A 144,179-nucleotide genomic window follows, 5' to 3' on the forward strand; every position below is an offset into this window, starting at 1 on the left:
ATGACTCTTGATTCTGAACTCTTGAACTTGAAGTATAGGTTCGTATGTGGAAAATTCAAAAGAGTGTTCAAAATAGCTCTAGCAATAGCTTAAAGATGGTCCTGTTTAATTATATGCTATTTCAAATTGGATCGCCAGTATTTTTAACGGTCCATTTTACCAAGTATGAAGGAACCATTTGTAAATATACAACAATCGACTCTAGATGTATCTAAGATGCACAAGAAAATGAATTGAATCCTCATCAGCATGAGCTCGGTTGGTCACAGCCGTGTACGTGGGTACTATTGCCTAAACTATTGAATATTGGCTTTATTCAATGGTGGTCAAAATCCAAGTTGAGAAGCCCATGGGGGCACGACAGGTTGGGTTCACAATCCAGGTTAATTAGGAGATGTGTGTGTGTGTATGGATATAGAAGGCTCTTCTATTAAGGGATTCATTTATTTGGCAATTTAAGGATTATTTTAGCAAATTTTCAGTCAAATTGATGATTGTTAAGGTATCGAATTAAATTAAATCAATAGACAAACAGAATATTTCCAACATGAACCGTTCGTGTTCATAATTGTAAATCGCATCTATGAATGCCTTAATGATTATCAATTTGGCTGAAAATTTATAAAGATGATATATTCATATATACCTAAAAACTTTTCGATCGAGATGCTAAAATGAGATCAAAAAGTGGGTCTAATAAGCGATCCCTTAAAAAAAAAAGGGGATCCCTCACTAGAAGGACCCTCTATATACATGCCTAGGTTAACTATGATATACATGCCTACTGCCGCCAACATATTAGGTGTGAGAGATTGAGATAATTAGTTAAACCATCTTCTCTGTTTTCTAGGGGATTGGTGGTGTTGGGGTTTTGCGTAGAGAGTTTTATTCCTAAATTCTAATTGTATTCTCTCCAATTGATTATAGTGGAATTTCTCGCCGGCTCCGAAAAGTGGACTAGCCCAATCACATTGATGGAGTGAATCATTATGCTTGTTCTCGTGTTTGCTTTCTTTATCATTGTTTGGTTGCTCATTTAGTTCTATATTAATATTGTGTTTGTTACGTTTCCACACAATACAAACGAGGCATCCACAAGAGCCTAAAGGAAGTAAATCTAGATATCAATAATTACTATATATAGGATTAGTGCTAAATGTATTCATGTTGTTCAATTTCTCACGGTGGCCGGCGATTAAGGTTTCATAGAAGTAAATCAAGCGAGCATTACTAACCTCATTATGCAGTTTCGTGTCGTTTAATTAGTCGGAGAAGTGGTAACTAGTAGTAAAATCCAAATCCATAAAATTGTCAGAGAAAATTATTTATTGCAACTGCATGATGTGGAGTCTGCGCCATATTAGAATCGAAGCCAATGTCAACAGCAAAAATAGTAGCTCATATATTCGATTGGAGCCGCAAAGACGATGAACAAAATTATTAATATGAAAAGGAAGGCAACAAATTCAACCCACTTTTCCATAAAAAAAATATATAAGCTGCTCTTGAATTGCCATTGTTGGATTTCACTTTCATATATATCGAAGTATGGTTTTTATTATTCAGAAAAGTGATCCATCATGCACTGCTGTCCTTATCTTGAAATTATGTACAATGTCATCATGTCATCCTTCTTCAACCATACCTAAGTCTTCTGCCAAATAATTCGAGCTTCCCTTTTGAGACCTGTCGGGTTGTGAGATAAATCCTAAGGCTGTATCCTAGTCTTCACCGGCCATGAACCTCATTTCTCGATTTCTTATGTGAGCATGGTGATTAACGAGCTAACAAGTAAATCTTCGATATACTAGACATGTGTGTCGTGTTAATTAAGAACAATATCTCATACAAATCAAGATTATCTACGATGATGTTAAGAATTTGATATACATCGGAACTAATGAATACACATAAATCGTTTCTGCCTAACATGCATGTCATGATCTAGTTTTTTTCAGCAACGGAACCCAACTGCGGAAAACGTGGGACTATGATTTCAAACTTCAAAGCGTCCATATAAGACTGCACCATTTCACATTTCACATACGAGACATTGACTTTAGACTTCTAATGTGGGACTCCTAATTAGTTGTCAAACAAATTAATATCACTTAATAATTCCATGAATGGAATTTTACAAGTTTCAAACTCTGTACAAGTCAAAACCAGAGGCCGTGCAAAGAGAATGATCAATCAATTAAAAAAGTTGAAGGAGCCGTACCATTTAATAGCAGCATCAGCAACAAATTGAGTGCCATACTTGTGTTTAATAATTGTTTAGCCCCCGTTAATTTCTCCAGAACTGTCACCGGTCAGTGGCAGCAGTGTAAATCAAGATAAGACTGAGGTGTTTTGTTCAAGTAAAGCATTGGTACAAGCAAGACCCCAGATATTTGTCTGCTACGAAACAAAGGTTTCATTACCAACAAAGTTTGGATCTTCATTTGAACTCCGAAAGCAAAGAAGTCTAGAAAAGCTAAACGCATCTGGGTGTGTTAAGAGTTCCCTTTATTAAGAGTAAGATGCTTGACTATGATGTTGAAACTGAGATGTTTTTCACTGATTTCCTTGCAAGTCTTTTCACTTTTAAAGTAAGATTCTTGGTTATTAACTTATTATGTTTGATGCATCTCTATATGTTTCTTCTTCTTTGTTTTATTATGTGATCAAGATTTGGGATCGTTTGATATGAAATGAATATGCTTTGTGATAACATGGTGGTAAATTTGCTAGCTTTGAATTTGTTGTCTTTAAGATTGAATTTCTGTTTTAGAGGTAGACTACTGTATGGGTTTTGAAGGTGGTTTGAAGATTTTTAGTCCTGATGAGTAGAAACCCTTTTGGTTTGAAGTTCACAAAAAAATTTCTTACTGTTTGTGCTCAACCTGGGTATGCTGGTATGGTGTTAGCTTTAGAATTCTAAGTAAAACCCTTGCAGAATCTCTCTGTTTCCTCTAAATCATGAGCGTAAGTTGCAAGGTTTGGAGTTTGGACAGAGACAGAGAAATCTCGCTATGAAATTCTGGATTATTCGAACTATTTTGGTTCATTCCTCTGTATCTTAATGATATTCCTCTTTCTCAAGCACCTAAAATTATGTAAACCAGAACTAGATCAATGGCCCTGATATTATCCCACATAGATACTGCTTTAATATCTGTTACTGTGATCTTAATACTATTTTGTTTTTTGCATCGCATCCTGAGATCACTAATTGTTTGTTACCTTTCTCTGCAGAACTTGTTACCACCCATTTCAAGGTTGTGCAAGAGGATGATGCATAATAAGGTTTGTTCTGTATGACAGACCGTTGTCAGTTAGGCTTTATAACTTTTGTGTTAGAACAGTGATAAAAAAAAAAAAAAATTGTTTACTATTAAAATGCGAGCAACAGAGAGACATGGAAGTGTTTCTCACAGATTTGGTGAGCAGCCAGTTGAAGAGCCAGAGTCCTATGGTTTCCCTCCGATGCACAATGTCGTCATCCAAGGAACACATCTATCAGCTCATAACTTAGATCAGTACGAGTCATCCTCAGCAACCAGTAATTACCATGTTCAAAGTTCTCCATCTAGTTTAAGTTTCTCAGCAAATGGAAGTCCGACATCACAGCCAGATTTGCAGTCTAACCAGTCTAGTGGGTCTCCAATTAACCAGTCTAGCTTAACAAACGACGGCGGTGGCCTGAGCCACAAGATAAGGGAATTGGAAAGTGTTTTGCTTGGAAATGAGTCAGATGTCCTTGACATATATGGCATCACAAGTCAGGTTAGGCATAACCAAGTTTCGTCAGAAGAGCAGAACTGGAAACAAATGATGGAGATGATCTCCAGAGGTGACTTGAAAGAGGTGCTTTGTGCTTGTGCTAAAGCATTGGCAGAAAATGATATGTCAACAACTGAATGGTTGATGTCAAATTTACGTCAGATGGTATCAGTTTCAGGCGAGCCAATCCAACGTTTAGGAGCTTACATGTTGGAAGGTCTTGTTGCAAGGTTGGCCTCTACAGGGAGTTGCATCTATGCATCATTAAGATGCAAAGAGCCTGCTAGTGCTGAACTCCTATCATACATGCACATACTATATGAAGTCTGCCCATACTTCAAGTTTGGGTACATGTCAGCCAACGGGGCGATTGCAGAAGCCATGAAGGATGAAAGTAGAGTTCATATAATTGATTTTCAGATTGCTCAAGGCAGCCAGTGGATCACCTTGATCCAGGCTTTAGCTACTCGGCCTGGAGGGCCTCCACATATTAGGCTGACGGGGATAGATGATTCTGCATCAGCTTATGCACGGGGAGGGGGACTTGCTCTTGTGGGAAAGAGGTTGTCAAGGCTTGCAGAGTCATATAAGGTACCCTTTGAGTTCCATGCTGCTGGAATTTCTGCTTCTGAGGTTCAGATTGAGGACCTTGGAGTTCAAACGGGTGAGGCACTTGCAGTGAATTTTGCCTTCATGCTGCACCACATGCCAGATGAGAGTGTGAGCATCCAAAATCCTAGGGACCGGCTGTTGAGGGTGGTTAAGAGCTTGTCTCCCAAGGTTGTGACTCTTGTTGAGCAAGAATCAAACACCAACACAGCCCCATTCTGTCCCCGTTTCGCTGAGACATTCAGCTACTTTAGCGCTGTTTTCGATTCAATTGATGTGGCTTTGCCAAGGGAACACAAAGAGCGGATCAATGTTGAGCAGCACTGTCTGGCACGAGAAATTGTCAACATTATAGCTTGTGAAGGGGTCGAAAGAGTAGAACGTACCGAGCTTCTCAGCAAGTGGAGGTCACGATTTATTATGGCAGGGTTTTCACCTTATCCGCTTAGCTCCATAATAAATGCCACTATCAAGACCCTCCTGCAGAGCTATTCTGAGAGGTACACACTTGAAGAAAGAGATGGAGCCTTATATCTCGGCTGGATGAATCAAGCTCTTGTTGCCTCCTGTGCATGGAGGTAAAACCACCAGCTATTTGCTTGTTTCTTGGTCATGGAACCTCTCCCTTAATACTCAGTCATCTGCTTCTAATTTGAATTTCTTCTTTTAGTCGGCTAAGAGCATAAGATATCATTTGTAGAGTGATACTGCTTGTTGTAAGATTATGCTTCATTAGTAATAAATACTCATTCTCCTTGCACTCCTTTGTACCTCAAGTTTTAAATCTACAAATATCTATGTATTCAGTCACACAGTGCGCGCTATAGAGGATCTGATTATTGTTGACCAAAATATTAAAACTGTAGTGGTTAACAGATGATTGCATATACGTATAAAATTGACACAATTTAGAATAAAATATTATTAGCTAAGCTTCATATATTATTCTGTGCCACGTAGTAGACTATTCTTGCAAACAAGAGGACTAAGCACATACAAGAATTAGACCACATCAGTTGAAAACTATCACAAAACAGGGAAGTACAGCACTGGGATTCTGCACTAATAGATATTCTGTGGTGGTGGAATGCAAATTTCGGTTTCCAATTGAATCAGACTCGTCATATTCCTTGTCATCCGCATTAATAATGCTCCCTGCAATTGTCCTGCAAACTATTACAGCCCTCTTTGCCTTGGTTGCCCTTGTAACGGCAATGGTGTTTTCACTACTTGTACTCAACTGAATCCCATTCTTCAATATATATTCTGTGTCAAAGTTCGACTTAATTAACCTGCAAACTCGACAAGTTGGACCATTACAAAGCTCGGGCTCTCTCCTTGACTCTCCATTGCAACAGGTCATTGTTGTGCCATAGAATCTCATCAGCTCATTTCCATCTACTGTGCTTCTTGGGTGCCTCATGTATCTCTCTTTGGCCATCTTCTTTACCTTCTCTCTGTACTTCTCAAACCTTTCAAGTGTTTCTATGGAGTTCTTCACCCTCAAGACACTTTTGATCCTGCCTGATGGCTTTGAAGGATTCATTGATGCTTTTCGAACAATCATCTCAATGATGTTCCTTGATGGGTCTCCGTTCTTAAGCTCTGATAGAAAGACAAGATGAAAATTTAGGTTAACAATCTCTAGTTCAAAGCATTAGAACAGTTAGTTGTAGCGCCTTGTAGGTGTGGAGCTGTCCGGATAGGAGTTTACTCATTTATGGCTAAAAACCACAAAATATTTCAACTTCATCATCTCGAAGAGTTTCTTGACAATTCTGTCTTGAATTTTAGATTGTCTCTCTTTTGACAGCATCTTATTTCACAATTTAAAAGATTACAAAACTGGAAATCTGTCTCTAAAAGCCTATACTTTCTCTCTCTAGCTTCTTTAGTGGCTACTACTGAAAATATGAACTTCTTTAGTAGTTGTGCAGCTATGAAATATCAACTCAAAAGCCTCGTAGAAATTATCATACAGCACTGAAATAAGCAAAGTGAGAGCAAGACATTTACCAAAGAGCTGTGCCTGTGTGTAGCTTGAACGGCATATCAGTTCCCGGAATGGGGTCTCTTTGCCATGAGCAAGTACAAGTTCACCATCCAAACTCGCTTTTCCAGAGTTCTTACTTCTTCTGTCACATCTTTCTGGCAAGCCAATAACATCTGCAAGCTTGCTTCCACACTTGACATTCTCCTTCAGTGATACCCACATTGCATGCATCTCTCTGTTTGAGACTTCTGAGCGAGCGAGAGTGTGAGAGAGTTATCTTTCTGTGAATTCTAGAGTTTCACTGCAGCATTTTATCCTTGCGTTGCTAGTTGAAGCATCCTAAGTTTTGAAAACAAACAAAGGTATTGAATTCCAATAAGCTCTTATTGTCATATGGGATGTTTGTTACTGTCACAATGTATAGCAGAATTGTCTGTACTCATGGAATAAGTGATTTCTGAATCTACCTAAGCAAAGACAAACTGGTGAATTTAAGCACTTTTGTATTTGTGTAATATATACAAATGCATTAAGAATGAAATTGGATACTGTCAGCCCTTTTAAAAAGCGCCAAAAGTTGCCTTCCTTCACCCTAGTTCCTGTTTCACTACAGGCCAAGAAACCAGAGATACAAACAACTCAATCGTCACGAACCCTCTTCTAGTTTCTTCAAAGATGATTTGTAGGAAATTAACCTAATGTAGTAATAGATCTGCTTTATGGAGTAGAAAATATAATACAGGCAAAAGTGTCGATTTTCCAACTTCTTGCCGTTTACCTTCTTTAATCTGTTTTACGTTTTACTTAAGTTTAAACCCTACTTTCAGCTTGATATGTGTTCTTTGTCAGTGATAATTCAAGCTTTTGGGGCGCAATGATTGTCTGATTTAGTATAAATTTTTACATGCACGAAATTAGCTCGTGTTGGGAATGACAATTTCAGCTTGATATGGAATATAGTACCAGTGGAACATAGTATAATGAGGTTCTTCATATTTTTGCAGTGTCCCTTGTTTACCTACTTGATAGCGTCCAATACTTCCAACCTCATCTACTTTAAATTAAGATTACCACCACCCAAGCCATCAAGAAATTTGGTGATTCTTATCATTAAGGTTGAGTAGTAGGGTTGCAGTGTGCTTGTGGACTGTTTAGATAATTTTGTGCAAACTGCCTGAGAAAATGAAGAACCTCATATTTTCTGTGGGAGTTGGCTTCCCAAGTTGCTTCACGGGCACCAAATCAAATAGCTACAAATTTATTGCCAAAAATATAAAAATAGCTTCAGTTTTACCCCACAAATGGTAAAGGCAAAATAATGACATTTTGTCCTCGTCTCCTTACAAAAGGAATCACAATTAAAGCTCAAACCATAGGGAAGGAAGGAAGCTCTCCTTCCAATCTAAATGGACACTTCCAAACTCTTCTAGATTGCAAGATGAGATCACCACTTGGCCACGCAGCACCATCCTCACAATCTGGAAGCATCATGTTCAGAGAATGGAGATGATAGAGCTTAACCCTCATCATTCAAGATGCAGTGTACTTAGATTTAAATTTTGACCTTCCATCATTTGATATATTTTTCAGACAGATTAGTATAAGATGCATGGCAGCCTCATGTATCTTAGCAATAAGATTCACTCGGTCCTAAACAAAAGAAAAGGTGAACTAGGATTCACAAGGTATAGCAAGATCAAGTCTGAAAAGCAGCAGTTCAGTAAGTAATGCATTTAGCTTACCAACCGAGAAAAAAAAAAAAACAGTACTGTATTTACACCACCTCAAAAAGGCTAGAAGAAACAAAATTTTCTTATAAATATAATTTTCAGCATCTGAATTACAACAGGCAGTCAGACTCAAAATAATCTCGGTATCAATTCCTATTTGTACATAGTATTCCGACTATTCCCTTACAAGTTAATGTTACACATTCATTACCTGGACAGGGAAGTCATTTCGCAGCAGGCACCTAATACCACATCTTTGAAATAGACACAGAAGACCAATACGATCTTTCAATTTGGGAATTGAGATGCCCTTCTGACCATTGCCCATCCAAAAAGAAGGGGGAAAGCAGCTTATTTTTCCTGGCTTTATCTTAAGCAATTCTATGGACCTGTTAGTACTCTTCCCATGTTCTGTGGATATGGGTAAGAAGAATGGTTTAAAGGTGGAATCTCGATGCTACGTGATTCACTTGGATTTTCTCTAGATCCATACTGATTCATGCCACTAGTTAAAACACCGTAGTATGACGGAGCAGGGGTAGTTTGAACAGCCTTAAAATTGGAACTAGGGTGAGTTTGTCTTTCTGCTAGTTCAGAGTGCAATCGCAGGTGATTGTTGGATCTATTTTCAGCAGCAGAGCTCATTCCAACACCAAGATCAAGGCTTATGGTGTCATTTTCCTCTGTTCGATTCCTTGAAGGGGCATTCACGGTTGTTGGTCCCGAAGTGTCATGGCTACTGGTCCTTGCGGTTGGGACATCATGATTATGTTTTCCCTCGTATGTAGTTATAACTGCTTTTGGATCATGGGATGCCCTCTCCACATGCTTCCTAACAGGGCATCCAGCATTTGTGCACTTGTAATAGCTCCTGCATAACATGTGAGATCATAAGAACCACAATTGGATGAAATGCAGTTAACAAAGTATTAGCGATGCAGATGAGGAGTTCATACACGTACTTACAATTGCTAGTACCTAGTTATGAGTAGTCATACTTGGCATAAGCTAAAGCGACACTGATTTCATGAAAATTAAAATAACAAATCCAGGAACATTCAAATACGATAACCAGGCTAATTTATGTAACTGTAAATAACCAGGTACCATTTAATCCAAATTAGTAATCATAAAAATTAACTTGAGATTTATCACTAAACAAGATAATATAAAAAATCCTACAATAATGAGATTACATTCTACGGTCCATAAATTTACAGGTGAGTCTATTCCGGAAAGAGATTAAGAAAACACCTAGACTTTAGTCTTTTATGCCTTGTAACTGTGTTTCTGATAATACCTTTAATCCATGATTGAAGTCCAGTCCAGGAAGAGATTAAGAAAACACCTAAAAAGGTCAAAACTCTAAAGACTTCAAACTTATAAGATATCTTTCATGAAGATAATAGAAAAGATATCAATATTTGTACACCGAATATGACAATCACTAGAGGGGAGTGTACTAAAGTCGTATATTATTCCCTGAGTATTCACAAAAAAAAAAAAAAACAAAAAAAGCAAAAAATATGAAGAAGAGAAGTACTCATTTAGCACCGTACCACTGAGCACTGAACTATTGAGGCTACATGTTGAAATAGATAAAACCGGTAAGCATTAAAATTGTCAACTGTTTGCGTCTGATGAACCATACCTTGGATTAGGATTTCCCCTCACAACTTTTTGACCATATTTGCGCCAGCGGTATCCATCATCCAATATATCAACCTCACTCAGAGTTTGAACAACAACTCGTGGTTCCCGGATAGGCTTAACAACTGGTGTAACATCAATTCCACCAACATCCATCCTCCTGCTCAATAAGGTTTTGGCAATTTGTTAGTAAGGAAATAAAACTTTCTCTTACGCACATGTAGGAATGCATTGGTGTGCACATTCCTGCATGTGCATAGAAAGAATAATATTGGCAACATAAACAACATAAGAACATTTGAGATTTTATACCTCCTTTTAGAGAATGGGTCATCATCATCGACCTCATCGAGTATTCTAGTTGATAGTGAGCCTGTTCCTTCAACACTACCATCATTTCCTCTGACAGGGGATAGCTCAGGAGTACTATTTGGCTCATTGGTACTAGACATTTGCCCATACATACTGGATGACTTGTCTAAAATCAGAAAGGAAGTAGAAAGTTAGCAAAGAACATTAGCTTATTCATAAAACAGCTATATAATATTACTTCAGTGCTTACCATCTCGGCCAGTCAAAGATAAAACCTTGTCGGATCTTTCTTCCTGGATATTCATCATAGCTCCAGTATTATATCGTCGACTAGGTTGAGGCTTAGGGTGATCATGTGTACCCTTGTAGATAATCTCTGTTATATGTCCCTCATGAGATCGCTCAAACAGCTTCTTCACTTCACAGTTGGGATGTGTGCATTTGTAATAACTGCGAGGAAATTCACTTCCTTTAACATGTTTTTGTCCATATTTTCGCCAGTTATAGCCATCATCAGAAGATACTGAAGGCCCACTTCCTTTATGATCAAACTGTGATGTTTGGACACCAGAATTTGGATTTCCCCTCTGACTTATATCATCTACATCACCTTCAACAGGTGCACTAGCTCCTGACGAGACCATATGAACCGGAGCTGGTAATCCCGATTGATTTGAGGAGCCTGCCATCTCATTCTTAACCAAAGGTGGTGACACAAGTGATTGAGACTGACCCTGACCCTGACCTTGACCTTGGACTTGCACAGCCTGCTCATTGCTGTGGTGGTCATAATCCGTAGTAACCTTGAATAAATAAAGATCATTAGGCAACCAGCAACTCAGATCAAGATATCTCTGTTCTACAAATTAAAGGAAACTAGCAGTCCATCTCGATAAGGATACTGATCTACTACTTCTCACATACATCCTTACTTCTGCCAGTATCTTAAAACACATTGTTTCTTCTTGTAAGGAAAAAAAAAATACACCTTTAGAAGATGATGTAAAACTTAAATACAGTATTATTGACGGAAGCAAACAGTGCTTCACAACAGAAAGGAGTATGCACAAGTAATACCAGTAAGAGATCACAAAAAAGGACTTTAGCTCCAACTAAAGAACTTATATGGTCTATAGCATTACATGTCTACGGATATTGCAAGTTTAAGCTAATGTACATCATACGCCTAAGAAAAATCAGCTAATTATGAAACCAAGGCCACTGTTTAATCAATATTTGTACATAAATGACATACAGTATAACAAGTTTTCTGCTATAAAACGATAACCAATCATCCATAAACAAGTTACCATATTCAATCTGGAATGGGGCTTAAACTCAAAGCTTCCAGAATTTCTTTCATCAGAGCAAACCATGGTTGCTGAATATGTAGAATTTGCAGTCCCATAGACCATTTTAGGATTCATAAAGGACCCGGTAGTTGGAGAAGGTTCTGCCTGCAAGACAGCCAAAATTATTTTTATTAACCAGTGGTGGTAAGCACAGACAAGAAGTCTCATGAAAAAAAAAAAAAAAAAAACTAAAAATAGAGAAATTAACAAACTCTCGGTGAAACAAAAGAAAAACAAAATTGAGAAGAAGATGCAGGCCTATGAGTTATTCCTGCATGATTAAAGCCCAACTAAAGTTTGGTACTAGTTTGACATACGGTTCCATCTGTTCAATAACAGGAAACCTTCTAATCAGCATCACGTAATAGATATTCAACTTGTCTATCTATCTTAGACTACCAAACTTACTCTAACAAGCTTAACCCTCACCAAAACAAATTAGACAAACCAAAGTAGAACAGATGATGAATTCCTAAAATAACCAATACAGAGAGGCAAGAGGCTAAACACATATATAATTACCCATATAAGTCAAGATATTGCAATATGCTTTCAACAAGCACAATCATCAGTAATCACAATAAGCACAATGAAGGGCCATGTCCTTCATAAAAACACCTGACAATCGCGACTGTTGTCAGCACCATGACCCACTATCTTTCTAGACTTCCTATTCCTTCTTGATGGTGCATTTATTCCTTATTCTACATAATACACAAATGGAAATGTTTTTGAAGTACTTGCATCCACTGCAACCGTTAAACAAAGACAAAATGAAAAAAAAAAAAGTCTAAAACCCACCAACAAAGCAAAAATGAAAAGAAGCAAAAAAGATTCATTATGTGAAAAAACAACACTGATGACAGTTCCAAAGAACGACCACATTCCATGAGTTGCAAATATTCCAAACGCCATTGCTTTCGAACAATCCATTCAAGCATAAAGAGAAAACCACCCAATACCGGCATTACATTACTCTAGAAAAATAAATTTAAAAAAAAAAAAAAAAAAGCAACAAAGCATCAGAATCTTAAGGTCCCATCACATATAAAATCTCACTAACACATTAAAAATCTAGCATTCCCAGCAATCCCATTAAACTAAATCAAACTTCTTTATCCCACAAAAACAAACAAAAATAGTAATCCGAATTTTTCCGACTTCTGCTCAAAGCAGCAGCCAGCATCAACATCACATCAATTTTAGGTCATCAAAATTGAAAAAAATTCCCCACTTACAGCATGTACTCACTGGCCACTGAGAAATGTGAATTAAAAAAGGTCAAAAAAATCCACTTCTAACAGTAGCTTAGCTCAGGCAGTAGAATTTCTATTACTTAGAACTGCTTCTGCTTCTTATTAAGCAGCCAAACACAGCCTCAGATTCAAAAAGAGCATTTGCTTTTTTTTTTTCTGTTGCTTAGAAAAAGCAGAGAGAAAATCCAAAACGACGTCGGAGGCAGCTGACCTTCATGTTGGAGAGGAGCACCGGGGACTCGAGAAACGACGTCGGAGTGAGGCCGGGAGGGATAGTGAGGCAGGGGGACCTCGAGATCGGGAGCTTGGCCGGCGACATGAGCTTGTACTTGGCCCCACCACCGCCGGAACGGGAAGTGGAGAAGGCCGGGTCGGAGCCGGGATGGAAGTCGGTGAGGCCCCGATCGAGTTCGTCGGAGGGAGGCGGGGGGCATTCCGGTGCGGTCGAGTCCATCGGATGGGTTTGGGAGAAAGAGAGAGTCAAAGCTGAGAGAGTGGAAGGGGGGCGGGGTTCACTACTTGGTTTTTTTTTTTTCTTCTTTGCTGTTTAGAACAGAGGGAAGAGGAGGGAAGGGTAAAAGGGTCATTTCGGAGTCTGTTTGCTGTGTTTTGGAAGGTTGTGTGTTGTCAGAGAGAGAGACGTGAGTTGACTTGCTGCACTGGATCTGAATCCGGGTGACTCCTTTTTGACGTTTTTCAGGTGGTTAATCACCATATTACACTCTCTCGTTTATGTTTAAAACAACGTCGTTACGTGTCATAAATCTATTCGGATTACGGTTGTTATCATGTCCTCGATTCATTTCTGATATACTTCGCTTTCATATCGTGTTTGTGTCTAAAATTTGCGTAATTTCACAGTTATATGAAACGAAGATTGTATCGAATTAGAATAAATGAGAGGTGGCTAAATTTGACCACGAATCTCAAACTAGATTGTTTGACACTTCAGCCATCCATGATCGGAAAACATTTACTCAAGCTTGCATTATTTTGAGAAATGATTACTTACATTATGTGGGCAAACATTTATTAATCAAGAGCAACAGGAAAGAAAAATGCACATAATGTTTTGAAAAATTAGATTTTTTAGGTGAGATTGCATAGAAGAGGATAGAGTGGGAGATGAAAATATATGTGACCAACCTAATTTATTGGGGATATAGGGACTAAGATAATGATTGATTTTCACATATACCTAGTCACCAAACTGTTGTGGAAAAAGGTAAAAGCAAAGATCCAAATAGGTAAAATGTAACCATCACTGAAAGGACTGATGGCTTCTGTTTCCAATTACTTGGGTTAACTATTTCAAGTGTCATCGAATTATTCCTACTAGACTACTAGTGACAAAGACTTCTTTTAACATGTAATACCGAAATTTTACGAACTTTGGCTCGTTGTCATGTTTCAAGTTCATTTTCCAATTCAAGATATTTTAGACACACAACCGTATACATTCGACGATAATAGGTTACAAAAAATTCGATTTTGGAGAGCGAGAGAGCCAAACTTCGAGCATAAGCTACCCTCTGCGTAATGGAGAGGTAAGCAAATCTTCATGCTAGATATTATTGGTTAAAACAAGCATGAGTTGATAACTCATTCATCTCTGTGTAGTGTGTACTGTGTAGGCAAAAGACTGACTTCATTGAATTGGTTTGGCAGAGTATAGTCTAATCTTAAAGGATTGATCCCAAATGCAGAAGCTGTCTCTGTTTTTCCAACCATTGGAGTAAATAGTAGTTGCGACAACAATAATGCAATTCATGCACCACCATGGTTTCCCTTTCCAAACAGTCTGCCTCCAATTTTAAGCCGTTCAGAACATAGTAATAGAATCTTTTCAAAAAAAAAAGAAAAAAGAACATACTAATAGAAGATGCCCACTCGAATCTATCACTGTATGAACAGGCAGCAGATGTAACCTAATGTGGTACAGATTAATCTGTCACTATACAAATGCACAGAACGTGCTCAAAAACATTGATGATGATGGTTAAGGGCAGTTACTTACATCTGATTGTCAAGAAGAAAAATAGTTGGATGCAAAATTTGAAGGATACATTGCCAGTAACAAATGAGAAACCCCTACACCTTATGACCACATCCTGACCCGAAGTAGAGCTTCCTTCAACCATAAGCTACATAACAACGAAGCGTCACCTCCAACCCTAGTCATCTACCTTGGATCTAGATCAAATGGTTGAGAATAAGCAATATAAAACTCTATCCAAAAAGATATTACCTTATTCTCAATCCAAATTTTGAGAGCAAAGGCTAGGACCTTGGTCACAAAAGGAACCGGAATTGTCCACACAAATGGACTTTAAAAGTAAGTCAATAGAGTGATGCCAGAGACAGATACTAGTGCATCAAAATTGATGCATGAAGAATGAGAAAAGAAACAGGTAGCCAAGAACAAAAATTGATGAAAGAAAGAATGCAGATTGAACCAGGTCCTGCATATAATGAAGGTTGCTGGAAGAAATCATAAATTTCTTCCTATTTCTTTTGTTAAAGAAACATAAACCACTTGTACCCATTTTCCATCCATTAGACGAATGACTCAACGATGAGTTGAGATGAAGACCCCCACCTCATAAGTTTTCTGCCTTATATGCCACTACTAGGCTACAAGGCCATTGTCAAAGAAACCATGACATCAACATGGCAAAGATACAGATAAGAAAAGAGGAAAAAGGAAACAACATCAAGCTTCTATTATGTTCTGCATAGCAATGCAAGAAAATCCATTCAGAGATGATGTTAGAGAAAGACATAATTTACCAGGCAACCAAATTTTTCCTGTAGCTCTTATATTAGGAACTAAAGACAGCCCCTTTTCTAAGGCATAGATGCAATTTAGGCTTTCAATGAGAAGCATGTACTATTGAATAAGATCACAAACATGTCTGCTATAAAAGAAATCAAGATCAGGTGGAAAATAGCCCTCCCCAGTAAAGAGAGCAAAATGAAAAACAAAAATTATGCACTACCATAAATGCAATAAACAATTTTTTTCCAAAGAAAAAAGATAAAAAAGTCTCGTTTACCAATTCTGCAATACTAGTATACTACTTGAAATCATATTCCAGGAACACATAGCATTTTCCTTTGGAGTTTGGTCAAAGGCAGAACTTCTGTTTGCCGTGTCTACTGGCAACACAGGGAGGACACACTACAAATAGGTAAAGCATGAGCCCTTCTATGAATATAGCTATAAGAGAAAGCAGATGGAACAAAAGATCACAAGAGTAAACTCTGTCTACTGAAGTTAGAGCTCGGGAACAATGATATTAAAAGAAGTTATACTACTTTCCTGCTGAGTACTTCTAAATGCCTGAAAAGATCCGGGCAGGCAAAAATATCGTCAAGTAATTAGACATGTGAAACCAACCATGCAATCACAGATCTTAATTACCCAGTCTAGTTGTTGTACTACAATCACGGTGGACAAAAAAGCAGATTTGCTTTTCTGGTAACCAGTTGCCATTGGAAAAAAAAAATGCAAAAGCCATAGTACCGTTTTAGGTATACTATGACAGAAACAAAGAGTAGCAAGTTACTACTGAGAATAGTAAGATGGATGGTATTGAGGGGGTACACCATATCTTAATTGATGCAATCACAGATCTTAATTACCCAGTCTAGTTGCTGTACTACAATCACGGTGGACAAAAAAGCAGATTTGCTTTTCTGTTAACCAGTTGCCATTGGAAAAAAAAAATGCAAAAGCCATAGTACCGTTTTAGGTATACTATGACAGAAACAAAGAGTAGCAAGTTACTACTGAGAATAGTAAGATGGATGGTATTGAGGGGGTACACCATATCCACCATAGGCAGTTAGCCTGTTGTAATAGCCCGAGGGCACATACTGTTCGGATGAGTATAAATGGGTACTAGAGGGGCCTGGGTTCCCAGGAAAACCCATCTGGCCTCCTGCAAAACCATACTGCCCAGTTGATGAACCCACATAAGGGGCAACTGGAGGAGCAGTGCCCGACACAACATAGGGTGCAGCTGCAGAGCTCACATATGGAGCAGGAGACTCTACCAACAAACCTGCTGCACCATTTGAGACTGCTGTGGAGCCAACAGGAGCAGTCATTCGAGGACGCTTGTTACCATACTGCTGCTGCAGTTGAAAAGGCTTCCCAGCAGGAGCTCCTGCTTGCCGTTTTCTGTTTGCCTTCTCCTTCTCCAACTGGTCAATTCGCTTTTCAAGAGAAGACGGTGGATATTCAGATTCGAGCTTCAGGTCCTCAATAATTTTAATTACTGATTTCAGAGCACCGGTTTCTTTGGCTATGGCCTCATTCTGCAGAGGAACTCAATCAATCTAAGGGAAGACAAGGTGTTAGATTTAAAAGACAAAGATGAGCTATAAGAGAATGTAAAATTACCGCCGCCTTCTTAGAGTTATTTCCTTCCTCACAAACTTTCTTGGCCAACCTTTTAGACTCCTTCACATACGCTTTTAAGATGGGAACAGGTGGAAACTTATCAGTCATATCAAATTCAGAAATGAACTTGATAGCCAAAAGATGTTTGCCATTGCTCATGAGTTTCTGAATCAGATCTGCAAACACCACACAACACTATACAGTTAAAATCAGCACCCATTCTGAGAAAACAATCAACAAGTGCACCAATTGTGAATTAAAAAAGGTCTCTTAGAAAGAAGATTCTGCTGTCTCTTCAGACTTCTTACACACCCTTGTTTCCAAACCTCAATAATAGATGGCTCAGTTCCCAAGTCCTCCATTTGTAAAAATTGGCTTCTGTAATCAGAGGCAAAATTCAAATTTATCTGCCACTCCTCCACCTCAAGTTTTTATCTCATATTCATGATTAACTGTCACCTCTAGAATATCATTCTTCCTATATATAATAACCTCAATAGTTTAACCGCAATTATATAACTTTTGTAACACTGGTACTTGTTATGAATACTCTGACTAAATCATCCAAGACCAATAGAACCTCAATTGACAATCTAACATATTTTAAATATCAGAACTAGAACCATTAACCATTTTAAGACAAAGGCTTCTAACCAAAAATGGAAATAGTAGTCAAATGTAGCCCATCAGCTACTGCTAAGCTTGATATACTAAATGTATGAACTAACATCTAAAGCAAATTAAACAGCAATCACAATGGCATTAAGATAGAATTCTACCTGCAAGCTTATCTCCCAAGCCAAGTCTGCGGCACAAATCAGTAGCTTGCCTATACCTTGCAACAACAACCAAATGATCCACAAGCTCATCCATGTTGAATTCAGACACCAGTCCATAAGCTGCCACCAAATGCAAGAATCCCAACGCCTCAAACTGGTTCTCTCCCTCCATACTAACCTTCCCTTTCCACTCCAATGCCAACTTCTTGGCTCTCTCCCTCACCTCCACTCCTACATTTGGCGAAACTCCACACAACACTTCCAACAACAGCACACCAGTTCTCCTCACACTACTCACTTCCAGGTCCTTATCACCCTTATTCTCCACGTAAAACCCCTCCATTGCATTGAGAACCATCAACGCCGGGTCCTGAGCGTGCCGTAAAGCCCCATGGAGCTCGGACCGGATCGTGTTCCGGTTATTTTTAGTGTCATTCATATACTTCCTCAGCCCAATTGCATCCATTTTCTCACAAAACGCCACCAACTCAGGCCGAGGAGGCACTGCATCTGCATCATGACCACTGTTGAGCTCAACACTGTTCCGGCTCGGTGGGTTCAATGAAGAAGAAGACTCTTTCGCTACCTGAGTCGACAAATTCGGGTCCTTTGCTCCCTGGGTCGACAAATTCGGATCCTTTGCTACCTGGGTTGGTGCTTTGGGCTCCAAAAATGAGTCCTTTGCCAGCTGGGTCGACAAATTCGGATCCTTCGCTATCTGGGTTGGTGCTTTGGGGTCCAAAGATGAGTCCTTTGGTATCTGGGTCTGTAAATTCGACGAAGACGGGTCTTGGGTTATCTGGGTTTGTGGGATTGGAGCAGAGGAAGAAGGGTTTGGGGATTGGGACTCTAGGGTTTGGAGGAGTTGGAGTTTTTGGGAAAGGGAGTTTTGGAGGGAGGTGAAATGGGAATCGAGGTCGGACCAGGTGAGAGAGAAGAGAGAGAGGACGTCGGAGTGGGATTGAAGGTCGTCGAAGGCCTTCTTTAGGTTCTCTTTCTTTGGGTCGATCAGTTGCATAGCCGCTGAGATTGTTTCCGCTGTCGTCGCCATTTTTGTTCGGAATGAAACCGAAGATAATCAAAAGTCTCACAACAAGTACAAAAGCCTCTACGGTCTCTACCCTCGATGAGTGTTCAATAGTCTTACAAACCCCTCCCCTCCCCTCCTAGAATTCCAATTTTACCATTACCAAAGCTGTACAGGAAGTCGTGACGCATTAGACCATCTCCAATGGAGAGGTCAAAAATTTTGAGGTAAATTTGAATTTGACAGCTGATTAGGAATGGTCAATTTTGACAATTTTACACTCCAATCCATTAGTTAAAATTAACAAATATTTTATTATTATTAAAATACTACTGCACTATTGCTTTCTCTCTCCCCTCTTTCTCCTCTGTTTCTCTTCGTCTGCTGCACTATTGCTTTTTTTCTCTCCATCTTCTTCTCCTGTTTCTCTTCGTCTTCTTCTGGCTTTTCTGGGCATATCCAAGCAACCATATCAAAAGATTTGAACAGATCCAAGCAACCACAAGTCTGAATGCAAATTTAACTCTTGGTTTGATATCAATGATTCGTCTTCTTCTAACTGTCTTCCTCTCTTTTTCCCCAAATCTGAATGAAAATTTAATTTTTGGTTTGATATCAATGATTCTTGAAGGTTTGGGTATGAAGATTTGGGTATTGTAGGAAGAAACAGAAAGACGAAGGATCATGAATGACTAATCTGGGTAGCACGAAGTGAGGAGAACCGATAGAGGAGAAGGGGAGAAACAATAAAAAATTAAAATGACAGATGACCTGAGGCTGTCAAATTTGACAGATGAAACCCGAAACTGTCATCCACGGTGGATTTGAAGGATGGGTTGAAGAGGATGGAATCTGTCTTCTGTATCCGTTGGAGCTCCACGGTGGATTTTGACACCACCGTTGGAGATGCTCTTAGCTCCTAGTTTTTCTTCTTTATATATTTTTTTTATAGACATTTAAGTTTTTTTTTTTTTTTTTTTACTTTTTACTTTTTAAAGGGATGGATTAGTAGTCTCGATTAGTAGCCCCAGGATAGAGAGGATGAACTGGTGGCCATGGCTGGAGAAGTGGCATCAGAAGAGAGGGGATGGACTTGTGGCACCAAAAGAGAGAGGATGTACTGGTGGCCATTGTTGATATTGAGACTTGAGACACCAGGAGATATGAGATGTACTGGTGGCACCGGAAAAGAGGAGATGTACTGGTGACCATTGTTGATGTTGATACACTCGGAGAGATGGGATGTATAGGTGGCACCAGAAGAGAGGCGATGTATTGGTGGTCATGGTTATTGTTGTGGCACCAGGAAAAAGGAGATTAACTAGTGACCCTTATGATTGTTGATTTGAGATATGTAAATTATGATATATGTATATTATGATGTGTGTTATGATATGTGTATGCATGATTGAGATCTGATGGGCTGTAACCCCTTTTATGATTAAGTTGGGGTGTGGTTGATATAGTGGGGAGCAGGTAGGCTCCGGAAGTTTTACCATTACCAAAGCTGTACATGAACGCTCCTAATTTTTTCTTCTTTATATATATTTTTTTATAGACATAAGTTTTATTTTTTTTTACTTTTTACTTTTTAAAGGGATGGATTAGTAGTCTCGATTAGTAGCCCCAGGATAGAGAGGATGAACTGGTGGCCATGGCTGGAGAAGTGGCATCAGAAGAGAGGGGATAGACTAATGGCCGATATTGTAGTTGTGGCACCAATAGAGAAAGGATGGACTGGTAGCCGATATTGTTATTGTGGCACTAAAAGAGAGATGATATATTGGTGGCCATTGTTGATCTTGAGACACCAGGAGATATGAGATGTACTGGTGGCACCGGAAAAGAGGGGATGTATTGCTGACCATTGTTGATGTTGATACACCAGGAGAGATGGGATGTATAGGTGGCACCAGAAGAGAGGGGATGTATTGGTTGCCATTGTTAATGTTGAGACACCAGGAGAGAGAGGATGTAGTGGTGGCACCAGAAGAGAGGCGATGTATTGGTGGTCATGGTTATTGTTGTGGCACCAGGAAAGAGGAGATGAACTAGTGGTCGTTATGATTGTTGATTTGAGATATGTAAATTATGATGTATGTTATGATATATGTATATTATGATGTGTTATGATATGTGTATGCATGATTGAGATCTGATGGGCTGTAACCCCTTTTATGATTAAGTTGGGGTGTGGTTGATATAGTGGGGAGCAGGTAGGCTCCGGAAGTTTTGAGGTTGGACATGTACTATTAGAAGTGTATAGTTTGATTTGCATGTTTGGCTAATCCATTCTTAGGGATAATTTTGCTGAATTTTTTGTAGAATTTCTCCTAAAGTGGGCCCCACAGGGCATAGGCTTGTGAAAAGTGGGATTTGAATTCTTATTACTAATACCACTTCGGATTTCAGGGTGAAATCTAGGACAGGTCCTGTCATTATGTCAGTTTAAGCCTTGTTGGCCTACTCGAGACTATTTAGCCCTACCCTTCCTAGGGCTAAACAACAATTTTTGGTTTATACATGGTGGCTACATTGGCACTGGAAACAATACTCCTCTTTGGTAGTTATGATCCTATTGAGTGGCTGTTTTGAGATGACATTCTGCCCCAACATAAAATGGACTGCTTGAGTTAAGAGTTTATAGGAATTGGATTTGTCCCACAATTTATTTTTTTTGACAGGTGAAATGATAGAAGAAGCTCGAGAAGTGAGTTTATGGAATTGTCGATACTAGGGTTTGCTCTTTTTGTACTAGTTGCATTATAAAATAATTGAAGTTGAGCAAGTGATAACTTTAATTGTTGTGGCCTACAAAATGTGTGATATCATGTAAAATCTCTTATTGTAATATATTCCTGTCTTCCGAAAAGAAAAAAGAGAACTTTTGTTGTTAATTATAACTAAAATTTTGACAAAAGTAAGTTGAACTATTAAAATGTTATACTTTTTTTTTTTGGAGAAATATTAAAATGTTATACAAAGTGGCTAGGATATTATCTTTTTGCTCGAACTCAGATCAAGCTTAACCTTGTCAAAAGTCTCGAGCTTCTTGTGACATTTCATATGTATTGTTGTCTAGGCTAATGTGATTATTTTACATGGTAAGTATTTATTATTGATTGATCCATTAATATGAGAGCCGTTCATTAACTGTTGCTTTAATTTCCATACTTGCAACGAAACCCGTTCTAAAACCCAAAAAAAAAAGTCTAACAAGAAAAACTTTTGACGCCCAGTACTATTTGGTCTAGTGGTATAAGTCTCCCTTTTGTAAGAGGGAGGTCGTGAGTTCGACTCACAATAGGCTAGTTGCTGTATATAAGTTGTCATTCTCTAACCAAATTTAGGTGGAACTTTATTTTTTTTTTGTAGAGCATGGGAGATTCGTTGAGTACAACTATATTGTTGGTATGGAGCCAAACAATATTCATAACGGGTTTCTTTGCAAGTATGAAAAACAAAAGTTCTAGATCATATTTTGCAAAATCGAAAGTTTACGCCGACCACAATATTTTCTTTTCAGATCAATGATGAGAATGCCAATTTTTGGCATAACACTTGTCTTCGAACTGTTTGTAAGAACGTATTTTCCATCATTGGAGCTTCGAAAAGAAAAAGCGTTGGTGCCTTTAAAATTTTCACTAAAAATTAACAAAATCAATGAGGCAATGGTGTTCAGAGAAAGCACTAGTTAGAAGAGTGAGACAAGATGTTGTTCTCCCCTCTGATGCTTTTGGAGCATCCATGAGGTAACTACATTTTAAAGTTTTCTTTCTAGGCTTAAATTTTAAGATTTTAAATATCTATCTCTAATTACTATAATATATATATATATCTGTCTCTAATTCGTCGCTGGGCTAGGTCGTGGCGCTACTGCTCATGTCGTCTAGAACGAAAAGAAGGCAAATGCATTATATACCCACAAAAATTGGAAAGTTGTACACCTTGCCTAACCAGCAATGGGAATATTTTTTACCAGAATTATAAGGTATTGCTCATGGAACAACATCCCAACCTTTACCCCTTTTTTTTTAATTGGGAGATGTGCATAAAATTTACCTATTTCTTTGTTTAAGAAAAGAACTAACTTAGGTTTTTTATTTATATATTTTTTTTTTTAAATTTAAACTATACTAAAACGCAAACCAGATATGGACAAACGAAATGATGAGTGTTTGATCTTGATGAAACAAAGGTATTTCCCGAGAGTTTAGTAGGCAACAAGACGGTTTATTTTTACTCTTAGAGATGGATTGGTACTCTTTTGCTATTGAGTTGTTGTCCTAGAACTCATGCTTTTTAAATAATTGTGTGCAGATTTTTGGTATGGCAGAGAAGGAGATGGAATACAAGGTTGAGTTGTTCAACAAGTAAGTTGACATCACAAACGAGTAATGGGGTTTTTGCAAGATAGTATTTGAATCCAATTTCTTTTCTATCTCAGCTCCAATAGTTTGAGAAATTAGTTCAGGTGCTTCTTTGCCATGCACATTGTCTTCCATTCATTCATTTATTTTGGCTTTTCACACCTGCTTCCTTCTATTTCCATTAGCTCTCATATTGATCAGCATATCTGATCATTGTACAAGACAATGTGGTTCAATAATACTTTCTGCACCTACACATGCATTCGTTGTATTGATCTTTTTCTTATGCATGTTTCATGCATTAGACTATTCATTTGGTTTGTGATGAAATTGGGAATTGTCTAGATATTGAATATGTTGGTTTGATTAATTATGCAGGTGTAGTTCTTATAATTTTCTTATCTCTGATCACATTGAGAATTTTTGGGTCATTGGTTAGGCATTGTTTGAATATCTAGCCAATCTTTTTCTCAAGCGAGACTGCAGTTCGTTCTTGGCTAAAGAGGACTATGAAGGTTCCGACGACTTGACAAGGAGTGCAAAATCGAAGAGAGAAGGTGTGGGAAGGGGCGGATGGATTTTGGAGGGTGAATGTGTTCGTCAAAACCATCTGTTTATTTTTGGGTTTATCATTTTTTATCTTCAATTTAATGAAGGCACCTGCTGCAATATGTTGCTGCAGAGCAACCCCATTAGTGGAAGCTAGCTGCTTGACTTTGGTTTTCATCACAAACAAAAACTCATCCATCCATCCATCAAAACTCTTTTTAAGTTTTGATATTATCCACAGACACATCGCAGAAAAGAAAAAGAAATGCCAGTTTTTTTTTATAAAAAAAATCTCTCTCTCACTCTCTCTCTCATACGCTCTCTTATTATTGCAATTTGCTTATTATTTTATTCAAAATGGTTATTCCATTTGCATTGTCCATTGTAAAGATTGAAACTTTGCCTCAAGTCTCTGCTTGGTTTGCATTGTTTGATTTATTAGGCGTGTTTGATCCTTCCTATTTTATTGGAATAAGAAATGGCATAAATTAACACCAACCCTTTCTGGTGTTGTTATTATCAAACACAAGAGAATTTGCTTGACTTGGGGATGTTTTTCAGTCATGCTATAGAAAACATCAATGTTGAACAGACTTGAACTTTGGTAGTTAAGTTAGTTTGTATGAGTAGCTAGCTTTTGTTGCGTTTTTAGGAGAGAATGACATAGAGGACGAAGAGGATCAAGAAGAAACCGATGAAGATGAGGAGCAAGAGGATGATGCCCAAGATTAGTATAGTACATACTGAACATCCTTTGATATTGTTATCTCATCTAATAACTCTACTTTCAACAATCTCATCTGTTATGAGTGTTATCAATAGTTCCCTACGTACACATTCAAACAATTCCAATTAACCAGAAGGAATGAGAAGATCGAGGGATCCAAGGATAGGAGTTGGGCCAAACTCCAGGCAGGGGAGATAGCTGCATGCCAAAATTTGGTACATCCTAGCTTTTGCATGGTATAAAGTTGGAAAAAAAAATTCAATTGAATATAAAAATTAGAGAACAAAAGAGCAATAAAAGACCATACAAAATTTAGCGAGCATAAAGTAGAAATTCTACCCCGCTGCATCGCTCGGGCTCTCATGCCTAGTAAGAAACTAAATATTGTAATTAATTCTATCTGAAATTACAGGACTGAGCTAGCACATCTGTTCTACCACCCAATACTCCTGTCACGAGTGGAAATGATACTTTTTGTGCATCATGCCTATGTCATGATTGGACAAAAATGTATGGCAGGGGACTACACAATTTGGAAGAGACTACAAGAAAAGCAAAAGTACATGACTATAGAGAGCATGATCAGTGGACAACCAATACTAGAGGCAGTATACCACGACTTTGAGAGGGAGTACAAAACAAGCGCAAGGGCAGCTTTTAAGTTCTACCGACACTGCATCTTACACTACAATGATTATTAGGTTTATGCTGTTTGTAAATGAATACTTGCAGGTGTAGTTCAGGTTGAGGATTTAGGAAAGAGCGTCAAAATCACTGAGAATGACACTTTTTAGTGGAAGGGGTAGCAAAAATCTCCATCATCGCACAAAATTGTAATAAAACTCCCATGGTTCAATTATGGATATGATAAGAAGCTTCTGGAAAATTAGAATAATATACTTAAGAAACCCTTCTGATTCTTTTAGCTGTTAGGACAGATCCTTTTTACTGGAGACAAGTCTTTACCGTTAAGTCGCTAAGCACTCATCCCTCTACAAGCTAAACATCCGTTTAGAGTTTTAAAAGTGTGGCCACCAAAAGGGTGAAATTTTTTCCCGCACAGATCGGAATGCTCTTGAAAATATCTTCCATTTAATTCAAACAAATATTCTGCAATTCAAGGTAAACATAGGCTAGCAACCAGTTATCAAGACTTAGAGACTAGGTAAAAGCATAACATTGAAACAAGATACCACAAACTTCTCCATTTCAGTTAGCAATAGTTCCACATGCTACTGTACAAATCGCTCCTTATAAGCATAATACACTCTCTTTTCTTTGATACGGTCGTAATCTTCGTCAACACCCTCGTTTATATATATATATTTTTTGATATGGTAAAAGTGTACTTCGTCTAAACGTTAGTTTTTTTTTCTTTTAGCCTAACAACCTAGTATTCGTACAAATCGAAGTGAAATTGACCAAGATGTGGGCAGATTTGATTTCAAGATGAGACTTTGTGGAGATTTAATATTCTAGTTGGAGTTAATGATGAAATGGATAATGTAATTAGCGCAATTTTCTTATCATCTCAACTAGAGGTGGCAAACGGGCCACTAGGCTCGAGCACGACACATTTAATAATATTGGCCCATAGGCCAATCTAAGAACGACATGTTCGGGGTGACCCGTTACAAACATAAATAGAAATATAAAAATTTACAATGATGAGATTCGAACATTAAACATCTTTATCGAAAATATCTGGACAACATGCACCACAATGATATTCCATCAATGTTGATAAAGTAGTTAAATAAAACATTATATCCTTACTTTGACATAAGTATTAGGGAAAAAATATTAAATAGATGTTTATTAAAAAAGATTAGTCTCACAATAGTACAACTATAAAATTGTGAAAGAAATATGATGCTATATATTCATTTTACAAAAATAAAAACAATACATTTTTGAGTTTTTCTTTCTTTCTTTCTTTCTTTCTTATAGTGGAATATTAAAAAACATTAGGAAACTAATTTTTTTTTTTTTTTTTTAAAATAACATCCGAAATTTTATTGATCAGCTACAATGATTACAATCATACATGATGGCATCCAAGATTAAAGCTGGAGCTTGAGCAAACCACTCAAAATAACCCTCATTCCCAAAAGCATGGCTAGCTTGTGAGCCCCCGAAAATTTTGTTTAATTTTTAGAATGTAATTTTTTCGCCAATAAGATTTTCGCAAGGTGATTTAAGTGAAGAAATCGATTTTGGAAATTGTTTTGGTGTCGAGACCACCTACTGGGCCGACAATTTAAGTTTGGGCCAGCATCCTTCGTTTTGGGCCTAGAAAGTTACTAAAGTTCATTGAAGCAAAAGATCGTCTAAGCAAATTTGAAAGGAAGGCGAATTGAGTTGTAGTGAAGATTTGAATTTTTAGTTTTAACGAAGTTGAGTTTTGGGCTTAGGACGAAGTCAAGAATTAATTTAGGAAGTTTCAGACGAAAAGCGAATGAAAGAAAAGTCCCGAGCCCAAAACCCGAAAGAAATTAGCTAGAGGAGTTTTGTAACTCGTCGAAAGGGCAAAACTGACATTTCTTACGCACTAGTATAAATAGGATAGAAACCCTAAAACCTCAAAACTCTCCTCTCTCCCTCTCGGCCGCATCTCTCTCTCCCCCGAGCTCTTGCACTCTCTCTCTCTTCTTCCCTCTGCAGACGCCGGAAAACCCTATCTCTGACCACCACCTTGCAAAACTACCACCGCCCATCAATGCAGCACCAAGATACGACCCAAACCCAAGAGAAATCGAAGCCATGCATCGACCCCAACCTCTCTCTTCCGTTCTCCTTCTCTCTGACACCACCGGAGACTCCAGCTCCGGCCACCATCTCATCACACTGCCTCCACCGGTCGACGCAACACCCAAACCCGACCATAACCCGAGCCTTACCGCACACATGCATCGCCTCCAGCCTCCGCACATGTTCCTCAAAGCAGCGACGCCACTGCTCGTTGGCTTTCCTTGATTTCCGGCCATCAGCTCACCACACCGCCATCACTTCTCGACTCAGAACTCGCCGGACGTCTAAACCTTGAATCCCTATTGACTGCCGATGCCGGAAAGCACCGTACACGTCTTATGCCGGAGTCCTAGCTTCTGCTAAGATCGATTTGTCTCCTCCGATCGAAATTGAGCTGTGCCTCCACCAACGAGCTCGGGGCAAGCCGATTGTCAAAGCCCAGAAGCCTCTCCACTAACCCGACGTCAGAGGAACCCGTAAGTGCCATCACCGGAGCTCAAAGCTCTGGGTTTCAACGTTCTCCAATATCCAGCTCAAAGCAAGCTAAACCACCTTCAGAAATAGAATCAGTACCTCAAAAACCTCCAACCCTCAAAACCCCAAAATCCGGGGCTGCTCCGAAACGTCACACGCGCCGCACGCGCCGCCGTTTGCGCGTGAAAGTTTGTAACTCCGCTGCCCACGACCGCCGGACTCTCAGATTGACTTAACTAGGTAATTTTCGACACCTCTCTTTGGTTGAGGCCTTTATTCTATTATGAACTGGAAGCCCTAATCGTGTGTTATTCGATTTGGAGGAATTTGGAGGAATTGAGGTTTGTGGAATCTGCGTTTTTGGAGTTTTGGAGAAAGGAGAGAAACTGTTGGGTCAATTCGATTGATATCGTGAAAAGGGTAAGGACCTCGAACTCAGTTTTGGTTGTAAAGTTGGTTAGGTGTTGAATACTGAATGTATTGTTTTTCTGCTAGAGGTTCGAATGGTTGATGGTGGTGAAGCACAGCCATGTTAAGTTGACTGCAAGTTTGGAGAAGAAAAATGGTAAGGGTTGGGTATTTGGATCTATTTTGCCGTGTATTGTTCATACTTAGCGGAATGGTGGTGTTTTGGGTTATTTGAAAAGATATTGATATGTGTTTGGGAACTTGCCATGTTAGTGAACAAAGATGAGAGTGGTTGAATGCTTGAATGTATGGAGAGATTTGGGTTGTCAATTAAATTGGTTTGGCTGTTATTAATTTTGGAAAAATGTTGTTTCACAAGAATGAACAAAGAGAGACCGATTTTGTGGGTTTTGACAAGTAAATTAGTGTGGTGAATGATATTATTGAGAATGGGTTAAAAGTTGAATTAAGTATTCTATAGCTATCATATCCCGAAATGAATTTGAGAAACAAATTGTTCGGGAATGCAATTATTTATTTAAGGTTAACGAGTAAGTAAAAAGGGTGAAACCGGTTTACCCAAATTACATAAAGACACGAAGTATGATCTCCATATCCCGGATAAGCTTACGACGTTAAGTGGATTGTTCGGGAATGGAAATGGCCATTTGTTTTCTTAAAGTAAAAAGGGTAAAGAAATGAAGGTGAAAGTGCTAAGTATAATCACCATATCCTAGATGATTCAAATGCTATATCATTTGGATTTGGATTGTTTGGGAATGGATAATAGAATTTATCAACTAAAGGAAAATTCTACAAACACAAGTTCTAGATCATTGTTCGATTAAAGGATAATTCGATGGACTATAAGGAAACTAAGTAAATGCTTTGGTTGCTCGGTTAGTTGAGTTATAATGAAGTCAAGTTACTTATTGGTTTAATTTTATTATAAAGGACTTGTGCGTGTGCCTTTGGAACCGGATGAAGTATCGAAAGTCGAAAAGGAAGCTAATTGTGGACGAGCACTCCATATCCAGGTAGGGTGAGCTGTCCCTTCCTTGTTAGAGGCTTTTCAGTATATGTGGAATTCTATACTATGATAGTATGTTGCCTGCAAGAACGTTTTTGGTTGTTCATTAGTCGATGCCTCGTGATACATGTGTTTTCAGAACTGATAATTGCTAATTGTGAAAACCGAGGCTAGACTTGCATGTTGAGATACTGTACCCTTGTATGTGTGTACTTGTGACCTGAAAGTGAATGGGACCTAGATGCGTTGATTCCTAGGGATCCCACGGTGTCGATAACCGTGAACCTCCGGAGGGGGCTGTGCTCCTATGTTTGTCGGGGAAAGGTAAGTACAGACAGTGAACCAGTCATAGGAGACTCAGAGCCAGGAAATGGACACTTTCGCTACTTGTAGTCACAAGGACTACAGAGTAGTTGGCTGGTTCTCTTACTCAGGACGAACCAGATCGGTCACTGATTTATTTTACTTTAGCCGGCAGGTAAGTATATCGGAGCTCCAAATTGTGTGAAGCATACTGCATATGCTTTATAAAAGAAACAAATGTTTGTGGTTGCCACTTTTCTTAAAGCATTTTTCGATAAACGTGCACAATATTATGTAGTAATATTTTCAAGTATATTATTTTTTCAAACCTAGCATGGTTGGGTCGGCCCCTACTGGGCATGCGAGGACGAAAGCTCACCCCTACTATAGTGTGCAGGTTTCGAGCATGTGGTCGGGAAGCGTACAGGGGAGGCACATGGCACGGCTTGGCGCATTTCTCTTTAGTTTCATCAAAAGAAGGTTTTGGTCCTTAATCGGATTTTGTAGTAACTTACCTATTTACTTCTTATTTATTTGTTTGTTTTCTACTCACTTATTTACAAAATTCCGGGAGACCCGTAACCCTGGGGCGCGTCTCCCATACTTGTAGTTACTTAGTGATCCGTTTTATTTTCCAAATTGGGCTCCGATCGCAAGCCCAAAACTCTTAGCCCATTTCGAATTCCGCTTTTGAAAATGTGTTGTTTGGTTGCTAGAATGATTTGTCCAAGAAAGTGTTTTGTAAACCAACAACCTAAACTCAAAAGGCCTTGCGGTTTCGGGTTGATGAGCTATCGAGATGCCATTCGTGACATGTCGATTCCTCATTGGCTCGGAGTCGCGGCGCTGTGGGACCCCCTTTCGGGTCACTACATAGCTAACCTATAAACCACACAGTTTGTAGAATGAGGAACACGTACTCAAAAATTTATGTTTTCGATTTCCCCACATGCAATGGACAGGACCCGCCCCAGATTTCACCCTGAAATTCGATGTGGCCCTGTGGAGCGCACCTTAGGAATAACTCTACCCAAAATTCGGCAGAATCACCCCTAAAGATGGACTAATTAAAACTTGTAGAAAACACAATATACACTTCTAAACTAAAACCACCCTTAATCTTCTGGAGCCACTATGCTCCCCAAATCACATCAACTCCACAACCAAGTGAAAATAAGTTCAGCACTTCCACAATAGTCAACTGAATACTCGAAATTTAAATGTGTCTCCAAATACACAAATACAAATCTCAACTTAAAAACATTAATCTCACAGGTTATCAGAGATATCTAAGGGAGGACAAAGAAATTGAGGTACAAATAGGTTAAATAAGTAACCTACAATATAAAATACAACAGCAACTAATGCTATGCCTCAATTCCTACTACGTCGAACCAGCTAATCTGCAGACTGGGAATTTGAAACCGAATGGCTCAAAGGAAAGCATTGAAAAACATATTAGCGTGAGTGGACAAAAATAGATAATCGCAAATAAAACGAAATTGAGAACTTAATACTTTCCCACTTTATTAATTTAAAAATATGATGCATGGAACATTTAAAACAAAATTTTCTTAAAAACGAACCAGCCCTGCTGGAGCCACATTCTTGCTAAAAACCACACTACTTTTTTTTTGTAAATTTATTAGTTGTCCAGAAGCTCTCTCATACACATTAAGCCGGGTTCTATACTTTCTACATTCATCATCCACAGCTAACCTAAAAAGAAAACTATCATCTGTAAAAACTAAATGATGAAGAACAGGAGCACCTAGACACATGCGCAATCCCTGCAAACTACCCTCAATCTTCAATTCCTACGTTGTACTTTAATGTGAAAATTAATTTAATCCTTACATTTTTTTATTTCATCAGAAAAGTGGTGATGTGCTTCAACATGAGATTTTTTTAATTTTTTTTATACGACAATGACATATAAATGCCCCTGAACTGGACCACATACTATTCTCTGAACTCGAGTTAGTGTTGGACGCAAATTTGTATTTAGTGACTTTCTATTGACCATTGTTTCGAAAGAGACTTTTTTTTTCCCTGTTTTAATGTAAAATGTGGGCTAGGGACTTAAGTTTTGAATTTTAGGAGGAGCCAACGTCAAATCACAAAATCTAGAATGAACAATCGATAATTTCATTTGAACTACAAATAGTAACTTTAGATTTGATTTTCTTTATCAATCGATACATATTATTATTATTAAGTTTTTATTTAATGGGTGGATTTGAAAAGATTAAAATTTAAAAAATTGGGTTCAATTGTCAACTCAATCAACTTATTTTTAATAGAAGTTAATATTATTTCACAAATCATTTGCCAAATACAGGGCGGGCTGTATTAGCCCGAACTTTATAGGCTCATGGGCAGGCTTGGGCTTCACATATTTGTGAAAGAACAGGTCATTCCTTGCCTATTTTACACTTAGGGCTACAAATCCCCAGAGTCGGACAATATTTGGGCCATTATATCTTAGAGCAGACATGGCCCAGCCCTACCCATTTATAGGCCTAGTTAAACACACATTTCAAAACCCAGCCTAAATAAAATCCTTCTCTCTCTCTCTATGGGGTACTTGTCATGTGGGATTTTGAACTCCCAATATTATGTCATCTTCTGCTCCAATATCCCTTGACACTTCAAGCTAATTATGGATTGGGTGGTGTTATTCACACATCCCCTCTATTTTCCTATTACTTTAATTAAATTTGTTTCTACAAATTACCCTAACTATCCTCCCTTGTAATTATGTTTCTTTTTCTTTTTTCATTTTTCTATTTGGCAAGTCAATCATCACTACTAGAATAAGTTAATCAGACCACACTTATCACACGACACATGAGTTTTTTAAACTGGTCGTGTATGCTCTACTCAGCCAACACATAGTCATTTGGTAAATTGAGAGATTTCAGACAACAATAACAAGGACATCTGTTGTCTGAAAAACCAAAAAAATAAACAAAAAATTAATTTATGTTTTAGGAAAACCGAAATTGGGAGATAATTGAGTTGTACTTTCATTGATAATAGAGGTCTCCTTATATAGAGAATTACAAGAAAAGAATATCAGTCTTATAAAGAAACTGAATCGTACAATGATTGAAATATATTCATAGATATCGGTAAGACTAACCCTATTACAACTCAGACAAGTAATTAGAGTTTGGGCCAGACACACAAACTAGGTGTTCTTAAACACTCCCTGTTATGTTGCCAAACGTGGTGCTCCTCTCGTTGCCTCGTCAAAAACATTACCGAGTAACAAAAACTCAGTGAGACAAAAATAACCTTGGTCGAAGGAGAAAAAGAGTACAACATACCCTTCATGTTTCGAGACCATACATGTGGACATCTACCCCTGATGTCTGCATCTCCCCGTGATGACTATGGTCATGGGAGTTTGGATAACTTCCGCAAACGATGCTACCAACATGTTTCTCGAAAGGTGGATTTAGACAATGACTTAGTAAACAAGTCTGCCATATTGTCCTCAGATCGAACCTTGTTCACTTTGATCTTGAGAAGAGTCTGTTGCTGCTAATGATGCTTGATGCTGTCGCCTTTGATGTAGCCTTGCTTTATTTGTTCAAAGCAAGCATCATTATCCTCATAAATGCTCGTAGGCTCATATGTGGTAGACTTCAAACCACAATTGCTTTGAACATGCGTAATTATGGATTTAATCCATATACATACACAAACTACTTCGTGAAGAGCAATAATCTCCGCATGGTTCAAAGATATAGCGACTAGGGTTTGTTATGTAGACCTCTAAGATATCGCGATCTTATCCATGGTGAACACATGACCAGTTTGGGAATGACCCATTGTGTGGGTCAGAGAGGTACCCAGCAACAGCAAAACCTTCCAAAACACTAACGTCGTTTTGGGATGAGGATAGAGGATGCATGCCAGTGTTGGCGGCGTTCCTGGTGTGTGATGGGTCCGAATCCATCGTCTCTCTGTAGGGATAGAACAAGCCCATATCAATCGTACATCTCAAGTATCAAAAGATATCTTTTACACCAATTCAATGGCGTCTTGTTGGCACAGAGCTATGTCTAGCTAACAAGTTCACTGCAAATGAGATGTCTGGTCTTATGCTTTGAGCTAAGTACAATAATGCGCCTATTTTAGTCAAAGTAGGACACCTTTGCCTCTCACAGATCTTTGTCATCATCCTTTAGATGAAGAGGATCATTTTTAGGATCAAGACTACGGACGATCATGAGCGTGCTTGAAGGCTTGACATTGTCAAAACGCCTAAGCATCCATCAACACGGTGCTCAAGTTCCAAACCGAGACAAAATTGTGTTCTCCCAAGATCCTTCATCTCAAACTCGGATTTCAAGTGTTCAGCAGTTTCCCTTAACTCTTTAAGGGCTTCCAAAGAAGATCATGTCACCAACATCAATCGCGATAGAATCCAGAACTTGTCATGAAAACGCGCGAACATATCTTTCCCCAATCAAGTAGTCACTTTAGTGAGCGTTTCAACCTCTTTGCAAATGCGCTCCGTGGTCTAGAGCCACTTGACTTGGGTGAATGAAGTCCACCAGGAACCTTCATGTATATTCCGTATCTAGATCCCCATAAAGATACGTAGTGACCATATTCATAAGCTGCATGTTCAGTTATTCAAAAACTACCAAATTGACAGGGTAGTGGAGTGCAATGACATTCATTACGGGAGAATAAGTCTCCTCGTACTCGATTCTAGGCCGTTTTGTGAGAAGCCTTGCACCGTAAGGCAAGATTACTATCTCTTTTTCTCATCACGCTTTCTAACGAAGGCCCATTAGACAACAGGTTTTATGTTAGAAGGTGTCGGCATCACTAGCTCGAAAAACCTTCCTCTTCGTTAGAGAATCCAACTTAACCTGGATCACATCTTTCCATTTAGGCCAAATTTCTCTATGTTAGTATTCATTCATCAACGGAGCATGATTTGATATCATCGGACTCAACAAACTCATGCGCTATGAAATTCATCATCAGTACACTAGTGTAATTTTCAAAGAGCTCTATATTCTCTGAAACAGGTTCTGACGTTGAGGCGTTCCCCAATAATAACCTTAATCCGGAACATTCTTATGAGACGGATTTTGAGTGTCTATGACCAAAGGATCAGGATGTGCCAAAGTATCATTCGAACCCACCGGCTTCCCACGCATCCTAGCTGGGGCCATGGCCTATAACGCCAGAGTGCCACTCTCTATGGCGTTGGTGTCATGCCTACCTCCGTGTAGGGTGGCGTTACGTCCTCTCGTAAGAACGTCCATCCTTGCAGGCATATTTGTAGTAGATATGTGTGATCTCGTCACTTTAGCGGGGATCGAGATGAGACATAGTAAGGACAGACCACGACAATTCCTGTCTTTCTTGTTGAACATTCGTGTTCTTATCTCCCCCTAACGACGGGAAGACTGTCTCATCAAAGTGACAATCCGCAAATCTAGCGATAAAGAGCAGACGATTGTTAGAGTCTCATATCCAACTTATAGGCCTATTCATCTGTGAGGACCCATCTTAGTGCACTGTGGCGGCGCAATAGGTAAATAAATGATGCACTCAAAGATGCGTAAGTACGAGATACTTGTACCCAGTCACTAGCTGTAACGTAGAGATAGATTGAGTGGCGGTAGGTCGTAGACGAATTAACATAGTTGCATGCTATATTGCATCACCCCAAGCAGATATAGGGAGATTGGTGCGGATTACCAATGTCCAAGGGTATTATGTGGCTGACGATTGTTGGAGTCTCATATCCAATGTATAGGCCTATTTGTCTGTGAGGACACATCTTAGTGCGTTGTGGCGGCGCAATAGGCACATAAATGATGCACTCAAAGATGCGTAAGTACGAGATACTTGTACCCAGTCACTAGCTGTAACATAGAGATAGATTGAGTAGCGGCGAGTCGTAGACGAATTAGCATAGCTGCATGCGATATTACATCACCCCGAGCGGATATAGGGAGATTGGTGCGCATTACCAATGGTCGTTTCCGCGAGACCATTTAGGTTGTACATGAGAATATGATGTCCAACATCAGTCCCAGTGCAATAATCATCGAAAGTCTTCGATGTAATCTCTCTAGCATTGTCAAGTCCAATTGACTGAATGAGATGATCCGGGAAGTGAGCCCGTTGTCATATGATATGTGCTAGGAGTGTAGTATAAGTAGCATGACAAGTTGACAATTGCACAACACGTAACCAGCATGTTTGTGTGTCAACCAACATCATGCGATATTTAAACGTCCTCAAGTTGGTTGAATCAGTCCACAAAATCCCCTCGGATTCTATGTAAGAACAGAATGTGTATTTTCGTATCCTTTACATAGGACATTCTCGGTCCTAATTTCCATAAGGAACAAGCTTTATAGAATGAGCGAAGGGCCTTAGAAGCAACCAATAAGGATTTTGGTTGGACCTGAGCGTCTGAAACGCTATTAGAAGCAGAATTGGTGATTACATCATCGTCTATGGCGTCATGGCCATGGGAAACATCATCCATGGGGTCATGACCATGGGAGACGCCTACCATGGCGTCATTAGAGTGGACATGGGTGGCTCTAAACCGGTGGTGGACGGCGGCGGTGCTAAAGGCAATGGCGGCGGCGGTTACTCTTAGTCTAGGAATCAACCTTTGATTATTGCTTCGTTTCACTCAAAGGAATGGATGTCTGTGTGAAGTTTTTAGTAGACGGATCATCATATCATGACTAGGATGACCTATCCTGTCAAGGCAAAGCCAATGTGTGTCTAAATCTAAAAGATTTTCTCTCATAACTTTATTGGATTTAATAGCTCGGATAGTGGTGACATAAAAATTAGTAGAGAGACACATAAGTTTCTCTAAGGTGCGCCTTTATTCGCAATCATTAGAGGAAATGCGAATGAACTCTTTTCTGTTCTCTACATGCATTTTTGCATGGAATTCGTTGGCTCGAATAGCTCAATAGGGTTCGATTTTTTTGCCCTAGGAGCGTAGAGAGTTTCTGTGACAGTAACCAAGGTGCCATTTGGCAAGAGGAATTTAGGCCATTCCATGTCCTTGAACTAAACTTGATGGCCCAGCCATCGTAGTCACAAAGTAATATGCTCATAATTAAAATGGAGTTATAATGAAAAGAACTCAAAATTTTATTCATAAGCCAACGATGTACATCATTGTTTCTTAGCCATTAAGAAAATCTAATCCGAAACTAGCTAATGCAAAACAAAGGTAGTCGTTTGACTTCTTTTGGTGACTCTAAAATAAATATGACCAGGTGAGTAGGGAGATATCGGTGGAGCAAAGCTCTCTTAAGTACCACTTATCTCAAAACCTTCCTAGACATCATACTCACTTTGGATGAGCATACTTGAAGAGAAACTAAACCAATGACATTTAGTACAAAATATATGGCAATCGCCTATTACATCTCTTGAAAAATAAAGACTTTATTCAAAATCGTCAGTCTCTTGATCTTGGCCTGATTTGAAGTCTTCAACCCTTAGTTCGAGATCACCTTCTTAATCTTCTTGTTCCATGTAGTGAGCTTCTCTTGCTTTACAATACGCTTTGTAGGCAATGACAACACTCTCACGAGCTCTACAAACGTGTGCCCAGTGACCGGATGCTCCACATCGAGAACATACATCTCTGTGCTCAGACTCCCATGATTGAGGCGCTTTGAAAGCGTCATTATGATGGCTCTTAGTGTTGGTGGAGGTAGCTAGGGTTTGAAGGTTACAATTTTATGGTTTCAGGGTTAGGGTTTCATGCTGATAACGTGTTTTAGGAAAACCAAAATTGAGAGAGAGTTGTACTTTCATTGATAATAGGGGCCTCTTTATATAGAGGATTACAAGCAAGGAATATCAGTCTTACAAAGAAAGTGAATCTTACAATGATTGAAATATCTCCGTAGATATCGGTAAGACTAACTCTATTACAACTCAGATGAGTAATCACAGTTTGGGCCGGACACCAAGTTTGTGTGTTGTAACTGTCGTTAAACAATTTACATTTTTTTTTTCATTCAAAACAGTCAAAACCTAAGCCTATCTGAGAAGGGAAAAAAATACAAACAGTACCCAACCTATGGCCCACTAGTAACTTCAGTACCCAAGTTTTCAAAACTATCACTTTGGTGTCCAGGTTATCTAGCCCGACCCAACTTTAGTACCTGGAGCCGTTAACTCAGTAACGACGTCTGACAAGTGGCATATATTGAAGGGTAATTTTGTCTTTTCATATTTAATTCATTATTTATATATATTATTTTTTTTTTACCTCTTCTTCGCTCTCTCTCTAACCATTATCAACGACCAAGACCCGCGCCTCCTCCTCTCCAGCTGGCCCCCCCCTCCCCCCCCCCCCCGCCACAACCCCTGCCGAGAAAATTCAAGAGCTCACCAAAACCCTGTCCCACCAGTTCTGGGGCGTCGCCTCGTTTCTCACCCCGCCGCCTAATGCGGCCGCTCCGAAACCCGCCGAGTAGGGAGAGCCGTCCGATCCGGAGCTCTCCGAGGAGGACGTGATCGCCGGAATCCGGAGAGATTTCGCGGAGATCGACTGAAAGTTCAAGAGCGGGATCTCGAAGCTTTCGAGCAATATGGCGGTTTCAGAGTTCACTAAGATCGCTTCGAATTTGCTTCAGTTTGGATCGGAGGAAGAGGCCGAGGCGGCTGGGCTGGCTCTCGGTGTGACGCCGGAGGTTCTTGCGTTCGTGAGAAATGTTTCTATGCATCCCGAGACTTGGCTCGATTTCCCTCTCTCTGATGATGATGAAGATTCAGATGGTATGCTTGACTTTCGATTGAACTTCAATTTGAGTAATTTGATTCAATGTGTGTTGAATTGTTGCTTAATTTGGTTGTGTTAGTGTAAATTAATGTTTATTTGTTCATCATTTTTATGAAGGATTTGATTTGAGATATTTGCTTTTCGCAAAGAGATTTCGTGTTTGTTGCGATTGCAGCTCTACATACTGAGAATTATGCAACTTAGAGGTTTTTCAGATAAGAATGAGGTGAATCTCAGCTAGGTTTTTCAGACCTGGAGGCGCTGCCGAGTGAAGCTCTCGACGGCTTTGTGGTTCTCTCGGCCAAGCTCCCGATGCCTCTCTCTCTCTGAGACTCACTCACACTATGAAGATGGGAAATGAAATTCCAAAGATTTGGATTGATGTTGTTTGATGTTTCCCAGGCTGTGAGGATCGGAGTTAGGGCCTTGATTGGTGGTGGGATTCGCTGTGACTTCTCTTTTTCTGGAAGATGCGACGGCTTCGGGGACGGTTTTGAACTGCAGACGGCGACCGGGTTTTGGTCACGAAGAGAGTGTGAGGAAGAAGAAGACGAACAGTGAAGGGACCATAATACCCTTCAAAGTTTGCCAGGTGGCTAACACCGTAACGGCAAACAGTGTTTTAGGTACTAAAGTTGGGTCGGGTTAGATAACCTGGGTACCAAAGTGATAGTTTTGAAAACTTGGGTACTGAAGTTACTAGTGGGCCATAAGTTGGGTACTGTTTGTATTTTTTTCCCATATGAGAATCTCGTGTTCCCTCCCTTAGCTAAAAAAATTAGGTCACTCTCCCTCCCAAACGACCCTCATCATCGCTCTCAGCCTCGCTCTCCCTCACCATCGCTCTCACCCTCATCGAGCCTCTCGCCTCCATCTCCCTCGTTTTCCCATCAATCTTGACCCTTCTTCTTCTTCCCAGCTGCGACAGCCGCGTCTTCAGCTTTGAGATGCACCACCGCTTCTCCGACCCCGTCAATCAGTGGTCGAAGGCCGCTGGAAAGCTCTCTCCGGCCACCGACACCCTCGCTTTCTCCGACGGCAACTCCACTTTTCAGATCACCTCTTTGGATAGTACGTTTTTCTTCTCTCAAAGTTTCCATTTTTAGTTTCATTTTCTCAAAGTTTCCATTTTTAAATTTTAGGATTCTTGGAAATTAGGGATTTGATTTGATGTTTTGTTTTAGGTAGTTTGCGTTATACGACGGTGCAATTGGGGACGCCGGGAATGAAGTTTTTGGTGGCGCTTGATACCAGGAGTGACCTGTTTTGGGTGCCTTGCGAAGGAACAGCTTATGCTTCTGTAAGTTTAAGTTGGGTTCTTTTTCTTTCTTCAATTCTGTTAATGTGAAGAAAACTTTTATCTATTGCTAATTGGATAGTGGAATTGTGGGGTTTGAAGTAGTGTTGATGAGAATGTCATTAGTATTTTGGGGGTCTTTTCGGTTTGATTATGCAGATTCTTGTTAAGGGTTAACAAGAAAATATGACCTTTATTTGAAACTGATCATGAACTTAGGAAGAAGAAGCTATGCATTTGTTTCTGTATCTTAAGGGTTGACACTCGGTATTTTGTTGTATTGTTAGATTTGAGGACAAGAATGGAGGCATTGGTGTTTTAATGCATTCATGCACTATTGTTTCTGGCTTTTGCCTGTGGTACTTGAGTAATTGGGTGCTATTTACTGTGGCAGAATTTCAAGGTCAGCAAATATGACCCCAAAGTCGACTAGCAAGAAAGTCCATTGCAACAACAGGTTGTGTATGCAGCGTAATATATGTCTAGAAGCATTCAACACCTGCCCTTATAGGGTCTCTTATGTCTTTAATCAAACTTCTACTTCTGGGATATTGGTAGAGGATGTTCTGCACTAAACAACTAAAGATAGTCATCACGAATATGTTGAGGCATACATTACCTTTGGGTGAGTTCTGTGGTATGATAAGCTTTTACAATCTTTTGTCCGTTTTGTATTAAAATATCATATATTCAGCTAAAAGGGCATTTTGAATTTTGAAGTTGTGGACAGGTGCAAAGTGGTTCATTCCTGGGTATTACTGCTCCTAATGGTTTGTTTGGTCTTGGTATGGAGAAGATATCTGTTCCTAGCATTTTATCCCGGGAAGGCTTTACTGCAGTGTGATGACCTCAATTTTTATTTAGGCTGCTTTATTGAATTATTTCTTTGATCCTTCTTGTTTTGTGTGTGTGTTGTGCTCTAAGTAAGATCGAGTCACATTGGGTACTAGTTATAGAAGTTGTTTGAATTGTGTATGTTTGTGTTGTTGTTTATTAATTATTTTTTATAAATATCTCATTTGGGCTTTAGAAGCATCTAGCCATCTGTCTAGATGAAAACATGTTGTTTACTCTCTTCCATCCATCAAGTTCGTTCGGTAAAGTACATTACGACCATACACCTCAGTCCTTCTCCTCTTTCTCTACTCTTCTAGACATACCGATATCTTCTCTCCAAGCCAAAATACTAAATCTGTAATAGCTCAAAAGAAAACAGAGAAGTCGTCATGGCTATTCACTACCCAAGAATCTGAAATTCTTCTTTGCTTACAGCTGCCACTAGTAAGTTCGATTTGCCTCTCTTCTTAAACCCAATTGTTCTGCTTCAACCATTCAAGAAATTGGGATGTGATTTGCTGTAAATTTGATTTAGTGGCTGGATTTGCTGAAAAGGGTGTTAGCAATTGGAATTGATTTGCTGTAGCTATTGATTGGCTTTATTAGCCGCTGAACTAAGGCTTGAGGTAGGGAAGACAAAACCTTCCTATAGCTTAGATTTTAATCTGGTATGTATTGGGATTGACTGCTTTAGATTGCTTCCTTTACGAATTTCTAAGTATGAGATTTTGTTTTGGGTATTAATTGATTTGTAAGTGGAATCTTGTTTGATATGGAATGCTTTCTCTTCGGGAAGCCTGGATTCCTTTTTGTTTTGCAATTATATGAAGGATTATACAAAGTAATAACTGTCCTTGCTTCTTATAATCATTACACTTTGTTCTTTTAGCTTGATTTGAAATAGTATTTAAGCAAAATTTTTAACATTGATTTCTGGAAGCATCTCTCTCCCAATTTTCTAATGTCGAATAGTCATTGTCTTATCAAGTTTTACTTTGCTTGTGGAATGTTTGCTGACTATTTTGCATTGCTGAATATCTATCGCTGTTCTCACATGGAATACCTCTGCATGAAATCTTTTTTTTGAATGGAAGGGTTGGATTTATAAGATCCTTACTAGGAAGTAGAAAGGCTTACTAATGGAGGGTTAATCTGATGTACTTTTGATACTAATGTGGTGGAAAAACTTTGAAAGCAAGTTGCTCTTTTGTTTGTAAAGTAAAGCATTTTGTGCTCCCTCACCTTACTGATTCTAGCATGTTTCCTTCTCTTCAGCTTTGGAATGACAGAACTAATTATGAAGATGTACTTGAGTTTCTAAACTTTCAGTTTGTTATTGGCGAATATTTTACCAAGTGTTGAAAAAGTGTACATATATGTGTATTGTATAGACTGTCTTTTTAGACAACCACTTTCAGTTTTCTTACCATGCTAATACATTTAGTTCACAATTTTTTTTGCTATACATCTATAACTCTTTTACCTGTTGCTTTCCATACTAAACAAATTTATTTGCTCGTCTGAAAAAGAAAAAAAAAAAAGCTTGGACTGATTTTCAATTTAAATGCACCACATTAGTCATAATCCTGGTATGGGTTATGATATGCAAATTCCTTTTTCCATGTGTTTTGGACATGATGGAGTTGGGAGAATCAATTTTGGTGACAAGGAGAGTCCTGACCAGGAAGAGACCCCATTTAATTATAACCCTTCACAGTAAGTGGGAATATCAGTTACTTGATGCTTGTTATTCGTGCGATCCGAATGATATGATTGTTATTTAAAAGGATGTCTTAACATTGTTTTTATCTGCCATTATTTGTGATTCATTTAGTCCAACCTACAACATCAGTGTAACTCAATTTAGAGTGGGGACATACATTATGTACATTGATTTCACCGCTTGTTTTGATTCTGGGACTTCTTTCACATATTTGGATGACCCGACTTAAACAAGGATTTCAGAGTGTAAGCTGCCCCTCTCTCTCTACACACGCACACACATTGGTTACATACATTATTAATACCCATGTATAACTCATGGTTAATGCTTTATAACTATTGCAGTTCAATTCACAAGCTCGAGATAAGCGTCATCCACCTGACTCAAGGATTCCATTTGAATATTGTTATGATATGAGGTCTCATTTAGCTCTTTTGTCTGTGCTTTCTTTTGATTCTAACTCCCAATCTGATTACATGTATTTTATTTTTTATAATTCCTCTTCTTTTCATTTGCAGTCCTGATGCAAATGCTAGTTGGATATCTGGTGTCAGTTTAACAATGAAAGGTGGAAGCCAGTTTGAAATATATAATCCAATCATCGTTATCTCCACTGAGGTAATGTTTTGTTATTACTTTATTTGTTTTTAGCCAAGAATAGTGGTAAGTAACTAAGTATCTTCATTGCTAATGTTTTACAGAGCGAGCTGGGTCTATTGCCTGGCTGTTGTCAAGAGTTTGGAACTATATATAATTGGACGCAAGTCCTCTTCATAGCAGTTTTCGCATGCTTAATTTTTAACTTAAAAGTAAGCGAATGGAATACATGGCTAGGAACTTAGGATTTTCGTTACCTCAAGTTAAGTTGACAATTACTCAGTTTATTAGTATCTTCTGCTGCTGGTAATCCATCGCTGTTGTCAAGAGTTTGGAACTATATATAATTGGACATGAGTCTTCTTCATAGCAGTTTTCGCATGCTTAATCTTTAAACTTAAAAGTAAGCGAATGGAATACATGGCTAGGAACTTAGGATTTCGAGCATCTTCTGCTGCTGGTAATCCATTCATAGCAGTTTTCGCATGCTTAATCTTTAAACTTAAAAGTAAGCAAATGGAATACATGGCTAGGAACTTAGGATTTCGAGCATCTTCTGCTGTTGGTAATCCATAATGATTGATGACGTAGTCTTTAACAACGAATTAGAAAACAGCTACTGTGACTTTCTAGTTGCATTATTGTTAAATGCTGGCTTATGCTTCAGCTATTGACCCCTCTACAGAAAACTGAATGATAGGCTACCATGTTGTATTTGACAGAGAGAGAAAGGTGTTGGGATGGAAGAAGTTTGACTGTATGTATTACTCATCTATATGCACACACACCTATGCTCCATGGTCTTATGTATGATCTTTTTCCATGACCAAGTTTCTTTACTGCAAATGCAGGCTATGAAACTGAGGACCTTCATACTTACTTACCTTTGATACAATATGCATTCTGACATTGATTTGCTGCAACTAGTTGTCATCTGATATTGTATGTGAATGTTGTTGTTTTGTGCTTTACCAACTTAAATTGGTTTGTTGGAATATTGTCATCTAATATTGCTCTCTGAAAATATGCTTATTGAAATTGTGGTTGCTGGATTGCATTGTTCTGGACTACTTTGCATGTTTTCGATCAGTTTATATATAGTCATGGATTATTGGATAGTTTTCTGAATACTAAGTGCAAACTAATTTGTTTCAGTGTGAGAAAAGAGGGAAGGCAGCAAATATGCAGCACCATATTGATGCAGTCAGAACAGAGTGGGCAAAATTTGTTGTTAAAACATATATGCAAGCACTGTCGCATCTATCTGGTTAATACTTGGGTTTATGGACTTATTTTGGTAACTTGGGATTGCTGAATTGATCTGGACATGAATTTGTACGTTTGTAAATGTGTTGGATATGGCAATGTATGAAACAGATGGCAGTAATCTATGGAAATGTGGTATTTTGGATATGTTTTGGACATGAAATTTCATATCTGCAACCAATTGTGCAAAGCCAACTCAGACAACAAAATATAGGTCAAGTGTCTATTGTCTAAGATTAACTCAGACAACACATACTTAAAGCAGCAAATAATTCATGTTGTCTGAACATGCCATTCACATAACAGATGTAACAAAACTCATGCTGTCTGAACTTGCCATTTACACAACAGATATAACAAAACTCATGTTGTCTAACCTCATTTCAGACAAGATATATAACAAAATCAATGTTGTCTGAGATTCATTTCACTCATCAGATGTAACAATAAACTGTTGAATGAGGTTCATCAAATACAATTGAAAACACTAAAATGTGTCGTCTGAGTGTTCAGTGAGATGACATATTCCATTTTGGAACTGTTATTGTTAATGCATCTCGCACAACTGAGAAAAATGACGCAATGTTGTTCAAGATATACTCGAGACCATAGATTCTTAAACATTTTGATGTTTGAGTTTCACTAAACACAACATAAATAAATGTACGTGGCACTTGTTGGAGATTCATTTCAGACAACAGTGGTTTCCCAACAGTGTACGTAGTCTGAAATTCATTTCAGACATCACGTAGTTATGTTCCGCTTGTCTGAGATTCATTATGCACAACATAGTTCTCTTAAAAGTGTTGGGGTAATATAATGTTTCTGAACAACCATTAAATGAACTATTGTCTAAATATCTAACAGATAATAGTTTGGGAAAATGATAATTTACCCAATTTTAGGGTTAATTAACCCCACTTACCCAAACACTCTAAGAGATTGCCTACTTACCCAATATTTAATATATATTTTTCCCTAATACCCAATTAAGTATTTTTTTATTCCTTTTTATTTATTTTTGGGACAATTTTGCCCTCTCCTTCTTTGTCACTTATAGAGAGAAGTCATCGGAGACCTTGCCGGACTCCGGTGACCAGTGGCCGGCCGCGAACTCCGGTGACCAGTGGCCGGCTGCGAACTCCGGTGACCGGACTTCGGCGGCCGGTGACTGGAATCTGGCAACTGATGACAGGAATTCGACCACCGGACCGGTGACCGGATTCTGATGTCCTATTTTATTACCCCCTAATAACACCTAATAATCATATTATTGCCCTCCAATAAACACATTATTGCCCCCCAACAATTATATTATTGCCTTCTAATAAATATATTATTGCCTCCCAACAATTATATTATTGCCCCCCAATAAACATATTATTGCCCTCCAATAATCATGTTGTATTGGATTATCACAATGTGAACCTCTCCACAACATTACAAGATTAGTAAATTAAAACAAATTCAAGATAATAAAGAGTTGATTATTAACAATAATGGAGAACATGCTTTTTGAGTAAGAAATGCCTCGCACCATTTTTGCCCCTACATACAAAAAGAGAGGAAATTAGAGAGTGCATAAACTGTGCGAAAGATCACGCATATTTTTGAGTGTCAGTTTTGGGTCCCACCCCTTCAGTCTATAACTTTTCTCAATTATGAAGGTTTTGTTTTGCAAATTTATTGACTCAGTCATCCACCGCTGAGTTTGGAGCCTCTCACTGATCTAAATCCCTCCATCTCTCTTCTCAAAGAAATTGGTCTTCCCCTGAAGACTAATCAGCTCCATCCAATCAAACGGGTTTTGCACATCATAGATATTCCCGTATCCCAACGCACCCAGCAGCCTATCAGCGACGAACTCGATGTACTGGCTTATTAGATCACAGTTCATTCCAACTAAGGCGCACGGTAACGTGTTGCACACGAACTCTCTCTCTCTCTATCTCAACCGCGTCGGATTCAATCCCCGGTGAGAGAAGAAATCAGAGAGGGGAGGAGGAGAGAGAGAAGAGATCGAAGAGGGGAGGAGAGAGAGAGTCGCCGCCACTCAGCAACAGAGGGCGACGACGTTGCCGGATTCGGTCTCTGGTGAGAGAAGAAATCGGAGAGGGGAGGAGGAGAGACAGAAGAGAAGAGAGGAGAGAGAGAGCGTGAGAGGAGTAGAGAGAGTATGAGAGCAGTGTATTTTGTTAATTAAAATGAGGGTAAATTTGTCATTGATGTTTAAATTGGGTAAATGGGAGTAAAAAACTCTTAGTGGAGTAAGTGGGCAATTTTTAGACTAAAATTGGGTAAGTGGTCACGGCCCCTAATAGTTTATCCAAATTAAAATAGTTTTGGTAATTTTCAGACGACAATTATGAGCTTATATACGTCGTCTGAGTGTAACACAGACAATAGTTTTGAACTGTTGTCTGAGCGAAGTCAATCAGACCACAGACTACTAGATAACAGTAGCTTTTTCACTCAGATGACAGTTCAAGAACTGTCGTATGATTAGCTTTGTGGTGTAGTGCATGAATCAGATATCATTATACAATAAATCAATTTTATGAGTTTCATACCATTGATTATGCGTGTGTATGCATTTGTCTAGCTCCTCAGGTAAGTCTTGTTCAAACAATTAATTTTGAACTATATTATGATTTTTTTTTTGCTGTACCTAGAAATTTCCTAAACCTGCATACTGCGTTTGAAAATGGCTTATTGCCAATCTATAAGAGACGAGAAACTCAAATAAGCTAGGTGCAATATTGGAACCCGAGACAACAAAGGAGTAAAGCATGCTTCTTACCCCTCTTACTTGTATGAGGACAAACTTTGCAATTTAGATTGATGAACGTAATTCCACTTAATGAACGTAATATTTTTCCTTCATTTATATAGGTTAAAAAAAATTGATTTATTGTATAATGATATTTGAATATTTGATTCATGATTGACTTGTCAAATAGCAAAAAAGAAAAAAGAAAAAAGAAAAAAGAAAAAAGAAAAAAGAAAAAAGAAAAAAGAAAAAAGAAAAAAGAAAAAAGAAAAAAGAAAAAGAATCAGAATTGCAAGGAAGTGTAGTTAGGGTAATTTGTAAAAAAAAAAAAAATTGAATTAAAGTAATAAAAAAATAGAGGGGGTGTGTGAATAGAGAAAATGGGTGTGTAAATAGCACCATCCTTATGGATTTTCATTTTATATCCCTATGATCTATCCACGTACCCTATGGTATGGTGATATATATTCCCATTTCCTTTTATGTGATTAACCCCTTTATTTAATTTGTTTCTGTAACCAACGTCAAATTTGAAATTGAAAACCGTACGTACAAGATGACTAGAGAGATCGACGAACATGCAAATTGATTAGCTTATCTGACGAAGTGGTGTTAGCTCAGTGGTTAGAGCACCCACTACCTATGTACGAAGTCATGGGTTCGAGTCACCATGAGGGCAGGAGTGAAACCCTTTGATCCGCTTTTTATAAAATAAAAAAAAAAATTGATTAGCTTATCTAACTAACATTGTAAAAGTTATGTGTTCAAATCTCCTTGAAATCAATATGAGCGGGGTGGGGATAAAAAAAAAAAAAATTGGCGAAGTTTAGTGAGATGAATGCTTAACATGTTTCAAATCCAAAGAAGGTATCAACTCACATTTATACTTTATAAACAAACTGAAATAATAATAATATTGCATTCTCCTATCTATTACACACAGGGATGGAACATCTATAACAACTGAAACAAAATTCAAAGGTTTTACTTGAAATTTGTACAAATGCAAATGTAATCTGTTTATACATATTTGGTAACATTTTATTCATCTACTTTTGGTTACCATGAATTACTGCATGTTTGATCAACTTAATTACATGATACATGACAAAAATAACAAGAAGTAGCTGCAGAGGAAACATCTATAGGACACCATTCTGCACAAAGCATGGCTTAATTGGCATGCCTTGTTTTCGGTTTCGGTGGGGTGTGTACATCTTGAGGATTTGGTTGAGAACTCCCACCTTGTCCCTTTGAACTCCCCTTTACCTTTGAACCCTTTCCCAACGCATCTTGAGGATTTGGTTGAGAACTCCCACCTTGTCCCTTTGAACTCCCCTTTACCTTTGAACCCTTTCCCAACGCGTCCTTAGCGGAAGACATGATCAATTGTAACTGTTTATCTTGTGAAATTAACTCTTAAGGATGATGGTTATGGACTAGTCGAGGGTAGTTTATCACTTTGCTTTCCAAATGCCCTATTTATACTAGTCGAAGGTTGCTGCGGTCCGGCTGGAGGGTTATTTCGATCAGGAAAGTGAGGGGAAACTTTAATAAGTTACGTTCCCCCAATGTGCAAGTACCACAGAAAGTTCAAACTCTTTTACTATATAGCAAGTTTGATTAAATGAAAACCAAATCGTCCTAACAACCAGTTTTCATGAGTTAGGGCTAGCTAGTTTGGTTTTCAACAGTGTAATGCAAACTATCCAATGCTGGCTGTTGGATAGTAATACATGAGTACATGATTTCTTCCGGGCCATGGAGAGCTAGCTTCCTGTTCTACGTAGTGCTTTCTTTTTTGTTTCTCGTTAATTTCCTTGATCAGATTGGGTATTTGAATATCCTTTTGTTAATATTGACTGAAACCAATCGGTGGAAGAACATGACTAGAAATTAGGGATATACCCACACCTGCGTGCAAATTACGTCGTTGATCAAATGATTCAAATCTATACGTACAAGCTAGGAAATTGTTGGACAGAGTAAGCTAATGAGATCTCATATTACAGAAGGAAATCGTGAAGAGCGAATGACCAAACAGAGCGTAGCAAGCTCTATCTTCTTGTCCATTTACAGACCCAGAAACAAATTCACAAAAGACTCGGGAAAATCTATTGTAGCTCTTACAGGAATTGCTATGCGGTTCTGGGGAACTTGCATAACTTCACTCAGATAAATTCTAAACCGCGTTTGAACCGCAAGGTTTGACGGGTCTGAATCTCATTTTTCATTGCCACCTACTAGTGCATGTAGCTTGCTGGGTATTATATCTTTGGCCTGCAGATTTCGTGTCCCACTTCATTGTTTTCTTATTTATTTTACTTAACTCGGACAACTCTAGAGACCAAGATCGAACTCCTGCAATGTTTCCTTGCATCTATCTATGGGTATTGGTTTGATAGTCTTCTGTTAAAGCTGTTTCGGGGAAATATTTGAAGACATTCTGCACCAATTTTTTCAGACAGTGATTTGGTGCTGTTCACGCAAGCACGACTGTCATAAACTATCCCATGAGGAAATTAAAGGGATGTTGTGTTGGGAATAGGGAGAACCTTACCATGGATGGATCAAACTTGATAACATTCAAAACAAAAAACAGAAATTTCACCAAGTAAATTTCTGTAATCCTCGGTCAGCAAGAAGAAAAGAACTCGAACGTAAACATCAACTTCATCTTGTGTAGTTTACAAGAACTTGATGCTGAGAATTTGGGTATGGAAACAAGCAACCCTAACGTCAGAGCAACACTATTTCCAATTAATTTCATTTTCTATGAAGAGTTTATTATGGAATTGAACCAACCTTTCATACCAACGAGTTCTGTGGTTTGGTTTTCAGAGAAGTCATGAGTTTGAATGGTACGTGATTGCTTCTAGGATTGCTCCTCCTAAATCACACATTCCTGGAAAGGGAAAAGAAACTTTTGGCTGATTTTAGTCTAACTTCACGGAGGTTTCTTTCTTATATGTTTTCATATTAGGAGTTTGATCTTTGATCTGAAATGGCTTCTGCATGTAATTGAATGTCATTGACTTTGAAAACCATCGAAGACGATGAACATAAATTAGGGATAGGCATGTGGATCAGAAGATATATATTATCAAATTACAGAAGAAATAATCAAACTCAACGGATCAGAAACAAATTCTGGTTGTTTAATCTTTTCTCGCACCTCGACCATGCAGGCACTTTCTTATAATCTTCCGAGAAACAGTCGGACATGGCATGCCGGCCTGCGCAGACCAACGACCAAATTAACAAACCAGACTTAGAGAGATGGATGCACAAGGAATCGACGCGTATATGTAGATTACTGCATACAGTTCTGCGAAAATAAGCCCAAAAAAATTGAACCCGTAACGTCGAGAATGACCATTAGACCAATCCAGCCAACTGTGACCCTTGTCGGCTTTCGGGGAAATATATGAGCAACATAGCAGCAGTTTTTTGGTTCTTTCCTTTATTTCTTTTCCGGGAAATTCTAGTGTAGTGGTGGGTATCTCATACCCACATTTACAAAAGTGAGAACAAATTTTGTTGTCAAAGTTGTAATTTGAGTCATACTTTGTGTAATTTTAGTTCTAATAATGGTAATTACATCTCTTACGACATTTTACAAGTTTTTGAATAAATTCGTTGTCAATGTTGTAATCTTAGTTATAATAATGGTAATTACACCTCTTACGACATTTTTACAAGCTTTTGAACAAATTCGTTGTCAATGTTGTAATTTTTGTTTAATTATATGTAAATAGTGTAAATGAATATGGTAACTTTTGTTCTCAATGTTGTAATTTTGGTTCAAATACTTGTAAATTTTTGTTCAAATAGTTGTAAATGAGGGTATCTCATACCCACCAGTACACTAGCTTGTCTCTTCTTTTCCCTGGTTTTTGTTCGGCAAATGAAGTATGTTGATCAATTAAAAGATTGCAGTCAAATGTGGCTTGACTAAGACCTATGGCTGGGCATTTTAGCCCGAAAGTCCGGCTCGGTCTCTTACGGACTGATCCTGATGGTCCGGGCCTTTTTTAAAAAATTGAGTGTTTTATAAAACGCGGCCCAAGACAATATAAAATGGTCCAGACCCAGCCCAAAAGAAGTTAAAAAGAAACCAAAAAAATAAAAAAAATAAAAAAATAAAAAAATAAAAAAATAAAAAAATAAAAAAATAAAAAAATAAAAAAATAAAAAAATAAAAAAATAAAAAAATAAAAAAATAAAAAGAAACCCAATGTGGGATCAATATCTGAATATGGAACAGCTGTCCTCATATCATTTGTTGTAAACTCAAGTTCAAAATTTTTGTGGTGTACTCAGCTTCACTCGATCGTCTTCTTTTCTTCAAATCAGTCGTCACTCATTCTCCCTTTCTCTGTTTCTCCATCTCTCCACTCTTCATCTTCGATTATAAAAACAAAAGGTTCAAAAAGAGAAACAACCTAATTTAAAATGGTGAAGGCTTGAGTTAAATTTACAAGGGATGGAGTAGTACTATTGAGAAGAAAGAGGAGAAAACAAGCTCTCCGACCGCGCCACTCTATCCATGACCACCGACAAGGTCGAGTTCATAGCCGAAGATCTCACTCACGACTCCACTTCAACTTGCATATTGGGTCGGTGTTGTGCCTTACTGCTGCAATCATAGTGTTGAGTAAAAATTTGCACACAGTGAGCGTAAATGTCACCCAACATAATTTCACTCGTAGTCAGTTAGTGAATAAAGTTTTAATTATTTTAGGTTCGACCCATTCAAGACAGAATGTGTCTCTTAGTTACAATCCTTTGTTACAGGAAAACATCATTTGATTCCATTTATGAAGAAACCAATTGATGGGAGATGTGTTTGTTTGTTTTTGCGGCTGCACCCGAATATCTGAATGGGTTGCTTGTACCCTTGGAGAGGGATCAAACCACTCGTAGTTCAAGAGTTCTAATGTGTGAATGACTCATTGGAGGGCTTTGATTTTGGAATGAGAGTAGTGTTTAGGGTAAATTTGGTTGAGGTGAACCAGAGATTCGATTTAGAGTTTAGAACGCGGTTGCATCTAGATGAATTTGGTTCTAGATTACCTACATACCCTTTGCGGAATGAAACCACATGTAGTTCTGACTTTTGAAACTTAAATGGGTACAGGAGTTGATAAGATCACAATAGGTACTTTTAGATTTACAATCAAAAATCCAAATCTTTTTATTTAATCAATTGCGACGATTGCTCCCAAGTTGTAGTTGCTTTCCTCTGCTTGGGTTTGTTCAAAGCTTATGAAGAAAGGAGCCATTCACTTCCTGCATGAAGTGTGAAGGTGGCTTACTTACTCATTTGGATCAAAAGGCGCTCCATTTGCAATGTCATCGTGTTACCAAAGTAGCCTTACATCTAGTCCCATTGATCAAGTCAGTTTTCTATGCTTGTTTAATTGACTGTTTGAGGCCTTTTAGGGGATTGTTACTTTTTGTAACAGACGGTGTCAAATGGGATTAATCTACAGTATTGCATTTCCTATATTCTTTTCCTTTTGAATAGAAACAACCCTATATTGTTTTTCATTGGCATTACTGTAAGGATTGGTGTAACATGTGCAGAATGGTGACAAGGATATAAGCTATATATATGTACAACACCTATCCTTCACAAGTTGATCACCTGCGTCTTATCTCACCCACTTGCTAGAGACAAGGTTAGTTGGTATTTTTCATTCAGTATAAGTCAATCTAGTTTGTATTAATTTGTTCTGCCTGTGTATTTGTATGATTTTGTTCCACCCCTTCATTTCCAATATTCAGTTTTCTGTTCAACTCCTTACATGTCAAAGAATCAAAGGAGAGGGCTATGAGCATGCTTAGGACTGGTATCACATGATTTTTCGCATGATAGTAACCAAACTTCACAAGCCTCTGAAAGTGGTCCTCTACCATTCGTCTCTCTTTTGGAGTTTGTGAGCGGAATTTATCAGGTAAGTTTGAACTAAAAATTAAATACCTGAGGGCTGAGGAACTTTCTAGTTTTTTTATAATTTTTAATTCGAGTTAATAGTTTTATATTCTCTTTTATTTTATTTTATTTTTTTCATCATCCATCTCTGGCTTTTGCTTATCGGTTGGACCTCATATTTACTTTCTTTTGTAAATAGTTTTTTAAGAAGGAACCAAAGCTGTTGTTTGGAAGTAACTCAAATAAAGGCATTTTTTTTCCTATACTTGATGAAGGTTTACTATCTTTATCTACTTGGAAGATATTTCAATCATGAACTGTCATAAAAAAAGGATGTGGTTGGGAACTAAGGTTCTAGATATACTAAATCACCTTAGTTTCTGTGTGCTGGATTATTTAAAATCCCGATTGATCTATATGTGAACTGTTGAACAACTATTGCTATTGCTTGCGCCATTTGTTCATCTTGAGGATCCTGAAAAGTACCAACACTATCTCTTTGTTTCTTCTTTATTCTGGGTTGTAAGTTTCCTTATGCAGAACAGTCAGCATAAAGACAATGACGATGTTTCATTTTTCAATAAATTACCAATTGTCAAATTCTGATGTTTAAACATTTTAGAATTTGGACTATCAGTGTTATTATGCAGACAATTCACTTTTGAACTTATATATAAATTGATGTTTAATTATAAAACTTCGAGATTCAGTCTGACGCTTCTTTGTTTGGATTTAATTTTTTTAAATTTTGGTTATTATCTTTGTTCGGTATCCTATGGGATTAGTTTGATGTAGATAACAAATTTTGAGGCTGTCATCCTTTTAAAAAAAATTATTTCAAATTTGCAGGAAGGAGATAGATGGGGAGCTGAGAGTCAACCATTGCTCCAACTACAGCAGCAAAATGTAGAGTAGAGCTGAAGCTTTGCAAAATGTTGGGTCCACCATTCATGAGCTGAGTAATATTTTCAACCAGTTGGCTACATTGGTTTCTGACTTCTGAGCAAGGAAAGATTTATAAGTTGAAAAACTGAATGTGTGCATATGATCATTGTACTCAATATAATAATACAGAAATTTACCTGGAATTGTAGCCATTGTTGAAGACAACAGTTTGAACTTGTGAGATGGTGTACTTGGTTTGTTCTCCTCTGAGCTATCCCTTAGGCTGTCTCTAATGGGCAGACAACAATGTATGCTTGATAATAGCTAGAGCAGGGACCAAGTATTTAAGTAGGCAAACAAAACTAGCCACCTTCCCATAAAGGTTTACTAGTCCTAATAGCAGTAGGGTTTTCAATCCTAATTCATATACAAAAGATATTACTAATGATACAAAGCATGGCCATTATGTAAATTTGTATCCTCAATGCAGGAGGAATTAAACTAGAATAGCACAACTTTGTCCGATTACTTTTTCTGCAAGTAGAGTAGCAAGTTATTGCATTCCTAATCAACATTGATAAGTCCACAAAATCTTACAAGATTGCTATCAGGTTTCTCTAATTTCACCTCATTACATTGTTACAGAAGATGTCTAAGCAAAGACAGTACTAATAATGGATTTTTTTTACTTTTCCAGTATTTCACACATATGTGTGTTTTTATTATTACTGGTGAATTATGTAAGAAAGCAACCAACACGATGAGATATGTAGGAAGTTGGGCTAAAGGTATGCCTCTCATATTAGATAAGAAAGGTAGAAAAAGAAGTTCAAAATAAGCCTGCAACTCAAAGGAAATAAAGGTAATTACATCAGATTCATTTTCAAAACCTCCACACTAAGAGTAAAACTTTTGGGAAATGTGATTTCTGTAGCCTGACGGATATATGGACAAATCCTCTGTCGAGGTTGGGAGTAGTTTTTGGCTATAGTTGTGTTGTGTGCATCCGATCTGCATACTCAGTAGCAAACTATTTACTGTGTTCAAATATATGCCTATGAAAATCTAAAGTGTCACTTTTCCAGATAATCAGATATTTATCTAGGGTGAAAACTGAGATATAGTTTTGGATTCATACTGGATATGTTACATCATTAGAAGTGTCGAAACAAAAACATCACCTTTTGGTGCTATCATTCTGTGATACATACTGTTTAAGCGCAACTATTAGTTAGATTCTATTTCCGTGAATATCACAATCATTTCATTTTGTTCAAGTTTAACTTGAACATATTCCATTGGGACAATTGCAGTATATATGTGTTGTATATTGTGCATATAAAATTTTATAGTTTCATTTTTTTTATGTTGTTCTTTGATGTTAGTTTGCTTCGGAGATTTGTCTTCCGTCGATACAATATTTGTTTGGGATTAGTCACTATGTCAAAAAAGCCTTCAGACGACAGATCATATCTGTCGTCTGATGAAGTAGAAGTCTGTTGTCTAGGTGGCTGCCGTCTCTAAGGCACTCAGACGAGAGAGATTACCCGTCGTTGATTACGTGCTCAGACAACAAATTCCGTTTAAGGTATTGTCGTCTGAAGTACCGAATATTGAAGAATTAGGGACCATCTGTCGTCTGAAACATATTACTACTACATATTAATGTTGTTGGGAATTCACTTCATTGACGGGTTTAACAAAATATATGTCGATGTAGTTAATCTAACATGACAGAGTTTTACTTGTTTTTGTCGTTTGATTGAATCAATATTGAAACTTAGTTGATGTTTTTGTTGTCTGATTCAAAACACAATGACAATTATATGTTGACTGATTTTGTACACAACAACATTTATACTGTGAGTTATGTTGTTTAAGATTTGTTTTGACTACATATAATTATGTTTATTGTGGTTAGATTTGATTTCCAGCTGCAGCATTAGTTCTTTTATGTTGGTTGAATCTCACTTGGAGTATAGTCTGGACTCCAATTTTTGTTGTCTGAAATAGTATTCAGTCTCACTTTTCTGTCGTTTGTTTGGACTTTCAACCACTATTTTAGTCAAATTCTGTTATGTATTAATAGCAATACAAGTAACCACCTAATGCTGTTGTTTGAGAATGATTTCAAGTCCACTTTTATGTTGCTTGAAGTAAGTAGAAACAAGAGATTACTTTTTGTTTATGTTGTTTCCATTTTCTTGATACAACATATTGTGAAACCTGCATATGTTGCTTTTCAACCATTTCATCATCATTCATTCACAATCATCAAAGCCATAAAATTGGACTAAAATCAGCCAACAAAATCTCAAGCCAATTATTTCATTGCATCTATCATCCAAAATACAATCCATCAGTTCCACAATTCTAAACCTAACATTGACATTATGATCGAGAGAACCAAAAAAACACCATCTTATCTCGATCATATACCTAACGCGCTAAGACAAAAATCTGCAAGGTAAAGAGTAGTCAATTCACCATAACCACATTGCTCTTTCTTAACTAAAAAGTTCTATAACAAAAGTCTTAATAGTTCTAACCAATGTTTGAGCCTAGCCTTCATCGCTTCAAGCACCATGACTCTCTTAATAGAGAGATATGGATAGTAGAAACCCACAGCAAGCTGCTCTAGAATGACAGAGAATAACCATAATTGGGAAAGGGAAAGAATGTCCCTGATCGGGGGAGAAGAATCAAAATGGGGAGCTACAGTTGCTCGGGGTCTAGCTCAGGGAGAGGGAAAGAAGGTTTCTGTTTTTTGACCAAGTCTTGAGAAAACTCAGGGTATAGGCATCTAGTTCACATAAGTTTTAGTTCAGCCAAAAACCTATTTTTGTCCAGACAAGGGGAAATACAGACTTTATTTAGAGCTGTTGTCTGAATTTTCTAAATTATAACAAACTTGAAAAAGTTGAACTGGTGTTGATTTTGATATTATTTAAACGAAATAAATAGTTAAAATTGTTGTCTGAAGATGTTCAAAAAAATAAGACAATAGAAAAAACGTTGTCTGAAGACGTTCAAAAAAATAAGACAATAGAAAAATTGTTGTCTGAAGACGTTCAAAAAAATAAGACAATAGAAAAAACGTCTTCTGTCATCTGAGGGATATGGTATGAAGCATTTTTTGACATAGTGAGTGATCTGTGAAATGTCAACGAACATTTGTGTTTCCTTTTTTGAATGGTAAATTGTATTTCATATGAAAATGATCGTCTGTAGGTGCAGTTCAATCAGGTGATTTTACGCCCTTTTGTTCCCTCTTCTTCCTCGCTTTGCATTTTGAGCCCATTTTCATTTGTTATAACTCATGCTAATACTTGCTTTACTCCATAATCATTAATTCTATTTTGAGACATGTTTCTGTTCTTTTTCATAGATAAGAAACGTCTGGGATGTTGTACCTACTGAAATTGGTGACAGATTTCACGTTACATGTGGAATTGAGCAAGTATACATAACTGTGAAGAACTTGGAAGATACTATTTGAAAGTACTGATTTTCATGCATGTAAAAATGTTGTTTGCTATAGTATTATTAGACTTTTGGAAAATATGATTTTTGTAGCTGAAATTTTGTTTAGCATTTAGCTTCTACTCCAATCCTTGCTCCAGTGGCCATTATACCTAAGGCAAAGCAAAAAAATGAGGATGGAGAATTGAACTATAGAGACTGAGCTATGATCGTGATAGCGCGGGGTAACATATTAGGAATATAGGCAGGCTGGATGTTGCAAAACTAAAACTTAAACCTCTTATTCAACTTTTTACTGCGACATTACAAATTGTTTGTAAAAAGGAAAATGCAACCAATCTCTTTGAGCTTTTGACTGACATTAGAAACAAAACTTTCTGAAAAGGAAAATAGAAAAGGCAACCAACAAAAATGATCAGTAGTTTTAATTTAGAGGCTTTATTGTTCTCTACTCCCATACACGCAGCACCTATTTCTTGGCAAGGATTGAAATTTCTTCAAAACTACCGAAATTTCCATAATTTTGAAGTACCGAAACGAAATTCATATGCTATATCATTTCAGTCAGGAATTTCCCAAAATTTTCTGAAATTTTCCGTTTATTTCCACGAAATTCTTAATTTCTGAAATATCTACACACACAAAATATATTTAAACATTCACACCGAAACGTCACCGACAATGAGTTTTTTATTCACACTTTCATAGAGAAAATATGAAAATTTGATTTTATTTGCAATCAAGTATGGGGGATACACAAGGAAGACGCGATAAGCATTTGTCTCTAAATGAGTTCGAATCACTTTCTTCGAATCTTGGCTCAATAGACATAGGAACTCAATATAGTGACTTGCTGGGTTACATTGTAGAGAATGGACGTTTTTATTTTTAACTTTTGTTAATTGCCTAAATCCGTTCACTACACCAAAAACGTTAACACACAACACTTTTTGCACAACGGAAAAAAAAATGTGTTGTGTGATGAAGAAAAGTGAATCACACAACATGTTTAGTAAACTTACGTTGTATGAGGTGGTTAAAATTCTGAAGTTTTTATCTAGAAGGTCATTGCACAACGGTTACAAGAATAATCTGTTGTGTGAATAAAAAAAAAATTGCGGCAGATTTCCCTCCTAGATGGACTCAAATTTGGCTCCAAATTATATCCTAGATGCCACTAAATTGTACAACAGTTTAGTTATTTGTGTTGTAGGAGTATACTTGCAAATCATCATACAATGGTTTTTAATGTGCCGTTGTGCAAGTAAGTGGCAGAATTTGGAGAATAGTCTCCAAAATGACATTCATTCCCTCCCAAAACAAGCAAATTTGGCTTCAATGGTTTGTCATGCCTGCAACTTCCTACAACATAATGAACTACTTCTGTTGTGTGAATGAGAAATGCCTAGCCTAAGCGCCAAAATTGGCATTTTGATTGCACAAGCGGGAAATTTTCATCTTTTGTTCCCTCAGCTATGTAGCAATTCAGACAACGTAAATGTATCTATACGTTGTCTGAGTAACTAAAAAAAAAAAAAAAAGATTAAATACTTGTTACTCCTCGTACTTTTCCCTGAAAAACAGTTTGGTCCCTCGCCTTTTAAATTAAACTGAATAGTCCTTATTCTATCAAATTCTCATATAACAAGTCCAAAATGATCCGAAATGACTATTATGCCCCTCATTTCCTATTTTTATTATTATTTTAATTTTTTTCTCTATTTTTTTAATTTTTCTCCCCTTTTTTTTTATATTTTCTCTCTCCCTCATTCTCTCTCTCCCCTGACCTCTCGCTCCCTCTCTCTTCTTCCCTCTGCAACCACAGGAGAACACCTGCAACCTGATGGCCACCTCCCCCTGATTCAACCCCTCTATCCCTAGCTCCAACGCCTTCATGGCCTCGCCGCGCAACTTGTCGCCGGTCTCTCTGACCCAGCCGAGCTCCTCCTCGACGACTTCGATGCCGGAGAGATCGTACTCGTCGTAGAGCGCCAAGATCTCGCAATGCAGCTGGGCGGCCTTGGCGAGATCGATCTTCTCGGGGTCGACGGCGAGGTCGCGGAGCTTCTTGGAGAGGCTGAGGGCGCGGAGGGTGCGGTGGAGGAGCTCGGAGGTGGCGTGGAGGTTGGAGAGCTGGAGAGTGAGGGCGGTGATGGAGCGGAGGGGGTCGGAGAGAGCTGTCAATTTCTAATTGTTCTGGGTCCGTTTTGTTAATTTTTGCAGAGGGTAAACCAATATATTCCAACTGAGCTTCAAAATGAAGAGGCCAAGCTTCGTCAAGAAATCGATCTCGAAGATGAAAACACTGCTAGTATGATTCTATTGGAATGCAATTTTTGTTAAAGCCTGAAAATTTTTATTTATCAGATGGCATTGGCTTGAAATTGCAGTAATTTTTTGGTGTTTGTTGGTAAATAGAAGTTGTGGATTGCAGTAGTTTGTCAGTTTTTGTTGGTAAATATATTTGGGAAATTGACCATTTGCGGTAGCGGAGGTACTTTTGCTCATGTTTGTTGATCTAGTTTAAGTTCAAGTAATGAGGAAGGAAGATGTTATCTTTGATGGTTCTGTTGATTTAGAGACCGTGCGGCCAGGAGAGAGGGAGAGAGGGAGGGAGAGAGAAAATATAAAAAAAAGGGGAGAAAAATAAAAAAAAATAGAGAAAAAAATAATAAAAATAGGAAATGAGGGGCATAATAGTCATTTCGGATCATTTTGGACTTGTTATATGAGAATTTGAGAGAATAAGGACTATTCAGTTTAATTTAAAAGGCGAGGGACCAAACTGTTTTTCAGGAAAAAGTATGAGGAGTAACAAGTATTTAATCCAAAAAAAAAAACAAAGCTATTGCTTAATGCCTTAGACAACTGAGGGCACGTTTAAACAAAGTTGGTGCCGCTGTTTTTCATAACCTCTCGATCTCTTCTCTCAAGACGCCCAACACTCACAGCTCCCCATCTCTCTCGCGAAATCTCTGTCCTCTTCATCGCTGAACTCTCACGTTCTACTCTCTCTCTCTCTCTTCAGATCGCTCCTCTCCCTGTCTCACTCTCAGTCTTCTCTCGCTCTCTTCTTCATCCAACTCTCTTCTTTACCCAGAAATCATAGTCTTCCTCTCTCTTTCATTCTGAAATCCCAAATAGGGAAACCCCAATCTCAGATTCCCGAAATCAACCAAATCTCTATTGGTCGAACCCCAATCTGAAACCCAAATTTCATTGACCTAACTCTCGTCTCCACAATTAGCCGGATTTACACCGCACAGCCATGGGCCAGGAACTTGAAGAACAAGCAGCGCCGCCGGTCATCCTCCGATGGCAAGATTTGGGCGAGTTGCTAGAAAACGAGCTGATTGTTAAGGCTCCCGAAGACAATACCCCTCCTCGTGGTATGTAATTTCTGTTTTGATTTTAGGGTTTTCGAGCATTATATGTCATACTGGAGCGATCGTTTGATTTTGTACCGAATATTTGTCTTGGGTGATTATCTAACAGGGAAAGGGAAATGGAACAAAGGGAAAGTGAAAGCATAGGTAAGTGATGATAAGGAAGGACCACCATTGGCTAATTACATCAAACTCAATGAGTATTTCCTAGCTTGTAAGATGTGTCCTAATCCAGATTGGCACCGAACTGTTCACTGCCCTAACCTCACTCCTGGTATAGCTTTTAAATTTTTATTTTCGGGTTTGTCATGAGCAAGATTATGTCAACTTTACTTGGTTTTGGTTGCTGCCTGCTCTGTTTGTGTGTGTGTTAAATAATTCTCCTTTTGAATCTACTTATGGTTGGTTTAAATTGAGTTTATTTTCCACAAATGGTTTGGTCAGTGTTTGGGAATATGTGCATCGTGTTTCTCAGTTTGCTATGCAAGCAGCTTTGCTATTTGAATAAGGGAGCTCTGCTATTTGAACAAGTCAAGATGCTGTCACTTTTGTACAATGACAAAGGCAAACTTATATTGCCCAGTCCAAAGAAGTGAATGTTATTTCTCATTTGCATTATATTGATCTTTGTTATCATTTTGGTTGAATTCTTGTGTGGTGTTATGAACATTACAGACCAAGTTTGGCAACTATTGTCTTGCCAAGACAATAACAGAAACTGAAGCTTTGAAGTATGTAAAGAAAAGTGATTGAAATTCATTACAGTTTGTCCATCTATTGTTTTTGGTCCTTGTGACTTTTGACAAGCGTATGAATTGTACTTCATCTTTGTGTAGGTGTTGTTCTATGTGTTTTTGGTACCAGAGCTTCCCTTCTTTACAGACACCAGAGCTTCTGTACAAGTCACTTGCAGCAAAACTTGTCGTGGGCATGCCATTTAAGGTCCATCTTCCAAATTACACTTTTTAGCATGATAGATTGCACAATATCAAAATTCACCACAATCATTGACATGTCAATTCTGTTGATACAGGATCTGGCAACAGTTGACTCGATCTTATTGAGACAACTACCACCTGTTGACGACGATGATTCTGTGAGAACCCTACTGAAATTTTCTTCATTTCTAGTCACACACTCACATATTGTGATTTACTTTTGAATACATTTTCCAAGCATTGAACTCAATCTTATTTGTTAGTTAGCTCACTGGAACAATGACCTGATAATATTCTTTTAAATTGTGATCAGCGTCTGGCTCTCAAAAGGTTGATAGATGTAAGTATGGGTGTTATAACGCCATTGTCAGAGCAGCTTACGAAACCATTACCAAATGCCATGGTTATGGTAAATTCAAAGGAATTATCAACTAGTGCATACAAGCTTTTGCCAGAAGGTACAACTTGTTACAGATTTTTGAGTACTTATACTTGATTGAACTTAATGTTATCATAGTATTGCAAAGGTATAAATGTTTTACCGGTGGCCTTTGATGTTAATTGATAGCTACTCCTTTTAAGAGGGTCTATTTCCATCTAAATATATAAAAGGCTCTGTGTTGGGGGGAATGCTACCCTGATCATATATAGCTTGCAATTCTTATCATGTGAATCAACTACCTCCCAGGTACACGCTTGGTTGTCTCGGTCCGTGGTGATGAACCCTATGAAGATATGGATCTTCTCAAAGGCCTTGATGTTACAATGCTTTTTTATGACCTGCCATTCAGTGAAGAGAAAATAAGCCGAGTGCATGCAGCAAGGAGGTAAGAATTCTAAATTTCCATTAAATCACTGTTGAGATAAAATTGCAATGATAAGGCTTCCAAACCAGTGAGGCATTGTCCTAGACACTTCATCAATGACGAAATACTATTTGCTTTTTTTCCACAAGTGCTCATTCATAATCCTTGGCATTCATTTACTCTATTGACACGAACCATTTACTCTATTGTTCTAGGCTTTATGAGTATCTGGGAGACAATGATCTAAACTTTCCTGTAATACACCATATTCAGTTTCCAAGTGGAATTCATAGGTAATTACAAGGTTCACTCGTTTCCTCTTTTGTCAGATATCTATGGTATTAGACTTTGTAGTATACCAATTTTCCATGAATTGGGTGTAAATATGCCATGTTGCTGTTAGTATTTCTTTTCTCTGTTGATACAAACACTAGTCACTAAGGTGTTGTAGTGTACTTGCGTTTCCAAATCATATCAATGATAATTCCTGTCTCTATCTCTTTCTGCCTATTTATTGATTTTTCCATTGTGTGGAGTCCAATATTTGAAGCTTTAAACTTTTGGGTAGATGTAAGACATCTAATTTAAGATGCATTCATACAAAAATGGTAGGCTTGGTTGCCAACAGCTGTGGTATACATGACTGAAAAATGACCCTAAATCTTGTTAGGGGTTATTCTACCATTTCCAGAATTTATATTATTCAGAACTGGGTTATGGGACTGAATTGGGTTTTGATCAGGTGGGCATGCTCCAGGATGGCAAGATGTGCAGCCTCATGATCCTCAAGTTCAAGATGCAGCCAACCATGTTGTGAAGAGCCTTCAACAAAAGTCCAATTCATTGTTCCCTTATGAGCTTCAAGAGATTGTCCATGCTAAGGCAGAGGTCAGTAGTGATTTCCTTCAATGTGTTTTTTTTTTGTTTATCGATCATTGATATGTTGAGCTCGATAGTTGGGGTAGCTATTGGTTATGTTTAATTAGCTGTCAGCTCCATCGAGTATTGGGTGATATTTCTGTTTTCTGCATGATTTTAGGAATTGTTAATTTGCTGAGCATTTTTCTTCTAGTACTACCAATATTGGCTTATCGTCTCTAGGTTCAAGTATCTACAAGCATTTGATATGAGTGGCTAAGCCTGTTTTGATATTCTGACTCTTCCCGCGTTTGACACCCTAGCTGAACCAGTGGGGCATTTCATGATTTTCGAAAAACCTATACTTCTTGTTTTACTCTCAGTTTTTGATATATTAAAGGAGACTCTTCAATGATCATTTTGAACATGGTTTTGTGAAAAAAGGAGTTAAAATGAGATACTTATGCTATTTTGAAGTTACTGCACTGTTTCAGGATTTCTGCAGAATTCAGCATTTCATTCACTTTGGATTCTTGTTTGACCATCCATTTGAACTGCGAATAACATGAAACTATGCAAAATATTAGCTTTGCATGTCTACTTGAAATCTGGAAAGTTGTGCTTAAAATCACTGAAAGAATAGTTGTTGGTGAATTTTTCTTTCTTGTTACCAGTTTTCTGAAACTGTCTCAAGCTTGCAGCTTATTGTTACTCTTAGAATGCTTATGAGTATGTTTGTAGGATTTTGGGTATTTCCGGCAATTTTTATTGTTTTAGTTCGTGTTTTTTTCGACTTAGAAATCAAACCCTTTTGATTATTTTATGTATAACTGTTTTAGATTTGAAAGGGGTTTTCTTGGTCTTCATAGATGCATATAAACACGGTGCATTTTTAGTTGTTCTGGTGCTATACTTGGGGAGTTCAGTTTGTTTTCCAAATTATCCTTTGTACTATAAATGAAATTTTAATCATTCATGCTCTTTTTTTCCTAATGAAATTACCTTCTACAAATGTTTACCTTTTAATATGTTTTGGTGCATTTTTGGGTTTGTACCTTATACATGTGTTATAAATCAACTTCACTTGACCCTAAATCTAATGTAAGTTAAGCGCTTTCTCTCTCATGCTATTTAGATGATGCACTTTTCCTTCTCTATAGATAGAGAAAAAGTTGATGGTTTGATACTGACTTGTGTGTTGCTTTCTTTGCAGATCATATTGTTCAAATAAAGGATGGTGCATAGTTGGTGCTGGGAAGGCAGGTGGAGAGCTAGATTTGATCCCACATCCCACCACTTCCTGATATTAATCCTGATTTCTCTCAAGTATTATGTACCAATTCATTATCAAAGTACTAGGTCGATCATTTTACTTTTGGGTTTAGTGAACATATGCCACTTTGGCTTTTAGGTTTCATGATTTTGTGGAACAATGACTAATATGAATGCATCTTGGTGGATCCATTTGATGATTTGCAGTGTGTTTTGTTTCCAATTGATCACTGTTCATTAGGTAAAATGGAGCTATGCTCAAAATATAGCAAATGAAATTGATCGTACAACAGTTTTATAGTGTGGCAATCCAACGTTGTCTGAATACACAAAACTGGCCATTCACTCAATGCATTCTTTACATATCACACAATGGTTTTCAAGAAAAAATGTCTTCTCATTTTACAATCACACAACGATAAAAACTGAACTAATGTTGTCCAAAACCAATTCACACAACAAACAGACATTAAAAATGAAGTGTGATAGTATATCAGACGACGATGACATCAAAGAACACGTTGTCTGACTAGGCTTTCCAACAACAGTTTGAAAACAAGTTCTGTTGTATGAATGATGCATCTGCCATGCTGTGCAGCAGCTCTGCCTAGCATCTGCCGAGAGAAGACACAACGGTGATAACAAAAATCTGTCGACTGATTGCATGCATATCATACAACGGTGTTGCACCGTTGTGCAAATTTTAAACACACAACGCTCCGATACACAACGGTGAGCGTCCAAATCAGACAACGAATTTTACCCGTTGTCTGTTTCATTTTTTGGTGTAGTGGTTCTTTGTTAATAGCCAATATTAAAGTTAACCTTTGTTCTTTGTTATATATTAATGTAATCTCTAATAAGTTTATTATAGGTTACATTACCAAAAGGTTCTTTTTAAATGTTATCTATTCTTTGAAACTGTTCTTTAATTTGTTCTTCAAGTCTTGGCTCAACACATCACAATTCCATTATAAATGTATAATTTTAGAGAGGTTACATTGTAAATAGGTTTATTATAGGTTAGTTTAATCTATGTAAAAGTTTCATTCAAAAATATCATTTCATAAATGCAATTAATGTGATTTATTTATTTTAAACTGAAATTTCTGCCGAAATCGTAACTTTATCCGAAATTTCCTTAAATTTGAAAAATCGAAACCGAATTTTGAATCCTTGTTTCTTGGTAACGCGGTTAACCTAGAACCTAGGATCTACAACAGTAACTTGGAGCTTGCCAGTATAGGAATATCACATACCAAATGGCCCCACAACACATTAAGCGCTGCGACTCTGATTTCAACCCATCCATTTGTAGTGATGCTATGGTGGCTGGAACGAAGGTACTGGGTGGCAAAACCACTGACCCAAGAAACGACAACAACAACCGAACCACCGAGAGATAATGAAAGAAGCGCTTTATTCCAAGCAAGCTCGAGATGGAGCAATACGGCTTCAGTGAAGTTCACGGCGACCGTGTTTGGGCGTAGGAATTCATTGAAAACAGAACGTAGCCTGCTTTCCTTCATTGTCACCGGTGCTCTGCACAGAGACTCTTTTATATCGATTGCAATATAAGGTGGCACCGTCTCTTCTTCTTTTACTAGGGAAAATGCAAGCACTTCTTCATCTGCCGCGTTGAGCTTAGAGTCTTAAGTGATGGATCTTGGTTGTTTCGCTTGCTTTTTTGGGGTCAGGATCGCTCTCCAGTCATCCGTTGTTGAGTTCTTGCTCGATGATCTTGGCTGTTTCACTTGCTTTTTCGCGCTTGTAATCGCTCTCCAGTCTTCCATTGTCAGAATACGGTCGGGCCGTCCAAGCTCTGAGAGGGTCGCCAATTTATAGCCTTGAGTTATCTAAATACGCTCTCACCGGCGGGGCTCTGGCTAGGCTAAGAAGCTTGTGACTGTGGTGAATCCTGATCTGCCCAGTTTACCCATACCATGTGCATTATTTGATGAGCAGTAGCAGCGTCATTCACCGTCACCTTGGTGGGCATTCGTCATCCCCGGCTTGATAAACTTAAATTCTAAATTCCTAACTAGAGAGAAAACCAACTTTTCTGAAAAACTGGGTGGGAGACTGGGAAGGATTTGTAGGTGTTTTTATTTATTTAATTTTTGGATTAAATTCAGTTTACTCCCTTGAAATTTGGGCCTAAAATCAGATTGGTCCCTATTTCTGAAAATCGATTACGATGGTCCCTATACTCTCAAATGACATCACCCGAGTCCAAAATTTAAATTTGGCTCGAAACATGACGTCAGCTGCTGAGTTGGAGCCGACATAGGGGCCCACTTTTCAGTTTTTTCAACCACAAGAAGGGCAAAACGGACATTTTCACAATAAAATGATTTAAAAAAAAAGAGAGGAAGATGTCTTCGTTTTCTTCTGAACCTCCAATTCCCTTTCCTCCTCCTCCTCCTCCTCCTCTTCTTCTTTCGAACCCATCAATTAAAAACCAACCATCGTCAAAGAAGTCTGATCAATTCCCATAACTGTATCACTCAATTTCCACATCTAAACACAACATTGATATCATATTACAAAGAAAAGAAAATGTCACAGAGTGATCACCTACCTAGTAGCATTACAAACCCATAATCACAATCCATATAAGCTCAAATGCACATCTTCAAACACAAATTGAAGTTCGAAACCCATAATCACAATTCACAACATCTTCCACTGTACCCCAACCAGCAATTCGAGGATCATATGCTGCTTTCACAAAATTCTCACAAATTTGAGGAAGCGATAATCCACTAGAGAATCGGCTCTTTAACTAATCAGCTATCTAGAAAACCAAAAACCACAACTCTTTCAAATTCAACACCGAACACTGTAAATACACAAAATCAAAAGCAAAATGTGAGAATGGATCAAAACCTCGCCGCGCAATGTCATGGTCAAGACACGTCCTTTCTTGACCCACTCCCAAGGATAAGCAATGAGCATCCGAAGCTTGACGACGAAGCTCTTCCAGAGGCTCACCTCCTGAAACTGAAACTTGCCGCTCGGATAGTTCTTGTCCGTCGTAGCTTTGCACTTTCGACATCAATTTTAGCCTCGGGGGCTGAAACGCTGCCATTTTAGGTCGATTCGTCTGGTTTGGTCACAGACGATGACTCGCCGAAGGCGTGGACGGAGAGGCGGCGGCGGAGAAAGAGAGGAGGAGGAGAGTGAGAGAAGACAGAGGAATTGCTTAAGGGGTTCTTGGAAGACGGAGGTGTCGATGAAGGGGGCGGCGGACATGGAGGTGTCGGGGGAGACGTCGTTCTTGCCGTCGGAAGAATCGATGGGTCTGGGTCTTTTCTGGTCCGACTCAGAGCTAGTGAGGAAGTTGTTGATGACCCGACCAGAGCAGGTGCTCTGGAGCTGGATCTGGGATTTGCTGCGGGTACGGATGCCCAGAGGTCGCTTGGAAGCTCTATTTGCTTCCATGGCCGCTTCACAGAGAGAGAGAGAGAGTATAGAGAAAAAAAATTAAAAAAGAGAGAAAAAAATTAGAAAATTTTGAAATGTCCATTTTGCCCTCATTGTGGGCCCCCATGTCGGCTCCAACTCAGCAGTTGATGCCATGTTTCAAGCCAAATTTAAATTTTGGACTCGAGTGATGTCATTTAAGAGTATAGGGACCATCACAATCGATTTTCAGAAAGATGGACCAATCTGATTTTAGGCCCAAAGTTTAGGGGAGTAAACTGAATTTAATCCTTAATTTTTTTTTTAATACAGAGGTATTTATAGGTTGGGGACTTGGGGTTAATGGGCCCGCATTTGCTTTTTTCCTTTTTTTTTTTTTTTTTTTTTTTTCTTTTAGGTCAAACTTGTTTTTATCTTAAAAAAAAAAAACAATTGTTTCAACAAAATGATTTTTTCGATCCCGGCTTTCTAAAAAAATAAAAAAAACAACATGATTTTTCTCCCAAAAATTGAAAGGAAAAATTTTAAAAACAGTGCATGACGTTTGGTCACTCTAAATTTAGGTTAATTTACTTTTCAAAGTATTAAAATGGTACATGACTTTCAAAATCCGACCTAAATTTGGTACATGCTCCATTTTTTTTTGAGAAGATTGGTACATGCTCCGTTAGTTTGAGTAGTCTCTGTCAAATTTGCAAGGGCAAACTCGTCTAGCAAGGATTGATTGAAAAAAAAAAAACGTGCATGTTATTGCTATGGACACCCAATATGCAACACCTCATCATCTCCTCCACCATTGCCACCATTATCACCGGTATCACAGAACCTTAGTAGGGACAAATAAAGTTGGTATATAAAGTTGCTTAGTAGGGAATCCGCGCATGTACCCTTCAAGCGACATAGAATCTGGAGGGGGTGGTAACCAGGTCACAGTGAAACCTAGTGAAGATAATTTGGCAGCTTTATCTTCACTAGGTTTCAGCTTAATTAATCAATATTGTTCTCTTTATCATGCTGTACTGGCTTTTCAGTTCATTTTAGGTCACCAGTTTCCAAAAAAAAAAGAAGAAGTTCATTTTGGGTAACCGGAATTGTTTTCACATGTTAAACTGTTAAACACCAACCCTTTTCAGTAAACTGCAACTAATTAGTTAGCTGTGATTGATTGTAAATTTGGAAGGTGAACTTTTACCAAAGATGTGTATTTATTTATTATCAAACTTTGTGTAGGTGGATGGTGATCATTAGACGTTCCTCTTTTTTGAGGTTCTTGGTCTTGTGTAGGACAGTTTCTGTTCTTTTTGTGCTTCGATTTCAGTTTATCTTACCAAAATATACAGAAGAAGAAAACAGAGAATGATTGATATTTTGTAATATCTTCCTTTTCGTATGATGACTTTGTTTTTAGTACTTCATTTCCACCCTAGCCTTTTGTGGTAATTCTTATGTGGTTGATGGTTAGTTGCTAATTAAATTGTTCTTTAATCCGAGGCTCATTTTCTAGTTGGTTTGTGCTGCAAAAGTTTAGAAGTTAGTTGGAGAAAGTTTGAGTTGCCAAAGTTAATGGTCCTTGAGACGTCACACTCTGATTCAAGTTTCATTATTTTGTTGATCTTTCAGCTCAAAAGCATATCTGAGGATTCAGTAGTTGTAGACCGAAAACAAAACATATTACAGTACTTTGTCCCTATATGGAAGATACTCAGAGAGTCAGAGATGCATCGCTGACTTGGCTAAGAAGTTTTGCTGTAATGTACTTGACAAGGAAGCTATCTCCTTCTATGGTCTAAGTTCACATACCTTCTTCTTCTGTATGTTTACAATAATTCATACCATGGCAATGCTTCTTTAGCTTTCCATTTTAATTCATGGTTTGAATGATGCAATGCCAATTCAAACGAACAGGTATTTGATGGCGATTTATCATAATATTGAATTGTCAACAACAAGACTTGAAATGCTTGACAAGTCTTTCAAGTCTTCTTCCCACAATTATGTAGAACACCGGCATTATAGGTGCCTAGAACAAAAACACCATGGATCCAGGGCTCTACAAATCTACAAAATCAGGGGATGTTTGATTCCTCAGAAAACTTCTTGGTGATAATTCTAGCCTTCTATATAAACTTACACCTTGAGAAAACACACCCCTCCATATAGCTGTGCAATTCGGACACAAAAATGTCGTGGTTGTGATTTATTGCAGATCCGGATCAGTTCTCAAACAGCAAAACTAACAGTGGCTGCAAGGTTTGGTCAGTTCTCTATTGTCAACTATCTTGTCAAACTTTAAGGGTTCGCTACCTTATTAATGAAAAATGAATACGATCTAACAGTCGGATTTCCTCGAATCAAAATCCTAAAATCCGAACACAGAAATTCCATATCGATTTCAAAAGTTCGATCACCAATCACAAAAAAAAAAAATCATATTGACACGTTCGTATCACAAAACTCTATCTGACGAGCCAAAGCAGAAGGCCAGAAACAACCTCACGTGCCCCCACACTCAGCCACAAGTGGCTGTGCATGAGCCCAACACGCCGCCGACTCCGACTCCGACTCCGATTTGGGTCACAACACTTATTCCAAAATGTTCATTAAAACATCCCCAACAATTTTTACAACTAGCACAAAGTCCAATTTCAATCAAGGTAGTCGGAATTTACTTTGAAAGCCGCAGAAATCCATAAAACTTCAAGCTTTCGATTCTTCCTCCTCTCTTCAAATCGCTTCAAGATATTTGGAGTGTCTGCTCTATAGTGAATGGGCTTCAAAACCCAACCCATTTCGTCTTTGGAGTTGGAAGTTATGGTTGGGTCGACTTTGTGGGTCTGCCGTTGTGGTTTTCAGGTCACTACGCTTTCTACACTCCAAATGGTGCTCCACCACCACCAAGGGGAAGAAGAGGAAGCCGGCGTGTGTCGAACACCATCGGTGCGATGCTAAACGGAGGCCGGAAGGGGGAGCACCCGTCGGGTCTCTGGTTAGGGTCGGATCAGGCCGTGGTTCGAGCTAGAGAGAATTAGGGTTTCTACTTTGGGCTGAAGGGTGAAAAATGACTTACCATTTTCGGTAAGTCCTCCATTTATACCCCTTTCTTAGAATAGTAACTTTAGTTTTTTGACCATAACTTTTACATACGAACTCTGATTTGAGTGTGTCACATGTCTACGAACTTGGTTTGACTTCCTCTACAATTTTCGTGAAGAAAATTTTCTCAAATGAGGAACGACATAAAAAGTCAACTCTTCAGTAAACTAAAAGTTTGAAACAAGGTAAAACGTAACAATAGTTTTCGTTTACCGTCCAAATGACTAGTAAACCAGTAAATTTAGGTATGGGACATAACAGCAATGGCAAACCCAAGTAACGATCATATTCTTTTACACACTTCACTTCTAGAATACTTGCCTAGTGAGCTTGGACTGCTGGAGCCATATTCTTGCTGAGAACCACACTATTTTTTTGTAAATTTATTCATTGTCCCGTAGCTCTCTCATACACATCAAGCAGGGTTCTATACTTTTAACATTCATCCTCCACAGCTGACCCAAAAAGAAAACTATCATCTGCAAAAAATAAATAATGAAGAATAGGAGCACCTGGACACATGCGCAATCCCTGCAAACTACCCTCAGTCACTTTAATTCCTACGTCGTACTTTAGTGTGAAAATTAATTTAATCCTTACATTTTTAATGTCATCAGAAAAGTGGTGATGTGCTTCAACATGAGATTTTTTTTTTTGGACAACGATGACATATAAATGCCCCTAAACTGGACCACCTACTATTCTCCGAACTCGAGTTAGTGTTGGATGCATTGTATTTAGTGAATTTGTATTGACCATTGTTTCAATAGAGTTTTTTTCTTTTTCTGTTTTAATGTAAAATGTGGGTTAGAGACTTAACTTTTTAATTTTGGGCGGAGCCAATGTCAAATCATGATAAAATCTAGAATGAACAATCGATAATTTCATTTGAACTACAAATAGTAACTTTAGATTTGATTTTCTTTATCAATCAATACATATTATTATTATCAATTTTTTATTTAATGGGTGGATTTGAAAAGATTAAAATTTAAAAAATTGGGTTCAATTGTCAACTCAATCAAATTATTTTTAATAGAAGTTAATATTATTTAGGAAAATGTCTATTTACTTAAATTTGAGCTACACTTATCCCATTTACTCAAACATCTTACTAGATTTCCCACTTACCCAACAAATTACATATTTTTCGCTCTAATACCTAATTAAGTTATTTATTTATTTATTTTTGGGACACTTTTGCCTCTCTCCATTTGTCACTTAGAGAGAGAGAGAAGTCATCGGAGACTTCTTCGGTCACCCGTCGAGGAACTCTGGTGACTGGTCGCTGGAATCCCGTCACCGGAAGTCGGAATCCGGTGGCCGGTCTCCGAAATCTAGTGACCGGTGATCGGAGTCCAGCGTCCGATTTTATTGTTCTCCAATAATAACAAATAAACTTATTGCCCCACAATAATATGTTGGGCTTTATTGGGGGGGGGGGGAGTAATACAAGTTTCCTGCGACCTCTTTGAGAACTTCCGGCAACCTCCGGACTGGTGACCAGAGTCTGATTTTATTGCCCTCCATTAATACCCAATAAACTTTTTATTGCCCCCCAATAAAAATTTATTGGATTATTGGGGGGTAATAAAAGTCTCCGGCGACCTCTTGGGGAACCTCCGGCAACCTCTGACCTGTGACTTGATTCCGGCGACCGATGACCGAATTCCCGCAGCAGTTGACCGGAGTCCTGCGGCGTCTCTAGTGACTTTTTGATTATTTGGAGGACAAACTTGTCTTTTTACATTTAAATGGGGTAAGTGGACACATAAAATCTTTTAGTGGTGTAAGTGAACATTTGTTGGGCCCAAATCATTTGCCAAATACAGGACGGGCTTTATTGGCACGAACTTTATATGCTCATGGGCAGGCCTGTGCTTCACATATTTGTGAAAGCGCAGGTCATTCCTTGCTCATTTAGGGCTAGTTTGGGATTGCTGTGATTTAAAAAAAAAACGGTTGCTACTGTGTTATGAGAATAATCAACTGTGAATTAAAACAGTTTCATGTTTGGTAAATAATATTTTTAAAAGTGTTGTCAGTACATAAAACAATTGCAGAGTATGTTTTGATCTACAACAGCTTCTAAAAGCAACCTCTGGGCTGCTTCTAAAATCTGCTGCTAGTGACCTATAACTTCCAATTAAAGCTGCTTTTTATTTATTTACCAAACACAATAAAATCTAAAATTTTGAACAAAAGCTGATTTTTTTTAAAAAACGAAGCAATCCCAAACCGGACCTTAATACTTATGGGTTACGGCTACAGGCACTCAGGGCCGGACAATAATTGGGCCATCATATCTTAGGACAAAACTAACCCAACCCCACCCCATTTTACAGGCCTAGTGTCACGCCCCTGATTTTTAACAAAAATAAAAATCGATATATATAATCCCATAATTATACATGCGTGAACGTTCAGTCATCAATACAAATACCTGGAACATCTTTCCCTTAAAACAAGTATATACTGATGCCCTGAACCAATCCAAGTTAATATACACTCGCTCCACAGAGTTATATATTACACAAATTTACGAATTAAATTGTCATCACAAAATAAAACGTAAATGCTCCTCAGAGCTTACTACATAGCGGAAGTCATACACTGGCAAAGCCAACAAAATTTGCTTCCTACCCGTTCTGCTACCAACAAGCTACCTCAGCTTCAGCCACGATTTTCCTGACCTGCAGGATTAACCCCTACACCGTTTGAATGGTGCACTGGGGTTGCCAAACAACAAACCCGGTAAGCTTTTGCAAGCCCGTATGAGTAACTCATGAACATCAATCAACAACTCACATCAATCTACTTAAGGAACACATGCAACCATGATTCCTTCTAACATTCCACATCCTTTCCACAGAAAGGACAACATGAGTCACCGCCGTGACAATGTTCTATTTGCTAACTTAAACATCAAGTAGCAATTCAAGCCTCATCTAGACAATTAAAGAAGAATACCATCGGAACTCTCCTTTAAACTACATACCTATGAGTCTCCAGCAACCTCGACCGTTACTCCCATAAGCTATCATGGCAGACAGACTAGAGCTCTATTGAAATCGTAATCACTCGTCCTACCAAGGACGTGATTACCTATTTCCTGCCTTGGTCACCATCTGCGACCTGTCACCATCTGTGACATATGATTTCAGACCCCGTCTGATCATGAAATCAAACATCAAGGTCGCCATCTGCAACCTGTCACCATCTGTGACATATGACCTTCACACCCCGTCCGGTCTCAAAGTCGAACGTTAAGTAAGTCACACCTGACCTAAAACGTTACTAACATCTAATTTCGGCTTTCCTATCCCTGCTCACCATCTGTGACCCTTGGCACAAAGACCAATACATTTAAACGAGTCACGCTTGACTCAAAAATGTAACATCAAACTCAATACATTTCAACAATAGAAAACATCTTTTTCCACAATATTGTTTCCATGAAAAGTCACATTCAACAATAATATAAGCATCATCATGCATATTATTCATCAAATACCATCCACAAGAATATATATATTTCACATAAATATATATATACGTAGTCATTCGCTCAGGAATGCCTACTAATACCAACTATAATTTGCAGTTAATTAATTAACGCCAAAACAATAATGGTACTTCTGTTCGTAAAGATCCTTGTAAGATTTACTCACCTCGAATTCCCGCTGCGTCTTCAACCAAGAACAAAGCGGCCAATCCGCCAATTAACCGTCCAAATACTTCGTCAAGTACCTAATCACAAACGGTTTCCACTTAGTAACGATTCACATTTGATTTAAGTCCGAAACCCCTGTTTTGAACTAAAATCCCCAAAGTGGCGCCAATCGAGGCAAAACCACATCCGAGACCTCCCAAAGTCTCCGGAATACGCCCACGATCGATATGACCCAAACACAAGTTGATCGGACGCTCGAATCCTCACGGATCGAATAAATTCACCGATATGAAATGGTAAAAATCATAACAAATTCATTCGAACTCCAAAACTTGCATATTATATATCGAAACGCTCATATCAACGAGTAGAAGACCTATAATACCAGAAACAGTCCCATACATGGCCGGAACGCCGCCACAGGCGGTGGCGCACCGCCGCCGGCCAAAACTCAATATTTCACAAAACTCCCAACATCAAAAAGCTTCATCTAAGCATGCTTGTGAAATCTCATAACTAACTCGAAGTCAGAAAACAACCATAAGGGATCGAAAACTACCTCACAAGCCGTGAACAGTAATCCAAACTGAGTTGATCGAGTTTTCACATGTATCCTTCCAAACAACCACCACAGATCGCACAAGGAGGCTGCTGCGAACTCCCCAGGCCAAGGTTGAAACGCCGCCGACGTTGGAAGCCGGAAAACCAATCGGGTCCAAGAACACCCAACTGCACCGCCTTGCAGCGCCGCCGTGGAGGAGAATCGGAGCTAGAGGACACCAGAGGGACGACCAGACGGAGGAGGCGAACTGATCTGGAGAGTTTTCATCGCCAGAGACCGCCGCAGTTCGCCGGAAAAGTCGGGTCGGATCCTCCGGGTTCGGGTCGGGTCAGACGGAAAACTCAGATAGTGAAGGTATCGACCGAGAGAGAAAAAAAGGTTTCCGGAAATGGAAACTGAAATTATGAAAATAATTTCTGATTTTCTCTATTTATACTAAAACGGAAACTTCTTCCGATAGCCATAACTTTCTCATACGAACTCCGATTCCCGCGTTCCGCATGTCCACGAACTCGTATCGACGCGCTCTACAACTTTCATGAAGAAAGTTTCCCGAGAATCCCAACGTACAAAAAGTCAAACTTCACACGACCCCCTAAACTGTGAAATTCAAATAATTATACGGACGAAAACCATTCCACTTCACATACAATCTACGAATAAAGCACAATAACAATTATTCGTACAACTGGTCCATTATTAATTACTAAAATTAAATAACAGAAATCCAGGTCATCACACCTAGTTAAACACACCTTTCAAAACCCAGCCTAAATTCTTTCTCTCTCTCTCTCTCTCTCTAAATGTCATATTCTGCTCCAATATCGCTTGACACTTCTGTATTTACTTCAAGCTAATTATGGATTTTCATTTTATATCCCTACCCGCGCACCCTATGGTATGGGGATATATATTCCCATTTCTTTTATGTGATTAACCCCTTTATTTAACTTGCTTCTGTAACTAACATTGAATTTGAAATTGAAAACCGTATAAGATGACTAGAGAGATATATTGACGAACATGCGAATTGATTATCTGATCTAACTAACATCGTAAAGGTTATGTTTCAAATCTCACTGGAATCAATATGAATGGGGTGGGGATAAAAAAAAAAATATTGGCGAAGTTTAGTGAGATGAATGCACAACATGTTTCAAATCCAATTAAAGAAGGCATCGACTCACATTTATACTTTATGTAAACAAACTGAAATAATAATAATAATATTGCATTTCTTCTATCTATTACACAGAGGGATGGAATATCAACTACAATAATCTATAACAACCGAAACAAAATGTTTACACCGTACCTTTGATTTTCACTTGAAATTTGTACAAAGAATAAAGATTTATGAATGCAAATGTAATCTGTTTATACATATTTGGTAACAATTTATTCATCTAGTTTTGGTTACCATGAATTAATGCATGTTTGAACAACCTACCTGATATATGACAAAAATAATAACAAGAACTAGCTGCAGAGAAAACATCTATAGGACACCATTCTGCACAAAGCATGGCTTAATTGGCATGCCTTGTTTTCGGTTTCGGTTTCGGTGGAGCGCGTACATCTTGGGGACTTGGTGTTGGGGCGCGTACATCTTGGGGACTTGGTGTTGGGGCGCGTACATCTTGGGGACCCTTTGAGCTCCCCTTTGCCAACGTGTCCTGAGGGGAATACATGATCAATTGCAACTGCTTATCTTGTGACTTAACTCTTAACGATGATGGTTATGGACATAAATCACTTTGCTTTCCAAAGGCCTTATTTATACTTGTCGAGGGTTGCTGCTGTCCTGCCGGAGGGTTATTTCGATCAGGAAAGTGAGGGGAAACTTTAATTAGTTACGTAGCCCCAATGTGCAAGTACCACAGAAAGTTCAAACTCTTTTACCATATATCACGTTTGATTAAATGAAAACCAAATCGTCCTAACAACCGGCCAGTTTTCATGAGTTAGGGATAGCTAGTTTGGTTTTCAACAGTGTAATGCAAACTATCCAATGCTGGCTGTTGGATAGTAATACATGAGTACATGATTTCTTCCGGGCCATGGAGAGCTTGCTTCCTGTTCTACGTAGTGCTTTCTTTTTTGTTTCTCGTTAATTTCCTTGATCAGATTGGGTATATGAATATCCTTTTGTTAATATTGACTGAAACCAATCGGTGGAAGAACATGACTAGAAATTAGGGATATACCCACACCTGCGTGCAAATTACGTCGTTGATCAAATGATTCAAATCTATACGTACAAGCTAGGAAATTGTTGGACAGAGTAAGCTAATGAGATCTCATATTACAGAAGGAAATCGTGAAGAGCGAATGACCAAACAGAGCGTAGCAAGCTCTATCTTCTTGTCCATTTACAGACCCAGAAACAAATTCACAAAAGACTCGGGAAAATCTATTGTAGCTCTTACAGGAATTGCTATGCGGTTCTGGGGAACTTGCATAAGTTCACTCAGATAAATTCTAAACCGCGTTTGAACCGCAAGGTTTGACGGGTCTGAATCTCATTTTTCATTGCCACCTACTAGTGCATGTAGCTTGCTGGGTATTATATCTTTGGCCTGCAGATTTCGTGTCCCACTTCATTGTTTCCTTATTTATTTCACTTAACTCGGACAACTCTAGAGTCCAAGATCGAACTCCTGCAATGTTTCCTTGCAGATATCTATGGGTATTGGTTTGATAGTCTTCTGTTAAAGCTGTTTCGGGGAAATATTTGAAGACATTCTGCACCAATTTTTTCAGACAGTGATTTGGTGCTGTTCACGCAAGCACGACTGGCATAAACTACCCCATGAGGAAATTAAAGGGATGTTGTGTTGGGAATAGGGAGAACCTTACCATGGATGGATCAAACTTGATAAGTAAACATTCAAAACAAAAAACAGAAATTTCACCAAGTAAATTTCTGTAATCCTCGGTCAGCAAGAAGAAAAGAACTCGAACGTAAACATCAACTTCATCTTGTGTAGTTTACAAGAACTTGATGCTGAGAATTTGGGTATGGAAACAAGTAACCCTAACGTCAGAGCAACACTATTTCCAATTAATTTCATTTTCTATGAAGAGTTTATTATGGAATTGAACCAACCTTTCATACCAACGAGTTCTGTGGTTTGGTTTTCAGAGAAGTGAGTTTGAATGGTACGTGATTGCTTCTAGGATTGCTCCTCCTAAATCACACATTCCTGGAAAGGGAAAAGAAACTTTTGGCTGATTTTAGTCTAACTTCACGGAGGTTTCTTTCTTATATGTTTTCATATTAGGAGTTTGATCTTTGATCTGAAATGGCTTCTGCACGTAATTGAATGTCATTGACTTTGAAAACCATCGAAGACGATGAACATAAATTAGGGATAGGCATGTGGATCAGAAGATATATATTATCAAATTACAGAAGAAATAATCAAATTCAACGGATCAGCAACAAATTCTGGTCGTCTAATCTTGTCTCGCACCTCGACCATGCAGGCACTTTCTTATAATCTTCCGAGAAACAGTCGGACATGGCATGCCGGCCTGCGCAGAACAACGACCAAACAAACCAGAGTTAGAGAGATGGATGCACAAGGAATCGACGCGTATATGTAGCTTACTGCATACAGTTCTGCGAAAATGAGCCCAAAAAAATTGAACCCGTAACGTCGAGAATGACCATTAGACCAACCCAGTCAACTGTGACCCTGTCGGCTTTCGGGGAAATATATGAGCAACACAGCAGCAGTTTTTTGGTTCTTTCCTTTATTTCTTTTCCTTCGTTTTTGTACGGCAAATGAAGTATATTGATCAATTAAAAGATTGCAGTCAAATGTGGCTTGACTAAGAAACCAAAAAAAGGAAAAAAAAGAAACCCATTGTGGGATCAATATCTGAATATAGAACAGCTGTCCTCATATCATTTGTCGTAAAATCAAGTTCAAAATTTTTGTGGTGTACTCAACTTCACGCGATCATCTTCTTTTCTTCAAATCAGTCGTCTCTCATTCTCCCTTTCTCTGTTTCTCCGTCTCTCCATTCTTCATCTTCGATTATAAAAACAAAAGGTTCAAAAAGAGAAACAACCTAATTTAAAATGGTGAAGGCTTGAGTTAAATTTACAAGGGATGGAGTAGTACTGAGAAGAAAGAGGAGAAAACAAGCTCTTCGACCGCACCACTCTGTCCAAGACCACCGACAAGGTCGAGTTCATAGCCGAAGACCTCACTCACGACTCCACTTCAACTCGCATATCGGGTCGGTGTTGTGCCTTACTGCTGCAATCATAGTGTTGAGTAAAAATTTGCATACAGTGAGCGTAAATGTCACCCAACATAATTTCACTCGTATCCAGTTAGTGAATAAAGTTTTAATTATTTTGGGTTCGACTCATTCAAGACAGAATGTGTCTCTTAGTTACAATCCCTTGTTATAGGAAAACATCGTTTGATTGAAGAAACCAAATGATGGGAGATGTGTTTGTTTGTTTTTGCGGCTGCACCCGGATATCTGAATGGGTTGCTTATGTACCCTTGGAGAGGGATCAAACTACTCGTAGTTCAAGAGTTCTAATGTGTGAATGACTCATTGGAGGGCTTTGATTTTAGAATGAGAGTAGTGTTTAGGGTAAATTTGGTTGAGGTGAACCAGGGATTCGATTTAGAGTTTAGAACGCGGTTGCATCTAGATGAATTTGGTTCTAGATTACCTACATACCCTTTGCAGAATGAAACCACATGTAGTTCTGACTTTTTGTATTAATTTGTTCTGCCTATGTATTTGTATTATTTTGTTCCACCCCTTCATTTCCAATATTCAGTTTTCTGTTCAACTCCATACATGTCACAGAATCAAAGGAGAGGGCTATGAGCATGCTTAGGACTGGTATCACATGATTTTTCGCATGATAGTAACCAAACTTCACAAGCCTCCGAAAGTGGTCCTCTACCATTGGTCTCTCTTTTGGAGTTTGTGAGTGGAATTTATCAGGTAAGTTTGAACTAAAAATTAAATACCTGAGGGCTGAGGAACTTTCTAGTTTTTTATAATTTTTAGTTCGAGTTAATAGTTTTATATTCTCTTTTATTTTATTTTATTTTTTTCATCATCCCTCTCTCGCTTTTGCTTATCGGTTGGACCCCATATTTACTTTCTTTTGTAAATAATTTTTTAAGAAGGAACCAGAGCTGTTGTTTGGAAGTAACTCAAATAAAGGCATTTTTTCCCTATACTTGATGAAGGTTTAGTATCTTTATCTACTTGGAAGATATTTCAATCATGAACTGTCATAAAAAGAGGATGTGGTCGGGAACAAAGGTTCTAGATATACCAAATCACCTTAGTTTCTGTGTGCTGGGTTATTTAAAATCCCGATTTATCTATATGTGAACTGTTGAATAACTGTTGCTACTGCTTGCGCCATTTGTTCCTCTTGAGGATCCTGAAAAGTACCAACACTATCTCTTTGTTTCTTCTTTATTCTGGGTTGTCAGTTTCCTTATGCAGAACAGTCAGCATAAAGACAATGACGATGTTTCATTTTTCAGTAAATTACCAATTGTCAGATTTTGATGTTTAAACATTTTAGAATTTGGACTAACAGTGTTATTATGCAGACAATTCAAATCTGAACTTATATATACTTTGATGTTTAATTATAAAACTTCGAGATACAGTCTGACGCTTCTTTGTTTGGAATTAATTTTTTAAATTTTGGTTATTATCTTTGTTTGGTATCCTTTGGGATTAGTTTGATGTAGATAACAAATTTTAAGGCTATCATCCTTTTAAAAAAAATTATTTCAAATTTGCAGGAAGGAGATAGATGGGGAGCTGAGAGTCAACCATTGCTCCAACAACAGCAGTAAAATGTAGAGTAGAGCTGAAGCTTTGCAAAATGTTGGGTCCACCATTCATGAGCTGAGTAATATTTTCAACCAGTTGGCTACATTGGTTTCTGACATCTGAGCAAGGAAAGATTTATAAGTTGAAAAACTGAATGTGTGCATATGATCATTGTACTCAATATAAGAATACACAAATTTACCTGGAATTGCAGCCATTGTTGAAGACAACAGTTTGAACTTGTGAGCTGGTGTACTTGTTTTGTTCTCCTCTGAGCTATCCCCTAAGCTGTCTCTAATGGGCAGAGAACAATGTATGCCTGATAATAGCTAGAGCAGGGACCAAGTACTTAAGTAGGCAAAAAAACTAGCCACCTTCCCATAAAGGTTTACTAGTCCTAATAGCAGTAGGGATATCAATCCTGATTCACATACAAAAGAGTTTACTAATGATACAAAGCATGACCATTACGTAAATTTGTATCCTCAATGCAGGAGGAATTAAACTAGAATAGCGCACTCTGTCCGATTACTTTTTCTGCAAGTAGAGTAGCAAATTATTGCATTCCTAATCAAGATTGATAAGTCCACAAAATCTTACAAGATTGCTATTAGGTTTCTCTAATTTCACCTTATTACATTGTTACAGAAGTTGGTGCTAGCTCTAAGCAAAGATAGTACTAATAATGGAATTTTTTGCTTTTCTAGTATTTCACACATATGTATGTTTTTATTATTACTGGTGAATTGTGTAAGAAAGCAACCAATACCATCTCTTAGATATGTAGGAAGTTGAGCTAATGGTATGCCTCTCATATTAGATAAGAAAGGTAGAAAAAGAAGTTCAAAATAAGCCTGCAACTCAAAGGAAATAAAGGTTGCACAGATTCATTTTCAAAACCTACAAAGAGTAAAACTTTTGAGAAATGTGATTTCTGTAGCCTAACGAATATATGGACAAATTCTATGTCGAGGTTGGGAGTAGTTTTTGTCTATAGTTGTGTTGTGTGCAAGCAATCTGCATAATCAGTAGCAAACTATTTACTGTGTTCAGTATATGCCTATGAAAATCTAAGGATTAAATTCAGTTTAGTCCCTCAAACTTTAGGCCAAACATCAGTTTGGTCCCTCATCTTTTTTTTTTAATCAAACTCATCCCTGATCTCTCAAATTGCATCAATCTCGTCCAAAATTTGAATTTGGCTCGAAAGATGACGTCATGTGCTGAGTTGGAGCCGACACTGGGACCCACTTTTCAGATTTTAGAAGGGCAAAATGGACATTTCATATTTAATCTAATTTCTAATTCTAATTCTCTCTCTCTCTCTCTCTCCATCGAACATCTCGACTGGAGCTTCACCAGCAACACTCCCAAACTGAAATGGCCGGCCCCCAAATCTTCTCTCTACACCCAAAAACTCTTCTTTCTGGGCTCTCTATCTCTCTCTCTTTCTCTCTCCATCGAACATCTCGACTGGAGCTTCACCAGCAGCACTCCCAAACCGAAATGGCCGGCCCCCAAATCTTCTCTCTACACCCAAAAACTCTTCTTTCTGGGCACATCCAAATCACAGGCCTCCCAAAACAATTCCCAACAGATAAACAAAACCAACAGAGAACGTCTCTGTGATTGTTTACCTGAGGATGGACCACAGATCTACGGCGGCGATCGAAAGGGAAGCGATCGGAGGTCAGGGGTACCCCACCTGCAGGCATAACCGCTGCTGCTAGGGCTCGCTGGCCCGTCGACCCCCAGCTCTGATTCGGTCCTCGCCCACAGAATACCACCACCTCCATCACACCCCAAACCCTCGATCGATTCCTTCACTTTGCAATCTGGTTGGGCTTCGGGTCGAAGTTTTCGTTGCTGGAGCTCGACTCGAAGGTCATGGAGAAACCAACCGGGGGTGATATTTGATGGAATTGGGTGAATGTGAGAAATTAGGGCTTTAATCGGGTTTGGGGAGATAGAGAGAAGGTTGTGCCTACGCCACCAATTCCGATCGAGGAGGAGGACGAGGAGCGAGACAGCGTGGTGTGGAGCTTCAGATCGAAGGGAGGTGGAGGTGGAGGTGGAGGTGGAGGTGGTAGAAGGGGTTTTGTGGTCATCAATCTAGAGAGGAAGAAGAGACAGATCGAGAGAGAGAGAGAGAGAGAGAGAGAAAGAGAAGAAAATAGAGAAAATTAGAGAAAAAAATTAGAAATTAGATTAAATATGAAATGTCCATTTTGCCCTTCTAAAATCTGAAAAGTGGGTCCCAGTGTCGGCTCCAACTCAGCACATGACGTCATCTTTCGAGCCAAATTCAAATTTTGGACGAGATTGATGCAATTTGAGAGATCAGGGATGAGTTTGATTAAAAAAAAAGATGAGGGACCAAACTGATGTTTGGCCTAAAGTTTGAGGGACTAAACTGAATTTAATCCAAAATCTAAAGTGTCACTTTTCCAGAACATGCAACTTAGTTAGCATGAGGGATATTTATCTAGGGTGAAAACTGGGATATAGTTTTGGATTCATACTGGATATGTTACATCATTAGAAGTGTCGAAACAAAAATATTGCTTTTGTTGTGTATCATACATCACCTTTTGGTGCTATCATTATGTGATACATATTGTTCAAGTGCAAGTATTAGTTAGATTCTATTTCCGTGAATATCCTAATCATCTCATTTTGTTCAAGTTTAACTTGAACATATTCCATTGTGACAACTGCAGTATATATGTGTTGTATATTGTCATATAAAATTTTATATTTTCATTTTATATATGTTGCTCTTTGATGTTAGTTTGCTACGGAAATTTGTCTTCCGTCGATACAATATTTGTTTGGGATTAGTGATCTGTGAAATGTCAACCAACATTTGTGTTTCCTTTTCTAGTTGGTAAGTTGTATTTCATATGAAAATGATCGTCTGTGGGTGCAATTTGATCACCTGATTTCCCCCCTTTTGTTCCCTGTTCTTCCTCGCTTTGCATTTTGACCCCATTTTCATTTGTTATAACTCATGCTAATACTTGCTTTACTCCATAATCATTAATTCTATTTTGAGACATGTTTCCGTTCTTTTTCATAGATAAAAAACGTCTGGGATGTTGTACCTGCTGAAATTGGTGACAGATTTCACATTACATGTGGAATTGAGCAAGTATACACAACTGTGAAGAACTTGGAAGATACTATTTGAAAGTATTGATTTTTTCATGCATGTAAAAATGCTGTTTGCTTTAGTATTATTAGACTTTTGGAAAATGTGATTTCTGTAGCTGAAATTTTGTTTCTAAAGACTACTGTAAGTATATCATAAAGAGGTCAAGCATTTAGCTTCTACTCCAATCCTTGCTCCAGTGGCCATTATACCTAAGGCAAAGCAAAAAACAAGAGGATGGAGAATTGAACTGTACACACTGAGCTATGATATGATAGCGCGGGGTAACATATTAGGAGTATAAAATGCAAGCAAGCTGGATGTTGCAAAACTAAAAATTAAACCTCTTATTCAACTTTTCACTGGGATATTACAAACTGTTTGTAAAAAGGAAAATGCAATCAATCTCTCTTAGCTTTTGACTTACATTAGAGACAAAACTTTCTGAAAAGGAAAATCAGAAAAGGCAACCAACAAAAATGATCAGTAGTTTTAATTTAGGGGCTTTATTGTTTTCTGGTCCCATACACGCAGCATCCATTCTTGGCAAGGATTGAAATTTCTCCGAAATTGCCAAAATTTTCATAATTTTGAAGTATCGAAACGAAATTCATGTGCTATATCATTTCTGTATGGAGTTTTCCAAAATTTTCCGTTCATTTCCTCAAAATTCTTAATTTCAAAAATATCTACACACAAAAAATTCACACCAAATTTTTTATGTCACCGACAATGAGTTTTTCATTCATGCTTTCAAAGAGAAAATTTTATTTTAATTGCAATCAAGTACGGGGGATACACAAGGAAGACGCGATAATCATTTGTCTCTAAATGAGTTTGATCACTTTATTCGAATCTTGGCTCAATAGACATAGGAACTCAATATAGTGACTTGTTTGAGTTACATTGTATAGAATGGACGTTTTTTTTTTTTTTTTTTTTTTTTGTTAATTGCCTAAATCCGTTCTTTGTTAATAGCCAAAAAGACGAGCTTACATTGAGTTCCTATAATATAGTTAACCTTTGTTCTTTGCGATATGTTCTTTGTTATATATTAATGTAATCTCTAATAGGTTTATTATAGGTTACATTGTAAATAGGTTTATTATAGGTCACATTAACAAAATGTTCTTTTTAAATGTTCTCTGCTCTTCGAATCTGTTCTTTTGTTCTTCAAGTCTTAGCTCAACACATCACAATTCTATTATAAATGTACAATTTTAGAGAGGTTACATTGTAAATAGGTTTATTATAGGTTAGTTTAATCTATGTAAAAGGCTCATTCAAAAATTTCATTTTATAAATGCAATTAATGTGATTTCTTTATTTTTAACCGAAATTTCCACCGAAATCGAAACTTTCTAAGAAATTTCCTTAAATTTGAAGGACCAAAATCAAAACCAAAACACAACCCAGAACCTAGAATCTTCAACAGTAACTTGGAGCTTGCCAGTATAGGAATGCCACTACCAAATGGCCCCACAACACATTAAGCGATGCGGCTCCGATTTCAACCCATCCATTCGTAGTGATACCATGGTGGCCGGAACGGAGGTACTGGGTGGCAAAACCATCGGCCTAAGAAACGGCAACAACAACTGAACCAACTAGGGGTAATGAAAGAAGCTCTTTATTCCAAGCAAGCTCGAGATGAAGCAATAAGGCTTCAGTGAAGTTCACGGTGACCGTGTCTGGGCGTAGGAATTCATTGAAAATAGAACGCAGCTAGCTAACCTGCACAGGCATCGTCACCGGCACTCTCGGCGGAGACTCGTTTATATCGATTGCAATATAAGGTGGCACCGTCTCTTCTTTTTTTACCAGGGGAAATGCAAACACTTCATCCGCCGTATTGAGCGATGATCTTGGTTGTTTTGCTTGCTTTTTTTGGGTGGGGATCGCTCTCCAGTCGTCCATCGTTGAGTTCTTGCTTGATGATCTTGGTTGTTTCGCTTGCTTTTTCGCGGTGGGCATCGCTCTCCAGTCGTTCGTCATTGAGTTCTTACTCGATGATCTTGGTTGTTTCGCTTGCTTTTTCACGCTGGTAATCGTTCTCCAGTCTTCCATTGTCAGAATATGATTGGGCCATTCGGGCTCTAAGAGGGTTGCCAGTTTGCAGGCTTGAGTTATCTAAATACACTCTCGCTGGCGAGGCTTTGGCTGGGCTAAGAAGCATGTGATCGTGGTGAATCTTGATTTGCCGACGGCGTAGTTTACCCATACCATCCGCATTATTTGATGAGCAGTAGCGGCGTCCTTCGCCATCGCCTTGCTGGGCATTCATCATCCCTGGCTTGATAAACTTAAATTCTAAATTCCCGATGAGAGAGAAAACCAACTTTTCTGAAAAACTGGGTGGGAGGATTTGTAGGTGTTCTTTTTTGATACAGAGGTATTTATAGGTTGGGGACATGGGGTTAATAGGCCCGCATTTGTTTTTTTTTTTTTTTCAGGTAAAACTTTTTTTTATATAAAAAAAAAAAAACTCGTTTCAACAAAATGATTTTTTCGATCCCGGCTGACCGGCTGTCAAAAAAAAAAATGATTTGTCTCTCAAAAATTGAAAGGAAAATTTTTAAAAACAATGCATGACGTATGGGTCACTCTAAATTTAGGTTAATTTACTTTTCAAAGTATTAAAACGATACATGGCTTTCAAAATCCAACCTAAATTTGGTACATGCTACTTTTTTTTTTTTTTTTTTTTTTTGAGAAGATACATGCTCCGTTAGTTTGTAGTTTCTGTCAAATCTGCAAAGGCAAACTCATCTATCAAGGGTTGATGAAAAAAAATAAAAATTAAAAAACAACTTGTATGTTATTGCTATGGACACCCAATATGCAACACCTCATCATCTCCTCCACCATTACCACCGATATCACAGAACCTTAGTAGGGACAAATAAAGTTGGTATATAAAGTTGCTTAGTAGGGAATATGGCCATGTACCCTTCAGGCGACACAGAATTTGGAGGGGTTGGTACCCAAATCACAATGAAACCTAGTGAAGATAAAGTATAATTCGGCAACTTTATCTTCACTAGGTTTCAGCTAGATTAATCAATATTGTTCTCTTTATTATGCTGTGCTGGCTTTTCAGTTCATTTTGGGTCACCGAAATTGTTTTCACACGTTAAACTGTTAAACACCAACCCTTTTTAGTAAACTGCGACTAATTGGTTTGCTGTGATTGATTGTAAATTTGGAAGGTGAACTTTTACCAAAGATGTGTGTTTATTTATTAAACTCTGTGTAGGTGGATGGTGATCATTAGACGTTCCTCTTTTTTGAGGTTCTTACTCTTGTGTGGGACAGTTCCTGTCGTTTTTTGTGCTTCAATTTCAGTTTATCTTACCAAAATATATAGAAGAAGAAAACAGAGAGTGATTGATATTTTGTAATATCTTCCTTTTCGTATGATGATTGATGACTATGTTTTTAGCAGTTCATTTCCACCCTTTTGTGATAATTCTTATGTGGTTGATGGTTAGTTGCTAATTAAATTGTTCTTTAATCCGAGGCTCATTTTTGGTTGGTTTGTGCTGCAAAAGTTTAGAAGTTAGTTGGAGAAAGTTTGAGTTTCCAAAGTTAATTGTCCTTGAGACTTCACACTCTGATTCAAGTTTCATTATTTTGTTGATCTTTCAGATCAAAAGCATATCTAAGGATTCAGTAGTTGTAGACCAAAAACAGAACATGTTACACTTTGTCCCTATATGGAAGATACTCAAAGATGCATCAGTGACTCGGCTAAGAAGTTTGGTTATAATGTACTCAATGAGGAAGCTATTTCCTTATATGGTGTAAGTTCACATACCTTCTTCTGCATGTTTACAACAATTCATACCATGGCAATGTTTCTTTAGCTTTCCATTTTAAGTCATGGTTTGAATGATGCAATGCCAATTCGAACGAACGAGTATTTGATGGCGATTTATCATAATATTGAATTGTCAACAACAAGACTTGAAATGCTTGACAAGTCTTTCAAGTCTTCTTCCTACAATTATATAGACCACCGACATTATTTATGTACTACTATAGGTGCCTAGAACAAAAATACCATGGATCCAAGGCACTACAAATCTGCAAAATCAGAGGATGTTTGCTTCTTCAGAAAACTTCTTAGTGATAATTCTAGCCTTCTATATAAACGTACACCTTGAGAAAACACACCCCTCCATATAGCTGTGCAATTCGGACATGACGCAGTCGGAAGTAACCTGGGTTTACAAGCAATAAACCCTAAAAAGATAAATCTGGAGTCCACCAGAGAAATTGAGAAGAGAAAAAAGTCTCATTTTATTAAATTTGATATCATAAACTGATATTAATACATAGCATGATGGTGCTTATATAGGCATCAAAGTCATAATCTAATCATAATCATAATCGAACAATAAATCTTAAAGAATCCAAATTAAAAAGGAAATTAAAGACCTAAAATAAAAAGAATCCTAAAACAATGTAAGACTAGCCTAAAAATATTAAATCCCGAATCGGATAATTAAGACGACATACTTTGGCTTAAATCTGTTAGAGCTCACTAAAGTGAGTCTTGAAGATCTCGTCGTTCCCATTCTGGAAAGATATCATGCGTCTCAAACGGATATTCTGACCAAAATTTACTCCAATCTGATTCACAATCTAGAACCTGACTTTTCGCACGAGAACCCGAAAAGTCCAAAACCAAATCTTTTTCAATATTCCAGCGGTTAGTAGCCTCAATACGCGTGAGTTACCTATTTTCCAATCACTCTTCTTGATTCTACGCTGCTTCTTTGATTACGCTGCTTCTTTGATTTTATGGTTTTCCGACTAAATTGGGTCCATTCTCGTCCTACAGGAGGACACAAAAATGTCGTGGCTGAGATTTATTAATGCAGATTCGGATCAGTTCTCAAACAGCAAAACTTATATGGAGATACACCTTTACATGTGGCTGCAAGGTTTGGTCACTTCTCTATTCTCAACTATCTGGTTAGAGATATAATTTCATCGGTGACAGAGGTAGACCTGGGGCTTGAGACTCTGAGAATTAGAAAGAGAAAAATGCACCAACAGTGCCTCAACTCTTGTACACCGACCAGTTTGATACCCACACTCTCAATGGTATCAATGTGATACCTGAACCCATATTTTGCTATTGACGAGGTACTTCCGTCAGATTTTGCTGACAGCTCCGTCAGATGTCTGACTTGGCAAGCACGTGGGCAAAAAAAAAAAGGGTATACATGTCTTTTTACCCAAATTACAACCCTAATCGATCAAAAGCTCGAGTTTCCCTCCATTCTCTCATAGTCCTCTTCGAAAAGGCTTGTCAAAGTCAAATCCAAACTCTTATCCCTAAAAAATTTCACCTTTTATCTTCAAAAGATTCGAAAATCTGAGAATATTGCAAAAAGGGACCATTGGACTTGCGCACGAGATTATTGTTTCAAAGCTGCTCATCATAGGCAGCTCTCAAGATATCAGTCATCTTCTCCCTCTTCTCATCCGTATTCAACATTGAGTTGATCAAAGTGGGTATCCCAATCCAGAAGAGATGCGACGAAGGTCTGACCAGCACGGAGCCTGTAATTATTGCTTCTTCATGCTGCTCAGATGAGACCAAAGAAGCAGCATGAGTCCTTAGTGAATTGCAATGAAGTACCATAATCGGCTGCATTAGTTAAATGAAGCATGTGCCACATACCAGAACCCATGACCAAGAAATCTGGGTAGTTTCGATTTCGGTTGAAACCCACAACCAGAGTGGTCAAATGAGAGCATAAGGCGCTTAGAAGAAGTCTAACCTCATCCTAATCTCATCAACCACAATCTGGTAATCATTGTGCCTTTTGAACAGGTCACCCCGAACCTTGTCCATCCGCTTCGAATCGAGAACCAGAGTGAGAAGCAAGACCGCCACCAACCTGGCTTAAGAGTCGCTGGCGATGACGACCCAAGATCCGTTGAGCATATCGGCGACATCGAATCGGCAGAGCTTCTTGAAGGCATGGGGGAGACAGAGGAGGAAGAAGCATCCCGAGCCCAGGACTTGTGGTAATGGAGGGAATTGGGGGAGGGAATGACGTCCCAAACGAGATCGTGGAGGTGGGAGAGGCAGGAGTCGCTGCGGTTCTGGAAAACGACGACAAAGGAGACGGTGGTGACGAAGTCGTTGATGGAAGGGAATTGAATGGCATGGGAAGGTTGGTTGGATTTCTGCTCATTACATTGGTCTCTTACATGTGGTCTCTTATATGTGTTTTCAATGCTTACCCATTCTCCCTGTTAAATTAGATTTTCATTTTCATGGAAATTTGTGTGGTAGAGTACAAATATGGAGGGAATGGTGGTCATTCCCTGTGGAAAATGGAGGGAAATCAAGGTCTGGTAGAGTATGGGGTCATTTAAGTCATTTCATGGCATTTTTTGGGCCCACGTGCTTGCCACGTCAGACATCTGACCGAGCCGTCAGCGAAATCTGACGGAAGTACCTCATCGATATTAAAATATGGGTTCAGGTATCACATTAATACCATTGAGAGTGTGGGTATCAAACTGGCCCATGCACAAGAGTTGAGGCACTGTTGGTGCATTTTTCTCAATTAGAAATACGGGGAACAACACAGTATTACATGAAGCTTCAAGGAATAGTCACTATAAAGTGGTCGAGTTCTTAATTAAAGTCGATCCTAACTTGGCTTCTATTTAAAATGATGAGGGTGAGTCTCCATTGTACCTGGCTGCAAGAGAGGGAATATTAAAGATTGTGAATCAAATTACAACTACAACTCCATATATCATCAGCTCATGGTGGGTCAGATGACCAAACAACTTCGCATGTTGCTAAGATTGAGAGGCATTTTGGTATATCATCCTTCAGCTATTATAATCTCTTTTATCTTATATCATTTTCTATGAGATTTTGTATCGATTTTTGCTGTATATAGACGCCTGCTGTACTGAGTTTTAATAAAACATTAGTTACATTCAGCTATGCTCCTATTACTTTCGTTTAGCTCCTCGATCTTTTATTTTAGGGTTATTATCACAAATGGTACCTGAACTTATCTTCTATTTTATCGATGGTACCTGAACTTCAATTTTGATCACAACCAGTACCCGAACTTTTCGATTTCATTTTAAATGGTACCTAAGGCCACCTTCGGTCACTATTTCGGCCATAAAAACCAAATCTAAAAAAAAAAAAATACAAGTTCAAGGCAAGTCTATTACCAAAAAATCATCACTATATATGATTACAACCCTTGAAATCATCAAAAATCATCACTATGATTGCCTCCCATGCCGTTTTTAGTCGGAATAGTGACCGGAGGTGGCTCTAGGTACCATTTAAAATGAAATCGAAAATTTCGGGTACTGGTTGTGATCAAAATTGAAGTTCAGGTACCATCGATAAGATAGAGTTGTAGTTCAGGTACCATTTGTGATAATTGGTCTTGAAGAATTAGGCACATTGTTGCACAGAATAAGATATATATATATATATATATATATAAAGACACACACGCACACAATAGGGCTCTTTCACTAACGGATCCCTTTTTTTGACCATTTTAACGAATCCTTTGTGGGACCCATTTTTCGATCACATATCGACATCTTGACCGTTCAATTCTTAGGACTTCATTAATAGATCACTTTTACAAATTTTCAGCCAAATTGATGACTGTTAAGATATTGAATTAGATCAAATCAATAAACAAACCAAATATGTCTAACATGAAGTCTTCATGTTTATAATTGTAAATCTGTTAAAGGAAAAACACATTATGTGCCTTCGTCAAAGTGACTGACGGAGAGAGAATCAAGGAATTAGCGATTACCATCAATCAGCATTTAATGTCATCATTGTAATTGATATTTTCATTGTAATTTTCTCCCTATATAAAGGGACTATGAAATGAAATGAGTAGACCAATTCCAATTCTCATTTTACTTTTACACGTTATCAGCACGCTCAGAGCCAATAGCCAAGAAAAAAAACTCTAATTTTCTAGTTTATTTCCGTCGAGAAAAAAAAAAAATCAAAACCCTAGAAGAAAAAAAAAACTTTTTCTTCTTTTCTGCCTCCAACAAAAAAACAAAACTTTTCCCGTCCCTGCCTCAACCTTACCCCGCCTTCGCCTCTGCCTGCACATCACACGGACCTTACCCCGGCCTTCCCCCCTAGCACAGCAGCTCCTCCGCCTTGCACGTCCGGCGTTTGCAGTCGCTGCCCAACCCACCTGCAACGGCGCTGCTCTCTCGCCCAGCCCAGATTTGCGCACGTCCTCAGCCCAGATTTGCAGCAGCACCACCAACGAACAACAGCAGTACCCCGTGCCCACACACAGCAGCACCCCGCCCCCTCACCTGCAACGGGCCCTGCTGCACCTGCACGCACGGCTCCCTCCCTCCTAGCCTCACACGGCCCCTACCCACCTCGCCTAGCCGCCTCAGCCCACCATCTGTAGACCAGAAAAACAGAAGAGAGAAACCAGAAGAAAGAAGAATAGGCGGGAAAGAAGGAGAGAGGAAAGAAGACGCGAAGAAAAAAAAAAAAAGTGACCCGACCCAGAAAAAAAAAGAATCCCCGCCCAACTAAAAAAAAAAAAGTAGAGAAAAAAAACAAATGGGCCTTGAGTGGTGACGCAGCCCAGCAGAAACAAAAGAAAAAAAAGCAGGCCTGCGGCCCAGAGAGAGAGAAAAAAAAAAGAGAAAAGCAAAGAAAAAAAAAAACAAGGTTTTGTGGCCCCTGCAAGAGGAAGCAGCTTAGTTTTTCTCAAGCCCAAAAACATCGCTACGCACGCCTGCATCAACACGCGCGTGCGCTAGGATTGTTTTATTTTCTCGAATCCAAGTATGTTATTTTTTATTTATTTAATTTCATACTATGGTATATTTAATTATTTATAATTAGAATTTTTTTGAGCATGCTATTTCATTTTTTTTTTTGAATCAAGCCCACAAGGCGAAATAGTATATTCATCACAAGCCAGAATAGGCCGTTACATACCCTGCCGCTGTCATTTAAGGACATAGACAGACAAGAAGGTAGTGGTAGTACCCACAGTGGTACGTAGAAATAGACCCACTCATTATACATTTCAGATCGTAGAGATAGCGGAGATCCTCCTTTGGTACTACGCCGGAGGCGCTAGAGATCTAGGTTCCTAATACAAGAACATTATTGAATTTAGATAAATTAAAAACATAGGGTTGGGCCAAGAGCCTAAACCCTAGCCCAAATAGCAATGGACCAGGGTAGAACCCCAGCCCAACAGTTTGCAGTCCAATAGGGTAGTCCACCAAGGGAATTCGCTCCAGGCCCATCATGTTGGTTCGGTCCAGTCCCCCTTCCTTCGCATCCCCGTCGTACATCACAGTCCGGCCACGTTCCGTCCAACCCACATCGCCCAACCTGCGTCGTCCCGATCCGCCCCACCACCGTCGCGACCTGCATCATCATAGAACGACCATCCCAGTTATCTAAGCCGTCCCGAGTCCACGCCGCCGCCGCGACCTGCATCAGCCCGGCCAGAAAAACCATCCCTAAGCCAGGCGTCGCAACCGCCCGCCGCCATCAATCCATGGCACCGTCGATCCAACAAAACCTAGCAGCGGGGATCGACAAACCGGACTGTAAAGCATGATCCCCCGGTCACCACCATCCCAGCCGAACGCTCTGACGACAGAACCCCAGCAAAAAACCTTCGACAACCCCATGAACAGTAGGTCTCCCGTCCGGCAGCAAACCCTATGAGGCCGGAGGCCAGCCCCGACGTCCGGGCGCCGCCGGACGAGAACGAAATTGCAACCGAGGCGGCCTTAGGGTTTCTCGAGGTGAGAGAGAAACCTTCGTTATACTATATTCACTAATGAGCATGCTATTTCATTGCTTGTTATATATGTGATATATATTGGTGGAATCTAAAGCATGTGATTTTCATTTATGTTTACTATTTTTAAGCATGGGTTATATTTTATTGTTTATGTTTTTATCATGAAATTTTGAGCATGTTTTATTTTATTTACGCTTATATAATTATTCATAAGCATGTCTTTATATTATGCTATTGTTTATATCTTATTTTTACGCATGATATATGTAGCATATATTTTGTTGTATATTTGTGCAATTTGAGCATGCCATGTAATTTATTTTTATATATGATATGTTTTATTCTTTATTACGTGCTATGATTATTCCTTATTTAGAATGCTATACAAAAATTGTGTTTTGCCATGATAATGAAAATTCATGCGCATTATAAATACATACTTACCGTGATAAAGCATTTTCACATAGCATCGAAAAAATGTGACCATTACGAATGTTGGTCTTGAAATCTAATTCATATTTTTGGAAAATAATTCACGTGGATGTCTTTATGACTGCGTAATTTATATCTTCCCTCTTGTTTATGTAGATGGCTGATCCAACTCGACCTGAATTTGACATCTTGGACTCAAAAGGAGTTGAGTACCATCGTTGGGTTTCTGATGTAGAAACTGCCTTTGTGGCAAAAGACTACACTGCCACCATCAATGACCCCAAAGACGAAGGACCGTCTGACAAGGTGAAAGAAAATGCCTTAATGTTTCTGTGGCGACATATTGATCCTAGCCTACGCTGGGAGTACCTTCAGTTGAAGACACCCAAAGAACTGTGGGATGCCTTTAAGGGACGTTTTGGGAACATCCATGACACCTTGCTCCCAGAACTGACCGTTCAGTGGAATGAAATCCGCTTGCTTGACTACAAAAGGGTCAATGATTTCAATAAGGACATGTTGCGCCTAAAGGCACGTCTAAATTTCTATGGAAAGGAACTCACAGAAGATGATATGATCCAAAAGACTCTTTCTACTTTTCCTACTCACTACTAGAATTTTTGCCTTTAACATCGGCCAGAAACCGATGTTAAAAAAAAATGTACCGATGTCTTAGTGGGTGATGTTAAAAATCGAGAAATCCCAGACATCGGTTTTTAGCCGATGTTAAAAATGACTCTAGACATCAGTTTCTTATAAGCTTCCGATGTATAAAATGACTCTAGACATCGTTTGATTTATAAAAAAACTGATTTTGTTTCCTACTAAGACATCGTTTTACATAAGAAACTGATTTATATGTCAGTATTAGACATATGTTCTATAGATAGAACTGATGTCCTGAGTCATTTATAACATCAATTTGTTATTTCAAATTGTTGTGTCTTCATTCTTTTTGCTTCAATTTATAGTTTAGAAGTGATTACTAAATCAGTTTCTTCACTAGATAAGTATCACAATGAGAATACCAGTGGTAAGCAAAAGAAAATTCTCATTAATATTATTGATAAAAACAGTACAAAGAGTAGGGAGAAGGGGACATATGGCCTAAACTTCTCCATATACAATAGGAAAAGAAAAGAACAAGATTGAAGTGTCCTAAATAAACCATATGAAGACAAAACTAGAGGATCTTGTTGCCAAATAAGAGTCAAGAAGAGCAGCAAGCTTGTTGCCAAAGACACCTACAACCTTATTTTGCAGCAGTCCAATGGTGTCAGACACTAACTCCAACAGGTTGGAAGACAAGTTAAGCTCTTGTAGCTTCTCCAATCCAATGAATCATATATATATACCTCTATTTAAGAACCAGAAAGAAAAAAGAAACCAAATCTGGAGCATGGGTTAGAAACAAATATCTATAGTATCACAAGCACTTTCCTTAAGGAAACTTGACCGAAATTTCACATATAGAAACTGCACTTTCAAATCTTCCCCTATTAATCAAATTATCATAAACAACAACCAACAATTATCCCATCATATGTGCTAAACTCCAGCGTGCCCTCTGACAAATCGATGCTAGAGACCATAAAAAGAAAAGAGTATAAGTTACTTTTTACCATGACATCTTAGGATAGTATGAAGTGAATAACCAGGCTGCAGATTAAGACATAAACAAAACTTTCTTACAACTCATTACATGTCAATTGAAATGATCAGAAATATTACTTGCAAGAATATAGACCACCAAGAAAAAAATTAAAGGTTAACCAACCGAGATAAGCTCATACTGGAAAGATTTCCGAAGATAAGGGTAAGAAACAAATAGTATTATGATTACTCAAAATCGAGAAATATAAATATTGATTACTCTAGACATGTTCGATAACAAAGCACAAGCTATGCACAATATGACAATATGATGGAAAAGATCATAATATTACACTCACATTATCAACATCCCAGACTGACAGTTTTGTTGATTGAAGATGTTGCAAGACGTGGCATGCTCGGACTGAACCGAACATCAGTTATCAAAGCTGAATGTTCTTCAAGTGTAGATTTTGGCTTCAGAGTATCAGTGTACCATAATATAGCCTGCACCATATATCAACAAGCAGTCTTAATAAGCAACACCAGAAAGAAGAAGTCATTGCACTTGAGAAACAATTAAACCAGTTTCCCATTTATGTTTCCAAAGAACCAATTAGTCAATATGGAGCAGAATTGAATTCTTTCCAGATCTCTTCTTCGCAATGTAGAAATTCACTCACTCACCTCTTTATCATGGCCACCACTAGTAAGAAGTTTTCCATCCAATAAGAAGTGACAACTAGTAACTTTGACAGAGTTTACTTCTGTAAATGTGAACCCTTGAATCAACTTCAAATTAAAAGGCGAGAGAGAACAATTGGATCTGTACCTTTGCTGACATCCATACATCGATCTCTCAAAGCATCTCTAGGGTCTGCATCATCATGAGATATATATTCCACATTATCATCAAGAGATCCATCCTCCACAAAGACTCCACATTATGATCAACTAATTGATCAGGTATTAAGTGTTTCGATCAGAATATATATATATATATATATATATAGTCTCAATCTTTTGCAATCAGCTAGTTTGACACAAAAAAATCAAATGGACAAAATTACTTCAGTATTAACATCTTCTGTTCACTCATCAGCAAAAGATTAATAATGCCTGGTAACAATACGACTCTTCATTCTAGAATCAATGGTGCCTTTCTGAATATATAGCTTCTGGTAATCAAGGTGGTCCAAAACAATCTTTTAAAATTATAAACCATGACATAATGAAGGCAAGTATCAAAAAAGTGAAACCAACAATCTAATTAACAACTAATATATGATGTGAGAGCTGACCAATCTGGATTCTAACCAGCAAATAATAGAGGACCTAAATTAATCATATTGGGGGAGAACTATCCACACCCAGAAACCAAATCAGAAAATTTCTTGCAAAATTTAAACCAAAAAGCCACCAAGGACCATCAGAATCTACGATTTCTCAACATGGGTTATGCAATTACACAAACACAAAGTCTAAAGATTAAGCCTTTTCATCAAAATCACCCAGTTATGAACATTTTGTTTCACAAATCAGATGAACAATCATCAAGAACAAGAAAACCCCCAATTAGAATCAGAAAGCAATACCTCTAGCTTGTTGTTGATCAATGACTCTCGAAGCCATTCCTAATTCTTTGATTCAAAATCAATCCTTTCAATCTTTCTCTCTGTGAAGAACAAGAAGAAGAAGCGATTCAGAGAATGAATAAGAATTTGGTGCCGAATGGCCCCCTTTATAAAGCTAGGAAGAGAGAAAAGCACATACGAAAGAGAGAGGGAGGAGAGAGAAAGTGGATCTGGAGGACTCTCTCCTCCGTCACCGATCTCCGACCACCGGGGTGGGCTCACCGTGGCCACCATATTCTTCGCCTTCCTCTGATGAGTCAACGCCAGGTTGCACCTCGGAGATGAGCCACAAAGCGATCTCTGCGAATTCGTTTTCTGGGGCTTTGAGGTTTTGGTTCGATTAGGACGGGGGAGAGAGAGCGATAGGGTTTGGGGGAAGAGCCGGAGAAGGGTCGGGTTCTGGTCGGAGGCGGAGAAGGGAGAAGAGGACGGTTCGGTTCGGAGATGGAGGAGGAGAGGAGGTTGGGTGCTGAACAGAAAGGAAAGTGGGAGGAAAGGGATAGGGCTTCGGGGAAGGGCGAGAGAGAGTGAGTGAAGTAAAGTGGGAAAATTTTGTTCCCCGCGTGTACCAAAGTTTTTAACGTAGTCTTTCCGCGTTTTTGAAAATTTTAGAATGAAAATATAGACATCGGTCAACAGTAAAAATCGATGTTAGTAATATGCATAGAAATCGGTATTTGAGGAATCGATGTTAATGACATTTTTTTACATCGCGTGAATTCCTCACCGATGTAATTGTCGTGATGTCTAAGGCCAAAATTCTAGTAGTGACTTCAACACTTATACTAGCAAACCAGTATAGGCTGGAGTATGACAACAAAAGAATCACAACCTTCAATAAGCTGATCAACCTACTGCAAGTGGCTGAGAGGCATAATGAGGTTCTCTTGAACAACAATGCCAGGCCCGTTGGGACAAAGAAAATTCCTGAGGCTAATTATGGCAAAGTGAAAGGTGGAAAGAACCCCAATGCAAAGGGATTTGGACGTGCTGATCCCTACCCATGCCACGTGGTAACAATGCACCAAGTGGCAAGGGACGTGGGGGTTGTGGTATGGGCCGTGGAGGCCCTCCCAATGTATGGCGCAGAGATGGTGGTGCTGGCCCTAGTGGTCATGGAAACAAGGTGCAAAGGGCACCTAAGAACCCTTCAGTCAAACATGATAGAGTTGGCAATGAACCATGCTATAGGTGTGGAGTCATTGGGCATTGGTACAAGAACTGCCAAGCAAGCAACAGAGTAGCAGCCAATTACAAGAGGTATAGGGAGTCTAAAGAACAAGAGGCTCACTATATGGAAGAAGGAGGCCATGACCCAGACGTCAACCTCACAATTGCAGACTTTAATGGCAACAAGGAACTTGCTCAGTCAATCGATACCCCAGATTTTGACTGATTTGCTTTATTTATTTTATTTTCCAAAAAACAGTTGTGAAGGCATAATGCCTCATTTTTAATTAGACTATTACTTGGTCTTAAAGTTTATTTCAATAATGGTTTGATGAATTAGATTTCTGAACAAGACCTTGATTTGATTATCGTTGGCTTATTAATAAATTTCGAATTTTATTCTGAAGCACTGAATTTATTCAAATTTATTCACTACACATATTTACATGGTTCGAAATAGCACTATAAAGATGTAAAGCAATACATCTAGAAAAAGAAAAAATTATTTGAATGAAAAGATTATCATTCTACCTAAAATAGAAATACTCTAAAGAATATGAAATATATTTAATGTCACAGACGCTCTGTATGCACCAAGAGCTAATCGAACCTTGTTAAGTTTCAAAGATATTCGTGCCAACGATTATCATGTAAAAACACAATGTGAGAATGGAACTGAATACCTTTATATTACCTAAAATTTAGAGAAACTAATAAATCAATCTAGTGGACTGTACCTCACTACTACTTGGATCATTGAATCCTATGCTGTCACCAACAATGAAACGTGGGACACTGACTCATACAGGCTTTGGCATGACCGCTTAGGGCACCCTGGTCGTGACATGATGATCCGTATTTTAAAGAACTCACACGGACATCCTTTCTTTCGAGTGAAAAATAAAATGGGACAAAAATCCGTCACACTGCAAGGTGTCGGTCCTAGTACTGCTCAAATGCAACCATTGCTTTCTAAAGTACCAGAAGCACTACCTCCCTCCCATTATACCTCATTGACTATTTCAAAGGCATATATATATATATATATATGTATATATATATATATATGTATATATATATATATATGTATATATATATATATATGTATATATATATATATATGTATATATATATATATATATATATAAACACACACGCACACAATAAGGCTATTTCACTAACGGATCCCTTTTTTTGACCATTTTAATGAATCCTTTGTTGGACCCATTTTTCGATCACATATCGACATCTCGACCGTTCAATTCTTAGGACTTCAGTAATAGATCACTTTTATAAATTTTCAGCCAAATTGATGACTGTTAAGGTATTGAATTAGATCAAATCAATAAATGAACCAAATATGTCTAACCTGAACTCTTCATGTTTATAATTGTAAATCACATTTATGGATGTCATAGCGATTATCAATTTGGTTAAAAATTTGCAGAAGTGACCTACTCATATAAAATTAAAATTAAATGGTCAAGATGTCGATATGTGATAAAAAAAAAGTTGGTTCAATAAGCGATCTCTTCAAATGATCAAAAAAAGGGATCTCACACACGCGCGCACGCGCGTGCACACACACACACACAGAGTCTCCCTAAATGATAAAAAGGTTTTTCTAAATGTACCAAGCAAATATCTAGGTACACCTAGCAAATCAATTTTGCATGAAAAGACAATTGTATCCTCATAAGAAATGACATTAAAAGTCACGGTCAATTAAGATATTAACAAAATAAACCATAAAATTTGAAACTATTTTTTTCTATTTGTACCTAGCAATTCACTGTGTTCATGCGTTGTTACGTAGTTTCTTCTCGAAGAACCTTAAATCCAAATTTTTTTTTTATTATAGTTGCTTCGTCTCTTAGGTTTAATACACATGATATTGACATATGACAAAGTTGTGAGTGCAATCATGACTTTGGAGGCTTCTAATAAGTTATGTTCATTTTGGTTTATCATTCAACAAAAAATAACTTAATTTTAATGCCTAAATAGCATTCAAGCATGAGCAAAATGACTTGTGCACTTGCTATAGCAAGGATGATGCGTGGGCCATTCTTAATGGTTGTCCACATCTTGAGTTGCTTGATATTTGCTCCGGTGTTTTAATCTTAGATTGGGAGGAAAGGTGCGAAGAAGATGTGTTTAGCAAATTAAAGAATTGCGGCTTCCCCATGATAATTCTGTCGATAACATTGACCCATCATATATCAATTTGTCTTTGATCGGTAGGCATTTTGTTCTTGGGATAGAGATGTAGTCATGTAAAGTTGGAAACGTACTCTTAGAGCAATTCCAACAATTTCTCTATAATTTTTGTATTATAGAGAAGCAAAAGTCAAAGCTTTAAGCAATTTTTCTATTCTAACTTCAAGAGATTCCCTATTTTACAACAATCTCTAAAATCTCCATAATTCTTTCTTAAAATTTTACAGATTGATATAAATTTAAGGGATTTCGTTTTCTCTTTTCTCACTATCCCTAAAATATGAATAGTTATAAGGAATCTGTTGGAGCAAAAGAGGCTCATTTTTTCCTAAAATAGAGAAAAATCAAAATATAGGAAAGTCAGTAAAACAGTATTTACGTCTATATTTCGTTGAAGTTTAACATGTACGTAATAACCAAATGAACATTTATACATCAAATATTCAATTTTAAGAAAAATATATATGAACAGAGGTACTAATTAATTTAGTCGCCAACATACCATTTCCTGATATCATCAGGTACCATTTTAGGTATTATCCATTTCATTTAAATTTTCCACTGTTTTGCATGTGTTTAGGGTTTACTATTTAAGTAGATTTAAGGGATTAAGAGAATTGAAGAAGCGATATTGCTTTCAATAATTCAATATCAAACACGAAATTAATGCAGCCACTGTTGGAATGGTATTGTTTTAGCGTTTGACCAATATGACCATTTTTCTTGTATATATTTTGATTATTTTCTAAAGTTTTGCGGTTAATTGGTTAAATAGGTGAAGATTGGTGACTTGGGACTCGCTGCTATTGTAGGGAAGACTCACTCAGCTCATTCAGTGCTAGGCACACCAGAATTTATGGCACCAGAGCTTTATGAAGAGAATTACACTGAAATGGTGGACATATACTGATTTGGAATGTGTGTACTAGAGATGGTGACCTTGGAAATGCCCTACGGCGAATGCGACAATATTGCCAAAATATACAAGAAGGTAACCTCCGGGGTCAGACCTCAGGCCTTGAACAAGATCAAGGACCCGGAGGTGAGGGCATTTGTCGAGAGGTGCCTTGCACAACCTAGGGCGAGACTCTCTGCAACCAAATTCCTCAAGGACCCGTTCTTTGATGAGGTTGATGACGACGACGATGACGAAAATAATTAACTACGTACTTGCTGAATAACATATATTGTTTGATGTGTTTAATTGGCGACTAATGAATAGGGTATTGACGTGGGATTTATTGATGCTTTTGTATTGGTTACAACAATCGAGTTTGAGGAAGGGAGCGGTTTGGACTTTTACAATGATCGTGTTTTAGTAAGGGAGCGGTTTGGACTTTTACAATGATCGTGTTTTAGTAAGGGAATTAATGATGTATCCATTACGTTTGGAGCAATAGAACATAGGATTGGAGAACCACTGCAAGTGGCCTAATGGTTCTTGTAATACCCGGTTGTTTCTTTAATCAAAGCAAACAGTGTACTTTACTTTCATGATTCGATTACTTTAACTTTAATGATTATGCTGGGTTAATTGTTTGTGTTGATCGACATTGCCGACACTCTCTCTCTCCCTCACTCACACTCTCACTCTCTCTCGTCCGAAAGATACCGAAACAAAGCAAAAATTTCTCCAAGCTCTCTTTTCCTCCACAGGCCATCATTCAACGCCGGACAACCTCCAGTGGCATCATCTCAGCTTTGCGAAGCTACCTGCAGCGGTTTTGGGTCACGGCACAGTCGGAAACGGCGGCGAAGAGACCGGGTACGTCCAGCCCCGATTTCTTTCCAAGTGTGATAACTCGAGCTACAGATCACGAAACCTCCTCAAACTTCGTCCACAGCTTCGCTTCAACCATCTGAAACTCCCAGAAACACCCTTTCACGGCGGCGCTGTCTCTGGAGGCGGTTGGAGTTCAACCCCGACTTGAATCGAAACGGAGCAAGGGATCCAAATATCTCGAGTTACAGGACTTCGTTTTAGGTGTTTCTTGAACCACTGAGTTCATCTTGTATTTCTTAACAACTCTTCAGAAGGAATCGAAGCCCGAAATTGAAGTTTTTACGTCGAAACTCAAGCTCGCCGGATTCTGGAATTTTTCCGACCACCGAAGCTTTCGATCGGTATATCTCGAGCTACAGACCATATTTTTCTGTGATTCTTGAACCAATGAGTTCACCTTGAGTTTCTTGACAACTCTCTAGAAGGGATCGAAGCCTGAAATTGAATTTTTGACGTCGAAATCAAGCCTTGCCGGATTCTGCAAATTTCGCCGGATTCTGGAAATTTTCCGGCCACCTCGACTGTTTTAGGTAATTTCAACCACTTCCGGTCATTTTCAGCTTACATGATAGTTATGAAAGTTGTTAAGCATGATGAGAGGAAGAGGAACAGCCCGGCCCCGACACCATTGGTGGTGGTCGGCGGCGGCTCTGCCACTAACTCCGGCGGCCATTTCCGGCCACCTCCGGGGATCAAAAATATGGTTTCTGTACATTTTCAGATTCTATATTTCAATACGATCATTTTGATATATTATACGCAATTTTTGGATATCGTATGATTAAGTTATGAATTTTTAAGTTTCGATCGATTTCGATCGTTAGATTTGTGATATGTGAAGTTAGGACCGTCAGATGGACTTGTAGTTTTGATATGATGATCTTATGACTGTCCCAGTGACTTTGTGTGGTCATGGGTGAAGATCCGACCGTTGGATCTTCGTATAAATGCAAAACAGTGATTAGGGAGGCGATTCGTGAGAATCCGTCCGTCGGATTTTCGTATAAATTTGTGAAGATGTTAGTAAGGACGATTCAGGAAGATCCGACCGTTGGATCTTCGTGATGATTTTTGGAGGGTAATCCTAAAGGCGATCCGTGAGGATCCGACCGTTGGATCATCATTTAATTTCGACCCGACCGTTGGATTGTCGTTTGAGTATGTTTTTGAGTTGTTGGCTAAGTTAAGGTCATGTTTGACTAGGTGATTGACGGTCTCCCTTGGGTGAGCGGTTTCGGTGTGTATTGTGTTGAATTGAAGACGCAGCGGGAATATCGAGGTGAGTAAACCTCACGTGGTTCATATTACGAACCGAATAAATTTAATTACTTTATTTTGTCGTAATTGTGTGAAAATATTTATGAAATAAATATTTGTTTTAAATCATATGGGCTTGATCAACTACGGTCCATAGGTAAGTAAAATGTATTTAAACTATAAAAATGAATTTCACGATTTTATTGTGTGGACTATAGTTGGTATTAGTGATTATCCCTGAGCGGATAATTACGTATATATATATTTATGTGGAATATATATATGGATGGTGTGGCATTGTGGTATGTGGATTATTGAATTGAATATTTACATATGTCGGAAACATATATGTATTGGTAGAATTGTTGTGATGCAAACAATATTTGTGAGTGAGTTCATATATTGTTTTTGGGTATGACTTTTCGGGAAACAATATGTCGTGGGAAATGGTATTTCTATTGTTTTGAAAAGTGTTTGAGGATTTGGGGAGTTGCAGGTTGTGATTTCTCCTTTTGGGTTGGGAAACATTTCAGGTCCGGTATGACCATTTTAAATGTTTTAATCTGACGACCGGTGGTCTGAGGATTTGAGAGTCACAGGTTGTGATTTCTCCGTTTGATTTGTTTTAACATTTTGGGTCCAGTGCGACTCGCTTAAATGTTTTGATCTAAGGGTCAGGTTGGCCTAAAGATCCGGGGTTTGCAGGTTGCATCCTCAGGCAATATATCGTAATTACGCCTTTGGCCCGGTTAGTGATTTCGATCAGTTAGAGCTCTAGTCTGTCTGCCAACGTGTCCAGGTTGGACCGGATTTTCATAATGATTTGTTAGGTTAACATTTCCTATGATTTTGTCACGATGTGACTTGTAAGAGTCCTTTTGGTAAAAGGTGTTGAGTTTTGGATGGATTTATTAGTGTGAGTTGATGATGTTTTTAATTAATTTCCTTGTTAATTCTTTTGTTTAAATTTCTATTCTTTTTCTCTTTTCTTCTTTTTCGGTTATAATGTTTATTATCTCTATTTATTTCCTTGATCATTTCTATGGTTCGATTTCCCGTTTATTTCTCGTTTTCATTTTATTGTTTGATTTTAATGTAATCTCCTGAACTAAATTATATGCAGGGATTACTATGACTTCTGATTTTATGCGTGTTGGTTATTTCCTGAATTAATTTTCTATGCATGATTAATGTTCTTATTAGTTTAATTGGGAAGTGCAGTGATGGATGAGACTTGTAGAAAGTTGAGAAATATGTAATAACCGTGATTTTTAATCAAAGCAAAACATGATTACCGGTGCTTTACTTTTCATGATTGTAATGCTTTAGCTTTCATGATTACCCATAATTCGTTATGCCCCAGCTTCTGTCATTGACCACACCAGAGCATAATTGAAGAAACAGAACATAACTCTCTCTTGTCCGAAATCATTCTCTCTCTCTCTTGTCCGAAATCATTCTCTCTCTCTCTCGTCCGAAAAACACAAAAACAGAGCAAACGCTCTCCGTTCTTTTCCTTCCTCCACCTGCCATCAATCGACGCCGGACAACCTTCAGTGGCTTCGTCTCAGCCTTGCGAAGCTACCTGCTGCGGTCTTGGGTCACGGCACAGCCGGAAGCAGCGGCGAAGAGACCGGGTTCGTCCAGCCCCGATTTGGTTCCAAGCTTGATATCTCAAGCTACCGGTCACCACTCCTCGCAAAACTCCATCCACGAGCTCGCCTCAACCTCCTGAAGCCCCCAGAAGCAGCCTTGCATGGCGGCGCATCCCGTAGCAGCAACTACAAGTCAACCCCGCCAAGAACGAGACCGGAACTATCGATCCAAATATCTTGAGCTACAGGACGTCGTTTTGAGTGATTCTTGAACCAGTGAGTTCTTCTTGAGTTTCTTAACAACTCTTCAGAAGGAATCGAAGCCTTAAATTGAAGTTTTGACGTCGAAATCGAGCCTTGCCGGATTCTGCAAAATTCTGGAATTTTTCCGACCACCGAAGCTTTCGATCGGTATATCTCGAGCTACAGACCATATATTTCTGTGATTCTTGAACCAGTGTGTTCTTCTTGAGTTTCTTAACAACTCTTCAGAAGGAATCGAAGCCTTAAATTGACGTTTTTACGTCGAATTGGAGCTCGCCGTTTTCTGCAGTTTCTCGCCGGATTCTGGAAATTTTCCAGTCACCTCGACTGTTCTAGGTAATTTCCGACTACTTCCTTTCGTTTTCAGACTTCATGCTAGTTATGAAAGTGGATCAACTCGTCATTTTGAACAAGTTTGTAGTTGACAACTTTTGCATCGGAGGTGGTTGACCGTCGTTGACCGCCGCGTTGACCACCCACTGACCGCCGCTTGTGGCGGCGTATTCGACCATATTTCGAGTTTTTATTATCTAGGTGATGATCTACGCATCCTTACGAGCGTTTTGATATATTACAAGGTCATTTTAGAAAACGTTGATAAATAGTGGATTTATGTTTTGACGTTACTATTTAACGTTTTTACGTTTTATCTTCGGTTTACGATCCGCTAAGATCCGACCGTCAGATTTACTTCAAATTTGAATATGTTGATCGTATGACTGTCCCGATGACTTTGTGTGGTCACGGGCGAAGATCCCACCATTGGATCTTCGTATAATTGTGAAATAGTGATTCGGAAGGCGATTCGTGAGAATCTGACCGTCGGATTTTCGTATAATTTTGAGGAGATGTTTGTTAGAGTGATTCAAGAAGATCTGACAGTTGGATCTTCGTGATAATTTTGGAGGATGATCCTAAGGGCGATCCGTGAGGATCCGACCGTTGGATCATCATATAAATTCGATCTGGCCGTTGGATCATCATTAAATTAGAATCCGACCGTTGGATTTCCGTATATGTGTGGTTTATGAATGATTGCTAAGTTAAGATCGTATCTGACTAGGTGATTGACGGTTTGAGTTAGTGGACGATTGTGGATCGTATTTTGAGCGGAATTGAAGACGCAGCGGGATTATCGAGGTGAGTAAACCTCACGTGGTTCATATTACGAACCGAGTACTTTTAATTAATTTATTTTTTGTCGTCATTGTGTGAACTATAGTTGGTATTAATGGGCATTCCTGTGTGAATGTCTATCTATATATATATTATTTATGTGAAATAATATGTATTGTTGAAATTGTGAGATATTATGTACTGTTATGGTTGTGTTGAGTTTATTGTTGAAAAGCAACAATATTGTGAGAGGTATTAAATTTATTGTTGAGAAACAATAAATTGTTGATTTGTTGAGATATATTGATCTGTGGAGATCAATAGGTCACGGGGGTGACCATGGCATCTATTAGTGAACCACGCCCTTGTACCGGGTAGGTGGAAACTAATAGCATTAAATCGTGAACCACGCCCTCGCGCCGGGTAGGTGGAAACGATCAGTTAGAGCTCTAGTCTGTCTGCCAAATGTTGAGTGACCTTATGAGGGTAACGGGGAGTGACTCATAAGTGTATAATATTTATATATATATATATTTATATATATATGAGAGTGAGAAAGTGAAGTGGTTTTGTGGTGATCATTGTAATTGTGATGTTTCTACATTTCTGTACTTGAGTTAAAGGAAATGTATTTTATTAAATCAACAGTTCATTCTTGTTTACTCATACGAGCTGTCAAAAGCTTACCGGGTTTTGTGTTGTTGCAATCCCGGTACACTATTCAAATTGTGTAGCGGGTACTACTACAGGTCAGGAAAATCAGGAAGGTGATCGAGCTGCGTAGAGTAGCTGCAAGTGTGTTATTCTGATTTTCTATTGTGAGGTTTGTTATGCTCATTTAGAGCTTTACAATTTTACTTGTGAGAGTGAATTTGTAATAATAAACTCGAGGTCTTCGAGATTTTATATTTGAGTGGCGAGTGGTGTGTTTGTTCTGAGAAAAAAAAAATTCAGAACGTTTATTTGATTAAGTTGTTAAATTCATGTTTCGGATTTGAATTTGTTATTCAAAATTCGGGGCGTGACAGTTTGGTATCAGAGCGTAAGGTACATATTTGGTGATAATCAGTACTCCCCGAGTGATGGCCCGTCTGCAGCGGATCCCCATCATATACTCTTCGGTACTGGTATAATCATTGGGTATGTAGGAAGGGTTAGTGTCGCGAGAGTGGTATAGACTCGATAACTGAAGTATAGAAACTTCGTATAGCTTCTTGAGTTAGTTTATTTTAAGGAAAGTGAACCTTTGAATTAACTCGGATTAGGTAGTCAGGATGAAATTGAATTCTCTGAAGTGAATGATGATTTTGGCTAACGTGATTAACATATACTTATTCTGAGAGTTATTCAAGTATTAATCATAGGTTACCATCCTGCACAGGTAATGGACTTGGTTGGAGGAGGAGGTAGGGGTCGAGGTAGGGGTAGAGGCAGAGGCAGAGGTAGAGGCAGAGGTAGAGGTAAGGGCAGGGCCCCTCCAGTCGAGATGTATGAGGATGAGGTGGAGACACCAGAGTATGAACTGCCTGTTCCACCAGTGATTAATATGGTGGACGCTACTCGTCTGTCGAAATTGACAAAGGAAATTTATAGTCTGGGAGCAGTTCCATTTAAAGGTGGCACAGACTATATGTTGGCAGACCAGTGGATCGAAAATATGAAAGGTTACTTCCAGATGGTGATTTGTGATGAACGGGAGAAGAGGAAGATAGCATCGTTTATGCTTCAAGAGGATGCACGATTGTGGTGGAGTGGCACTGAGAGGATGATAGACGTGACCACTCTAACCTGGGATGGCTTCGTGGAACTCTTCAGGAAGAAATACTTCCCAGTTACCGTGAGACAGCAGTTGGAGAGACAATTCCATTCACTAACTCAGGGGAAGTTGAGTGTGAGGGATTATGAGGCGGAGTTCAACAGGTTGTATCAGTTTGTGAGACAGTTAGATCCTGAGAGTTTGGCCATGAAGTTTCAATTAGGGCTGAACCCATCGATTCGGCGTGACGTAGCCATTTTGGAACTAAAGGAACTAAGACTCGTTGTGGCTAAGGCATTAACCATCGAGCAGGAAAACCAGATCCTCTTAGAAGAGCAGACAGTTGAGAGAGATTTTCAGAGGAAGGGAAAAGCAGTAGCTGAGAACAGCCATACAGCAGGCAAACGAGGTAACATCTGGAAGAGACAAAGGACTAACCAGCAGCAGGCACCAACTAGGGCCATGGTTGCTACACCTGCTAGGGTGATGCCTATTAGACAGGTGGCACCTCTGAAATGTTTCAACTGCCAGGAGTTAGGGCACATTTCGCGAAACTGCCCGAAACCAAAGAATTTGGTGTGCTTTAATTGTGGCCAGGCAGGACATGTCTCCCGGGTTTGCACGCAGCAACAAGATAGGGGCCAAAGAAACCAGCCGAGACAACAGCCTCAAGGTCAGGCTAGAGTCTTCGCCATTGGTCAGAGAGGCACAGGGGTGGAAGGTACCTTATCTATCTATAACTATCTTGCTAGAGTACTGTTTGATACGGGAGCCTCCCATTCCTTTATATCTAGTTCCGTAGTAGATGTATTGGGTTTGATTTCCATGCCTCTTACTGGGTCATTATGTGTTACGTCACCCCTCGGTGTATCTCTTGAGCTTGATATGTTTTGTAATGATTGCCCTATTGAGATAGGTGGTAGAGAGTTCTCTGCATCGTTGATTGTGATACCAGATCACACATATGATGTGATTTTGGGCATGGATTGGTTGAGCCCGAACCATGCAGTAATTGATTGCTTTAGGATGATTGTGTCCTTCCATGTTCCTGGGCAACCAGTGTTTCATTACCGTTGTCTAAAGTCTGACATCGCTATGAGGGCAGGGATTTTGGCTCATATTGAGTCAGGGAGTAGTATTTCTAAGATTTCAGGAATTCCTGTAGTTTCAGAGTATGCTGATGTTTTTAAGGAGATACCAGGGTTGCCTCCAAAAAGGGTAATGGACTTCTCCATTGACGTGATACCAGGTACTGCCCCTGTATCAAAAGCACCCTATCGGATGGCTCCAGCTGAACTTCAGGAGTTGAAGGTTCAGATTGATGGATTACTGACTCAAGGGTTCATACAGGCTAGTGTATCTCCTTGGGGTGCACCAGTGTTGTTTGTGAAGAAGAAGGATAATTCACTTCGATTATGTGTGGATTATCGGCAGCTGAACAAGGTGACCATCAAGAACAGGTACCCTTTACCTAGGATTGATGACTTGTTCGATCAGCTTAGAGAGGCTACTGTGTTCTCAAAGATTGATTTGAGATCTGGATATCACCAGTTAAGGGTGAAGGATGAGGATATTCCAAAGACGGCGTTCAGGACCAGGTATGGACATTTTGAGTTCCTTGTCATGCCTTTTGGTCTGACTAATGCACCAGCAGCATTCATGGACTTGATGAACCGCACGTTCAGTCCTTACTTGGATCAATTTGTTGTAGTGTTCGTGGACGACATCTTGATTTATTCAAGGTCGTCTGATGAGCATGAGGAGCATTTGCGGATTGTACTACAGACGCTGAGAGAGAAGAAATTGTTTGCCAAGCTTGAGAAGTGCGACTTTTGGCAGAAGGAAGTCAAGTTCCTTGGTCATGTAGTTTCGAAGGATGGAGTTTCGGTGGATCCTTCGAAGGTTGAAGCGGTGATGAGTTGGATTCGCCCTACCACTGTTACTGAAATCCGTAGCTTCCTTGGATTGGCAGGGTATTACAGGCGATTCATTGAGGGGTTTTCTGGTATTGCTTCGGCTTTGACCAAATTGACAAGGAAGGACACTCAGTTTTTATGGACGGATGAGTGTGAGAAGGCTTTCAACGAGCTGAAGACCAGGTTGACTACAGCACCAGTGTTGACTATTCCTACTAGCGGTGGTGGTTTAGTTATCTACAGTGATGCATCTCATCAGGGTTTGGGGTGTGTGTTGATGCAGAATGGTTGTGTTGTTGCTTATGGCTCTAGACAACTGAAGGTTCATGAGCAGAATTACCCCACTCATGATCTAGAGCTAGCTGCAGTGGTGTTTGCCTTGAAGATTTGGAGACACTATCTGTATGGTGAGAAGTTCGAACTCTTTTCTGATCATAAGAGTCTGAAATATCTATTCTCCCAAAAGGAGTTGAACATGAGGCAGAGGAGATGGATGGAGCTCATCAAAGACTATGATTTTACTTTGGAGTATCATCCTGGAAAGGCCAACGTAGTGGCAGATGCTTTGAGTAGGAAGCCCCGAATAATCATGGCATCACTCATGGTGCAGGAGTGGCTCATGTTGGAAGCTGCATCTGAGTTTGATCTTATGCCCGCAGAAGTTGGACATGAAATGTTTCTCGGAAGTATCACCTTACAGTCCACCTTGAATTCCAGGATCATTCAGGGTCAGACACTTGATGAGTTTGCTCAGACGAGGATTGCTGAGATGAATGTTGATCCAAATGTGGAGGGCCCTTCTGAGTGGGCTATTAGGACAGATGGAGGGTTGAGATTTCGTGGAAGATTGTATGTCCCAAGTGTTGATAACCTCAAGGAGGAGATCATGCGGGAAGCACATAGATCTAGATACACTGTACATCCAGGGGGTACCAAAATGTATATGGATCTACGAAGACAGTTTTGGTGGTATGGAATGAAGAGGGATGTGGCAGAACATGTGTCGAAGTGTCTTACATGTCAGCAAGTGAAGGCTGAGCATCAGAGGCCCGCGGGGATGCTGAAACCCTTACCAATTCCTGTTTGGAAATGGGAAGATATCTCCATGGACTTTGTGACTGGATTGCCTAGGTCCAGACAAAGTTATGACTCGATTTGGGTGATTGTTGACCGATTGACAAAGTCAGCACACTTTCTTCCCGTGGCAAAGACTTACTCAATCGATGCATTGTGTAAGTTGTATCTGAATGAGATAGTAAAGCTTCATGGTGTGCCCGTAACAATTGTTTCGGATCGGGATGCTCGTTTCACTTCTGAATTCTGGCGTAGGTTCCATAAGACAGTTGGCACATCTTTAGCTATGAGCACTGCATTTCATCCACAGACAGATGGGCAAACCGAGAGAGTGAATCAGGTGATGGAGGACATGCTTAGAGCTTGTGTACTGGACTTCAAGGGAAGTTGGGCGGATCATCTGCCATTGGTAGAGTTTGCCTACAACAACAGCTATCACTCCAGTATCGGTATGGCACCATATGAGGCTCTTTATGGTAGGCCATGTAGGACTCCTATCTGTTGGGCTGAAGCAGGGGATAAAGGGCTCTTCGGTCCTGAGATTGTACAGGAGACTACAGAGAAGGTCACTGTTATTCGGGACAGGATCCGAACAGCACAGAGTAGGCAGAAGAGTTATGCTGATTTGAAGAGAAGACCAGTTGAGTTCGAAGTAGGTGGCCACGTTTTCTTGAAAGTCTCACCTATGAAAGGTGTGATGAGATTTGGAAAGAAGGGGAAGCTAGCACCAAGATACGTGGGACCTTTTGAGATTCTGGAAAGGGTCGGTGAATTAGCATATCGTCTTGCCTTACCTGTTAGCATGTCTGGTGTACACAATGTCTTTCATGTGTCTATGCTCAGGAAGTACGTCCGAGATGAGTCCCACGTAATTGATCATGGTACGATTGAGGTAAACACGGATGTAACCTTTGTGGTTGAACCTGTTCGTATCTTAGATAGGTCTACGAAGAAGCTTCGTAGGAAGGAGGTTAATCTTGTGAAGGTGCTGTGGAGTCATCATGACGAGGGTGATGGATCATGGGAGTTAGAGTCTGACATGAGAGTGAAGTATCCACAGCTCTTTGTGGAATTGGGTACTTGAATTTCGGGACGAAATTCCTTTAAGGGGGGTAGATTGTAATAACCGTGATTTTTAATCAAAGCAAAACATGATTACCGGTGCTTTACTTTTCATGATTGTAATGCTTTAGCTTTCATGATTACCCATAATTCGTTATGCCCCAGCTTCTGTCATTGACCACACCAGAGCATAATTGAAGAAACAGAACATAACTCTCTCTTGTCCGAAATCATTCTCTCTCTCTCTTGTCCGAAATCATTCTCTCTCTCTCTCGTCCGAAAAACACAAAAACAGAGCAAACGCTCTCCGTTCTTTTCCTTCCTCCACCTGCCATCAATCGACGCCGGACAACCTTCAGTGGCTTCGTCTCAGCCTTGCGAAGCTACCTGCTGCGGTCTTGGGTCACGGCACAGCCGGAAGCAGCGGCGAAGAGACCGGGTTCGTCCAGCCCCGATTTGGTTCCAAGCTTGATATCTCAAGCTACCGGTCACCACTCCTCGCAAAACTCCATCCACGAGCTCGCCTCAACCTCCTGAAGCCCCCAGAAGCAGCCTTGCATGGCGGCGCATCCCGTAGCAGCAACTACAAGTCAACCCCGCCAAGAACGAGACCGGAACTATCGATCCAAATATCTTGAGCTACAGGACGTCGTTTTGAGTGATTCTTGAACCAGTGAGTTCTTCTTGAGTTTCTTAACAACTCTTCAGAAGGAATCGAAGCCTTAAATTGAAGTTTTGACGTCGAAATCGAGCCTTGCCGGATTCTGCAAAATTCTGGAATTTTTCCGACCACCGAAGCTTTCGATCGGTATATCTCGAGCTACAGACCATATATTTCTGTGATTCTTGAACCAGTGTGTTCTTCTTGAGTTTCTTAACAACTCTTCAGAAGGAATCGAAGCCTTAAATTGACGTTTTTACGTCGAATTGGAGCTCGCCGTTTTCTGCAGTTTCTCGCCGGATTCTGGAAATTTTCCAGTCACCTCGACTGTTCTAGGTAATTTCCGACTACTTCCTTTCGTTTTCAGACTTCATGCTAGTTATGAAAGTGGATCAACTCGTCATTTTGAACAAGTTTGTAGTTGACAACTTTTGCATCGGAGGTGGTTGACCGTCGTTGACCGCCGCGTTGACCACCCACTGACCGCCGCTTGTGGCGGCGTATTCGACCATATTTCGAGTTTTTATTATCTAGGTGATGATCTACGCATCCTTACGAGCGTTTTGATATATTACAAGGTCATTTTAGAAAACGTTGATAAATAGTGGATTTATGTTTTGACGTTACTATTTAACGTTTTTACGTTTTATCTTCGGTTTACGATCCGCTAAGATCCGACCGTCAGATTTACTTCAAATTTGAATATGTTGATCGTATGACTGTCCCGATGACTTTGTGTGGTCACGGGCGAAGATCCCACCATTGGATCTTCGTATAATTGTGAAATAGTGATTCGGAAGGCGATTCGTGAGAATCTGACCGTCGGATTTTCGTATAATTTTGAGGAGATGTTTGTTAGAGTGATTCAAGAAGATCTGACCGTTGGATCTTCGTGATAATTTTGGAGGATGATCCTAAGGGCGATCCGTGAGGATCCGACCGTTGGATCATCATATAAATTCGATCTGGCCGTTGGATCATCATTAAATTAGAATCCGACCGTTGGATTTCCGTATATGTGTGGTTTATGAATGATTGCTAAGTTAAGATCGTATCTGACTAGGTGATTGACGGTTTGAGTTAGTGGACGATTGTGGATCGTATTTTGAGCGGAATTGAAGACGCAGCGGGATTATCGAGGTGAGTAAACCTCACGTGGTTCATATTACGAACCGAGTACTTTTAATTAATTTATTTTTTGTCGTCATTGTGTGAACTATAGTTGGTATTAATGGGCATTCCTGTGTGAATGTCTATCTATATATATATTATTTATGTGAAATAATATGTATTGTTGAAATTGTGAGATATTATGTACTGTTATGGTTGTGTTGAGTTTATTGTTGAAAAGCAACAATATTGTGAGAGGTATTAAATTTATTGTTGAGAAACAATAAATTGTTGATTTGTTGAGATATATTGATCTGTGGAGATCAATAGGTCACGGGGGTGACCATGGCATCTATTAGTGAACCACGCCCTTGTACCGGGTAGGTGGAAACTAATAGCATTAAATCGTGAACCACGCCCTCGCGCCGGGTAGGTGGAAACGATCAGTTAGAGCTCTAGTCTGTCTGCCAAATGTTGAGTGACCTTATGAGGGTAACGGGGAGTGACTCATAAGTGTATAATATTTATATATATATATATTTATATATATATGAGAGTGAGAAAGTGAAGTGGTTTTGTGGTGATCATTGTAATTGTGATGTTTCTACATTTCTATACTTGAGTTAAAGGAAATGTATTTTATTAAATCAACAGTTCATTCTTGTTTACTCATACGAGCTGTCAAAAGCTTACCGGGTTTTGTGTTGTTGCAATCCCGGTACACTATTCAAATTGTGTAGCGGGTACTACTACAGGTCAGGAAAATCAGGAAGGTGATCGAGCTGCGTAGAGTAGCTGCAAGTGTGTTATTCTGATTTTCTATTGTGAGGTTTGTTATGCTCATTTAGAGCTTTACAATTTTACTTGTGAGAGTGAATTTGTAATAATAAACTCGAGGTCTTCGAGATTTTATATTTGAGTGGCGAGTGGTGTGTTTGTTCTGAGAAAAAAAAAATTCAGAACGTTTATTTGATTAAGTTGTTAAATTCATGTTTCGGATTTGAATTTGTTATTCAAAATTCGGGGCGTGACAAAATATTATTCCGTATTGTGGGGATAAAGACATCTTGTTAAGAGTAGAGATGAGTGATTCATTTGATTTCTTTGTGTGTGATTTCAAATGATTTGGAGTTAATGATTTTGGTGATCGATTATCGAGATTGTGGTTTTCTTTGTGGATGTTGAAATTGTTGGTTGTTACTTGAGTTAAAAGTACTGTGTTATAATAAATCAACCATTCTTTCTTTTACTCATACTGGCTGTCAAAAGCTTACCGGGTTTTGTGTTGTTGCAATCCCGGTACACTATTCAAACGGTGTAGCGGATAATCCTACAGGACTGGAGAATTCAGGAAGGTGATCGAACCGTGTAGAGTAGCTGCTTTGTAATACTCTGATTTTCAGTTGTGAGGTTTGTTATGCTCATTAGAGCTTTACAATTTACTTTGTACGAGTGAGTTGTAATAATTAACTCGAGGTCTTCGAGTTTTGAATTTGAGCGTGAGTGGCGAGGTTGTTTCTGAGAAAAAAAAAAAATTCAGAACGTTTATTTGTTTAAGTTGTTTAATTCATGTTTCGGATTTGAATTTGTTATTCAAAATTCGGGGCGTGACAGTTCTTGCCTAGTTGGGTGTGCTCCCCAACCTAGGTTCGAACCCCAAAACTATCAAAGTGGCCAGACACTATGCTGCAGTGCACAGTTGGAGCATTTCACATGCGCCGAAGGGGTTTATCTTGAGCCTAGGAAGCCTTTGGGTTCCCTTTGTGTTTGTACCCACATTTGCATGTCCACTCAGACATAGCTAATGTGCATAGTTAGATTGATTTCTAATTACAATGAGCCGCTCAAAAGGTAATTGGGGGCCGATAGATAGAAATATTGGCCAATGAATAATTGGACGATTCATTTTGGTCCAAGACAAGTCACATAAAAACTAAGGCCAATGGGAAGTTTCGAAAGTTAGGCCATTGGTTATCGGCCGGCCCGTAGTCATCAATTTAAAAAGAAACTTATTGTCTAAAAGCCCATCGGCCGATTGTTCAAGTCCCTCTAGTCAGTTTCCAACTCGAACTCAACTTAGAAAGATAATAGCCGATGTAGTTAGTAGTCCAACCAAATTGAAGTTCGTTGCCGATGAAGAGAGTTCAATCCAAGATAGTCTTCTTCAAGATTAATTGCAGCCGTTGATGACGACCATCAGAGCTGATCCAGATAGAGTCCAGCATCAAGTCAGCCGACGATAAGTATTGAAGCCAAAGCAAGATAGAGTCACTGAGCCAGAAGGAGGCCGAATTCCACTCAACTTCAAAGAGCCAAGAGATCAGTTCAAGTCACAGAGCAGACAATATAAATAGAAGCATCAACAGAAGACATTACACACACAACTCCAGAAACTCAAGCCATCAAGCTTTTCTTATTTTCGTATTACCTTTTGCTTAGGTAGAAGTTCCGTCTGTTTCCCTAGTTTATTTGCTCAGCTAGTTACAATTTCAGTTACTTTACTTTCCTTGTAGCCTAGTATCGATTTTGAATTGTTCTCTTTGTTTTCTTTCAAACAATAGTTAATAATTTTCAGCCATTCCAGATTTCAGTTTCGTTGTTATTATCTTTTATTTGCTCCTTATTGTCTTTATGCTTTATTTGTTTGATCATGTTATTTACTGTTTGTAGTCGCATAGTAGCTATCAATCTTGAAGATTTCATCCGTTACGAGTTCACCTTTACAGTTACTTGTTATTATTTGGATCCAATTGACTTAAGCCCTGTGACCAGACAATTCATATTCACTCACACTCTCACAACCACACCCAATTCACCCGACCTTCAGCCATCAAGTCCTTGATCCAAAGGCAGCGAACTATCGGCCGAGAATCAGTTCCTTCCATGGCCAACAATTGCTTGATAAGTCAGAACTACATCTACTACAACTACAATTGCACACTTGGCCTTCTGGCCGTGTGCTGGCACGCCCCGCAATCTACTCACCAAGAAGGACATTTGTTCCTTGATCTCTCGGCTTTCTGGCCGAGGTGATTTTCAGAGGCAACACTTTGACAAAGTAAAAAAAAAAAAATAGAACATGATTGGACATCGTGTTAATAATTTTTTGTACATACGGTTTTTATAGGGAGCTATTCTAATGAGTACCACTGAAATGAGGACTTTCTAATCAATGGTTTGGGAGACCTATTTTTCGATTACTTTACGGCAAATAAAGTGTTAGATATTTATGTATGCATGAGTATATCACTTTTGAAAATTTTCTTCCAAATTGTTAATCGTGAAGGTACCGAACTAGATCAAAGCAATGGACGAACAAAATATGTCAAACATGAACCGTTCATGTTCATAACTGATAAATCATGATTATGAATGTCTTAACGATTTTCAATTTGGTTGAAAAATTACATAAATATCTAAACATCTAATGATTAATTTTCAGAAATGTGATTGAAAAATGGATCACACAAAAGTATCAAATAGTCTTCATTTTACTGGTCCTCATTAGAAGGACTCCCATGGTTTTTATTAATGAAATGAAGACTATTGAGTCTTATTTTTGTGGTTGGTTGAATCATCCAAACGTTGAGGTCCTGGTTTTCTACGTTTGGGAGAATGAATATTATTTTTGTTAGACCATTTATCTAAGTGATCAAAGTAAAATGTTTAGATTCCAATACATTTTCTTACGTCGACTTTACAAACCTTTGCGTACTCTGTTATACGAAAACAAAAACGAAACAAACTAGATAGAGAGAAGCTTCTTGGATAACCCGAACTAGAACATCAAAGTTGAAAGCATATAGCGAATTAAGAGATTAAGAGAGTCCTAGCTCTTGTCCATGTTTAAGCTAACTCGTTGGCAACTTTACTTGGATTGTTTAATATAATAAAGACAATGATTGATTAAACTAAAAGTTAGCTTATTAAGTGAAGTCAAAGAAAATAGAATGAGAATAATGAAGAGTAACTGGTTGAATGAGCAATATATGACCCAGCCTAGGCTAGCTAGCTAAGAGGATATTATGACCTTCACAACAAGCAAAGGGGATTTGACAAATTTGTAAAGCGTCTCTTGGCGTGAAGCAAACCCTAATGATGAAAAGGGTGGTGGTGACCGACCAATATCAATAGTACTCTTTGTTGATTTCATAGTGGATTTGCTGCAACACCTTTCATAGTGGATTTGCTGCAACACCTTTTCAATATGGATATGATATGGTGGTGGCTTCGCTGGCAGAGGCTTCTGTTTATTCCAACCCAAGCCAAAGCAAAAACATATTGTGAACGATCGTTGACTAGTTTAACTTCCACAATCACATTGTGATATATGAAATTATTTTAATCTGTCTTTGCAGCCTCTAGACTCTAGTTAATCCTTTGTTAAAATTCAAACTTAACTAATGATTCACAAAATTCTCAAAGAAAAGAAAAAATATACTACTTTTGTTGAAATAATCATCACAAAGACTTTCATTAATAAAGATAAGGCAAGAATGATCATTACATATCCTTCCATTACCATATACAGATAGACAATAAGCTGTGATGAAGAAAAAACACCACGATGATACATAGGATAAGACAATTCATTTGACATGTCATGCTCACATATTTAAAATTGTTTAAGTATATTGGTATTCGAGAGAGAATTGTAGAGAGAGATGATGTATTATTATTGAGAATAGGAGCCCTATATATAGGGATTACAAAGTACTAGTTCTAATGTTACAAGGAATACCAATCCGTGTAGGATTGGGAAATCTAGAACCTTCTCTCCTATTGCTACTCCTAGTTTGATAAGGCACACTAAATCGATATTCCTTCAACACTCCCCCTTGTGCCGCTTCAAACTTGGTGGTGACGCTTCATCCGTTGCCTCGTTAAAAACCTTGTCAGGTAACAAAAACCCTGTGGGATAAAAATAACCCTGGTCGAAGGACAAAAAGAGCACAACACGTCCTTCACTCTTCGAGATCGAACATGCAGACATCATAACTCCCCCTGATGTCGATGTCTCCCCCTGATTGCTACAATCGTGGGAGTTCGGATAACTTTCTCAATCCGATGCTCTTCACATGTTTCTCGAAGGTGGATTTAGGTAACGACTTAGTGAATAAGTCCGCTACATTATCCTCTGATCGGATTTGATTCACTTCAATCTTTAGAAGTGATTGTTGTTGCTGATTATAAAAGAACTTAGGCGATATATGCTTGGTGTTGTCGCCTTTGATGAAACCTAACTTCATTTGTTCAATACAAGCTGCATTATCCTCATAAATGCATGTAGGTTCATCTGTGGTAGACTTCAAACCACAACTTCCTTGAATGTGTCGAATTACAGACCTTAGCCATACACATTCACGTACAGCTTCATGTAGAGCAATAATCTCTGCATGATTTGAGGAAGTAGCAACAAGGGTCTGTTTCGTAAACCTCCAAGATATCGCAGTGCTTCCCATGGTAAAGACATAACCTGTTTGGGAGCGACCTTTGTGAGGGTCAGAGAGGTACCCTGCATCAGCAAAACCCATCAAGACATCATTGTCGTTTTGATGGAGGGAGATAGGAGGACGCCGGCCACCATGAGCGGCGGCGGCAACATGGCCGGCGGCCATTCCATGGAGGGGGGCGTTTTGCCTTTTGGGGTCCGATCCCAATTTTCCGTCATTCCTTTTCTCTCTGTAGGGATAGAATAGGCCCATATCAATCGTACCTCTTAGGTATCGAAAGATGGTCTTTACACTAATCCAATGGCGGCGTGTTGGTTCAGAGCTGTGTCGAGCTAACAAGTTCACTGCGAATGAGATATCCGGTCTTGTGCATTGAGCTAAGTACAATAATGCGCCTATTGCACTTAAATAGGGCACTTCGGCCTCTAAGGGTTCTTCGTCCTCATCCCTTGGACGAAATGGATCTTTTCCGGGCTCAAGACTACGGCCGATCATGGGAGTACTCGCAGGCTTCGCTTTATCTTCATTAAAGCGCCTTAGAATTTTCTGAGTATATGCAGACTGATGGATCAAAATCCCATCACTACGGTGCTCGAGTTCTAAACCGAGACAAAACCGTGTTTTCCCAAGATCTTTCATCTCAAATTCGGATTTCAAGTAATTAGCAGTTTCCTTTAACTCATCTAGAGTTCCAATTAGGTTCATGTCATCGACATAGACTGCTACGATTGCAAATCCGGAACTTGTTCTTTTAATGAACACGCATGGGCATATTTCATTGTTAATATATCCCTTCCCAATCAAGTAGTCACTTAAACGGTTATACCACATCCGTCCAGATTGTTTTAATCCATATAGTGAGCGTTTTAATCTTATTGAAAACGCGCTCCGTGGTTTAGAGCCACTTGATTTGGGTAATTGAAGTCCATCTGGAACCTTCATATATATCTCTGAATCTAGATCCCCATAGAGATATGCTGTAACCACATCCATAAGCTGCATGTCAAGTTTTTCGGAAACTACCAAACTGACAAGGTAGCGGAACGTTATAACGTCCATTACGGGAGAATATGTCTCCTCGTAGTCGATTCCAGGGCGTTGTGAGAAACCTTGCGCCACAAGGCGGGCTTTATATCTTACCACCTCATTTTTCTCATTACGCTTTCTAACAAAGACCCATTTATGGCCAACAGGTTTTACACTTGGGGGTGTCTGCGTTACAGGCCCAAATACCTGTCTCTTTGTTAGTGAATCCAATTCAACCTGGATTGCATCTTTCCATTTAGGCCAATCTGCTCTTCGTTGACATTCTTCAACAGAGCGAGGTTTGATATCATCATATTCTATAATTCCTTTTGCAATATGATATGCAAATGCATCATCAATCGCCATAGAATTTCTATCCATCATCTCATGTACACTAGTGTAATTTATGGAGATCTCTCTATTCTCTGGAGTTGGTTCTGACATTGGAGCGTCCCCCAATGATGTCTCTTGGACATAACCATAATCCGGAATATTCTCATGAGATGGATTATTCACATCGATGATTAATGGATTATTTTGTGCCAAACTCGCTTTCTTTCTTGGGCGAGAATCCATCGAACCTATGGGCCTCCCGCGCTTCCTGGCAGGAGCCATGGGCCTAGCCAAAACGTCACCTTCACTATGAGAGGGGACGTTGGCGCCATGCTCATATCCTCTTGAGTTGGCGTCATGTCCTCTAGTTTTAGGGACATGAATCCTTGCAGGCACGTTTGCAGCAAGTATGTGTGATCTCGTCACTTTAGCGATATCAGAAAACGCATCAGGCATCGATTCTGCTACGTTCTGAAGATCGAGAATTCTCCGCACTTCAATTTCGGACTGTGCGGTTCGGGGATCAAGATGAGACAGAGTGGGGACAGACCACGACAATTCCTGTCGTTCCTGTTGAACATTGATGTTCTTATCTCCCCCTAACGACAGGAAGACTGTCTCATCGAAGTGACAATCCGCAAATCTAGCGGTAAAGAGATCGCCTGTCAAGGGTTCTATCTAGCGGATAATCGTTGGAGAATCATAACCAACGTAAACGCCTAATCGTCGTTGAGGACCCATTTTGGTGCGCTGTGGAGGCGCAATTGGCACATAAACTGCGCACCCAAATATGCGTAAGTGTGAGACATTGGGCTCATACCCAGTCACCATCTGGGACGCAGAAAAGGGTTGAGTGGCAGTAGGCCTCAGACGAATAAGCACAGCTGCATGCAATATTGCATAGCCCCAAGCAGAAATAGGGAGATTGGTGCGCATTACCAATGCTCGAGCAACCATTTGTAGTCGTTTAATGGTGGCTTCTGCGAGACCATTTTGGGTATGAACATGAGGAACAGGATGTTCAACATCAATCCCAATGGACATGCAATAATCATCAAAAGTCTTTGATGTAAACTCTCCAGCATTGTCTAATCTTATAGACTTAATAGGATGATCAGGGTGGTGAGCCCTTAACTTAATTATTTGTGCTAGGAGTTTAGCAAATGCAGCGTTCCTTGTGGACAATAGCATGACATGTGACCAGCGTGTCGATGCATCAACCAATACCATAAAATATCGAAATGGTCCGCATGATGGTTGAATAGGTCCACAAATATCACCTTGGATTCTTTGCAAGAATGGTATATTTTCTTTAGTGTCCTTTGCATAGGATGGTCTCGATCCTAATTTTGCTAAAGAGCAGGCTTTGCAGAACGAATGATGGGCGTTAGAAACAACCAATGAGGATTTTGGTTGAGCCATGAAGTCACAATGGACTTTAGAAGTAGAAATTCGAGTCAGAGGAGCAGAGGGGGCGTCAAAGCCACCCTTGAGCCGCAGGGGGATGGCGGCGCCGGCTAGTGGTGGCCGGACTTGAAGGGGGAAGGCGCCGTGAGGCGCAGGTGCTCCTCCTTGATCCAAATTTCGAGTTTTACTTCCTTTCGTTCTGAAAAAGGGATGTCTGTGTGAAGTCTTTAATATACGGATCATCATGTCACGACCTGGGTGTCCCAAACGGTCGTGCCAAAGCCTATATGTGTCGGAATCCCATAAATCATCTCTCATGACATGGTTGGATTCAATGACTCGAATAGTGGTTGCATACAACCCACTAGAGCGACACATAAGTTTCTCTAAGACTCGTTTATGTCCGTAGTCATTAGAGGTGATGCAAAGGAACTCTTGTCCATTCTCACAATGTGTTTCCATATGAAAACCATTGGCTCTTATATCTTTGAAGCTCAATAGGGTTCTTGCTGCCCTAGGAGCATAAAGAGCTTCGGTGACATTCAAAGTAGTGCCATTAGGCAACATAAATTGAGCTGGTCCTCGACCATGAATCAATTGAGATGGTCCAGCCATCGTAGTCACAGAAGATCGAGTAGGCGCCATCCATAGGAATAGCTGCCTGTTTCGAAGGATGGTATGTGTAGTGGCACTATCCACGAGGCATTCGAGCTCTCCGGGAAACATACTGAAAAATAATAAAGTTCGAATTTAGAATATGTCCAAGACATTTGAATAAAATAAGTCGACACTTTATTAATGATAGCCAATGATTACATCAAAATTTCTTGACTAAAATCTAATCCAATATAAAATCAAATAGTAGACGAATCGTAGTCACTTAATCCGTTCGGTAATTTCAATTTGGTTGTGACCAGGTAAGGTAAGGCGAGATTTTGGGGGAGCGCTGCTCACTTTTAAAACCGTTCTCTCAGATCAAACCTTGCCTAGACATCACAAGTACTCTTGAGTACGCCTAGAGGGAAAAAGTTAATACAATAAGTCATTTTATTGATTTAAGGCATAATAGCCATTACATAATTCTTGGAAAAATAAGGGACTATACTAATCAAAATCTGCAGCATCCTTGTGCAATTCTTTGTCAGATTTGAAGTCCGCTATGGTGAGATTGACGTTGGCATCATCACCATCTTCTTCTTGTATATTTTCGGCAAGATTGGCTTCATGCTCTCTGAAGTCTCTAAATGCCTTGTAATGCGCAGCTAATTGTTTGCTTGCTTTGCATTGTTTGAACCAATGCTCACTAGATCCATATCGATGACACATGTCATTGTGATTTCCTCCCTTTAATTGAGGTGCATTGTTTGCACTTGGGTGGCGTCCCTTATAGGAGTTGGCGCCATTCCCACGGCCTTGGGTGGCTCCTCCACGTCCTGGAGCCCCACGGCCTCCTCTCCCACGTTGCCATGTATTGCCACGTGATCGTCCTTCATTCTGACGAGTACCTTCCTTTGTAGGGCGGTTATATGGACCAGAACGTCCGTTGTGTCCCTGATTCTTGGGGTTCCGCTCCTTGCGCCCTCCTTTGGGTGCATTATTATAATTTGCCTCATGAACGCTCTTAGTTCCGATGGGCCTTGAATTATAATTTTTCACGAGGATATTATCATGCTTTTCAGCTACAGACATAATATTAATTAGCTGATGAAACCTCGTGAGCCGTCCAGTATTGAATTCAGTTCGGTATTGCTTTGATAGCAAAATAGCTGCGACGGGGAAGGTGGAGAGAGTTTTCTCAATTAGTTCTTGCTCTGTGACAGGTTGTCCACAGAACCCCAACATGGTCTTGAGGCGAAGAACTTCTGAATTATATTCAGCTACAGACTTGAAGTCAGCAAATCGTAGATTGTTCCATTAAACTTTCAAGTCAGGGAGGAGGGTATCCTTTACATTACCAAAACGCTCCTCAAGCGCAACCCATAATTCTCTAGCATCCTTGATTGCCATATACTCCAATCGGAGTGATTTATCCATGTGGCATCTCATCAAGATGAGAGCGGTGGCATTATTTGTAGCCGTACGCTCAAATATGAGGTCGGGATTTGGTGCTTGAATTACGGGTAGGATCCCTTTTGAAGTGAGATGGTTCTCAACATCCGTGACCCAACTATGATATTCCGAGCCAGTTGAGTCAAGGATAGGAAAGTCAAGTTTTGACATCCTGAAATAAGAAGAAGAAATATATTAGTTTCGGAGTTTAAAACTTCCACGACAACTAAATATTGAGATTTCCGAGCTATGCTACCAAGAAATCGATTTCCAAGAAAATTGGATTAGACCAAAACAATGATGTTTATAAGGTCGTTAATCGATGCTTGCGGACGCTCTTAGTCCGAAGTCTTACGAACGCTCTTAGTTCGTTTATAGCGCGAATCCCCACGATTCCGCTTTCTCAAAATCGAACCCACGTTATAAGAAAGGTGGGATGTAGAAGAAGGGAGGTTTTCAAGTCCCTGAGAAAAAGAAGAAATATTTAAATTAGGAACTTTAAAACTTACTCTTTTGGGTACTTACTTGTTGGTTTTGAATCACGCGCGTGTTGATGCAGGCGTGATTGAGCGAAGGTTTGCAGCGGTGTCGGATAGGGGCTGCAAAAGATGTTGCAGCGGCAGCGAGTTGCAGCAGGTGGGAAAAGGAGCTGCTGAGGTAGGTGCGCTGTAGGGGCAGCAGGGGCACGGCAGAGATGCAGGGGCAGAAATGCAGGGCTGCAGGCGTGCGGGCGTTTGGGCAAGCAGCAGCGTGCGCAGGGGCGCGGGGATGCTGCAAGGGCAGCAGGCGGGCAGCAGGTGCCGCGGGGTTGCAGGGCAGCGACGCAGGGGCGTGTGGCTGCAGGTGCAGCGCGCAGGGCAGCAGGGGCTGCTGCGATGTGGTAGGGCTAGCTCGGGCTAGGTGGCTTCGGCAGATTTTGGTGAAGAGGATTGATTGGGTTTTTTGTTTTGTGGCTAGAGTCGTGCTGATAACGTGTTTAAGTATATTGGTATTCGAGAGAGAATTGTAGAGAGAGATGATGTATTATTATTGAGAATAGGAGCCCTATATATAGGGATTACAAAGTACTAGTTCTAATGTTACAAGGAATACCAATCCGTGTAGGATTGGGAAATCTAGAACCTTCTCTCCTATTGCTACTCCTAGTTTGATAAGGCACACTAAATCGATATTCCTTCAACAAAAATAAGCCTATTTAGCTATGAAGCAACATAGTAATAGGTAAAGTTCAAACAAACATAAAACTAAATTTTCTCCTTGCCCTTAGAACTAGGGCTAGGAGGTTTCCCAGAATAGAGCAAATTCAAGACTTTTTCAGCTGGTACCTTCTTCGATTTGGAGGAATTTTTATTTTTTTGATCCCAAAGGTCTACCCTGTTCCTTCTTAATCACCAAATGATCACTATCATTTCCATTCTTGGACATCTCTCTTGGCATTATCACCTCCCTTGGGACAAGCATACCTCTTGGAGTTTCAATTAGACCTAGAGACTTAGCTATAAACCTAGTGAGGAATTCAGGCATCCTTACTTTCTTGGGCATCACAACTTCAGTCATGCCATCTTGTGCGGTATTCAGCAGAACTTTAGCATATTTAGGGAGGAGTACGGGGACATAGGTCTGTCTCGTTTTAATTCCTTTTGCTCCTCATCTATATAGGGACCAATGCTAAGGTATCGTCACTACTAGCAGACCTACTATCTGCGCTTGTATTCCGAATAACAATTGGCTTCCTCGGCTTGTTGCCATTATTGGAGCCGAATAGACTCCTTGCAATCAAAGATAAGATTGGTGTTTGAACACCCTGAAATTTAAACGCACCATTAACTAACTTGTTCTCTGTAAAACCAATGAAAGGCTTAGGCAGCTGCAAGCATTGTGCTTCTATCGACTCAGCTCATTTACGATGTGATTTTTTCACAGCCTGACAAAGACCCTGCTTATGGTAGACCAAGTTGCACCTTTTGCATTTTTCAATTAGGTTTTCAAAAAAGAAAGAAGTCTCCACCACAACCCTAGAAGCCAATTTAAGGGTTTTTTTTTTTTTTTTTTGGGAAGAGAGGTTTGGAGATTTCATGAGCTACATGAACTCAAATCTTACCAGATGTATTGAAAAGCTTCTGATCCATGTCCTGATACGTCCCAGCAATAGAGGCAACGTTCAGTATCATGCATTTGTCCTATAGGGCCTGTGGAATGTTACCTGCTCATGATAGATCAAGTTGCACACTACACCAATAACTTAAACACACAACACTTTTTGCACAACGAAAAAAAAAAAAATCATTGTGTGATGAGAGAAAGTGAATCATACAACACGTTTAAAAAACTTGCGTTGTATAAGGCTATTAAAATTCAAAAAAAATTTGCGAGAAGGTAATTGTACCACACTTACAAGAATAATCCGTTGTGTGAATGAAAAAAAAATGAGCAGCAGATTTCCCTCCTACCATGACTCAGATTTGGCCTTAAATTTGTACTACATTGTACAACAGAATAGTTATATCTGTTGTATGAGTGTAGCTTGCAAAATGTCATACAACAGTTTCTGTTTTTGTGTTGTCTGATCAAGGAAGATATATTGAAAATTTGGATGTGCCTCCAAAAACCACTCATTCCCCCCTTAAAATTGAAACTTTGATTGCATAGAGCGGGAACTTGATACGCTAAAAGTAAGCGCGCAATTTAACCCTGAAAAATGTCATCGTTAGTATAGAATAAGTAGGGATCGTTCTAGCCGGGGATTGAGGGTACACCTGTAATTGTAAAAACAAATAAAGAAATTAATAAAATTACAAAATATTATATTTGCAAAAATAAAACAAAGAATAAAAATATATACAAGTAAACACAAATAGGGGGTTTAGGATTATTAAATCAAAAATTAAAATAAAGTAAAGAAAACGTAAAAACATATATACAAGGGTGGAAAACAAGGAATAAAAATCAAAACCACATCCATATGCATGAAATCCAATTACAAATCCTATAGTTGATTATCCATGTCATGAGAAAGAAGTTGACCATGTGAAACGTTAGAAAGCAAACGATTTCCCATATTTTACTTTCCTTCAATATTTAATCTAAGTGAAAGCACCTAAATTAAACCTATTGAACATGCAATCATAGTCTAGAAAGCTAGCTACTCAAGAACACATTCAATGCATGAAGAACAAAGAAAAGATGTCAACCAAAGTGCACAACCTAGTATGAAAAAGTTCATCTATTTGCAATCCTCCTTAATTGATTTCGACTTTTGTCCAAAGCCTTTACTACTTATGAAATAGGTTCACAAAACTATTAGGTGAATTGTTTACCTAAATCTAGCACCAATTACATGCATATATCCTAAGTTGACCACCAAAGAACATAAACATGCAAAAGTTTTCTGTAATCCAAAATCAATCAAGCAATCTCACATAAGCAACATAGAAATCAACATATAAAAATCACAACTTTATTTCAAAACATATAAACGGGCTTTAAACTTTGCCCTTAACGTCATGTTAACTAGAATTCATAACTCTACGAATCAAACAAAGGAAAACAAAAGAAAGTATGAAATACACCGTGAAAGATGGATGACAAGCCTTGAGACGAAGAACTTGAAGATCCTTGAAAGCAAGCAATCTTCTAGAGACAACACCAGAGTGGATGGCGGATAGGATCTTGATGTATTGCATAACTTCTTCTCTTCCTTGGTTGAGACGCAGAGCTTCTGAAGACTAGAGAATGGAGAGAATTTTTGGTGTGTAGAATTATGGGAGAAGTGGTGTGTTGTGGTGTGTCTAAAACGTTTAGCAAAGAGGGGTATATATAGGGGGACGGCCAAGCTTCATGAATCTTCTTTTTAATTTCCCAAAGAATTATCTAGTCATGCCACACAGCTTCGACCAATCACAGAATGCCATGTCAGCTCTGTTGAGTCATCCAGCCAATCAAAAGCCTCCAAAATAAGTCCATAATCCTTCAAAATATATTATTGCTGATTTTCCCAAGATTTTATCTGATTTTTCTCTTAATTTTCGGCCAAAATACTCTTGAGTGAAAATAGGAATGAATCTGGACTTGTTTTGGACATTTTTTCCCTTAAATCTCTCTATGGCTTTATCCTTAATGTCCTCCCCTTGATTTTCTCTTGATTTTCACATTAATACTACAGATTTTAATTCCTTAATTTCGGCCAACATATCTTGAGGGGATTGAGGAACGAATCTGAACTTGTTTTGAGCCTTAACTTGTTGCACAATCCCATGAAACTCTCCCTAGATTTTCTCAACGTAATCTCCTTGATTCTCTCCTTGATTTTCACATTATCTCCATCATTTCCCATGGCAAAAATCAGATTTAATCTCCCAAAATATCTCCAACGTCATCTTCAAGCCATGTGGTCTCCTAATGCCTTCAGGTTTCCTAGCCTCATCAGGATTCCTGCGTTGACTGGGATTCCTAGTCGGACCAGGAAAACTCCATTTTTTCATTTTAGCTCATTTCCTTGTCATTTTCTCCGGTGTACCTAGAAAATAGAAACTAAATTAAAATTTATTTATTTAAGGAAATAACTAAGTAAATTAAAATATGAGGAAATAACTATTAAAACATCGCATTAAAATGCTCTTATCAGAACTTCCCCTCCTTGCTGCCTCAGCTCAAACTTAAAGTGTGCAGAATCAGACAACATAACTTCATTTATGTGTTGTGTGATTCATGAATACAAAATAAAAAGAGCCAACTGCCTGGTGTTTGACAACTTAAGTTAAGGCTAGCAACTTGTGTCTCCTACTTCATTTATTTCCAACGCCATACAAAACACCATGAAAACACAACTTCTTCATCAGTCTCCTTCTCTCCCCGAAACACAGATACCTTCCTCTTCATCCACAGCCAACCTTCGCGTCCAACTCAAAAGAAAATCCCTCATCCAATCGAAGCGCGCCCAGCTCCTCACCTAAGTGCCCAGTGGATTTCACCCTCTCTCCACTGAAACCCATCCCTCAGATCCCTAATCATCAATCGGAGAACAATGGCGAAGCAACCTAAAGCCAAGAAATCGGAGAAAGGGTACTGTCACACCCGTCCAGATCGCCTTCCTCGTCAACCAGTTTCTCTTTGATAACAGCTGCACCGAAGCCTGCTTCGTTTTCCGAACTGAAGTCTCCTCACTCTTCTCTACGTCTCCTATTCAAGAGGTACCCACATCTTTTTCTCCATCAATTTGGACTGAAATCTTCTAATATTTTTCTGATTTAGGGTTTTAATTTTTTTTAGATGCCGAAGAGCCTGCTGAGTTTGTCTGAGATTCTGAAGAGTACAAAGCAGTGGGGATCAGAAGATGCTTCGCAAAGCCAATGGCGACCCGGACAAGGCTAACGAGCCGTTTATGAGCTCCTCATCGAGCTTCATCTCTTCCCTTTAGTTTTTGTTCTTCCGACTGTTATACACAGAGTGCTTTCGCTATTCAGGTGCTGTCTTTCTCCTTGTTATTTCTTTCTGTTGGGATTTGATTGTTTTGGTTATCACAGATTGATTGCATATATATATATATATATATATATATATGTTTACTTCCTGATTTGATTTTATTGATATAAGTTATCAGCCTATAATCTCTATTTTTACACAAAGTTGAGCTTTGAGATTTCCCCTTTTCTTTTGCCGCTTCATAATTTAAAGGTTTCTGTGCATTTTGTATAAGATTTATTTGTATACCGAGCCTAGAATCTTACCACATTGCGCGGTACTTGTTCTTTTGAAATAGGCGCTCTGTTCCTGTTGGTTGCTTACTTGCTCTTCAGAGTTACTCAATTTTTCACAAGTTTAGATGGTTAAATTTCAGATTCAACCTCTGAAATCTTAATGAAGTTTATCATGTTCAAATGTTATCATAGTTACATAAGAAATGACGGTCATGAGTTACTGAAGAATGAAGATGACGATGAATTGGCATATTAACGATCTATCGTTTTTATTTTTATGCTTTTGCAGCCGAATATGAATTGAGATGTTTGAGAAATGCTTTAGATATGGGAGACAATGAAGAAATTATTGACATAGCTAAACGCTTTTATAGAGTATGTGTACTATTACTTGAATTTAAGATTCAATACGGTTCTTTATACAGAACTTGTGAACTGTTCAGTTTCTGAATCTGCTTTGCTTTTGTGAAGATTGCGATTGAGCGGAATTTCACAAGGGGCCGTAAGTCAGAGCAAGTACAGGCTGCATGTCTTTACATTGCATGTCGGTAAGACTCTCTTTGTTATACATCATTTTTTTGTTCTGTGAATTCTTAAATAAACTTACCTTAATAAGTTCCCTAGAATGCAGAGGAAATTCGAGAATATTAGTTATATCCCTTTAGTTTTATAGTATATTTTGATCTTATTCCTTAGAGAAATTCATCCATTATAAGAGGAAATTAAAAGCACAATTATAACCTAATTATAAGGTAAGAATCTTAGACTGAATTTCTATGAGCTTGGTGTTTTTTGATTCATAATCTTGTATAGGGTTGATTACCGGACTTCTCTTTGGGCTTCAGTGTCATCGGAGTTCAACTTCTGCAATCTTTGTATCCACAACGGGATACAACAAGTTTTGACGTATATGTGCTTCATAATGTCCGATGAAGAAAAAAAAGCAGGACTATAAGTAGTCCATAATTTATCTGTAAAATAATCATATACAATAATTCTCCACAACATCAACTGAAAGCAGTAACAAGAATTTTCCAATCTGAACTCGGGATACTCTGATACTGTCATACTGCACATACCATTATCCAGTACTTCAAATCTGTTTAGGTTGACTTTTTGCATCTTTGACTGTAGGATACTTCTAATCCACCGGTACTTGCAGATACCTGCTAGCATCTAAGAAAAAAAAAATTCTGATACAGAATTAATAAATTAAGTTTGTTTATTACAAACTGCGGTTGATTACTTTTTTTTTTTTTTTTTCCATTGAGGTGAAGATCTTGTTTACAGTGCTGTACTGTTTATCTTGATCAAACAATATTGGGGGAATGGGCATTCTACTCCCGAGCATTACTTTTCCATTATTGACAATGCATGCATATCTTTTTATTATCTGTTCACGTCAAAAATGTGATGTTCTAAATAACTTAAACTTAAATCATAATTCTATTTGTGCCCTCCTGTAATGAGTCGTAAGTTCTCTATGAAATTGGTACTGTAACATGAATTTTATTGTCACTAAATACATATTAGAAATTTTATTGTCTGACACTGAAAAATGAAATTAAAATCGGTATCACCATTTTCATTCCTTATTAATCTATGTCGTTGCAAGAAAGCTTATGTATCAAAGTTCATCATTGCCAAAAGTAATGGCAGAGATCCTATCCATGTCGAAAATGAACTAAAAATGCATTAAATTTGTACCAATAACGGAGTGATATTAAAGAAAAAAAAATTGAAGATAAATTGTAATATTCTTAGTCATACTAACGTATAGTTTAACGATTTACGTATAGTATAAATTGTAAGGCTTGGAGGACTTACGGGTTGCGGATTTGATTTACCCGGAGTCTAACACTTGGATGCTTGATTGGCTAGAGGAGTTGTTTTTCGAAGATGAAGTTGAGTTGATACGTACATAAGATTCCACTTGGTTTGAGAAACCCGGCGGACAGGCTAATATGGCATTTTGACAAGCATGGAGTTTACAATATGAATAGTGGGTATCACATTGCGAGATGCACTGCCTCTCTTCCTACACAAGCCTCCACGTCCAATGCACAAGGTGATAAGAGATTATGGAAGTTAATAATTAGCGAGCTAGGGTTCAACCAAAAGTGAGGAATGTTATTTGGAGACCGTGCAAGAACATTATTCCGACGAAAGCTAGCTGCTAGCCTGAGCAGAACGGTTCAGTTAGATGACCACTGATTGACCAGGTATATGTTTTTTGTTGATGTGAGACTGAAACCAGTTTACATGTTTTACAGATTGCAATGCTATTGCATGTTTCTGGTTATATAGTTCTCTAGGGCTAAGTGCTAGAAGCCATGCAACTACGTCCATAAAGAATTGGGTTCTTGATATGCTAGACATGCTCACCAAGCAACAAATTGAGGTGTTTTTTTTGCTGCTTTGGACTATTTGGTCAGAAAAGAATAAATTAGTCTGGGATGGGGGACTTTTAACCCCATGCATGCTGTTAGTTGGGCCATGCATTTGCTCTTTGAGTATCAGCGTCTTCATCCTTGAAGGTGCCAGCAAAGAATAATAAAGGGGTTGCTCCAAAATGGATGTTTTCCCCTAGGGGGAGACTAAAAATAAACATCGATGGTGCTTATAGGAATACTGATGGGAGAGGAGGCATTGGGGTTGTAATCCGTGATGGTATTGGAAACTTCAAAGGAGCATGGTCCAGAATGATCCCTTATTTGAGTTCAGCTCTTCATAATGAAGCTGAGGCCTGCAAAGGAGGGTTGCTTTTAGCAATTCATAAGGGTTGGAAGGAGGTGGAAATAGAGAGTGATTGTTCCATCCTTGTTGCTGCCATGAATCGACAAGCGGAGGATAACTAAGAGGTTAGTCGAATTCTTGATGATTGTAGAGACTATACGCAAGCTTTTGATTATGTTATAATTCGACATGTTTATCGTGAAGCAAATAGTGTAGCGAATAGGTTCGCTCATTTTGCTAGTCTAGATTATGTTGTGGATCTTTCTTTAGTTGAGGCTCCAGGCTTCTTACAGGATGTTCTCTATGAGGATATTTGTAATGCAATTATGCATGCTCGGGTATAGGTATTACGTCCCCCCGATGCGGCAAAATATTAAGAATAATAACATGGGCGTGGGGATGAGCCTCCCACCTTGATTGAGTTCCCATACCCATTATTTCAAAAAAAAAAAAAACGTTTAGTTTATATGTTCCATTCTAGTCAACTGATCATTCTCTATTTTTCTTGTACTGGTTCTTCTTGTTGCTACTGTATTTCTTTGGTTGATCTTTTAAGTCGGCCTGTAATTAGCATGGAAGAAATAACTGTTCTGGTTCATGATTGAAGATGCAATAGTGCAGCGACCAACATTTGTTACTTCGAAATTAAAGAATAGCAGCAACTTTGAATCGATCCTCCACGAGACAATTAATTAAGAAACAGTCTAAATCCTGAATTGCGGCAACATCATATATGAACAAGATCATATAATATATTACATGTATTATTTCTTATTATATAGTACAACTGAAAGCAAAAATTGAAAAGAGTACATTCTACAATGAATAAAAACAATTGTATTATTTCTTATTACTATACTTGGGACCCATTTGGTAACTACCTTCCTCTTTTGGTAGTTTTTTTTCGAAGGTCGAAGGCCAAATGGAGATTGATGATAGAAATGGTAAATGTGAAGGAAAGGAATACCAGAAAGAAAAATGGTATCAAATGAGCCCTTTTGTTACTATATATATATGTATTATCAATATATGAAATAGAAGCACAAAAAGCTAGCTAGCTTGTGCACAATACGTCATTCGATTTGCTTATCTCCTTTTGCTTTTTCCTAGACAAACTTGAGGAGGTGGCTGAGGTGGCGACTGACTATCCGGTGGATTTGAATAATTTGATCCATGTACCTTGCTTTTTCCTAGACAAACTTGAGGAGGTGGCTGAGGTGGCGACTGACTAACCGGTGGATTTGAATTTGATACATGTTCCTTGCGCCCAAAAGTGTTACGGGCACTGGGTGGAGAAGAAGTAGAACCAGAAGACATGATAAATGGTTTGCTGCTTAATTTATCTTGTATGAAGGATATCTTAGAACTTATGGCTTATAACCAGATCACACATATATGTCTCTATATATATAGTTGAGGGATTAAGTTGCTTGTGTACATTTTTGGTTTGGGAAATTAAAGAGATGTTGTGTTGGGATTAGGGAGAACCTTACCATGGATGGATCAAACTTGTTAATAAGTAAACATTCAAAACAAAAAACAGAAATTTCACCAAGTAAATTTCTGTAATCGTCGGTCAGCAAGAAGAAAAGAACTCGAACGTAAACATCAACTACGATAGCAAGTTCATCTTGTGTAGTTTACAAGAACTTGATGTTGAGAATTGGCAGATATTGAAACAAGTAACCCTAACGTCAGAGCAACACTATTAATTTCCAATTAGTTTCATTTTCTATGTAGAGTTTATTATGGAATTGAACCAACCTTTCATACCAACGAGTTTTGTGGTTTGGTTTTCAGAGAAGTGGGTTTGATTGGTACGTGATTGCTTCCCCTATATCACACATTCCTGGAAAAGGAAAAGAAACTTTTGGCTGATTTTAGTTTAACTTCACGGAGGTTTCTTTCTTATATGTTTTCATATTAGGAGTTTGATCTTTGATCTGAAATGGCTTCTGCACGTAATTGAATGTCATTGACTTTGAAAACCATCGAAGACGATGAACATAAATTAGGGATAGGCATGTGGATCAGAAGATATATATTATCAAATTACAGAAGAAATAATCAAATTCAACGGATCAGCAACAAATTCTGGTCGTCTAATCTTGTCTCGCACCTCGACCATGCAGGCACTTTCTTATAATCTTCCGAGAAACAGTCGGACCTGGCATGCCGGCCTGCACAGACCAACGACCAAACAAACCAGAGTTAGAGAGATGGATGCACAAGGAATCGACGCGTAAATGTAGCTTACTGCATACAGTTTTGCGAAAATGAGCCCAAAAAAATTGAACCCGTAACGTCGAGATTGACCATTAGACCAACCCAGCCAACTGTGACCCGTTCGGCTTTCGGGGAAATATATGAGCAACACAGCAGCAGTTTTTTTGTACTTTCCTTTATTTCTTTTCCTTCGTTTTTGTACGGCAAATGAAGCATATTGATCAATTAAAAGATTGCAGTGAAATGTGGCTTGACTAATCTTAGTCAAACCACATTTGACTGCAATCTTTTAATTGATCCATGTACTTCATTTGCCGTAGAAAAATGAAGGGGGAAAAAAATAAAGGAAAAAGAAATAGAAATTTTCGACCGTTGAAAAAATTGCTGCTGTGTTGCTTATATATTTCCCCGAAAGCCAACAGGGTCACAGTTGGCTGGGTTGGTCTAATGGTCATTGTCGACATTAAGGGTTCAATTTTTAGGCTCATTTTCGCAAAACTGTTTGCAGTAAGCTACATATATACCTTGTACACGTTGATTCCTTGTGCCTCCATCTCAGCATCAAGTTCTTGTAAACTACACAAGATGAACTTGCTGTCGTAGTTGATGTTTACGTTCGAGTTCTTTTCTTCTTGCTGACCGACGATTTCAGAAATTTACTTGGTGAAATTTCTGTTTTTTTTGTTTTGAATATTTACTTATCAAGTTTGATCCATCCATGGTGAGATTCTCCCTAATCCCAACACAACACCCCTTTAATTTCCTCATGGGGTAGTTTATGACAGTCGTGCTTGCGTGAACAGCAACATCATTGTCTGAAAAAATTGGTGCAGAATGTCTTCAAATATTTCCCCGAAACAGCTTTAACAGAAGACTATCAAACCAATACCCATAGATATTTGCAAGGAAACATGGCAGGAGTTCGATCTTGGTCTCTAGAGTTGTCCGAGTTAAGTAAAATAAATAAGAAAACAATGAAGTGGGACACGAAATCTGCAGGCCAAAGATATAATACCCAGCAAGCTACATGCACTAGCAGGTGGCAATGAAAAATGAGATTCTGACCCGTCAAACCTTGCGGTTCAAACGCGGTTTAGAATTTATCTGAGTAAAGTTATGCAAGTTCCCCAGAACCGCATAGCAATTCCTGTAAGAGCTACAATAGATTTTCCTGAGTCTTTTGTGAATTAGTTTCTGGGTCTGTAAATGGACAAGTGGATAAAGCTTGCTACGCTCTGTTTGGTCATTCGCTCTTCACGATTTCGTTCTGTAATCTGAGATCTCATTATTAGCTTACTCTGTCCAACAATTTCCTACGTATAGATTTGAATCATTTGATCAACGACGTAATTTGCATACAGGTGTGGGTATATCCCTAATTTCTAGTCATGTTCTTCCACCGATTGGTTTCAGTCAATATTACCAAAAGGATATTCAATTACCCAATCTGATCAAGTAAATTAACGAGAAACAAAAAAGAAAGCACTACGTAGAACAGGAAGCTAGCTCTGCATGGCCCGGATGAAATCATGTACTCATGTATTACTATCCAACAGCCAGCATTGGATAGTTTGCATTACACGGTTGAAAACCAAACTAGCAAGCCCTAACTCATGAAAACTGGTTGTTAGGACGATTTGGTCTTCATTTAATCAAACGTGATATATGGTAAAAGTTTGAACTTTCTGTGGTACTTGCACATTGGGGCTACGTACGTAACTTATTAAAGTTTCCCTTCACTTTCCTGATCGAAATAACCCTCCGGCGGGATAGCAGCAACCTCGACTAGTATAAATAGGGCCTTTGGAAAGCAAAGTGATTTATGTCCATAACCATCATCCTTAAGAGTTAAGTCACAAGATAAGCAGTTGCAATTGATCATGTCTTCCGCTAAGGACGCGTTGGGAAAGGGTTCAAAGGAACCGGGTTCAAAGGTAAAGGGGAGCTCAAAGGGACAAGGTGGGAGTTCTCAACCAAGTCCCCAAGATGTACGCGCCCCACCGAAACCGGGTTCAAAGGCAAAGGGGAGCTCAAAGGGACAAGGTGGGAGTTCTCAACCAAGTCCCCAAGATGTACGCGCCCCACCGAAACCGAAAACAAGGCATGCCGAGTAAGCCATGCTTTGTGCAGAATGGTGTCCTATAGATGTTTTCTCTGCAGCTAGTTCTTGTTATTATTTTTGTCATATATCAGGTAGGTTGTTCAAACATGCATTAATTCATGGTAACCAAAACTAGATGAATAAATTGTTACCAAATTTGTATAAAGAGATTACATTTGCATTCATAAATCTTTATTCTTTGTACAAATTTCAAGTGAAAATCAAAGGTACGGTGTAAACATTTTGTTTCGGTTGTTATAGATTATTGTAGTTGACATTCCATCCCTCTGTGTAATAGATAGAAGAAATGCAATATTATTATTATTATTTCAGTTTGTTTACATAAAGTATAAATGTGAGTCGACGCCTTCTTTGGATTTGAAACATGTTGTGCATTCATCTCACTAAACTTCGCCAATATTTTTTTTTTTATCCCCACCCCATTCATATTGATTCCAGTGAGATTTGAATACATAACCTTTACGATGTTAGTTAGATCAGCTAATCAATTCGCATGTTCGTCAATCTCTCTAGTCATCTTATACGGTTTTCAATGTCAAATTCAATGTTAGTTACAGAAGCAAATTAAATAAAGGGGTTAATCACATAAAAGGAATGGGAATATATATCGCCATACCATAGGGTACGCGGGTAGGGATATAAAATGAAAATCCATAATTAGCTTGAAGTAAATACGGAAGTGTCAAGGGATATTGGAGCAGAATATGACATTTAGAGAGAGAGAGAGAGAGAGAGAGAGAGAGAGAGAGAGAGAGAGAGAGAGAGAGAGAGAGAGAGAGAGAATTTAGGCTGGGTTTTGAAGGGTGTGTTTAACTAGGCCAGTAAAATGGGTGGGGTTGGGTCGGTTCTGCCCTAAGATATGATGGCCCAATTACTGTCCGGCCCTGAATACCTGTAGCTGTAACCCGTAAGTATTAAATGCGCAAGGAATGACCTGCGCTTTCACAAATATGTGAAACACAAGCCTACCCACGAGCATATAAAGTTCGCCCGTCCTGTATTTGGCATATGATTTGGGCCCAACAAATGTTCACTTACACCACTAAAAGATTTGTGTGTTCACTTACCCCATTTAAATGTAAAAAGACAAGTTTGCCCTCCAAATAATCAAAAAGTCACTGGAGACTCTGGTCAACCGCTGCGGAAATTCGGTCATCGGTCGCCGGAATCAAGTCACTGGTCCGAGGTTGCCGGAGACTTTTATTACCCCCCAATAAAATCCTATAAATTTTTATTGGGGGGCAATAAAAAGTTTATTGGGTATTAATGGAAGGCAATAAAATCAGACTTCGGTCACCGGTCCGGAGGTTGCCGGAAGTTCTCAAAGAGGTCGCCGGAAACTTGTATTACTCCCCCCCCCCCCCAATAAAGTCCAACAAATTATTATTGTGGGGCAATAAGTTTATTTGTTATTATTAGGGGACAATAAAATCGGACGCAGGACTCCGGTCACCGGTCACCGGATTTCGGAGGCTGGTCATCAGATTCCGACTTCTGGTGACGAGATTCCAGCTGCCAGTCACCAGAGTTCTGCGACGGGTGACCAAAGAAGTCTCCGATGACTTCTCTCTCTCTCTCTAAGTGACAAATGGAGAGAGGTAAAATTGACCCAAAAATAAAAAGAATAACTTAATTAGGTATTAAAGCGAAAAATATGTAATTTGTTGGGTAAGTGGGCAATCTAGTAAGATGTTTGAGTAAATGAGGTTAGTGTAGCTCAAATTTAGGTAAATAGACATTTTCCGAAATAATATTAACTTTATTAAAAATAATTTGATTGTGTTGACAATTGAACCCAATTTTTTTAATTTTAATCTTTTCAAATCCTCCCATTAAATAAAAAATTGATAATAATAATATGTATCGATTGATAAAGAAAATCAAATCTAAAGTTTTTATTTGTAGTTCAAATGAAATTATCGATTGTTCATTTTAGATTTTATGATTTGACATTGGCTCTGCCCAAAATTCAAAAGTTAAGTCCCTAACCCACATTTTACATTAAAACGGAAAAAGAAAAAAACTCTATGGAAACAATGGTCAATACAAATTCACTAAATACAATGCATCCAACACTAACTCGAGTTCGGAGAATAGTAGGTGGTCCAGTTTAGGAAATATATGTCAACGTTGTCAAAAAAAAAAATCTCATGTTGAAGCACATCACCACTTTTCTGATGAAATTAAAAATGTAAGGATTAAATTAATTTTCACACTAACGTACGACGTAGGAATTAAAGTGACTGAGGGTAGTTTGCAGGGATTGCACATGTGTCCAAGTGCTCCTATTCTTCATTATTTATTTTTTGCAGATGATAGTTTTGTTTTTGGATCAACTGTGGAGGATGAATGTTAAAAGTATGGAACCCTGCTTGAAGTGTATGAGAGAGCTTCCGGACAATGAATAAATTTACAAAAATATAGTGTGCTTCTTAGCAAGAATATGGCTCTAGCAGTCCAAGCTCACTAGGCAAGTATTCTAGAAGTAAAGTGTGTAAAAGAATATGATCGTTACTTAGGTTTGCCATTGCAGCTATGTCCCGTACCTAAATTTACTGGTTTACTAGTCATTTGGACGGTAAACGACAACTATTGTTACGTTTTACCTTGTTTTGAACTTTTAGTTGACCGAAGAGTTGACTTTTTATGTCGTTCCTCATTTGAGAAAATTTTCTTCACGAAAATTGTAGAGGAAGTCAAACTAAGTTCGTAGACATGTGACACACTCAAATAGGAGTTCGTATGTGAAAGCTATGGTAAAAAAACTAAAGTTACTATTCTAAGAAAGGGGTATAAATGGAGGACTTACCAAAAATGGTAAGTCATTTTTCACCCTTCAGCCCAAAGTAGAAACCCTAATTCTCTCTAGCTCGAATCGCGGCTTGATCCGACCCTAATCGGAGACCCGACGGGTGCTCCCCCATCCGGCCTCCGTTTAGCATCGCACCAATGGCGTTCGACGCACGCCGGCATCCTCTTCTTCCCTTTGGCGGTGGTGGTGCACCATTTGGAGTGTAGAAAGTGCAGTGACACGAAACCACAACGGCAGACCCACAAAGTCGACCCAGCCAGAACTTCCAACTCCAGCGACGAAACGGGTTGGGTTTTGAAGCCCATTCACTATAGAGCAGACACTCCAAATATCTTGAAGCGATTTGAAGAGAGGAGGAAGAATCAAAAGCTTGAAGTTTTATGGATTTCTGCGGCTTTCAAAGTAAATTCCGACTACCTCGATTGAAATTGGACTTTGTGCTAGTTGTAAAAATTGTTGGGGATGTTTTAATGAACATTTTGGAATAGGTGCTGTGACCCAAATCGGAGTCGGAGTCGGAGTCGGCGGCGCGTTGGGCTCATGCACAGCCACTTGTGCCCGCGTGTGGGGGCACGTGAGGTTGTTTCTGGCCTTCTGCTTTGGCTTGTCAGATAGAGTTTGGTGGTACGAACGTGTCAATAAGATTTTTTTTTTTTTTGTGATTGCTGAACTTTTGAAATCGATCGGGAATTTCTGTGTTTCGGATTTTAGTGTTTTGATTCGAGGAAATCCGACTGTTAGATCGTCTTCATTTTTCATTAATAAGGTAGAGAAACCCTTAAAGTTTGACAAGATAGTTGACAATAGAGAAGTGACCAAACCTTGCAGCCACATGCATGTAAAGTTGTATCTCTATCTAAATTTTGTTGTTTGAGAAGTGAGCCGGATCTGCAATAAATCGCAGCGACGACATTTTTGTGTCCGAATTGCACAGCTATATGGAGGGTTGTGTTTTCTCGAGGTGTAATTAAGTTTATATAGAAGGCTAGGATTATCACTAAGAAGTTTTCTGAGGAAGCAAAACATCCCTGATTTTGCAGATTTGTAGAGCCTTGGATCCATGGCCTTTTTGTTCTAGGCACCTACAGTAGTGCATATGCAGGTGCTCTATAATTGTGGGAAGAAGACTTGAAAGACTTGTCAAGCATTTCAAGTCTTGTCGTTGACAATTCAATATTATGATAAATCGCCATCAAATACCTGTTCGTTCAAATTGGCATTGCATCATTCAAACCATGACTTAAAATGGAAAGCTAAAGAAGCATTGCCATGGTGTGAATTGTTGTAAACAGAAGAAGATATGTGAACTTAGACCATAGAAGTAGATAGCTTCCTTGTCGAGTACATTATAGCAAAACTTCTTAGCCAAGTCAGCGATGCATCTCTGAGTATCTTCCATATAGGGACAAAGTGTGATATGTTTTGTTTTTGGTCTACAACTACTGAATCCTCCAATATGCTCTTGAGCTGAAAGATTAACAAAATAATGAAACTTGAATCAGAGTGTGACGTCTCAAGGACCATTAACTTTGGGAACTCAAACTTTCTCCAACTAACTTCTAAACTTTTGCAGCACAAACCAACTAGAAAATGAGCCTTGGATTAAAGAACAATTTAATTAGCAACTAACCATCAACCACATAAGAATTACCACAAAAGGGTGGAAATGAACTACTAAAAACAAAGTCATCATACGAAAAGGATCGGAAGATATTACAAAATATCCATCATTCTCTGTTTTCTTCTTCTGTATATTTTGGTAAGATAAATTGAAATCGAAGCACAAAAAGAACAGAAATTGTCCTACACAAGACCAAGAACCTCAAAAAAGAGGAACATCTAATGATTACGGCAAGCTCCAAGTTACTGTTGTAGATCCTAGGTTCTAGCAGGTTAACCGCATTACCAAGAAGCAAGGATTCAAATTTTGGTTTCGGTTTTTCAAATTTAAGGAAATTTCGGAGAAAGTTACGATTACGACAGAAATTTCAGTTTAAAATAAATAAATCACATTAATTGCATTTATGAAATGATATTTTTGAATGAAGCTTTTACATAGATTAAACTAACCTATAATAAACCTATTTACAATGTAACCTCTCTAAAATTGTACATTTATAATGGAATTGTGATGTGTTGAGCCAAGACTTGAAGAACAAAGAACAGTTTCGAAGAACAGATTACATTTAAAAAGAACCTTTTGGTAATGTAACCTATAATAAACCTATTAGAGATTACATTAATATATAACAAAGAACATATCGCAAAGAACAAAGGTTAACTTTAATATTGGCTATTAACAAAGAACGGATTTAGGCAATTAACAAAAGTTAAAAACAAAAACAAAAAAGTCCATTCTCTACAATGTAACCCAACAAGTCACTATATTGAGTTCCTATGTCTATTGAGCCAAGATTCAAAGAAAGTGATTCGAACTCATTTAGAGACAAATGCTTATCGCGTCTTCCTTGTGTATCCCCCATACTTGATTGCAAATAAAATCAAATTTTCATATTTTCTCTATGAAAGTGTGAATAAAAAACTCATTGTAGGTGACATTTCGGTGTGAATGTTTAAATATATTTTGTGTGTGTAGATATTTCAGAAATTAAGAATTTCGTGGAAATAAACTGAAAATTTCAGAAAATTTTGGGAAATTCCTGACGGAAATGATATAGCATATGAATTTCGTTTCGGTACTTCAAAATTATGAAAATTTCGGCAGTTTGAGAGAAATTTCAATCCTTGCCAAGAAATGGGTGCTGCGTGTATGGGAGTAGAGAACAATAAAGCCTCTAAATTAAAACTACTGATCATTTTTGTTGGTTGCCTTTTCTATTTTTTCTGTTTTAGAAAGTTTTGTTTCTAATGTCAGTCAAAAGCTCAAAGAGATTGGTTGCATTTTCCTTTTTAGAAACAATTTGTAATGTCGCAGTAAAAAGTTGAATAAGAGGTTTAAGTTTTAGTTTTGCAACATCCAGCTTCCCTATATTCCTAATATGTTACCCCGCGCTATCACCATCATAGCTCAGTCTCTATAGTTCAATTCTCCATCCTCATTTTTTTGTTTTGCCATAGGTATCATGGCCACTGGAGCAAGGATTGGAGTAGAAGCTAAATGCTAAACAAAATTTCAGCTACAGAAATCACATTTTCCAAAAGTCTAATAATACTAAAGCAAACAGCATTTTTACATGCATGAAAATCAATACTTTCAAATAGTATCTTCCAAGTTCTTCACAGTTATGTATACTTGCTCAATTCCACATGTAACGTGAAATCTGTCACCAATTTCAGTAGGTATAACATCCCAGACATTTCTTATCTATGAAAAAGAATGGAAACATGTCTCAAAATAGAACTAATAATTATGGAGTAAAGCAAGTATTAGCATGAGTTATAACAAATGAACATGGGGTTCAAAATGCAAAGAGAGGAAGAAGAGGGAACAAAAGGGCGTAAATCAGGTGATCGAACTGCACCTACAGACGATCATTTTCATATGAAATACAATTTACCATCCAGAAAAGGAAACACAAATGTTCGTTGACATTTCACAGATCACGTACTAATCCCAAACAAATATTGTATCAACGGAAGACAAATCTCCGTAGCAAACTAACATCAAAGAACAACATAAAGAAAATGAAAATATAAAATTTTATATGCACAATATACAACACATATATATTGCAATTGTCCCAATGGAATATGTTCAAGTTAAACTTGAACAAAATGAAAT

The 144,179-nt window shown here is 38.7% G+C and overlaps 7 protein-coding genes, 2 long non-coding RNA genes and 2 pseudogenes across 13 annotated transcripts; 5 read left to right on the forward strand and 6 right to left on the reverse strand.

Annotated features, from left to right (window-relative positions):
* Positions 1-2,257: 2,257 nt before the first annotated feature.
* LOC133733851 (scarecrow-like protein 21) lies at positions 2,258-5,137 on the forward strand. Of its 3 annotated transcripts, none has more exons than XM_062161497.1 (2): positions 2,258-2,591; positions 3,238-5,137. In XM_062161497.1, the coding sequence occupies exon 2, from the start codon at positions 3,382-3,384 to the stop codon at positions 4,954-4,956; it is 1,575 nt and encodes a 524-aa protein (XP_062017481.1). In that variant the 5' UTR covers positions 2,258-2,591; positions 3,238-3,381; the 3' UTR covers positions 4,957-5,137. The 3 variants fall into 3 exon arrangements, with proteins under 3 accessions (XP_062017481.1, XP_062017479.1, XP_062017480.1); XM_062161495.1 differs by having other exon boundaries at positions 2,258-2,517; XM_062161496.1 differs by having other exon boundaries at positions 2,258-2,490.
* A 124-nt stretch (positions 5,138-5,261) lies between these two features.
* LOC133733852 (uncharacterized) lies at positions 5,262-6,808 on the reverse strand. Its single transcript, XM_062161498.1, has 2 exons — positions 6,391-6,808; positions 5,262-5,979 (listed from the first exon to the last, which is right to left on the reverse strand). The coding sequence occupies exons 1-2, from the start codon at positions 6,596-6,598 to the stop codon at positions 5,387-5,389; spliced, it is 801 nt and encodes a 266-aa protein (XP_062017482.1). The 5' UTR covers positions 6,599-6,808; the 3' UTR covers positions 5,262-5,386.
* Positions 6,809-8,158: 1,350 nt separating this feature from the next.
* Positions 8,159-13,192, reverse strand: LOC133733854 (probable WRKY transcription factor 20). Of its 2 annotated transcripts, none has more exons than XM_062161500.1 (6): positions 12,879-13,192; positions 11,370-11,516; positions 10,310-10,862; positions 10,060-10,225; positions 9,749-9,907; positions 8,159-8,968 (listed from the first exon to the last, which is right to left on the reverse strand). In XM_062161500.1, exons 1-6 carry the CDS (start codon positions 13,119-13,121, stop codon positions 8,479-8,481), a joined length of 1,758 nt encoding a protein of 585 aa, XP_062017484.1. In that variant the 5' UTR covers positions 13,122-13,192; the 3' UTR covers positions 8,159-8,478. The 2 variants fall into 2 exon arrangements, with proteins under 2 accessions (XP_062017484.1, XP_062017485.1); XM_062161501.1 differs by lacking the exon at positions 12,879-13,192 and adding an exon at positions 11,934-12,128.
* Positions 13,193-14,543: 1,351 nt separating this feature from the next.
* Positions 14,544-19,017, reverse strand: LOC133733856 (FRIGIDA-like protein 1). Its single transcript, XM_062161502.1, has 3 exons — positions 17,855-19,017; positions 17,076-17,251; positions 14,544-16,990 (listed from the first exon to the last, which is right to left on the reverse strand). The coding sequence occupies exons 1-3, from the start codon at positions 18,903-18,905 to the stop codon at positions 16,457-16,459; spliced, it is 1,761 nt and encodes a 586-aa protein (XP_062017486.1). The 5' UTR covers positions 18,906-19,017; the 3' UTR covers positions 14,544-16,456.
* Positions 19,018-27,128: 8,111 nt separating this feature from the next.
* On the forward strand, positions 27,129-28,582 carry LOC133732960 (uncharacterized). The gene is made up of 2 exons (XR_009857426.1): positions 27,129-28,172; positions 28,248-28,582. It is a non-coding gene; the product is annotated as an uncharacterized LOC133732960 (long non-coding RNA).
* Positions 28,583-39,063: 10,481 nt separating this feature from the next.
* On the forward strand, positions 39,064-44,169 carry LOC133730755 (aspartyl protease family protein 1-like; annotated as a pseudogene).
* Positions 44,170-61,357: 17,188 nt separating this feature from the next.
* Positions 61,358-64,558, forward strand: LOC133732882 (4-hydroxy-3-methylbut-2-en-1-yl diphosphate synthase (ferredoxin), chloroplastic-like). 2 transcript variants are annotated; one of them, XM_062160484.1, is made up of 8 exons: positions 61,358-61,426; positions 61,518-61,580; positions 61,736-61,880; positions 62,111-62,249; positions 62,444-62,521; positions 62,971-63,110; positions 63,926-64,187; positions 64,300-64,558. In XM_062160484.1, the coding sequence occupies exons 1-6, from the start codon at positions 61,415-61,417 to the stop codon at positions 63,008-63,010; spliced, it is 477 nt and encodes a 158-aa protein (XP_062016468.1). In that variant the 5' UTR covers positions 61,358-61,414; the 3' UTR covers positions 63,011-63,110; positions 63,926-64,187; positions 64,300-64,558. The 2 variants fall into 2 exon arrangements, with proteins under 2 accessions (XP_062016468.1, XP_062016467.1); XM_062160483.1 differs by lacking the exon at positions 63,926-64,187 and having other exon boundaries at positions 62,971-63,116.
* An 8,684-nt stretch (positions 64,559-73,242) lies between these two features.
* LOC133729135 (uncharacterized) lies at positions 73,243-74,098 on the reverse strand. The gene is made up of 2 exons (XR_009856249.1): positions 73,876-74,098; positions 73,243-73,585 (listed from the first exon to the last, which is right to left on the reverse strand). It is a non-coding gene; the product is annotated as an uncharacterized LOC133729135 (long non-coding RNA).
* Positions 74,099-89,457: 15,359 nt separating this feature from the next.
* LOC133730756 (protein ALTERED XYLOGLUCAN 9-like) lies at positions 89,458-93,473 on the reverse strand (annotated as a pseudogene).
* Positions 93,474-96,118: 2,645 nt separating this feature from the next.
* On the reverse strand, positions 96,119-96,811 carry LOC133730757 (transcriptional corepressor LEUNIG-like). The gene is made up of 2 exons (XM_062158286.1): positions 96,647-96,811; positions 96,119-96,466 (listed from the first exon to the last, which is right to left on the reverse strand). The coding sequence occupies exons 1-2, from the start codon at positions 96,809-96,811 to the stop codon at positions 96,323-96,325; spliced, it is 309 nt and encodes a 102-aa protein (XP_062014270.1). The 3' UTR covers positions 96,119-96,322.
* Positions 96,812-108,382: 11,571 nt separating this feature from the next.
* LOC133730758 (uncharacterized) lies at positions 108,383-111,116 on the forward strand. Its single transcript, XM_062158287.1, has 3 exons — positions 108,383-110,065; positions 110,171-110,853; positions 111,056-111,116. The coding sequence occupies exons 1-3, from the start codon at positions 108,383-108,385 to the stop codon at positions 111,114-111,116; spliced, it is 2,427 nt and encodes an 808-aa protein (XP_062014271.1).
* The last annotated feature ends 33,063 nt before the right edge of the window (positions 111,117-144,179 follow it).

The sequence above is a fragment of the Rosa rugosa genome, chromosome 2, assembly GCF_958449725.1.
Source record: "Rosa rugosa chromosome 2, drRosRugo1.1, whole genome shotgun sequence".
NCBI classification, from domain to species: Eukaryota; Viridiplantae; Streptophyta; class Magnoliopsida; order Rosales; family Rosaceae; genus Rosa; species Rosa rugosa.

Coding starts and splice junctions, on each gene's coding strand:
- LOC133733851 (XM_062161497.1), top strand. CDS start 3,382: ATGCGAGCAACAGAGAGACATGGAAGTGTTTCTCACAGATTTGGTGAG.
- LOC133733852 (XM_062161498.1), bottom strand. CDS start 6,598: ATGCATGCAATGTGGGTATCACTGAAGGAGAATGTCAAGTGTGGAAGC. Junction 5,980..6,390: donor CACACAGGCACAGCTCTTTG/GTAAATGTCTTG, acceptor TCTTTCTATCAG/AGCTTAAGAACGGAGACCCA.
- LOC133733854 (XM_062161500.1), bottom strand. CDS start 13,121: ATGGACTCGACCGCACCGGAATGCCCCCCGCCTCCCTCCGACGAACTC. Junction 9,908..10,059: donor GACCCATTCTCTAAAAGGAG/GTATAAAATCTC, acceptor CTTATTGAGCAG/GAGGATGGATGTTGGTGGAA. Junction 8,969..9,748: donor AGGGGAAATCCTAATCCAAG/GTATGGTTCATC, acceptor CATGTTATGCAG/GAGCTATTACAAGTGCACAA.
- LOC133733856 (XM_062161502.1), bottom strand. CDS start 18,905: ATGGCGACGACAGCGGAAACAATCTCAGCGGCTATGCAACTGATCGAC. Junction 17,252..17,854: donor CTTGGGAGATAAGCTTGCAG/GTAGAATTCTAT, acceptor TGGTGTTTGCAG/ATCTGATTCAGAAACTCATG. Junction 16,991..17,075: donor ATAACTCTAAGAAGGCGGCG/GTAATTTTACAT, acceptor GTTCCTCTGCAG/AATGAGGCCATAGCCAAAGA.
- LOC133732882 (XM_062160483.1), top strand. Junction 61,581..61,735: donor CTGTTGACGACGATGATTCT/GTGAGAACCCTA, acceptor AATTGTGATCAG/CGTCTGGCTCTCAAAAGGTT. Junction 62,250..62,443: donor CGAGTGCATGCAGCAAGGAG/GTAAGAATTCTA, acceptor CTATTGTTCTAG/GCTTTATGAGTATCTGGGAG.
- LOC133730757 (XM_062158286.1), bottom strand. CDS start 96,811: ATGTATGGATGTCAGCAAAGGTACAGATCCAATTGTTCTCTCTCGCCT. Junction 96,467..96,646: donor GTGGTGGCCATGATAAAGAG/GTGAGTGAGTGA, acceptor TATATGGTGCAG/GCTATATTATGGTACACTGA.
- LOC133730758 (XM_062158287.1), top strand. CDS start 108,383: ATGGACTTGGTTGGAGGAGGAGGTAGGGGTCGAGGTAGGGGTAGAGGC. Junction 110,066..110,170: donor CTGAACTTCAGGAGTTGAAG/GTTCAGATTGAT, acceptor TCACTTCGATTA/TGTGTGGATTATCGGCAGCT. Junction 110,854..111,055: donor TTCAACGAGCTGAAGACCAG/GTTGACTACAGC, acceptor TTTGCCTTGAAG/ATTTGGAGACACTATCTGTA.